The 144,179-nt window shown below is 39.9% G+C and overlaps 1 protein-coding gene across 2 annotated transcripts; it reads right to left on the bottom strand.

The window, feature by feature from the left end:
• Positions 1 to 80,589: 80,589 nt before the first annotated feature.
• Positions 80,590 to 136,394, bottom strand: SP3 (Sp3 transcription factor). 2 transcript variants are annotated; one of them, XM_061135228.1, is made up of 7 exons: positions 135,737 to 136,394; positions 134,961 to 135,100; positions 134,322 to 134,459; positions 125,686 to 127,045; positions 90,157 to 90,349; positions 84,710 to 84,906; positions 80,590 to 82,338 (listed from the first exon to the last, which is right to left on the bottom strand). In XM_061135228.1, exons 1-7 carry the CDS (start codon positions 135,741 to 135,743, stop codon positions 82,022 to 82,024), a joined length of 2,352 nt encoding a protein of 783 aa, XP_060991211.1. In that variant the 5' UTR covers positions 135,744 to 136,394; the 3' UTR covers positions 80,590 to 82,021. The 2 variants fall into 2 exon arrangements, with proteins under 2 accessions (XP_060991211.1, XP_060991212.1); XM_061135229.1 differs by having other exon boundaries at positions 134,322 to 134,340; positions 134,995 to 135,100; positions 135,737 to 136,387.
• Positions 136,395 to 144,179: the final 7,785 nt, after the last annotated feature.

The raw sequence follows: 144,179 nt of genomic DNA, 5'->3' as shown, positions 1-144,179 counted from the left end.
CATGATTCCCAGAACTGATTGGTTAAAATGCAATCTGCAGAAGCAACTATGCCTTCTGTTTCTAGGAAGTGAAAGTGTGAAGTGAAAGTCGCTCAGTCGTGTCCGACTCTTTGCGATCCCATGGACTATACAGTCCATGGAATTCTCCAGGTCAGAATACTGGAGTGGGTGGCCTTTCCCTTCTCCAGGGGATCTTCCCAACCCAGGGATCGAACCCAGGTCTCCTGCATTACAGGCAGATTCTTTACCAGCTGAGCCACAAGGGAAGCCCTGTTTCTAGAAGGAACATATTATCTCTCCCCTTATCATGGAAAACAAAAAAATTATTTCAAATATTTTTGGAAAACTAGATGGTTTTCTGTGTTTACCAGGACACATCTCAAAGGGCAGTCATTACGACTTCCTTTTTAAATATGCAGTGGGGCCTGTCATCAAAAGGCTCTCAGCTTTTCCCAGATAACGGTTTACAGCAGCCCTGGGCAGCATTTCACGTGCCCTGAACAAACAGGCACAGTGCTGGGAGGTGACACTCCCTTGCATCTCCTGGATCGTTTTAGGCTCTCTCAGACAAGTTTTTGTGAAGTTCAATGCAGCCTTTAAAAAGGGGGAAATGGTTTCTTCACAAAACTTTTATGTAACGACTAGAAAAGAAAAACTCAATGCCACATGGATTCCCTGACCCTCCTTGAAGTTCTCTGTTCTCACAAAGGATTTGTAGACAGGCAGGCAGGTTCCTCCAGAATAATGCCCATGTTGCCCGCCATTAAGCAGAGCCACATACGTTTACATGTGGCAGGAGAGTGAGGCTTTGTGCCATTTTTAAAACTCTTCAAAGAAAGGGGATTCTACAACCTCCTCCAACGGCTGTGTGAGAAAATGATTCTGTGCACAGACAATTCCTGCTTCAACAAAACGTGCCCAGGTTGTTCTGCCTCACTACACTACACCCTCTCCCCTCAGGCCGGGCCCAGGACGAGACAAAATGGAAATTCAAGGCCCCTTGTTAGAAACATTAAGAATCTCAAGATGGTGACTTTAATGTAGAGCATTAAACCACTAGCAGGGCCCTGTGTCGTCAACCTCAGAGAAAGCTATGCAGAGGTGTGGAAATCACAAGCCTGGTTTAGTCCATCTCGGTTACACCACCTTCTTTTTTTTTTTTCAAATTTCTTATGTGTATTTCTTTGTTTACTTACTTACCATTTGTCTTTCCTATTTATTAGAAATTAAAGACCATAGATCTTATCTGTCTTATCCAGCAGTGTATCTCCATCATCTAAGCTGAGCACATTTTTAGGTATTCAATTTTCAGGAAGAGGGGGACAGAAGGAAAATGGGAGGGAGAGTGAGAAAGTGAGGAGATAGAGAAGGGACGGACCACTGACAGTAGTTCATCCTTGGTCCTCCCCCAGCAGCTCATCTACATCTGAGTGCTTTATTTCCCCTCGTACTCCCTGGGCCCCCAGCTCTATCCCGACAGGCAGGAATCAAAAGAAAACCTGGAAGGAGGTAAGAGAATATAACTAACAGACTGAGCACTTGCTACAAGACCCCACCCCTCAGTGCCTATCCTTTACTATGCAGACTGTCCTTTGTTTCAGCTAGAATCTTCCGGTTGAGAGAAGCAGGCGCCCCCCACATCTACGAGGAGACCTGGGCTGGACTGCACCTGGAGCAGCAGTTTCCCCCCCCCCTCCTCCCCCTCCCTTACTTTCACTTTGGCTGTGCTCTGAGATCGACACTCAGCATCTCAGATTACCCACAAGGGCACAATACCAGGCAGCTGGTAAACATTCAAGAAGTGGTCACTGCTATTATTATTATTGTCATCATCACAAATTTTTGCTTAGAACTCATATTAATAACAAGGTTATTTCCTATCTCTTCCTAATTTAACTTGCTCAGCTATATAGAGAATATCAGCTGAACCTGAACTAGAAATCTAATGGATGGATTTGTAAGACAATACATTGTCAATCAATCTATTAAGCGAGGATGATTCGTAAGACAACCCCTGGGCATCTGCCAACTACCAGGCATATTTTAAGATATTGTCAAAACCCTTTTCTTTCTTATGGCTGAATAACACTCCATTATATATATATATATATATATATACATATATATATATATATATATATATACACACACACACACACCACATTTCTTTTTCCATTCATCCACTGATGGACATTTAGGTTGTTTACACAAACACTTTTCAGTTTACAAAATGCTTTCAAATATGTTATCACAACTGATCTTCACAAAGGCCGGCATCACCTCCATTTCCATTTTACAAATGAGAATACAGAGCCAGGCAGTTAAGCGGGCTTCTCTAAAGTCAAAGCCAAGATTTTGTACATATATATATATATATATATAATCTTCATGTTGGCACTCCACTTTCTCTTATAGTGGTAACAAGAAAAATAGTCTTGAGAAGCCTGCAGGGTGAGGGCAGCTTGGAAAAAAAGCAAGAAAAAAGAAAGAAAGAAAAAAAATTCTACATGGGAAAAAATAGGAATTTCAGGGAGAGAGGAGAGTGCGTAGCTAAGCAATATGAGTAAGTAGATAAGAGATTCTTTAGAAATGGGAATCCCTGGGATTAAAACTGTTAAAGAATTTTGCATTTCTTTGATGTAAACCTCTAAATTCCTAAACCTTTACAAGGGCTCAGAAGAAAGCTCACAGAGGACAGTGAGGTGACCCAGACACTGAAGAGTTCAGCAGATGCTAGAGCCAGGCCAGAGGTAAAAGGAAAACAAGTCACACCCGAGTGCCTAGAGAGCTCCTTGGAGGCAGAGGTGCCGCCTGTTCTCAGGATGGCACTCACTCTAACTTCATTTGGATTTCAGGGGACCAGGAATTACAAAACAATCTGGTACTTCGAGGAAAGATAGGGTCTAAAACCCGTGTCTTATTGTTAGCTTGGGGGAGGTTTTCAGTTTGGAGTTTTATTGACTAGAGATGGGGATGAGAAAATAACTTGAACAGACTACCTCCTGGCTACACTTCCAAGGAATCTTGAAAGCCCCTGGACTTCTTTGCAAGGAAAGATTAGGCAGATGGCTCTCATGACCAAGTAACTCTGCACACAATTAAGTATACAACTTCCCAGGAACCCCTGTGGCCAAAAATGTTTACAAATGCACATAAACTTGGAGCTGAAAGGATTAGAGCATTAGTTTTCAAATTTCTGTTAGCAACAAATCCTTTTCCTCAGACAAACTTTTACACAGACAGCATAAGGCAATGAGGCTGGAAGCCAATGCCACCCCCCATGCCCCCACAACCAAAACCTGGGAAACACTTTTTTAAAATCCCAGACATTTAGAGGGAAAATCAATCTTTCCAGAAGAAGTTTATATTCTGTTAATTTTCTGTTACAACAGATAAGACAAATTTTCCAAAATATTATTTTGACTAAGTGGGAAAACATCAGATGGGGTTGGGATTGACTAGGAAAGAAGCATGAGGGAACATTCTGGGTATTACTTCTTTTTATATTTTGTTGGGAGGCTGAGTTACATTTGTCAAGTGCAACAAATGTGTATTTCAGATTTGTGTATTTCATTGATGTAAATGTTATATCCAATGGTAAAAAACGTAAACAAATACTGAACTCTACACATGGACATGACCAGATGGGCAACACTGAAATCAGATTGATTATATTCTTTGCAGCCAAAGATGGAGAAGCTCTATATAGTCAGCAAAAACAAGACTGGGAGCTGACTGTGGCTCAGATCATGAACTCCTTATTGCCAAATTCAGACTTAAACTGAAGAAGGTAGGGATAACCACTAGACCATTCAGATATGACCTAAATCAAATCCCTTATAAATATACAGTGGAAGTGAGAAATAGATATAAGGGACTAGATCTGCTAGACAGAGAGCCTGATGAACTATGGATGGAGGTTCGTGACATTGTACAGGAGACAGGGATCAAGACCATCTCCATGGGAAAGAAATGCAAAAAGGCAAAATGGTTGTCTGAGGAGGCCTTACAAATAGCTGTGAAAAGAAGAGAAGCAAAAAGCAAAGGAGAAAAGGAAAGATATTCCCATTTGAATGCAAAGTTCCAAAGAATAGCCAGGAGAGATAAGAAAGCCTTCCTCAGTGATCAATGCAAAGAAATAGAGGAAAACAACAGAATGGGAAAGACTAGAGATCTCTTCAAGAAAATTATAGAGATACCAAGGGAACATTTCATGCAAAAATGGGCTCAATAAAGGGCAGAAATGGTAGGGACCTAACAGAAGCAGAAGATATTAAGAAGAGATGGCAAGAATACACAGAAGAACTGCACAAAAAAGATCTTCATGACCCAGATAATCACAATGGTGTGATCACTCACCTAGAGCCAGACATCCTGGAATGTGAAGTCAAGTGAGCCTTAGAAAGCATCACTATGAACAAAGCTAGTGGAGGTGATGGAATTCCAGTTGAGCTATTTCAAATCCTGAAAGATGATGCTGTGAAAGTGCTGCACTCAATATGTCAGCAAATTTGAAAAACTCAGCAGTGGCCACAGGACTTGAAAAGGTCCGTTTTCATTCCAATCCCTAAGAAAGGCAATCCCAAAGAATGCTCAAACTACCGTACAATTGCACTCATCTCACACGCTAGTAAAGTAATGCTCAAAATTTTCCAAGCCAGGCTTCAGCAATATGTGAACCGAGAACTTCCAGATGTTCAAGCTAGTTTTAGAAAAGGCAGAGGAACCAGAGATCAAATTGCCAATATCCGCTGGATCATCGAAAAAGCAAGAGAGTTCCAGAAAAACATCTATTTCTGCTTTATTGACTATGCCAAAGCCTTTGACTGTGTGGATCACAATAAACTGTGGAAAATTCTGAAAGAGATGGGAATACCAGACCACCTGACCTGCCTCTTGAGAAACCTGTATGCAGGTCAGGAAGCAACAGTTAGAACTGGACATGGGACAACAGACTGGTTCCAAATAGGAAAAGGAGTAGGTCAAGGCTGTATATTGTCACCCTGCTTATTTAACTTATATGCAGAGTACATCATGAGAAACGCTGGGCTGGAAGAAGCACAAGCTGGAATTAGGATTGCGGGAGAAATATCAATAACCTCAGACATGCAGATGACACCACCCTTATGGCAGAAAGTGAAGAGGAACTAAAAAGCCTCTTGATGAAAGTGAAAGAGGAGAGTGAAAAAGTTGGCTTAAAGCTCAACATTCAGAAAACTAAGATCATGGCATCTGGCCCCATCACTTCATGGGAAATAGATGGGGAGACAGTGGAAACAGTGTCAGACTTTATTTTTTTGGGCTCCAAAATCACTGCAGATGGTGACTGCAGCCATGAAATTAAAAGACGCTCACTCCTTGGAAGGAAAGTTATGACCAACCTAGATAGCATATTGAAAAGCAGAGACATTACTTTGCCAACAAAGGTCCGTCTGGTCAAGGCTATGGTTTTTCCAGTGGTCATGTATGGATGTGAGAGTTGGACTGTGAAGAAAGCTGAGCGCTGAAAAATTGATGCTTTTGAAGTGTGGTGTTGGAGAAGACTCTTCAGAGTCCTTTGGACTGCAAGGAGACCCAACCAGTCCATCCTAAAGGAGATCAGTCCTGGGTGTTCATTGGAAGGACTGATGCTGAAGCTGAAACTCCAATACTTTGACCACCTCATGTGAAGAGTTGAGTCATTGGAAAAGACCCTGATGCTGGGAGGGATTTGGGGGCAGGAGGAGAAGGGGGCGACAGAGGATGAGATGGCTGGATGGCATCACCGACTCTGGGAGTTTGTGATGGACAGGGAGGCCTGATGTGCTGCGATTCATGGGGTCACAAAGAGTCAGACATAACTGAGCGACTGAATTGAACTGAACTGAACTGAATGATATGCATGTTGAAGTATTTAAGTGGAAAGGTACAGATGACTGCAAATTATTTGCAATAAATCAAAAACAAAACAAGATGACTTGATGGATGGATAGAGGCATAGTTAGGTGGACAGGAATGTGCCTGAATGGTAAACTGTGAAATGTGAACAGTAGAATCAAGATGATTGCACGTACAGTTTTAATTGTGCTGTATGCTTGAAATTTTTCCTAACAAAATGTCAGAGTGAAACAGTGCTTATCTTTTAGAGAAACATATTAAACACTTATGGATAAAGTTATATAATGTCTGATTTGCTTCAAAACAAGGGTGAGAGAACACAGAGCAAATAAGATAGGCCAAGAGATCCTAACTGTTGAAACTGGTAGTGGGGGCAACAGAGGATGAGATGGTTGGATGGCATTACCAACTCAATGGACATGAGTTTGAGCAAACTCCAGGAGATAGTGGAGGACAGGGAAGCCTGGCGTACTATAGTCCATGCAGTCTCAAAGAGTCGGACATGACTTAGCAACTGAACAATAGTGGGTACATGGAGTGGTCTTAGTTCAAGCTGCTGCCACAAAACACCACAGACAAGGTAGCTTAAGGGCTTCCCTGGTGGCTGAGATGGCAAAGAATCCCCCTGCAATGCAGGAGACCCAGGGTCAATCCCTGGGTCGGGAAGATACCCTGGGAAAGGGAATGGCAACCCTCTCCAGTTTTCTTGCCAGGAGAATTGCATGGACAGTGTAGCCTGGTGGGCTACAGTCCATGGGTTCGCAGAGAGTCGGACATGACTGAGAGCAACTAAAACACACACACGGTAGCATGAACAACAAGCCTTTGTTCCCCAACAGTTCTGGAGGCTGGGAAGTCCAAAACTGAGGGGCTGACAGAGTCCGTGTCTGGGGAGAGCCACCCCCTCCCTGGTTTGTATTCTCCGTCTTCTCAAAGAGGAAGCAAGTCCTCTCCTGTCTCTTTCTATAAGGGCACTAATTCCCCTGTGAGGCTCCACCTTTGTGCCCTAGTCACCTCCCAAAGGCCCCACCTCCAAATGCCATCACTGGGGATTACACTTTCAGCTTATGAATTTAGAAGGACACACAAACAATAATTAGTCCACAGCAGGAGTTCATTTTACTATTCTACCTACTTTTGCGTGTATGTGTACAATTTCCATAATTAAAAATTTTTAAAAGTGAAAAAAATAATATTGCATTATGTAGGTATCCTTTTAAAGCTTTCTCCTAATTTCTATTTTGTAAATATGATAAAATATTGCATTAAAAAGCTTTTAATAAAGCAACAAATATTTTACCCCTGAGGTACACTAGAATAACGGGTCCCCATTTAAAAGATCAAGGCAGCGACTGGGCTCACTCATCAAATTCATGTAACTAAAATCGTGCCTGAAGCGAGAAATGTTGGTTTCCATTCTGAAGGGATGTCTCATGAAGCATCAGTAAGGAATTTCAAACGATGAAATTATACCTGACTCTGGTTGCTGACATCGGTGTGTGTCCCTGGAAAGAGATAAGAAGCTGCTACTTTGGATGTGGCCGCTGTGCGGGCTTATGAGGTACATGAGCCAGCCACCCCGGCAGGGAAAGATCCCCAGGCCCGGAGAGTTCCAGGGAATTGCCCGCACAGGAACGCAGGCTTCCCGCCTCCACAGTCCCTGCTCCGACTTGTTTCCACGTTCCCTGTCTAGCAAAATGCTAGAACTTTTCAAACCAAAAAGAAAGAAAGAAAAAAAAAAATTACATTTTTGCAATTTATCAAACTGTAGTTTTTCCTGTATGTTCCCTTTGCAACAAAGCTCGATTCAAAGTGACACCCACCTCATTCTGATGTTTGGCCAGACCACCTCCGGCTTCATAATGGGGTCAGGAACATGGCAAAGCCCGGCTAGGGTCCAAGCTCTTCCATCCTTCCTGATCTTAAGAAAAGCTCCCTCTCCCCGACTCCTTCCTCTCTCCTCCAACCTCTCTCCCCCAGCCTCAGACTTTCTTGTGGTATTTCAAAACATTTCCTTATGAACCTGGACAAAACCTGAACAATCAAGGCCTTGGAAAACTGGAATGCTGTTTCCTGAACAATTTCAAACCTGAAATTAATTGTGTGCCTGTGTGTTCTGAGTTCTGGACGAAAGCTCAAAATGATGTTATTTTGTTCCTGAGCTGGTTTGTCCATACCTGTGCAAGGGACCCTCTTCTTCCTTGGGTGGAAGTAGTGTCAGTTGTTGTGCTGAGTGTTTTAGGCTTTGGGGATGATTACAGAGCACTCCCCTGAGGACAAGAGATGCATCTGGGTGATGGAGCCCAGAGAACAAAGCAAGCATGTGGAGGGAGTGATGGGCCAGCAGAAACTGGTGGCACAGCCACTCAGCCTCCCTGAAACCTGGTCAGCACACCAGTAACAGAGCCAGGGAATGTGCCCAAAAGCTAGAGGGCCGTGTAGGAACTGTCACAGAGGGCTGAAGTAAGTCAGACCTGGGAGGTGAGCTGATACCACATGGTGGCTAAGAGGGAAGACTCTGGAGCCAGCCTACGCTGGGCTTGGACCTCTGTTCCTCCACTTCCAGCTGGGTGACCCTGAGGAAGCAACCCAGCTTCTCCACGTCTCAGCTCCCCCACCTCTAAAGAAGGTAATCTAGCATCTTTCACCAGCCAGGTCCTATCCTGAGAGCTTGATATATAATCTTTCCAACAACCATCTATATATTCAATAACTATCTGTCGATATACCCTCCCCACTTTGAGGGCCAAGTCAACGTCTAAAGATCACACAAATGCTCCGTGGTGGAGCCTGGCTACAAGCCAGGTCATCAGACTCCAGAGCCTGCTGCTTTAACCATTAGGCTCTCTTACTTCCACTTTGGGATCATTTTACAACAATGATTATTCATAATATCCTCTGTCCCCGCCCCCCTCCCAATGTTATAAAGCAATAGCTGAAGGAGCAGGCCCTATCCACTTATTACCAGAATAAGCAGGAAAACTTCTGCATGGCTCAGTTAGACTCAAACCAAAATGGGAAGAGAGGAGAGGACAGGGACTCAGGGGACAATGTCCAGCAGCTGATCCATGGGGCCCCCTGAGAGACACCAATGGGGCCCCAAGTAAGAAGGCCTGAAGGGAGCCATTATACAGGTAAAGAAGGGCCTCTAGGGCTTCCCTGGCGGTCCAGCAGTTGAGATTCCACACTTCCAATGCAAGGATGCAGGTAATGCAGGCTCGATCCCTGATTGGGGAACTAAGACCCCACACGCCATGCAGTGCAGCCAAAAAAATTAAAAATAAGCAAAATAAAATAAAAAGAAAGGCCTTCCAGGAAATGTGGCTGTTGATCCTGGAAATGACACCAACCTAAAAGCACCTGTACTCTTAAGAAGTTCAGCTCAGCATCCAACCCAGAGAAGGCTGGATAGAACAGTCACTACAGACAATACCCAGAGGATTATCACAATGACACCCAGAAGAAGGGTGCAGAGAAGGGGACAGGAAGAAGCCCAGACCATTTACAACTCGGGGTAAAGCCCAGAACAATGCATGACTGCTACTTCACAGTCTACATTCCTATCCGAACATGTGTTACTTGTATCAGCTCCCTGGAGAGGCTAACAGTTAAAAAGCCCTTAAAAATGAAAGATATTGTGCTTGGATTTCAGTGAGAGCAAGGAAAGAGGGCTGATGGAAAAGATGCAGCTTTCTGTGAAGACAGGTCCAGGGGAGCAAGAATTCAGAAATGAGAGACAAGTGGACCAAATCCCAAGGGCTCATCAGATAAAAGAATGAAATATGTGGCGGCCATTGAGGCTGCTGAGGTGGACGTGGGGTGGCTGGGAGGAGGGCTTGTGTTCTCGGGCTCACGGTCTGACCCCTAGGTGACATCTACAAGGCCCTGAAGGGTCTGCAGATAAAGCTGAGAGTCAGAGAGGAGACAGTTCTGGAGCACTTCCGGCTGACCGCAAGCACCCGGGAGCCCAGGCAGGGTCTACACTCTGCTTCCCCCACCAAGTCACCTTGTTTTCAACACAGTGTCACCCTCTGATAAGCCTCCATCCTCACCCCACCTCTATCCTGTGAAGGAGACGTGAAGGAAAGAAGAACCTCTGGGTCTCCTCAAGACTAAAGAGGAGGTCAGAACTGGGGGCCTGGTAAAAATGAGGGGATGGTCTGGGACCCTAGACGCTGACCCTGGAAGGGCTTTGCATGAAGGGAGCCTGCAGAGAGTGGGTCACCCTGACCACCTCCGGGCAGGGCAAGAACCTCCCCTCTGGCATCCAGCACCCCTGCCAGCAAATTCTCCTTCAACGCATGGAGAACATGCATTGATCATGCAGGCAACCCACCACCTTCTGATCCTTCATCAGGAGGACTTGGTGCTCAGGGCTTTGTGCAGACCCATCGGCCTACATCACATGGACAACCTCCCTGGTGACACCCCAGGGGACCTGTAGGCTAAGGAAAAGCTGGGAAGATTGAATGTCCCCACTGGGGTGGATGGAGCAACCCGGTTCCAGACCCTGAAGGTTATGGTTAGAGCATCACCTGGCTATCTTTCAGTCCTCGGCGGATGCAGGCCTGGACGGTCATGACGCTTAGAGTGGAAGGAGCAACCAGACAAATCCTCTTGTATCAGTCGCCTCTCCCAGCCTGGCAGTAGCGCTCGTTGTGAAGTCTCTGCTCCCACCGGATGAGGAAGATCCCAAACAACAAAAAGGAAAAAATAGAAAAGAAACATGTTCTGCTGCACCTAAACCAGGCATAGAAGTCAGCCATTAGTCTTCCACTTATTTAGCCAAGATCAAAAACAATGTGTCACAGGGAGTTCCCTGGCAGTTCAGTAGTTAGGACTCAGCTCTTTCATTGCTGTGGGCCTGGGATCAATCTCTAGTCTGGGGAACTAGATCCTGTAAGCTATGTGGTGTGGTCAAGAAAAAAAAAAGCAATGCTTTACATAGAATGACAATTATGCCAAAGCTACACATTGCAATTTCTGGAATGAGGTACAAAGAAAAGGACTACATGCAGTAAAACATAAAATATGGTATGACTTGTTTAGCACATAAAGTGATCACTTTTATGTAAGAAATACCAGTCCAAAAACTGTTTTATAGATGACTTTAAGTCACTTCACATTTCCAAAATGCTCTAGTGCCACAGAAACGTTTAGAAAACATTGCCCGCTACTCTGTATTAACATTGATGTGCTTGAGACCAATACCCTAATGAAATACTGACAACATCAGAAGAAATGCAGGTTTCAATGAGAGTTGAATAAGCCTTCCCTGAACCAACCAAAGGTCTATCTATAAAACTTAGCATGAGATCTATGAGACTCAGGCACAGACAAAGCAAAACAACAAATCAACCAACATTGCCTGCTGACTCTTTACCCAGAAAAAGCATCACCTGGGCAGTAAATGCCCTCTTGGGGAAAAAGGAAAACAGTTCTATGCTGACTCTATCCAAAAAATTTCTTCAATGGCAAATGTATTTTTACATAAGTTTCCATATTAATAGTGTGGTTCAAATAAAACAAACAAACAAACAACTTTGTATGTCCTACAGAAAATGACTTTTGAGGTTGACTCTATTTCTGTCCCCAGTCACCAACAAAGTTCATCACCATTAATCTGCCTGGGAAAAGAAGCATACTGTTTTCTATGTAAGAACATAATATATCAAGCTAAGCTGAAAGCAAACTGGACTCCATTTTAATAGAAGGCGATCCAGCACAAAATTCAAGGGCTTTGTAGTCAGAAAACCCTGCCTAGACCCTAGTTCCCTCTTAGTTCCCTCTTAGATGTCAGACCTTAGACTTGTTCCTCTTCCTCCTTAGATACCCTTCCTGAAATGGGGTCTACCTAGTAATATCGCTATGAGAAATAAGAAAGATTCTTGGAGCTAATACTTAGGGATCCTCAAGAGATAATCAGCTTGAACACATGTATTTATCTCATTTCCCTTCTAAAAGAAATGAAATAAATGAAAACTCATGAGGACAAGGAGTATGAGCAAGGAGATAGTAATGTATCCAAAAAATGTCAACAAAATTCAGGAGATAGAAAGTGGATGGAGGAATTTTATCTGACTCAGCAGAGTTCCTTCAGAGACGGATGACAGACAATGAGGCGCAAACTGAGTTGCTCCCATAAAACCCCAGGAAGACATAGAGGCTGAGCCCCAGGGCCCTGGATGGCGTGGAAGAGACATGAGTCGGGGACACGGAACTGAGTGGAAGACTGAGGCACAGTGGGGTAGATCCCCAGACTCCCTGCTGACCCCACACAGCAATCACCTACCATTCTCCAGATCAAAGCTGTATACTCCCAGGAAAAAGGAAGGCAGAGAGGCATGAAGGAGGGTGGAGCAAGCTCTAGAACCAAAAATGGGAATTCCATGAACTTCTGCCTGCTGAATGGTGAGACCCCTGGCTCATGCCCCTGTTCTGCTTCCAGATGCTGGTGGCCAGGCACATATTTCCACCATCCTCCCTCCAACCCTGATCCAACAAAAGACTGAAGGACTCCTTTTTAGAGAAAGTGAACAGCTTCAAAGAGTAATCCTACATTTGGGGGTCCCCCAACAAAAAACCCAGCTAGCCACTCAGTCACTCTACAGTGAGAAAAAGGGAAAAAACAGTTGTCAAGCTTGTGGATTTACTCAGAGGTTCTGATCAGCTTGTTAATGCCTCAACTTCATTATAAATTGAAACCAGGGATGACCAGAGACCCTCCAGGCATGTGCTGCCTCCAGCAGAAACAACCAGAACAGGGAACAGAACAAACCAGTGGAGATGAATGGATAAAGAAGACGTGGTGCATAGATAGAATGGACTACTATCCAGGCACAAAAAAAGAATGAAATAATGCCATTTATGGCAACACAGATGGACCTAGAGATTATCATATCAAGTGAGGTAAGTCATAAAGAGAAAGACAAATACCATATGAACATATACACCATTCTTTTCTCTCCTGGAGGGGTTAAAGAGTCAAAGACAGTGAGATTCCAATTCAAGGTGCTGCTTAAAATATAAACAATAGTTTATATTTCCATTAACCTGGGCACTGGTAGAATAGAATATAAGTATTAATATCATTTACCATTAAGACAACTGGAAATGTTGGGGGCAAATATAAAATGTGAAAATTTGTTCTCTAATCCTACATTTGGGCGCCCCCAACAAAAAGCCAGCTAGCCACTTAATCACCCTAAGTGAAGAAAAAACAGTTGTCAAGCCTGTGCATTTACTCAGAGGCTAAATTCCTTAAAATTTCTAAATTTAAGATAAACCTGATTTTGGAAGATTTGCATATAATCTATAGGTAGGTCTTTAACTGAGCCAGAATTCAATTCAGAGCCTTCCAGTCTTGGAGTTTCCCAGAGGGATGGACTCAATGGGAAAGCCTTTATTTAGCCTAGGGAAGTAAATACTCTTCGGTACTTTTTCTCTCACACCAGCCACAGGCATAAACAAACAAAAAGCAACCCAATTCAGGTGAGGTTTCTTTAGTAGTTTATTTATTTTTTTTTTTAATTTTTTTATTAGTTGGAGGCTAATTACTTCACAACATTTCAGTGGGTTTTGTCATACATTGATATGAATCAGCCATAGATTTACACGTATTCCCCATCCCGGTCCCCCCTCCCACCTCCCTCTCCACCCGATTCCTCTGGGTCTTCCCAATGCACCAGGCCCGAGCACTTGTCTCATGCATCCCACCTGGGCTGGTGATCTGTTTCACCATAGATAGTATACATGCTGTTCTTTTGAAATATCCCACCCTCACCTTCTCCCACAGAGTTCAAAAGTCTGTTCTGTATTTCTGTGTCTCTTTTTCTGTTTTGCATATACGGTTATCGTTACCATCTTTCTAAATTCCATATATATGTGTTAGTATGCTGTAATGTTCTTTATCTTTCTGGCTTACTTCACTCTGTATAATGGGCTCCAGTTTCATCCATCTCATTAGGACTGATTCAGATGAATTCTTTTTAACGGCTGAGTAATATTCCATGGTGTATATGTACCACAGCTTCCTTATCCATTCGTCTGCTGATGGGCATCTAGGTTGTTTCCATGTCCTGGCTATTATAAACAGTGCTGCGATGAACATTGGGGTGCACGTGTCTCTTTCAGATCTGGTTTCCTCAGTGTGTATGCCCAGGAGTGGGATTGCTGGGTCATATGGCAGTTCTATTTCCAGTTTTTTAAGAAATCTCCACACTGTTTTCCATAGTGGCTGTACTAGTTTGCATTCCCACCAACAGTGTAAGAGGGTTCCCTTTTCTCCACACCCTCTCCAGCATTTATTGCTTGTAGACTTTTGGATAGCAGCCATCCTGACTGGCGTGTAATGGTACCTCATTGTGGTTTTGATTTGCATTTCTCTAATAATGAGTGATGTTGAGCATCTTTTCATGTGTTTGTTAGCCATCTGTATGTCTTCTTTGGAGAAATGTCTGTTTAGATCCTCTATGACCCACTTCCCAGAATATTGGAAATAAAAGCAAAACTAAACAAATGGGACCTAATGAAACTTAAAAGCTTTTGCTCTACAAAGGAAACTACAAGTAAGGTGAAAAGACAGCCCTCAGATTGGGAGAAAATAATAGCAAATGAAGAAACAGACAAAGGATTAATCTCAAAAATATACAAGCAACTCCTGCAGCTCAATTCCAGAAAAATAAATGACCCAATCAAAAAATGGGCCGAAGAACTAATCTTTAGTAGTTTAAAAATCTCCTCTACCAAATCTTTTTGGAGTGGATGTTCACATGTAATAATAATCAATCATAGAATCTTTGCACTTGGAAATCATCAAGTTCAAACTCATCATTTTACAGAGACCATCATGGTCATCGGGTCTTCAGCCTCAGGCCTGTCACTAATTGGAAGGAACTGGCTCTCCTTGGAGCCACAGCCCACCTGGGCTGGGTGTTTGTTGGGATCTGAGGGAGAGGTGATGGCACCCACTGGGAGCCAAACCAGTGTCTGCCCTCAAGTAACTAATGTCATGTGAAAGACAGAAAATAAACTGGTAAAGAAGTCAGATGATATCCATTTCTGACAAGCACTATAAGGGGTAAATAAGCTAATGCAGCAGAAAATAGTAATAACTGGCATTGGAGACGAGAGGAAGAAATCTCTCAGAGGAAGAGAGAACTGAAGTGAGACCTGAGTGACGAGGGAGTCAGCCATGGAACCATCAGGGGAAGAAGAACTGCAAATGCCTGACTTGGAAACCAGCTCAGCACCTTTGAGGCCAGAGGAAACTTGGAGCCAACAGGAAAAGGTAGGAGAGCAGGTCCTCTAAGATGGCAGCTTGGGCCATGGATGACTGCAGCAGTGGACATAGTGAGAAAGACGTATTCTGGAGTGGAGCTGACAGGAATGACCACAGGAGTGGATGTGGAGACCAGAGAAAGTGAAGAAGCAAATACAACCCCTTGATTTGTGGAGGGGAGTGCCACTTACCAAGATGGGCCGTGTCTGGGGGAAAGAACTAGCAGGTCCATGTAGCTGGGTTATGTGTAAGGTATCTGTTAGCCATCAAATAATGGCTGGATTCATTTCTACAGTCCCCTCCATGCCTCTCACCTTCCCTCCCCACATTCATCCTCTCTGGAAATTTTTCAGTTCCTCCAACATGCAAAATTCCTTCTTGCCTCTGAGGCCTCTCATATGCTGTTCCCTCTGTAAGAACTGTGCATGACCTCTCTCTGTCATCCTTCAGGCCTCAGCTGAAGTGTCCTCCTTTCAGTAAGGCCTCTGCTAACTATCCCATCTCAATTGGAACCCCTTCCCTCACGGTCTATTTTAGTGCTCTGTTTCCTTCAAGGGTCTTATAACTTGTAATCATCCATCAGTTTGCCTTAATCATCTGTCTTTCTTATAGATATAAAGTGTTCTAGACCCAGCACCTAGCACAATGCAAGGCACATCATTAGTGCTCAATGAAGATGTGTTTAAATGAACAGAAAGAGGAACAAAAGATAGGTTTAGGGTTTACACAATTGCACAAGGGCATTCTGGGAAGGGGCCATGTAGGCATAAAAGTGAGCCTATGAGTGTGGTGGGGAGAAAGGCAGGAAACTGGCCAGGCTTCTGAGGCTGCTCTCACCACTCTGTCCAGCCCAGCCCTACCCCAGACAATTCAGCTTCAAGACCTCAACCTGATCTCCTCTACAGATAGCACATGCTACTCAGCTGCAAGAGTCTTAGAGATAAAGAAGGAATGAGGGGACTTCCCTGGTGGTCCAGTGGTAAAAGAATCCACCTGCCAATGAAGGGGACACAGGTTCAATCCCTGGTCCAGGAAGACCCCACATGCCATGGAGCAACTAAGCCTAATCGCCACACCCACTGAGCCTGTACGCCTAAAGCCCATGCCCTGCAACAAGAGGAGCCACCACAATGAGGAGCCCGTGTCCTACCACTAGAGAGGAGCCCCCGCTCTCCACAACTAGAGAAAGTCTGCATGCAGCAACAAAAACCCAGTGTAGACAAAAATAAGTAATTTAAAAAAGAAGAAGAAGAAGAAGGAATGAGGCTTAATTTCTTGGGCCCACTTACTTCCTAGGATGCAGCTCCCTTCACCAAACCTTGGCTTGAGCTCAAGGTTAGGAACAGGACTGGAGATGCAATAAACAACGTCACAGAGACAATATTCCCTATCCACATGAGACACTGTAAATTCGTACTGAAAATATCTCGATAACAGAATGTAATCACCTGTTTCTAAAATAGACTTTATTTTTGAGAACAGTTTCAGATTTACAGAAAAGTAAGAGTTATAGAGAGTTCCCATATACCCTATAATAGGTTTTCCCTATTATTAACATGGTACATTCATAGCAATTTATGAACTAGTATTGATACATCATTTTTAACTAAAGTCCATAAAAAGTCCATTTTAACTAAAGTCCATATTTTATTCTGAGTTCCTTAGTTTTAACCAAACGTCCTTTTTCTGTTCCAGGATTCCACCCAGGACCCCACATTACATTTAGTCATCCATCGGCTCTCCTTAGGCTCCTCTTGGCTTTGGCAGCTTTTCAGACTTTCTTTGTTTTTGAGGACTTCCACAGTTTCAAGGAGTTCTGGATAGTTATTTTGTAAAATGCTCTTCTATTGGAATTATGCGGGTTTGGGAGAAAGACCACAATTCCAAGAGTGTGTACAAACCACGTGACTTACACTGTTAATGTTGACCTTGATCATCTGGCAGAGGTGATATGTCAGATTTTCCACTATGAAGTTACTCTCTCTGACCCCCTTCCCACACTGTGCTCTTTGGAAAGTAGTCACTGCACAGAACCCAGAGTTAAGGAGGGAGGAGCTAAATCCGCATCCTTGAGGTTGAAGAATCTACATAGATTATTTGGAATTATTTTGCATAGGACATTTGTGTCTTTCCCTCTATTTGTTTATCTACCCAATCCTTTATTTTATCAGTATGGACTGTTGGATACTAATTTTATACTTCAGATTATAATCCAATTCTACTTTATTTGGTCACTCAAACACTTCCAGTTTTTGTCATGAAAGCTCTTTCAGTGGGCTCCAGGCTCCCTCTGACACACCCCCAGTCGATGTGGGGTTTGGTTCTGTTTGGCTTTAAGCACTTTCCTCCTCTCTGGCACTATAAGAAGCAACTTGTTTCTCAAATCACATCCTCAGCAGACCATGATTTAAGGTGGCCCCAGAAGTAGGTAATTAAAAGGATGTCCCTGCCTTTTATCCACGAGAAAGGATATTTGTAGACAGTGAGGCTCCCTGCAGCTCACTCTTATGAGGCTTTGGCTTTGCTTCTCAACCAGAGGTCATTTGTCAAATGCCAAAGGACACAAGAAGCCATGGGACATGCACACATGCATGCATGCTAAGTCGTTTCAGTCGTGTCCGACTCTGTGCAACCCCATAGGCGGCAGCCCACCAGGTTCCCCTATCCACAGGATTCTCTAGGCAAGAATACTGGAGTGGGTTGCCATTTAGGACATGAGAGGAGCCAATAACAGAGTCGAAAAGATGGGAATTAGCTGTGGCCTCCACACTAGCTGAGTTACCTTAGAGATACCTCTGAGCCCTGGAATCCTCATCTATTCCTTGTGAGACTTTGTGAAGATAAGAGGTAATACACAGGAACACCTAAGCACAGTGCCGGGCCCAAAATTGGTGCTTAAAAGATGGTTAGCCTCATAGGAGAAAGTCCAAGAGAACAGGTACATTCTGCAGGGGTCCCAAGGTTGGAAGGAAGAACAATCAGCTTGCTCCAGCCTCTCCAACCAGCCAGGGCTCCATCAGTTCAAAACCAAACAAATGACTCATGAATTCTAATCCATTCTTCTGCTCTCAGCTTCCCTCTTTCATGCTGGGAGGCCAAATTACAGTATTTTATTATTTTGCCTCTTTACTGTGTATTTTATTTATCTCTTGTTGTGCTGCCTAGTTTTTGGCATCTTTTCAAAAGCCCTACTTGTTCCTACCTGCTATTTGTATTCTTGGTAAAACCACCAATCGCTATAATGTACCTCTCCCAACCCTTGGGAAGATATCCATGCTGTATTCTTGCTGCTAGCTTCATTAATCTGGAACTGAAGGCTGAAATTCCACTTACTGCTTTGATTTATATGTTCTCTCGATGTGTTTGCCATTTTCCAGAATCAGAGCTTCTGCTCCTGGATAAGTGCTGCTCACAGTGGCCCTCACTAACCAACCACTGACTGAATAATAGAACAACTCTTGATAGAATAAAGGTAGGTTGTATCAAACTTCTAAATCAACCTGAAATCAGGGAAGGCAACAGTGCTGCAGTCAGCCATCTTCTGCATACAGAGCATAAGCTGGTGTCTGGCTTTCCTTCTCTGAGCTTCAAGGGGTCAAGCTCCCTGTCTTGTTTACTGCTGTGTCCCCACTGTGTGGCACAGCACCCGACACATATTAGTTGTCAATGAATACTGAATAAATGAATGAATAAAAAAAAAAAAATGTAGGCCGTCCAGGACTTCCCTGGTGGCTCAGTGGTCAAGAATCTGTCTGCTAATGCAAGAGACGTGAGTTCAATCCCTGATCCAGGAAGATCCCATATGCCTCAGGACAACAAAGCCTGTGAGCCTGTGTTCTAGAGCCCAAGAGGTGCAACTCCTGGGCCCATATGCCGCAACTACTGAAGCCCAAGTGCCCTAGAGCTTGCGCTCCACAACAAGAGAAGCCCTGCAATGAGAAGCCTGCACACACAACTAGAGAAAAGCCTTGCACAGCAATGAAGACCCAGCACCGCAAATAATAATGATCATAAATTTTAAAACATTTTTTTAAAAAGTAGCCACTCCAGCTTTGCTTTCTTTTCCTAGTAGATGCAAAAAAAAAAAAGGTGCTCTTTTCCTTACCCCAAAAGTTGGCTCCATTTTATGTGGCCTACCAAGGTCACTGTCTTCTAAATTGTAATTTGACTTACAGACTGGGAGGCAGTGCTTCCAGCCAGGGTCCTGGAAAAGAGAGAAGCAAGACGAATTTGAATAAGAATGTTATTCTAAATGTCTCTGTCCCTTCAAAATTCGTATATGTGCATGCTTAGGTGCTTCAGTCACGTTCAACTCTTTGTGATCCCATGGACTTCTCACCCTCCAGGCTCCTCTGTCCTTGAGATTCTCCAGGCAAGAATACTGGAGTGAGTTGCTAGGCCCTTCTCCAGGGGATCTTCCTGATCCAAGGACTGAACTCGAGTTTCATGTCTCTGGCATTGGCAGGCAGGTTCTTTACCACTAGCACCACCTGGATATTGAAACCTAATCCCCCACAGGATGATATTTGGAGATGGGGCCTTTGAGAGATTATTAGGTCAATAGGTGGATGGAGCTCTCAGGAATAAGAAGTCAGAGGGCTTATTCTTCCGTGCTATTTTTATGTAAGGAACTTGAGGATCTGCAGATTTTCATGTCAAAGGAGGCTCCTGGAACCAATCCCCTGTGGTTAACAAAGGACGCCCATTGTGGCCTTTGTGAAAAGGACCCCAGAGAGCTCCTTCGGACCTTCCACCACATGAGGACACAGTGAGGAGACAATGGATATGATCCAGGAAGCTGGCTGTCACCAGACACTGAATTTGCCAGCACCTCTCCTCAAGGTTCCTCCACATAACAGGCATACTCTTTGAAGACACTTCTTGTCCTGTCATCGTCTCTCTTAAAATCTCATGCTTTATGACTGTCTCACTTTTCATATGTTCATATCTTATCTTCCCAACTACATTGAAAATTCCCTGTCAGTGGAGGTTCTGTCTCATTTCTTTATAGTTCTCCCTGCCTTGGCACTAGTTCTGGCACATGGAAAGTTTTTTCTTGAGTCTACCTTCAAGGCACTAGCTCTAATCACTTCATCCTTTCATGCAAAAGTCAGAGAAAAGAGGATGAGAAATTCAGAGAAAAGGTAAGTGAGATGATGGGGCAAGGCAAAGAGCAGGAGATAAAAAAACCAGAGGATTGAGCCAAGATAAGCCCTGCCAGGAGGTTAAGTTTCCCTGAAATAGAAAGTGGGTTAAATCCAGGACTGCTAAGTGAGAAAGGATGAAGCATTGCAAACCACTTACTAATCCCTGCACTGCCTTCCTTGTATGCATTTCACCACTGAATCGTAGGACTCTTTATGCAAGCTCCAACAACCTGTCTTGTGCTGGAGTTATGCTGAATTAAATATTACTCCATAATATCTGCAAATCAATCAATGTAATACACCACATTAACAAATTGAAAGATAAAAACCATATGATTATCTCAGTAGATGCAGAGAAAGCCTTTGACAAAATTCAACACCCATTTATGATTAAAACTCTCCAGAAAGCAGGAATAGAAGGAACATACCTCAACATAATAAAAGCTATATATGACAAACACACAGCAAGCATTACCCTCAATGGTGAAAAATTGAAAGCATTTCCCCTGAAATCAGGAACAAGACAAGGGTGCCCACTCTCACCACTACTATTCAACATAGTGTTGGAAGTTTTGGCCACAGAAATCAGAGCAGAAAAAGAAGTAAAAGGAATCCAGATAGGAAAAGAAGAAGTGAAACTCTCACTGTTTGCAGATGACATGATCCTCTACATAGAAAACCCTAAAGACTCTACCAGAAAATTACTAGAGCTAATCAACAACTATAGCAAAGTTGCAGGATATAAAATTAACACACAGAAATCCCTTGCATTCCTATACACTAACAATGAGAAAACAGAAAGAGAAATTAAGGAAACAATACCATTCACCATTGCAACAAAAAGAATAAAATACTTAGGAGTATATCTACCTAAAGAAACAAAAGACCTATACATAGAAATCTATAAAACACTGATGAGAGAAACCAAAGAGGACACAAACAGATGGAGAAATATACCGTGTTCATGGATTGGAAGACTCAATATTGTCAAAATGGCTATACTACCCAAAGCAATCTATAGATTCAATGCAATCCTTATCAAGCTACCAACGGTATTTTTCACAGAACTAGAACAAATAATTTCACAATTTGTATGGAAATACAAAAAAACCTCGAATAGCCAAAGTAATCTTGAGAAAGAAGAATGGAACTGGAGGAATCAACCTGCCTGACTTCAGACTCTACTACAAAGCCACAGTCATCAAGACAGTATGGTACTGGCACAAAGACAGAAATATAGATCAATGGAACAGAATAGAAAGCCCAGAGATAAATCCACGAACCTATGGACACCTTATCTTCGACAAAGGAAGCAAGGATATACAATGGAAAAAAGACAACTTCTTTAACAAGTGTTGCTGGAAAAACTGGTCAACCACTTGTAAAAGAATGAAACTAGAACACTTTCTAACACCATACACAAAAATAAAATGGATTAAAGATCTAAATGTAAGACCAGAAACTATAAAACTTCTAGAGGAGAACATAGGCAAAACACTCTCCGACATGAATCATAGCAGGATTCTCTATGACCCACCTTCCAGAATATTGGAAATAAAAGCAAAAATAAACAAATGGGACCTAATGAAACTTAAAAGCTTTTGCACTACAAAGGAAACTATAAGTAAGGTGAAAAGACAGCCCTCAGATTGGGAGAAAATAATAGCAAATGAAGAAACAGACAAAGGATTAATCTCAAAAATATACAAGCAACTCCTGAAGCTCAATTCCAGAAAAATAAAGGACCCAATCAAAAAATGGGCCAAAGAACTAAACAGACATTTCTCCAAAGAAGACATACAGATGGCTAACAAACACATGAAAAGACTCTCAACATCACTCATTATCAGAGAAATGCAAATCAAAACCACAATGAGGTACCATTACACGCCAGTCAGGATGGCTGCTATCCAAAAGTCTACAAGCAATAAATGCTGGAGAGGGTGTGGAGAAAAGGGAACCCTCTTACACTGTTGGTGGGAATGCAAACTAGTACAGCCACTATGGAGAACAGTGTGGAGATTTCTTAAAAAACTGGAAATAGAACTGCCATATGACCCAGCAATCCCACTTCTGGGCATACACACTGAGGAAACCAGATCTGAAAGAGACACGTGCACCCCAGTGTTCATTGCAGCTCTGTTTATAATAGCCAGGACATGGAAGCAACCTAGATGCCCATCAGCAGACGAATGGATAAGGAAGCTGTGGTACATATACACCATGGAATATTACTCAGCTGTTAAAAAGAATTCATTTGAATCATTTCTAATGAGATGGATGAAACTGGAGCCCATTATACAGAGTGAAGTAAGCCAGAAAGATAAAGAACATTACAGCATACTAACACATATATATGGAATTTAGAAAGATGATAATGATAACCCTATATGCAGAACAGAAAAAGAGACACAGATGTACAGAACAGACTTTTGGACTCTGTGGGAGAAGGCGAGGGTGGGATGTTTTGAGAGAACAGCATGTATATTATCTATAGTGAAACAGATCACCAGCCCAGGTGGGATGCATGAGACAAGTGCTCGGGCCTGGTGCACTGGGAAGACCCAGAGGAATCAGGTAGAGAGGGAGGTGGGAGGGGGGATTGGGATGGGGAATACATGTAACTCCATGGCTGATTCATGTCAATGTATGACAAAACCCACTGCAGTGTTGTGAAGTAATTAGCCTCCAACTAATAAAAATTTTAAAAAATAAATAAAAAATAATAATAAAATTAAATAAATAAATATTACTCCAAATAATAGACACTCAACACCCTGGAAATCACAGAACCACAGGTTATCCAAACTGGAAAAGCTGTAAGAGACCAGTCAATGTTGCAATACTAAAGTCCAGTATCCCCTTTTTGAATATACATGACCCTCTGGAACTATGAAATATCTCGTATAAGCTCATGTAAACTTTTCCCAGGAGAAGATTATAAATTTCACCATATTCTTAAAGGGGTCAGGTGCCAAAAGCTTACTTACTCCTCAGGGCTAAGTCCTCAAAGTTACACACCAAAAAAAGTTAGCAAGCAAACCCATGGAAACGGAGCCAGGCAGCAAAAGCAGCAGAAACCCAACCCAATTCTCCTGACTTCCAGCTGCCACCTTCCCTTCGGCGCTTACACTCCTTCTTCTTTTGTTATAAAGAGATTTTCTTTGTGACACCATTCGCTCTAACAGGATTTGACCTGCGGTGTTCTGGATGCTTTGCTCTGTTACATTTTAAGCGTCTTCCATTTGCCTGCTTTCCCTCACCCTAATGATGCCCACAGAGATGTAATTTTCTCACTTCTCTCTTTCTATTATCACCTTATCTGGCCTTTGCCCACTCTCTTTTCTGCTACACGTGGCCTGTCTCTGGGTGCCCTTTTGTCCTCCCATCCTGATTTTATGAGAAGTATTTATTTCCATGTTTTCTGTATTTGCCTGGATGTATTCTCACAGAGCTGATGGTAAAACTCTTCTGTCTCAGCAGGAAACGATTGCTCACAGCAATTACGCCCGCTGTCTTCCTTTTCATTTTCCTTCAGCTCTTGATGAAATTGTGTTTCCAGAAACCCTATGAATTCTTTCTCAGACTCTTACATAACTCAGTGTATTCAGCTGTTTCTTTTCCATATTTTTTGTTTGTTTGGTTGGTTGGGCGTTTGACTCATTTTCTCTTCAAGTAATTTGGTGGTGATTTTACCTTTGGTCTCTCTCACACTGTAGAGAATTTTCTGCATCCAAATGAATGGCTCAAGACTCAGTCAGATTTGGTTATTTTATCATTAACTGCACAAATGAGTCTGTGAACCTGCCAGTTGTTTGTCAACTTGTTTTGTGATTTGTTGTTTGGGGGGGCTTTTGTTTGTTCACTCTTTTAGGGGGAAAGGGCTTCCTTGGTGGCTCAGATGGTAAAGAATCCATCTGCAATGCGGGAGACCTGGGTTTGATCCCTGGGTTGGGAAGATCCCCTGGAGAAGGAAACAGCTACCCACTCCAATATTTTTCCCTGGAGAATTCCATGGACAGAAAAGCCTGGCAGGCTACAGTCCATGGAGTCACAAAGAGTTGGACACGACTGAACAACTTTCACTTTCACTTTCATTTTAGGGGCAAAGGATGTTTATTTGGGTCCAGTCTTGGGGCTAAAGTTTAGAATGTGTTCTTTTGCCCCAAGTTATATCCTTTATGGGCTTCCCCAGTGGCTCAGCAGTAAAGAATCCATGGGCAATGAAAGAGATGCCAGTTCAATCCCTGGGTTGGGAAGATCCCCTGAAGGAGGGAACGGCAATGCACTCCAGTATTCTTGTCTGGAGAATCCCTGTGGACAGAGGAGCCTGGTGGGCTACGGTTCATAGGGTTACAAAGAGTTGGACACAACTAAAGCAACCTAGCGTACACACATGTGTATCCCTTATAAAGGGTTTGCCCCTTAGGCCAAACTCAACGTGTGTCTGTGGGGGGCGGGGGGTGGGTGGTTTCCTGATAATGAGTCCAGAAAATATTTCACTGGAGCTGGAATATGAGTTTAAATTTCTTCTCTATAAATAAACCAACACTTGAGGATAAATTCTCAGTCCCACTCCCCCTACCCATCCCAGCCCCACCCCCTTGTCCCAGCATACTCTCAAGATTAAGACTCCAAACTTAGAGAGGAGCACAAGCATAGTCAGGGCAGAAACTAGGCCCTGAAAGACCACATGGGGGTTCAGAAGAGGCCAGTTGAGTCATGGAAAGGGATTGGGGATGAGGAGGCAGCCTGGGGTGTGGAGAAGATAGTCCACAAGCAACTCGGACACTTGAGTGTCCTCTCTTTGGGCCACAGAGTTGACGGATGTTAATGTGCCTTAAGAAAAATGAGACTATTTGATTGTGTCTGTTGGGACAGGGAGAGAGAAAATCTATCCTAAACCCCACTGAATAAGCAAAGGAGTGATGGAGAGATAATACTGAATCTTCACTCTATTTCTTGGCTAGTTCAGGAGACCAGGGCAGGACAGATTGTACAGGAATTCACAGTGATCTCTCAGAAAGGAGCTGGGGGGCGCAGAGGCAGTGAGACAGGGCCTGACATCCTTAGGGCTTTTACCATGGCAACCGCTTGCAGCCCACTCATTCTCCTCTGGGTTCATGGTACCTTGGTGAACCCTGAACCCTGCCGGGGTGCCATCAAAGTTCAATCAATGTGTAAACTGTACTTTTGCTGTAATTGAGAACACATACTGGCAATGTCTGCCGGGTGAAATCTTGAGCTGAATGGGTCACAGTATGCAGCCTGGGGTCTGGTACAAGTTCCTGTCAGTAGAAGGAAACAGGTATAGGGTAACGTCAAGCCAGCCTGGAAGAGATACCATGTTCAATGCAAAACTAGACCTCATCCCCTATAAATTTAAAAGACTGTGTAGACCAGCCAACTGACAAGTCTATGCAAACAGCATTTGGTGCTAAAAGAGTAGGCAAATAATGTGATGACTGTTTAAATTTTTTTTTCAATTTTTTTTTTTACCTTCACGGGTGCTACCAGAAAATTCAAGTATTCAAAAGGTTGTCATGAGTTGGAAAGAATCAGTGGAACAGATGATAGGATTTCAGAAACCTAAAAACCAAAAAAATATATATACATTCTCTCTTCTTCCCTCTGAAGATACTCAAAATGTTACCAATAGAACTTTGAGAAATGGTATAGTGAGGCAAACAGTCAGAAAATGAAGACTTTGTCCTTAGTCTGCCTTTCACGTGATGTAGGTCCCTGGGGAAGTCACCAACCTTCTTAGATTCTCATCTACCTTATCCATACAATGAAAAGGTCAACACTGATTAGTGAAAGCAGCCTCTCTCAGAAAGGGCTAATTCAAGGGACTTCCCTGGGGGTCCAGTGGTTAAGAATCTGAGCTTCCTCTACAGAGGGAACTGGTTCCATCCCTGATCCAGGAACTAAGATCCTGCATGCTGCACAGCACATCCAAAAATAAACATATAAATAAATAAAAAATAAATTTAAAGTCAGTCTTTGCTGAAATTAAAAGCAGCAAAAAAAAAAAAAAAAGAAAGAGCTAATTTCAAGAAAAACAAATACATCAATGAGCCAAATGTGTTCTTTTATTCACAAAATGCAAATTACCAATACTTTGCTGATTCTCCATGGCAAAAAGTGAATATTATACCAATTACTTTTGAATAGAAGAATATTAATGATAATATAATCATTGTGTTTATTAATATGTTAACATCTAAACATATTTGAGAAAAGACAATGAGGACACAATTTTCTAAACTTTTCATCTTTAAAGCCGTTTCAGTTGCATCTGAGCACTCACAAAATGCCCCCATGCCATGGCATCATTTCTTCCTCCAAGACACACTGGGAGAAAAGCATATTCATCACTTTCATTTTACACATGGGAAAACTAACTGTCTAAGGACAGTAAATTGGAAGCAGAGTGGAAGCTAGAATTAGTTCTTTATGTTCAATGCACAACACAAATATGGAGGGTTTTATACCATATAACAAAATGTGTCAACATTTAGAAGATGTGCACGGCTCAGTGAACCAATATTTCCCAAACAACAATGAATAGCAACATAAAATCACGGAGGGGCAAGAGATCTATTCAGAGTACAAGATAGATCAGTGAATTTTAATGAATATGAAAAGTTCGTTGATTTGTTTTCAGATTTCACATTGTGACTAACCTTTAAGGAATCCCCCTTCGTTGAGTTTTGCTGGGCTGGGCTTAGTCACCCAATCGTGTCTGACTCTTCGGTGCCTCACAGACTGTAGCCCACTAGATTCCTCTGTCCATGGGATTTCCCAGGCAAGAATACTGCAGCAGGTTGCCATTTCCTTCTCTAGAGGATCTTCCCAACCCAGGAAGACACAATCAAACTTGTGTCTCCTGCATTGGCAGGTGGATTCTTTACCACCACGTCAGCAAGTGAAGCCCTTGGTGAGTTTCAGAGTAGTAACAAAGATGAATGTCCACAACTGTCTTAAAAGGCTATGACAATGCTGTTGGCTTTTCCAACCACATGCCCGTGTGAAGCTGGATTTTTTTCATATACTTTACCCACAACCAAATCAACACATTCAAACAGATTAGATGCAAAAGCAGTAATGAGAATTTAGTTATTTTTAAATAAACCAGAATTTAAAGAGATTTATAAAAATATAAAGCAATGCCTTTTTTTTCACTAATTTTTGTTTCAGAAAATAGAACTTTAAAATTTTTTAAATGTTATGTTACATGTAATATTTGTTGCTATTTTTTAATGAATTAATAATCTTTTCTCAGTTTTAGTCTCTAACATGGTAAATATGGCTAAATATAACCCATTTAAGCATAAATCTCTGAAGTTCTCAGTAATTCTTCAGAATGTCAAAGAATCCTGAGATTAAGAATGTCAAAGAATCCAAAAAGTATGGAGAAGGCTACTTTATCATGATAAAAGATTCACTTCACTAGGAAGATAGGACAAATCTAAATGTACATGCACTTTTAAAAAACTGCCCCCAAATACAGAAAGCATAGAACTTAGCAAGCTCACTGTCATAACGGGAGATCTCATTCCATCTCTCTCAACTATTGTTAAGTCACACAGGCAAAATGTACCCAGGAGGCTATCAGTTAGATCTTAGCAGAAAGGTGATGCCACACTCACATGAGGTGAAGAAAGAGAGTTTAAAGATTCACAAAGTATGACCAGGTTAAGGGACCCCAACCAGGGATGGATGGAAAACATCCAGGGCTAGCAGCAAGGCTGCCTATCCCACCTAGGCCAAAAGCACTTGGTCACCAATACGACTGTCTGACAATCTCAGTGGAATTTTTCAAAGGATTGCAGGATTGCAGTCTTTGCCAAAATGGCCCAGAAGGAGAGAACTGAATGAGTTACTATTCTGACCTTTCTCTCCATCTCTTTCTGATCTCCTACCTACATCCCCATTTGCTGAGCCAAGGGAGTCAGGGGTAGGGAGTCCTTGGTGTAGTTCATACAGGTCAGCCTCCTGCAGCACAAAGTACGGTGAGAAAGCTTGGGAAGGACATCTGGAGGGGCAAAGAGGAAGAGCCAGCACAGACGCAGCTGATCTGAACAACATCCTTTTCATTTCATTTTCTTGGTTGCCGTGTGTGGGATCTAGTTCCACAACCAGGGATTGAACCCAGGCCCCCTGCATTGGGAATGCAGAGTCTTAGCCACTGAACCACCAGGAAGTTCCTGAACAGCATCATTTTCAGGTTTAGTTCGTTAGGTGCAAATAGAACCCTGGATCTGACAATTTAAAAATAAGTATTTTTCCCAAGTACACACATGGGACATTAATAAAACTGACCACAACTTTAGGCCAAACAAGTCTCAGCAAATTTCAAGAAATCTATGTCAAATAGAACCTGCCCTCTGACCACAAAACAATTCAATACAGAAGAATCAGAAGCCAATTGCAAGAAGATGGTGGGGTGGGTGGGGGCTACATAATTGAAATTTTAGGATCAAACTTCTAATAACTCAAGATAAAAGTCATGGAAATTTAGACATACTCAGAAATTAATAATAATGAAAATACTACATATCAAACCCTGTGGATGTAGCAAAAATAGTACATAGAGAGAAATGTACAATATATCCTTAAATGTTTATGGTTAGACAATTTAAAAACCAAAAATTAATGAGTTGAGCACCCAATTTAAAACAGGAGAAAAAAAACAAGAAGTTGTTAAAAATATAAGTGCAGAAGTGAATGAAATGAAAACAAACACAAAATAGAGAGATGATCAACAAAGCCAAGTACTGGTTCTATAAGATTAGAATAAGAAACTCTTTGTGAAATCAATTTTTAATAAAGATAAGCAAGCAAAAATACACAAAGTTTCATCTCAGCTTCCCTCTTCATGGCCTCAGGTCCTACATCTTGTGCCTCCAGCCATCATTTCTCTCGCTTTATGGGAGCTGAAAGGTTGTGTGTGAAATTATAGCCTAAATGAGCAAAGCACACAATTGATTAAGTGCCCTTACAGTATCTGCCGGAATTCTTACAGTCTGCTGTGTCTCTGGGCTGAGTAACAGCTCCTCTGGGTTCTGTGCCCTGGGGTCCTGGCTAGCAGGCTTTGCTTCCTAAACAAAGATTAAAACAGAGAAAGGGACGCTGAGAGCCTGACATGGAAGAGAGGAAGTGAGGCTCCTAGTGGGGAAGGGGCGAGGAGAGTGCTGACCTGGGAGGTTACACAGGCCAAAGACAAGCCTGAGACCTGCATCACTGTTTCATCCAGAGCCGCTCTGCGCTCAGTTGTCCACGAGGCGTGTGAATCAACACCTCCATTCAGGTGGGATTTAGGTGCAGAAGGGCCATCCGTGGCTACAGAAAACCTTTTTTGTTGTGCTGTTGGGGGAATTTTCTTCGCATTTTTGTATTTTCCATTTTTTTTCTGCTGCACTTTGTAATCCCTTTTATGTAGGGACTACAAATCCCCTCACAGTCTTCAATCATCTTTATAAAATGCAGGCCCATTTACACGTGCTATCACAAGATGTGTGGACCAGAAATAAACATTCTCCCAAATCAACCAAACCCCAGGGTTTTATATTCGTGGAACACTGTGAATGGCAAAAAGAACCAGGAACCAGGTGCAGAGAGTCCTTTCCAGCTTCACAATTACTAAGGGGAAATGGCATCTTTAAACCATAGGTGTGGAAATGAAGTTGGCATAGGACAGAGGTGCTATTACACAGGTTAAATAATTGCCAACTACACTATAAATTAATAATATCAACACCTTTAACTTTGAAATCAATTTATTCTTAATGTGTCTCAAACCACAGCTGAATAAACACTTAAAATGGAAATACAGTGGTTCCTTTTCTCACATCAAAAGGACTGGTTCAAGTCCTTTTGACTCTTAAAATGACTGGTCATTAATCTCTAAAATATTCCATGTAGCTGGAGAGAAATCCCTGCATTCCAGTTTATTGGAAATTCAATTCAGAATTCAATTAAAAATATCAATAAACTTCACTCAGAAAAACAGCTCCCAAATAACTCTTTCATCTCCAACTTTAATTAAAAGAACTATCTATGAATTACATGTTCTGCTGCTTTACATACCCATTAAAAAACAGAAATAGACTAGGAGTGATTGATACTATCCTTGTGATAATGGCTTTAAAATTCTTGCCCTGGTCACTTATAAGCACCATAAATAAGTGAAATATGGGTCTCTATTTGTTTAACTACTAAGACACCTCATTTGTTTGCCAGTCATTGCAAAGATAATAAAACTCTGACTTGAAAAAGAATTTTCTTCTGTTTCAATATCTGGGTATGATGAGATCTCCATGAACCATTATTATTCTTTTCTATGATTTTTAATTTTATATTTGGATTATTCTTGTATATTCATAAAGCTTCATTCCATGCTCTTTAACTCTATGAACCAGGAATCAGAAACAATATAAATAATCTCTGAAATTGTCCAGTAAATATAATACAGAATGATTTGACTGCTCCAAGGTTTGTATTATATTGGCATTTGTATTTCTACTACCCATCAACCTAAGACATAGATAACGTAATAAACCTCTAGGCTAAAGCTTACTTATGTAAGACTATAATTCTTCTGAATCATTCTTAAGAATTATCATATGAATGTTTTCTTGTTTCAACCTATTTTTCTTCCTTTGAAACCTAAGCATTATTTTTGTTAAAAATTGTAATGTAATTCTATGATAAAGTCTCACTACAAATAGTTTAGAAATATACACGCAGGCCTTGCACGTAGAATATAAAGGGCTCATCTTATTTAAATAAAAACATGGCTCCCATGCAAGAGCCTACTGAATTTTCACCCAAAATTGCATGTAAATGATGTGTAAATAAAGTGCTTCCTGAATAGGCATTAAATGAGCATTAAGAAGGAAGACTATAACACTCCATCATTTCAGTGGTCCCAGCCCAAAGATGCTTGAGTCCCTTTGACACAACAGAGTGTGACAGCTTCGTTGGCGTTGTTTCAGGCTGCTGAGTCCAAACTCAGCACACACAAAAAAAATGGAATGAAGATAGGCCCAAGCAATCACCAATGGCTGGAGCCCAGGCCCTCGACTCCAGTCCACACAATCACTTTCCCGGCTTGGACTCGCCTCCTCCTTAAGGAAGGAGGGTTCTATGTAGTTTTATTTTAAGTAAGAGACGAGCAACAGATAAACCTATAAGTTAACTTTTTGTTTGCATCCAAGTCTTGCACAGTGTTTGAGAGATGCAAAGTGGTTCCTGTCCTTCCTGGAACATCTTGGAGAGAACAACCCATCCAGAGTTGCCTCTCCAAGCTTTACATCACATGCAGAAGGTGTGCAGGGTAAATACCTGATGATTCATCTTCTACTGTGGGCCATCAGATTAGAAATGTCCTGCCTTTTGCCAGCCAAGGACTACTATTCACACCTTTTTCCTGTAAAGGAGACCCCATACAGCAGTCCAAGCTCAGTAAGAATGCATCCAGTCATATAAGAAAACAGACCCAAAGCTGTTATGGGATTTTCACACATCTCAGTACCTGCTATCAAGCCCTGAGCATGGCTCAGTTCAGTTCAGTTCAGTTGCTCAGTTGTGTCCGACTCTTTGCGACCCCATGAACCGCAGCACACCAGGCCTCCCTGTTCATCACCAACTGCCAGAATCTACCCAGACCTGTGTCCATTGAATCGGTGATGCCATCCAACCATCTCATCCTCTGTTGTCCCCTTCTCTTCCCGCCCTCAATCTTTCCCAGCATCAGGGTCTTTTCAAATGAGTCAGCTCTTCACATTAGGTGGCCAAAGTATTGGAGTTTCAGCTTCAACATCAGTCCTTCCAATGAACACCCAGGACTGATCTCCTTTAGGATGGACTGGTTGGATCTCCTTGCAGTCCAAGGGACTCTCAAGAGTCTTCTCCAACACCACACTTCAAAAGCATCAATTCTTTGGTGCTCAGCTTTCTTTACAGTCCAACTTTCACATCCATACATGACTACTGGAAAAACCATAGCCTTGACTAGACAGACCTTTGTTGGCAAAGTAATGTCTCTGCTTTTTAATACGCTTTCTAGGTTGGTCATAACTTTCCTTCCAAGGAGTGAGCGTCTTTTAATTTCATAGCTGCAATCACCATCTGCAGTGATTTTAGAGCCCCCAAAAATAAAGTCAGCCACTGTTTCCCCATCTATTTGTCATGAAGCGAGGGGACCGGATGCCATGATCTTAGTTTTCTGAATGTTGAGCTTTAAGCCAACTTTTTCACTCTCCTCTTTCACTTTCATCAAGAGACTCTTTAGTTCTTCTTCACTTTCTGCCATAAGTGTGGTATCATCTGCGTATCTGAGGTTATTGATATTTCTCCCGGCAATCTTGATTCCAGCTTGTGCTTCTTCCAGACCAGCATTTCTCATGATGTACTCTGCACATAAGTTAAACAAGCAGGATGACAATATACAGCCTTGATGTACTCTTTTTCTGATTTGGAACCAGTCTGTTATTCCATGTCCAGTTCTAACTGTTGCTTCCTGACCTGCATACAGGTTTCTCAAGAGGCAGGTCAGGTGGTCTGGTATTCCCATCTCTTTCAGAATTTTCCACAGTTTGTTGTGATCCACACAGTCAAAGTCTTTGGCATAGTCAATAAAGCAGAAATAGATGTTTTTCTGGAACTCTCTTGCTTTTTTGATGATCCAGCGGATTTGGCAATTTGATCTCTGGTGCCTCTGCCTTTTCTAAAACCAGCTTGAACATCTGGAAGTTCACAGTTCATGTATTGCTGAAGCCTGGCTTGGAGAATTTTGAGCATTACTTTACTAGCGTGTGAGATGAGTGCAATTGTGTGGTAGTTTGAGCATTCTTTGACATTGCCTTCCTTTAGGATTGGAATGAAAACTGACCTTTTCTAGTCCTGTGGCCACTGTTGAGTTTTCCAAATTTGCTGACATATTGAGTGCAGCACTTTCACAGCATCATCTTTTAGGATTTGAAATAGCTCAACTGGAATTCCATCACCTCCAGAGCTTTGTTCGTAGTGATGCTTCCTAAGGCCCACTTGACTTCACATTCCAGGAAGTCTGGCTCTAGGTGAGTGTAAGTGATTACACCATCATGATTATCTGGGTCATGAAGATCTTTTTTGTACAGTTCTTCTGTGTGTTCTTGCTACCTCTTTCTAATATCTTCTGCTTCTGTTAGGTCCCTACCATTTCTGTCCTTTATTGAGCCCATCTTTGCACTAAATATTCCCTTGGTATCTCTAATTTTCTTGAAGAGATCTCTAGTCTTTCCCATTCTATTGTTTTCCTCTATACTCAAAATTATGTTATAGAAGTCAACCTGAGGCATCCTGTAATTAAGGAGGTTAGATATATACCATCCATCCATGTGAAAAAAGTGAAAAGTGAAATTGAAGTTGCTCAGTCGTGTCCGACTCTTTGGGACCCTGGGGACTGTAGCCCACCAGGCTCCTCCATCTATGGGATTCTCCAGGTAAGAACACTGGATTGAGTTGCCGTTTTCTTCTCCAGGGGATCTTCCTGACCCAGGGATTGAACCCAGGTCTCCCGCATTGCAGGCAGTCGCTTTAACCTCTGAGCCACCAGGGAAGCCCATCCATGTGCTTATATCAAATCCCCTAGGCCTGCATTTGTACCACGTCTAGCTGGAGGTGGGATTGAAATCTATGTCATAGAATACAATGCCATCACTTAGCCTGCAAGAAAATTACCCATAAATTGGCCTCATTAATAATCTCCACTGATACCCACTGAATATTCTACTTCTCAGTTAATTTGTTGAAGGAATATATAGATATGCATATATATCAATAAGGAAATTAAATATCTAAACGTTGAGATTAAAGAATATAATTCTAGGAAGTAAATAAATATGTATGTATATGCATAAACACACATGCTGCTATAATCATCTGACCACAAATATCAATATTACTTTATTTTCCAAATAATTATTTCTTTTCAAAAATAAGTCTTGAGTCTTATCATTTTTGTGACATTTCTCTTTAATATGTGAATATAATAATGGAACTTAACCTTTTCTTAATATTTAGAGTTGACCTTAGAATGAAAGTTAATATTCTGTCCTGTAAAACAGTGGTACTGTATCACAGGTTCCTGTCCACGTACATAAAACTTTCTCATTCTTGGGTTATACTGAAAGGCTTCAGTCTCAGGGGAGAAGGTGTCCGTGTTATTTACTTCTTTGCTGTTGAGGATTTCTGTTTCCTCAAATGAGAGAACTAGAGATAATCATCACTTCTTTCTGCTATCATGAGTCTGCCTCTGTGCTCTTCTTTTCTCCTCGATCTCACTCCCTACACCACCACTGGATTTTCTGATGTTAAATGCTTGTTGGAAGTATTCATCCACTCATTTCTTCATCCTGCTAATACTGAATGAGCCTCTCCTAGGTGCCAGGCACTATCCTGGAGATAGAGTAGATCCCATTCTCATGGAACCCAGAGCCAATGGGTGCAGACAGAGATTAGCCAAAAAAACTGCACAAATAAATGCAGCATCCTTTCTGAGGAATGAGAGACTCGGGTGCAGCAGGGAACCCAGAACTAGTCAGGGAGACCAGAGGAGGCTTCTTTGAGCAAGTGGTGCTTGAGCTGAAATCTGGAAGCATTAACTGGTGAAGAAGAGCACAGAGAACATTCCCAGCAGCAGGAAACATGTGTGCAAAACCCCTATGGTCTAAGAGGACAAAGAGAATCCATGACACAGGCCCCCCATAGCCAAGACCCAGGCCTTTCAGTCTCCAGTCAAAGAGAATGGGGGGTGGCTGAGGTATAAGTGTGTGAGAGACAGGTGACAACAAATTTTGCATTTGGAAACACCACCTTGGCCACAGATCGCAGGATGGTTTGGATGCATGTGTATGTCTAATAGGAGAGCGTGGAAGGACATCCAGTGGCTTAGACTAAGGTCAGAGTTCTCAGTCTGGGCTCCACAGAATCTGTGAACTTAGATGGGAAAACAAGCACTTCTTTATTTTCACTAACTTCTAACTGAAATTTAATCTCCTTCCATGAGGACTGTGTAATAGATAATAATCCACCGTAGTATCAACACCACCTGTGACCTTGTAACCAAGAGAAGTCACAGGTGTGTTCAGGTCACATTACAGCTGCTGCAGATATATCAAGATATCATTTACACTCAACATTGCTTGAAAATTACTAGAGCTGTCAAGCCTGCCACTGTATCATGCTATTATACAATGCATTAATAAAGAAGCACATATTTTATTATAATTCCATTTTTAATATTTTGATATCTGCACTTTAACATAACTGGCTTCCTTTGTAATCCTATGTACTTTATTTCATGAATTTAAGTCTTATTCTGAAAAGAGGCCCATGGGCTTCACCAGGCTGCCAAAGGTCTCTGTTGCACAAAATAAATGAACTCCTATGGGTGAAAGGGAGAAGACCATTTGAGAGCTACTTAGAATGGCAGTGCAACATAGCTTGGACGGGTGTGCTAGGATGAAGGCAAGAGCCTTGGGATAATTATTAGAGGTCTGGTTCATGCAAGTGGAGAGACAGTAGTGCACTAGTGTTTTACTCAAGTGAGAACACAGTAGAAGAAAATCACGAGCACATCTACAGATGAAGTGCAAGGGCTGTAGTTAATGGACTCAGGGGCATCTAGTTCAACCAATTTTATCTCACTTTTGGGATCATGGCAAAGTCTCAGATAACTGAATATTAGTAAGTAAGGTGTCACCATGAAAAGACATATATATATAATAGGAAACCTCATCAAGAAAAGTATAAGCTTTTATTCACAATGTCCAGTTACAGAGTGTTTTTAATTTTCACAAATGAATCAGTTATCACAAACTCTGCCACTTTCTCTCCAAGACTGCTTTCCAGGGGATTGGATTTCTTTCCCTGGAGGAATCCAGTTTTCATTAAAGTTAAGGAGTGGATGTCATCACTCAACATCTTCTTTCCTGGGGGGTGGGGGTGTCTGAATCTCCATTCTGAATGTTAAATATCAAAAAAATCCTACTGTGGCTCCTTCAGGAAAATCAGAAACAGCACCAACCTAAATATCTTCATTACTTCTATTTCCACCCATGAAGAACATATTGACCGTGCCAAAACAATTAAACAGACTTAAATCATGAGCCACAAGCCAAACAGTTTCCTTGGTGACTTCACCCAAGCCTCCTGCCAGCTAGCCCATCAGGCATCTGCTGAATTCCAGGCAAGGGAAGGGCTGCAAACAGGGAGTTTAAATTCAGTGTGCGTCTCCATTCCTGTCTACCTTCAAACTTGTATAAACCTTCTAAATACTTCTGCATACAGAATAAAGTTTTAAACGTGAGAGTCAGGGAATGCAAATACTGGTTTGGCCATTAGCTCTGCAGAACTCAAGAGAAATTTTCACATTTTCTCCTGTTTTTCCCTTTTGTATGTGGAAAGAACACTTCGGGCAAGAATAACTGGTAGATGGTATTTGAGAAAAAGTAATCTCCCTTACCCCCTTACCATGCCCAGGTGTCCATTCACATTGTGCCAGAATTAGAACTCTTGCAATAATTTTTTTTCTGTTCATCTTTGGTCCACTTACCAGGCCCCTACTCTCTCCTGCAGAAAAATCTCAAAGAAACAAAAGGCAGGGAGATTTTCCTTTTTTAAGTCTCCTCCCCTAACAAGAACTCTGTGATTGACACTATGCTGTGCAGAATCCATTTCAGTTGTCCTGCCTCCAAAGTTCCAGAACTTAATACAAAAGGTAACATTTTATTTCATTAGTGAACCCATTCAGTGTTCTCTTATTACTTTTGATCCTGTGCTCAAGATAAAAACACTTTTTTTCCCTAGAGGTGTTAACTGTTATAAACAGGCTGCTTTCTGAGACAGCCAGTTCTTCTTTGACCTATAACACATTTCAACAAAACCGTTTGAATCAAACTGATTAGCTTTAAAAGAAAATTTCCAGATTAATGTCTGTCTGGCAGACTCAACTGCTTGGCAGTTGCATGAACTTAGCCAGGTGGCTAAACACATTTCTCAAACTTTATTTTTCTTATTTCTTATTATATAAATGATATAGAAGAAATGTTGAAGTAGGAGAGAACTTAGAGGGGGGAAAAATATAGTGTGCTTGTACGTATCTGCAGACTGTCCTCTACATTCAAGGGTAAAGAAGGCATATTTGCTTAATTTGTTTATCTAACAAAGCAAAACAAAACCTGCGTGTTGGAACTGTTTGGTTCTAACAAAGCGTTGGTTGGCTGCAAAGCTTCAAAACACAAACTTAAAGAAATAGATCCCACTAGCTGATAAAAGATCACAGCAAGAGGGGTGCTTTCTGAGCAAGAGAACCAGACTCCCGCAGCCAAAGATCTCTCTCTACCCGCTTCCCCTCCTCTCTGCACCTCTCTGCTGCCTGCTTCACTCCTGCTGATCACCTTTACCTGTTGGCTAAGACCAGAGCCACTTACTGTTCACACAGTTTCATCTTCCCAGCATCTAGGCAAGAGAGTAAAGAACCACTTTCTCTCTCCTACGAGCTTCTGTTTCTGTAAAGCCAAGAGAAGACGCTGATTGGTCTAGCTGAGGAAGCATGTACATTCTCGGACCAATCATTGTTGCCAGGGAATAAGGTGCTGTGATTGGCCCAACTCGGCACCAACCTCTTGCCTGGTGGCAAGCACAGTGCCAGAGAGTTGAGGTCAAATTTTGTAAGTGCAGCTCTAGCTTCCTGAAATACAGTCTCAGAAGGAAGGGGGAATACTAAGCAAACAAAATAACAAGTGCTCACCCCATTTATGTGGTTATCATGACAATACAGTCTTTGCCAAGTAAGATTTTGCCCTGGTTTGACATTTAAGATGCCAGAGATTAAATTATTATAAACTATTACATATCAGAGGCCTTGTTTCCCCAAAATACAATTATAATTGAGTGACTCATTAATAATGATATAACATGATAAAAAGAGTAATTCTCTAGGGCAGAGAAATGGGGAGGTGTCTGGTCAAAGCACACAAAGTTTCAATTATGTAGTTTCAATTATGCATAGGTGCTGGAGATATAATGTACAGCATGATGACTAACTAATAATACTGTTCTTGAAATGTGCTGAGAGATTAGATCTTAAATGCTCTCATCACACACACAAAGATGGCAACAATGTGGGGAGATGGATATGTTCATTAGCTTGATTGTGGTAATCATTTCACAACATGTATATATGTATAAAAACATCATGTTGTATATCTTAAATATATACAGTTTTTATTTGTAAGTTATACTTAAATCTGAAGAAATAAATTGATATAGTTCATTTTCAGCATTTCTTCAATTAAAGGAATAATTCTATAATGACATAAGCTGGACTTCCCCCCCGCCCCATTTCTAGCATTCTCTTGAGGATCTTTTACTCAAGTAGGTCTTTCTGGAAATAAAATAAAACACTGAGACATTGTCTCATCATTTACACTAGGCTACGTTAATATTTTTAGAGTACCATTAATAATCTTTCCACATTAAAATAAATGCTCTAGAATTGTTGTCATTCAGCTATGTCAGCAGTGCCCAAGACACTAAATGAAAACACTATGAACACCTTTTATCAGTGGAAATGGCTATGTCCTTCAGCACACAGACGTAAGGAAGCAACACTAGGAGCTGATATAAAGGTGTCTTTTCTGCATGGTGTTGGGACACCGTAACCGCTGACACACAGGACTCTGAACCAGAGAGCCAGAGGGCACTGCAGGCTGGTGACTTCTTTGGCTTTTAGAATGACAGCTTTGGGGTAGGTAAACTTTAAGGTGCTTTCCAGTTCTAAAATATAATTCTAATGGAAAATAATGTAGCATAATTGGAACACATCAAAGAGCCAGTTACTTAATCATTGGGATGAAAGCTAGTTGTCAGCCTCTCATCGATAAACAGCCCATTGCTGCCCTCTGGGCTGGGCATCAGGGATGCAGAGTGAGTACATTGCAGTGTTTGTCCTCAGGGAGCACACAGGCTGGAGCTGCGGAGGGGAGACAGGTGTGTAAACAGATCATTAACAGGCGATGTGGCAAGGGCGCTGGGAAAAGAGCAGACGAGCAGAGGGGAGGAAGGAAAAACTCAGCCTGCGAGATGCTGAGCAGAGGAAGTGCTGTCTACAATGAGCCTGAAGAGCCAAGTTCAGTAGGCCGTCTATGCAGAAGGCCCAGTTTGAGGGGGAAAAAATCTGGCTGGATAGGGAGGAAAGCACGTGCCAAAGGAGCCCAGGATGTTCTAAGAAAGGAAGTCTGGTGAGAGTGGGGCAGATATGAGGACTTTCTCCTGTTGGCAGGAAAAGCCGCTAAAGGGCTGCACACAGGAGTTAGGCACCCTGGGACTTGCCTTATAGGAAGCTTCCTGGTAGCAGTGTGGAGGGTGGATCGAGGGAGATGGGCCTGAGCACAGGGACCCAGACCCTGTGGGAAGCTCCTGCATCATTAGTTGAATGAGCTGGTGAGGGTCTGGGTTAAGACAGAGTCAAAGGAGAGAGAAGACAGGTGCTGCTAGAGAAAAAGAAGTTTTTCCCAGGGCCCAAGAACTGAATTACATTTATCATGTTGAGGAGGAAAACCTTTCCTTGGACTCTCTTAGGTTCATGAACTAGGGGCCTGTGAATTAAACTGAAAGACAGATTAACAAGAGAAAGAGCAAAGAACTTTCGTTAATGTCAACATGCATAGGAGTCCACAGAAAAGAAGTGAAGTAAGCCAGAAAGATAAAGAACATTACAGCATACTAACACATATATATGGAATTTAGAAAGATGGTAATGATAACCCTATATGCAAAACAGAAAAAGAGACACAGATGTACAGAACAGGACTTCTGGACTCTGTGGGAGAAGGCGAGGGTGGGATGTTTCGAGAGAACAGCATGTATATTATCTATAGTGAAACAGATCACCAGCCCAGGTGGGATGCATGAGACAAGTGCTCGGGCCTGGTGCACTGGGAAGACCCAGAGGGATCGGGTGGAGAGGGAGGTGGGAAGGGGGATCTGGATGGGGAATACATGTAACTCCATGGCTGATTCATGTCAATGTATGACAAAACCCACTGCAGTGTTGTGAAGTAATTAGCCTCCAACTAATAAAAATAAATGAAAAAAAAAAAAAAGAAGTGAAACTCAAAAAAAGCAATCAGATTCAAAGGTTTATATAGCATTTTAACATGGGGAAGGGGGGTTGAACTTCAAGGGAGGATTAATCATGGGGAAGTGAGCACAGTTAGACTTCTCGCTTTTACCAGGAGTGAGAAGACAGGTCAAAGGTCTTGAGCAGAGGCGTGATGACATCTTTCCTGGGTTGTAACAGGATCACTCTGGCTGCTGTGTGAAGGTGGAGCAGAAGCAGGGAGAATGGTTGAGAGATTCCTGAAAGGGTGCAGGCAAGAGATGCTGGGGACTTGGAACTGGGTGGTAGTCGTGGTGGTGGTAAGAGGCTGGATTCTGGATATCGAGTGAATGTGGAGCCAGAAGGATTTCCTGGCCAGTTGGATGTGAGATGACTCCAGGGCTTTTTGGCCTGAGTAACTGGAAGATAAAGCTGGCATCTCTGAAATAGGGATGATTGCAGGCAGAGCAAGCCAAACTAAAGAATCTGGAGTCGCAGAGCCTGGTGTGAGCGCTCAAGAGAAAACATGTCATGCTTTCATTTCAGACATTCAGGGAGCAAGTGGTTTTTAGTTTTAGTTGGAAAAGGTAGTTAGGTGTTTCCCACCACTTCACTTAAAAGGATGAACCAAACTATCAGATTACCAAGTCCTCACCAAATGTCAACAGTTGGCTGGCACCAAACGATGTGAGCTAATACATCGCCCTGAGCACAAACAGTGAAGATCCAGCACATTGCGATAGACACGGAGGGCTGGATTGAATCGGGAAACCAGGTCAGCACCACAGCACACTGCCTGGCACCACCTGGGGCTCAGCCTCATTCTCTCAGAATGAACCTTTAGTTAATGGTGCTTGGTGTTTGACTTCTTCCGTCACAGCTGAGAAGAGCCTTCCTCTACCTCGAGGGCCACCAGTGGGGCCGGGAGAGGACCTGTGCAGGGGACAATGTGGCCAGGCTTGATCAGCAGCTGGAGACCTCTTTTCTACCCCCACTTGATTGAGATATAATTGATGTATCATGTTGTGTAAGTTTAGGGTGAGCTTCCCTGATAGCTCAGTTGGTAAAGAATCTGCCTGCAATGCATGAGAACCTGGTTTGATTCCTGCATTGGGAAGATTCACTGGAGAAAGGATAGGCTACCCACTCCATTATTCCTGGGCTTCCCTTGTGGCTCAGCTGGTAAAGAATCCACCTGCAATGTGGGAGACCTGGGTTCAATCTTAAATACATTGTGATGATTTGCTAGGTGTATATAGTGTGAAGAGCTTACCACAGTAAGGTTAGTTAATACGTCCTTCACCTCATCTAATCACCGTCTTGCTTTTGTTGTTCTGGTGAGACCCTTGAACTACTACACTCACAGCAACTTTCAAATGTACAGGATAGTATTAGTATGGGGCTTCTCAGGTGGTGCGGTGGTAAAGAATCCCCCTACCAAAGGAGGAGACACTGAAGTCTCGGGTTCAATTCCAGGGTCAGGAAGATACCCTGGAGAAGGAAATGGCAACCCACTCCAGTATTCTTGCCTGGGAAATCCGATGGACAGAGGAGCCTGCAGGGCTACAGTCCTTCGGGTAGTAAAGAGAGGGACACGACTGAGTGACTATCGCTTTCAGTTTATATGTACATGTACATTATGAGAGTTTGCTCATTGACAGACATGAAGGAAGGTGCATCGGACAGACACAGAGTCAGCCTTCAAGGCGTTAGAGTCCTGAGAGGATGTCCGCATCTAAACAGATGGCCCCCTCCAGAGTCAGCAGACTCTGGTCTGTGGGGGATACACGTGGTAAACAGGAAGGGAAGAAAGAATCGTGTGCACATAACACATTCCACCACAATAGCTGGTTCATTTCAAGTAGATCTGTGGAGGTTGTTCTCGCTGAAAACATCTCTTTATAAACCAGAATGTTTTAGTTGCCATCCACAGTGAAAGCCTCGTTATCAGACCCTCTATCACTTTCATTAACAAAGAATCTCTATTAATGATGCCTCTTTTTAGATAGTAGTCTAATGATTATTAACTTAGATTCTTCAAGGTCCCAGATGCTTCCTGAATTCTTTAGAAGAAATTAAACAGAACCATAATTAGTTTTTTTTTAGTGTGGTATATGTATATATACATATTTCTATCACATTTTTTTTATCCTTTCATCTGTCAATGGAAACTTATGTTGTCTTCATGTCTTGGGTATTGTAGATAGTGCTGCAAAGAATGCAGGAGTGCAGATATCTCTTCAAGATAGTGATTTCATCTCCTTCAGATAAATATCCAGAAGTAAAACTGCTGGATCAAAGGGTAATTCAATTTTTAATTTTTTGAGGAAATTCCCTACTGGTTTTCATAACAGCTGCACCAATTTACATTCCAGCCAACAGTCTCTCAGGGTTCTCTTCTCCACGTTGTTGCCAACATTCGTTATTTGTAGACTTTTAATGATAGCCATCATGACGGGTATGAGGTGATACTGTTTTTGATTTGCATTTCTCTGATGATTAGTGATATTGAGCACATTTTCATGTACTTGTTAGCCATTTGTACGTCTTATTTAGAAAAGTATAAAAATGTCTATTCAAGTTCTCTAACCATCAGATTGTTTATGTGTTGTTGGGTTCTGTTTGTTTTGCTATTCAGTTGTATGAGTTTCTTATATATTTTGGATATTAAGCCCTTGTCAGATATATCAGTTCAATTCAGTTGCTCAGTTTGTGTCTGACTCTTTGTGACCCCAAGGACTGCAGCATGCCAGGCTTCCCTGTCATTCACCAACTCCCTGAGCTTGCTCAAACTCATGTCCATCAAGTCGGTGATGCCATCCAACCATCTCATCCTGTGTCGTCCCCTTTTCCTTCTGACTTCAGTCTTTCCCAGCATCAGGGTCTTTTCCAATGAGTCAGTTCTTTGCATCAGGTGGCCAAAGTATTGGAGCTTCAGTTTCAGCATCAGTCCTTTTCTCCCATTCCATAGGTTACCTTTTCACCTATTAGATTGTTCCTTTCACCATGCACAAGTTTTTTAGTTTGATGTAGTCCCATTTGTTGATTTGTGCTTTCGTTGCTTGTGTTTTGGGGATCATATCCAAAAACCTCCTTGCCAAGACTGATGCCAGGGAGATTTTCCTTTACATTTTCTTCTAGGAGTTGTACAATTTCAGTTATTACATTTAAATCTTTAATCCATTTTGGAGTTAATTTTTGTGAGTGGTGTAATCTGGGGTCCAATTTCATTCTTTTCCAAGTGACTGTCCAGTTTTTCCAACACCATTAGGAAAATTGATGACACTGTCCCTTCTCTGTTGAGTATTCTTGGCAGTTGGAGACCTCTTGATTGAACCTTTATGAAAATCACAAGGAACATGCCAAGGCCACTTGACATGTCAAATCTGTTGTCCCCCTTTAAAAAATCACATTTATACACAACCCTATGGAGGACATTTAGCTAATATTGTGGGGTTTCAGCACTAGGATCCTGTAAAATCATCAACTTGATAATTTCACAGATGATGCAAAACAGTCTATAGCCAGAGTTACACAGCTAGTTAGGGGCAGAGCTGAAACAAAGATTCCACCATCCTGACCCCCATCACAGCAGAGCCTTCGCAGCCTGTCCACCAGCTCTTAGAGAGAAAACTTTGAACCTGTTTTCTTATATATACAGTTGAGACTATGATTGAACAGGGTTTCTATGCCCCTCCCCCTGGAAACATCCTAAACTCCTAATTATTATTTTCCCCTGTGAGAATTCAGGGTAGTGTCTTCCTCCAGAGCACTGTTCAGTGTGGCCACATTTCCCAGCATCACCCCCTGTTGGGTGGCTCGGACACTCTGGGTTTTGTCAGTGCTATGATGTAAGAGGGGTCGAGAAATTTTCTGTTTTTTTATATTTTATTTTTTAATACTAACCTTAAAATATACCAATGTTGGTGGCCCCTCCTTTCTAGACCATCAACTCCTTGACAGTCTTTCTTACTTCTTAGAAAGCTGGGCTGACAGTCGTCTCAGACCAGCCTCTACTCAAGGGCCAAGGAAAGATGCTCAGTATGGCCAACGATGGGAGGAAAGAGGATATAACTCTCAGACCTCAGTCACAGGGAGGGGACCATGTCAGGAAACATAAGGTGCCATAAGAAAGGTGGCAACCGAACCTCCTTTAGACTGTAATTGGTTTCCTTGTAGTAAAGGTTGTTCTGAAGCTCTGAAACACTTGCATTTTTCTTGAAGTCTTTCCTTCTTCACTCTAAGTTCATTTTTTAAAGTCTTCTAGATCTGTTTTTTTTAATCTTAGACATAAGCTGTGTGTAAGGCTGACATGAAGGATCTGCTCAACAAATGTGTGTTGAAAGCAAATTGTAGTTAAAATATAAAGTCATATGATAAAATAAGTGATCACGCTCATTATCAGCTTTAGCTGAGCGTTCCAGAGGACTTTTCTAAGTTGTAAAAAAAAAAAAAAAATAGTAAATGGGTTCATTCAGTAAAATAAAATGGCAAATACTTGCTAAAAGGTTAACTTTTTAGAAAAGAGTGAGTCTAAATTCAGCAAGTGTCATCAATGCATTATCACCAGAATGGTGTGATGTGATATATAGAATATTAGCTTAATAACCTGCAAAAAAATACCCCAAATCTCAATCACCACTTTATTTTTTTATCCAAGGATAATGTAAGCTACATTGAAATTACTGTAATATTTGGAATACTGCCCAAGTCTTCTAGCTAGACATACACAACTGTAAATAAGATGGGCTTATATACTTTGTTCCACTGTGCACCCTCACACGATCTCAATTGCACAGAGAATACTTGGTTTCTTTGGAGAGTTATTTAGCTGAAGCTTTCATCTCTGTTTTTATATTTAAGGTCCTCCTTTGCTTCTTCTTCTTTTTTTTTTTTTTTTTTGGCTTCACTGCACAGCATGTGGGAACTTAGTTGCCCAACCAGGGACTGAACTAGAGCCTCCTACATTGGAAGAGCAGAGTCTTAACCACTGAACTAGCAGGAAAGTCCCCTCTGCTTCTTTTTGGGGGAAGGAGGGAACTAGGAGTCCACAGCATGTCACGTCATATGGATATACAATCAGTGTGAGTAGTGAAGTGTCCAACTCAGTCGTGTCCAACTCTTTGCAACACCATGGAATATAGCTTTTGTCCATGGGATTCTCCAGGCAAGAATACTGGAGTGGGCAGCCATTTCCTTCTCCAGGGGATCTTCCCGACCCAGGGATGGAACCTGGGTCTCCTGCACTGCCGGCAAATTCTTTACCACCAAGGAAGCCTCATACAATTAATATTAACCCAAAACAATTCAAATATGTTCTTCATAAAACTAAGTCTTTGTTACTCTTCATATTCTGCATAAGCATTCATATATACACACAAAGAAGCACTTTATATTATAAGTCAACATATTTCAATAAATATACATATATTAACATATATGTCAAAAAAGAAAAAAACACTTATCTCCTCAAATTAACTACATGAGTTTCCAGGAGTATTCACCAAAACCATACCATAGGGATTATTCCAGCCCAAATTCCTACCCCTTTACCACACCAACACAACGAATTCATCACACCTGCCAAATGACCAGTCTGTCAGTGAACTTCTGTATTGCATTTGTAAGCACACATTCTAATCCTTACCCATTTTCTGTCTCTCTGTTTTGTCGAGAATCGTGATTTAACCTGTCACCATTCAGAACACTCAGTGACCAATATTTCCTCCATGTGGAGCCTCACTGTTCCTTGACTGAGACACACAGATGACTTCCCAAGGCTTACCCCTCGCAGCTGGGCATGGCCTTGTGATCACACCTGACCATTGGGCTGAAGGGAGGAGGGAGTACCCTTTCTGAGAGAAAGCACAGAAAACCCCATGAGATCCTCCAGGGTGACAAGGGACAGCTTACTCCAATAGCGCGTCTATATATTAGTTAAATTAATACAAGATGGCAGCACCTCCATTCCCATGAGTTTCTAAGTGGCTGTGTTCGCAGAGCCTCCTGCCGATGGAGGGGAACACATAACAGGTTGCTGTGTTAGACTGCTAAGCTTTGGCGTTGTTCGTTTCTGCAGCATCCTGATGAATCCAATGACTTTAGCTGGCGTTGATTCTATCGGGGCACCAGGTATTGCCCCAATAAACATTCTGCACCTTCTCCACGAAGCTCTGTTTTCCCACCCCGGGGAAAGACATAAAATTTAGTTGCACGGACGCCTCCAGGAGGTAACTTCTACCTGAAGAAACACCACCTTCCTCCAGTCCACCTCAGCACACCTCTGCCTCTCTTCACAAACATTTTGTATTAAACACGTTTATGGGCATCCTGGAAAGACAGTTGCTGGGTATCCCTATGCAACTAGAAGTCCCTGGAAGGACCTTCCTCCTGGGTAGCTCATGCCCAGACACCATCTCCCTGGGGGAAACGATCCTGTCCTCTGCTGGCCCCCGCGCTCCTCACTGAATTCAATTTACAGCCTTCTTCTCTACAATGCAGATGAAGACTTGCCTGAGTATACAGAGGAGAGAGGGTAGTTCTCCTCAGTTCATAAGCAAGCATCTGTAATTCTGCATTCCTCTATCCTCTTCCAAAGAAGGAATCAGCTGCTCTTCACTAGGGTGGTCACAGGGATGACCTCACTTATCGTATCATCTGTTCCAATGCAGGCAATTCCCAGCACATGGTACCAGCTCAAACTCCTCCACACTCCACTTCTGATTTTCCAGGGTTTCCTTGTCTGCCAGTTTAAGCCTGCCCCCTCCTGTTATTTTTAGATTTGATTTTTACTCCTTATAAAGGGCCAAGGCTGGGGATAGGGAAACTTTTTTTTTCCTTTTTAATTAGAAGCAGATGACAAAGAAACATCAGTCAAAGAAACTAATAGGAGTCACACTGTCTCTGGCTCCCATGCCTGCATTTCCCCCATCAGCCACCACTGAGCAGAAACGCAGCAATGCTGACCCAGTCTCCTCTGCCTTTTCTCGAAGATACACATTATCTAAGCTGATGTCTACTGAGATTTCATTAGCAAACAGCCTGTGCTGTTCTTCCCCCTTCCTGCTCACTGAATGACTGCACCTCAGAGCTGCTGGGAACCCACTCCAGTATTCTTGCCCGGAGAATCCCACGGACAGAGGAGCCTGGCGGGTTATAATCCGAGGGGTCGCAAAGAGTCGGACACGACTGAGTGCCTTAGCACAGCACAGCCCAGTACAGAGCTACAAGAGAGCGTCTGTGACTCTCTCCACGTCACCGGGGAGGAGCCCAGAGCCAAGGGTGGTCAAGGGCAGTGCCCGAGCACGTCCAGCCTTTTGAGGTCTCTCCAGTCTCACTGCCCAAACACGGAGCCTGTTTGTTGAATGCATGTTTCTCTGCTGCTAAAAATCAAAATAGAGCAAGAGCTCCTTCCAGGGAGGAAACCCCTGACTTGCATGCCGTGTTTCTCAGGCTTTAGAACCCTGCCCAGGCAGGCAACGGTTCAGGGCTGGCTCCTTCTCACTTGCACCCATCTTGTTCCCCTCCTTTCCAAAGATGGTATTTTCTTTCTCTGTCAAGTAATTGTAGCCTTGTGCATACACCGTGAGCCTGGATATTTGTTTGCTTGCCTGTTTGTTAACTCAAAGGTAGTTTAATTCCAGATTTTCTTACAAGACTTCATTTAGATTCAGTTTCAAAGTCACATTATTAAATGTGTTTACAGTTAAGATGTGCTGTTATCAGATATGGGCTTCCCAGGTGGTGCTAGTGGTAAGGAACCCACCTGCCAATGCAGGAGACCTAAGAAATGCGGGTTTGATCCCTTGGTTGCGAAGATCCCCTGGAGGAGGGCATGGTGACCCACTCCAGTATTCTTGCCTGGAGAAGCCCAGATGGACAGAGGAGCCTGGTGGGTTATGGTCCATAGGGTCACGAACAGTCTGACATGACTGAAGTACACACATACACATTATCAGATACAATAATTCAGAAGTCCTGGTCTGTAATAGAGACACAAACATAGAAAACAAAGGTATGGATACCAAGGGGTAAAGGAGAGGGTGTGATGGATTGGGAGCTTGGGATTGACATATATACACTACTACGTATAAAACAGATAACTAATGAGAATCTACTGATGCACAGGGAACTCAATGCTCTGTAGTAATCTGAATGGGAAAGAAAGCCAAGGAAGTGGGGATATATGTATAGACAAGGCTGATTCACTTTGCAGTACAGCAGAAACCAACCCATTGGGAAGCAATGATACTCCCATAAAAGAGAGCAGGGCTTCCCTGGTGGTCCAGTGGTAAAGAAGCCTCTTGCCAATGCAGGAGACCCGGGTTCAATCCCTGATCCCTGAACTATGCCTTGGAGCAACCAAGCCCCTACCCCACAACTACTGAGCCTGTGCTCTAGAATCCAAGAGCCATAACTACTGAGCCCACGTGCTAGAACTATTGAAGCCCTTGCGCCCTAGAGCTTGTGATTCTCAACAAGAGAAGTCACTGTGATGAGAAGCCCACGCACCATAACTAGAGTGTATTCTGCATGGCAATGAAGACAGCGCAGTCTAAAATAGCTAAATAATTTTTTTTTTAATTTAAACAAATAAAAGGCCTGGTCTGTGCACTCAGGTAACTCACATGGAACAAGCTCAGTACTTGCTGTGGTCATAGCATGAAGTGCAGGTTGCTATCCTCAGACTTCTACCTTTCTTCCTTGTTTCCCCAAATGTAAAAGGAAGACCTTGAGGTGGGTGTGACCAGATGACGTCACTTAGAGTGTGTCAGTGAGCCGGAGCCAGGGGAGGCCTGGGGAGGACCACCTTCGTTCCTGTCCTACAGCCGATGGAAAAGGCATGTGTTCTGAAATCTCTGTGCTGCTCACCAGGAAAATTAGGATACTTGATTGAAAAAGATAGAAACCCAAACTAGCTTGAGCAAAAAAGGCAAACTTCTGCTGAAGCTGAAGCTCTAATACTTTGGCCACCTGATGCGAAGAGCCAACTCATTGGAAAAGACCCTGATGCTGGGAAAGATTGAAGGCAGGAGGAGAAGGGGACGACAGAGGATGAGATGGTTGGATGGCATCACCGACTCAATGGACATGAGTTTGAGCAAGCTCCGGGGGATAGAGAAGGACAGGAAAGCCTGTTGTGCTGCAGTCCATGCGGCTGCAATGATTTGGACACGGGTGAGCAACTGGACAACAGTTGGGAGGCTGGGAGGGGCAGGGAGGCCACTGGGTGTCAGACGGGGCGGGACCCGGAGCCTCAGAGCCCCCAGTGCTCCCCTCTCCCTCCCATGCTGAGTCAGCATTATTTCTCCCCAGCTGGCTCTGTTCTTAGAGTGGAACCATGAGTTCTTTCTCATCCCCAGTATAACCATCAGGGAAGAGATTAGCTCCCTCTTCCCAATTCCAGCTGCAACCCCCCCCCCCCAAGGAATGACTCCTCCACGCCTGGGTATTGAGGGCCTTTCTCAGAGGAGGTGAAACCATGCAGGGCCCTGAAGTCACCCAGACTCACACCCCACACCCCCACCCCTGCACGGTATGGGGCCGCAAGCAAATTTCTTAGTTTCTCTGAGCCTTGCTTCCTTCATTGTAAAATGAAAAATGAGTTTGGGGTGGGGGGTCAAAAATAATCTCTTCTTCAAAGAGCTGTTGAACATTTTACACAGATAACCAATGTCAAGGGCTGGTGCAGAGTCTGGTATATATGAAGCATCAATAAATGTTCATTTTCTTCCAAGGTGAGTCTTAAAGTCGAAGAAGAAATCAGTATGTGAAGATGGAGAGGAGAATTATTTGGAGCACAGGGAACCAAATGGGAAATGCTAGACAATTCAGAGTAAGAGGCACTACAGGAGTTGTTAAAAAGAGGGTAATTGAGCCTTAAATCACTCCTACCCATAAATCACACACCAGATCCACATTTTAGAAAAAAGGGGGGCCAGCATTAGCTTTTGGGAAGCAGGAATGTCAAGTGGATCAATCAATCTGTAGTTTGTGAGACATTCTCTGCTATCCAGGGGAAGATTATTTCAGTAAAGTAACATTTTAGGGCCAACATAAAAGGAATTGTAAAAGATTTGGATTTTGATGAACTCTGAGGAGCAGAAGCTGCCTTTACTCACATTCCCTTTATAACTTCTTGGAGTCAGGCCAATGAACGGACCCAGCTGTGGGATAACTTGAATTTACTACTAGTTCTAGAAAAATATTCCCTGTGTTGTCTTCCCTCATACATTTCATCCTCTAGTTTTATGAGAGGAAAAGTAGCCTTCATATTACACATTTATTAGATAGGATTACTACATCAATGGAGCGCTGAAATCAATAGATTGTAAAAACCTCCAGTTTTCCCAAAGCTTAGAGAGTTTCTTACACCTAAGAATGGGTGAGTTTTGCATTTGAATCAGTTTAACCCACACCAACCCCTGGAGTAAGAAATGGCAACCTACTCGCATTCTTGCCTGGAAAATCCCCTGGATGGAAGAGCCTGGTGGGCTACAGTCCATGGGGTCACAAAATGTCAGACATGACTGAGCATGCACACAACTCACACCAACATCTGCTCTTGATAAAATAATTTGAAATTTAATGTCTTCCTGGGGGCACAGGATCAAATTCTACCCCCTCTCCCGGCTCTTCATCCCTTTCTTCCACAGTCCCCATGTCATCTCCTCCTCCAGTTCGTAAATGACCATGATGTCTGACAACACACTAAAATTTATCAGCCCAAAATGGTATTGATAAAAAATAAATAAATAAATAAATAAATAAATAAAATTTACCAGCCCAGGACACACTCATGCTGTGTGGCATCCTACACAGTTTAACCTCAACACCTCTCAGGTTCATCCCACCTGCTTGAGCTTTGATTCAGTGCCAAGCCTGGCACTAAGACCCAGCCCCTCAGCGAAGCATTCCTTACTGTCCCAGCACACAGGCAGATTCTCCTCCAAACTCTCTCTCACTTACAGCATCAGTACTTTGATCTTAATCAAATGCTTCAGAGTTATTGCACTTCCATCTTTATGTGTTTGTGTCTGGGTCCTTGCTGTGTTTTTGTTCCCCAGCACCCAGCACAAGGCCAATACATGGTTGAGACTCCATAAATGCAAGCGTGCATGAGTGAGTGAGTGAATGGAATGCTTTTCTACACAGCTTGGCAGTTAAGCCTTCGGGAATTGGGGTGTATGTCAGATTTAGATCTAAAGACAGCAGATTTTGGCTCAATGCTGTCAATTTCTCTTAAAACAAATTGTCTCATGGATCTGGAGGAGCTAAGGTCAGCATATGGAGATGGGATGAAACAGCAGGCTATGAGGGATGAGCTGTGGCCAGGCACATATGTGAGAATGGGGACACGGGGTGTGCAAACATCCCAAATTTGGGTCCAGGAACCACATGACCTGTGCTCTGCCCCTGGTCAATCACTGAAAAGCAGGTTATGGGATCTAGGGCAAGACACAGAATCTTCCCAAGCCCAAGAAAATTCATTGATTTTGTTGTTGTTTAGTAACCAAGTTGTATCCAACTGTTTTGTGACCCCATGGATTATAGCCCACCAGGCTCCTCTGTTCATGGGATTTTCCAGCCAAGAATACTGGAGTGGGTTGCCAATTCTTTCTCCAGGGGATCTTCCCGACCCAGGGATCAAACTCATGTCTCCTGCATTGCAGGCAGATTCTTTACCATTGAGCCACTAGGGAAAGCCCAAGAAAATTCATAGACATCGACCAATGTGTATACAAACTCCCACTCTCCATTAGCGGAAAAAATTCCAGCATCCATTTGAAAGCCTAATCTTGGACCCACCGTCAACCCAGCAAAAGATTTGCTCAGTTCAGTTCAGTTCAGTCACTCAGTCGTGTCCGACTCTTTGCGACCCCATGACTGCAGCATGCCACAACTCCCCCTGTCCATCACCAACTCCCGGATCCCACCCAAACTCATGTCCATTGAGTCAGTGATGCCATCCAACCATTTCATCCTCTGTCGTCCCCTTCTCCTCCCACCTTCAATCTTTCCCAGCATCAGGGTCTTTTCAAATGAGTCAGCTCTTTGCATCAGGTGGCCAAAATGTTGGAGTTTCAGCTTCAACATCAGTCCTTCCAATGAACACCCAGGACGGATCTGCTTTAGGATGGACTGGTTGGATCTTCTTGCTTCCAAGGGACCCTCAAGAGTCTTCTCCAACATCACAGTTCAAAAGCATCAATTCTTTGGCTCTCAGCTTTCTTTATAGTCCAACTCTCACATCCATACATGACTACTGGAAAAACCATAGCCTTGATTAGACAGACCTTTGTTACCCCAGGAGAAAATCACATGCAGGCCTGAGGGCTCCCTGGATTGTCATGACAGTGTGGGCGGGACATCAAAACCAGACAGGTGATCCGCAGAATTAAGGACCAATCATTCCCTCTCTCTCTTGACACACCAGAGCCTGAGCATCCCTCTACACCAGAAACCAGATTGTCTAGAGGAGGAAAAAGGGGGAGAAATGTCCAACTTTTGAGCACTTACCAGTAAGAGCCTGAGTTAACTGTTTTAAACCAGAAAATGGAGGTACTGATTTTGTTTTCAATTTAAAAACTTTCCCCAGCCCCTAAATCATCTGTGGGATGGGGTTCAGAAATAAGATGAGGTAAATTGTGTTCTATAAAGGAAAACCTTACGATGCTGACCCATGATCCACTACAGAACTACTGCTTTAGCTAAGTCAGTCCACACCACCCATTAGGAGATCCAGTACTAAGGCCCAAGGCTGAGATTGGGATGAAAAGAGGGGGAAGTCCTAAAACACTTTTAGCATTTCTTTATAAATATATCCTTTTCAACACTAAATATATATATATATATATATATATATATTTATATATCAGGACTTCCCTGGTGGTCCAGTGGTTAGGACTCTGCAATTCCACTGCAGGGCACACGAATTTGATCCCTGGTCAGAGAACTAGGATCCTGCATGCTATTCAGCACAGCCAAAAAAAAAAAAAAGTTATCAGAAGACCACCAGCAACTCCAAAACTCCAAACTCAAATATTTATTTTTCTAACATAGGATTGTGGGTCTCCTTCTTCACTTTCTGTTGTTTTAAGGTCACATTACCATATCTCCCCAAAGATAAGAACCATTAGATACATATTAACAAAACTAAGCCCAGGCCCTTCCCTGGACAGTCAGGTTCATCAGGTTGGTGTGGACCCAAGAATCTCTATTCCTTAACAGGTGACCAGGGAAGGACGGGAGACACTGCTTTAGGGCAGTGGTTTTCAAAGTGTGGTCGCTGGACCAGCAGCATCATTGTCACTTGGGAACTTATGACAGATGCAAATTCTCCACCACTCCCACCCGCCTGACACCCCCCACCCCCCTGCCCCCGAACCTGCTGATTCAGAAGCTGTGGGCGTGGAGCCCAGTGATGTGGATTTGACCAATCAAAACCAGCTGTGGATTTGATTCTGATGCACATTAAAGTTTGAGAACAACTGCCTTCAGGAAGGGACAAACAGGGAATGATGAAAGTTTATCACAACTAGATGTCACTCATGGATCCACACTCCACCTGCACCCAAGAACCTAACAACAATTCACCGTGTATCCTTGTGTCCGACATGGCATGAGGTTGCTGTGACAAGAGTTCCCAGACTTGGCGGTCGGTGACGATCTCCTGGGAAGATTTGAGAGCTCCTGCTGCCCAAAAGTGGCTCCCCATTTTGATCAAATCAGAACAGTAGGGAGGGAGCCAAGCACCAGGACTGGTCTCAGGTACTCGGATGATGCCGGTGTGCAGAGAAGTTTCAGAACCGCTGGAGCAGCCCTGAACGAAGCCCCTGGGATCAGACTTTCCAGAAAAGAGAAAATGCGGACAAGAGGCTGGATAAAATAGGGCTTTTATTTTATCCCAGCAGGGAGACTATCCTTTATGGAATAGAATGACTAGAAGATGCTTCCCAGGAGTCACTGGAGAATTGGGAACACACTCTCACCTTCTCGAATGTTCTTCCAGAGTCAGCAAGGAACGGGTAGATCAGAACAAGAGGGATGAAGCTCCCCACCCCTCCCCTTTGACGCTTTCATGAACACACTTAAGTGCTATGAGCATATATACCTATAACTGATTCATGTTAATGTTTGACAGAAAACAACAAAATTCTATAAAGCAATTATCCTTCAGTTAAAAAATAAATTAATTAAAAAAAAATCTGACTCCATGGCTGGGCTTGGTAAATAGCTACTGAGCAACCGGGGCCCTGCGTACAGAATAACAGTGATGCAGGGTAGGCACTTTTCCCTGGTCACACCTGTGGGTAGCAGAAACACTCACCAGTCAAGTGGCAGAGGTGGCTGAAGGATCAAGGAAACCAAAGGACAGGAAAGAGGCTCACAAAGGGCAGACAAAGGATGCTTGAGGCTCACTGGGGTCAGATCTGTGACATAGTGACCCTTTATGAATTAACCTCACCATCTGGCTTAGTCTGGATGTCACATTCTGGATCATGGGGAAGTGAAGGGAGCCTTCCAATGGTGTCCAGAGCAGCCAGGGTGAGGGAGGGGGCATGGCACAAGGGCTTGGGACAGGGGCATCTACCATTGGGCATAGATTTCCACATTCGAGCAACCAGTATGTACATGAGTGTGGACCAGCAAAGGATGAGTCCTGATTTAACCCAGTGCAGACACAGAGCATAAAGATTTCTTGTGCTTTAAGAGATTTAAATTTTATAAAAGCCCTTGGGCATCCTCCTTAACCCATCTTTAATAAGGTCCCAGATGTCTCAGTTGGGCCAAGAGCATAAGCACATCCGACTGCATCCAAGAGGACACAGCTCCCATCCCTCCACGTGAAAGCCATCCTGGGGGCTCTGATTGGAACCTGAAGCAAAGTCATCACTCATGATGACTTGGTGCGTCCAGGGATAGGGAGAGAAGGGGAGAGATTTGTGACTCAAACTGATCTCAACTTTCACATTTGAGCTGGAGAACCATACCCAAAACATAACCAACAGGAGAAGCTCATTGCTTCAGTTTTGCAAGTTTCCTGTCTGCTAGGCAAGGTATCACAGTTTTGGCAACTTCTGTCCTCCAGCTGGAAGGGAGGGGTGGGGATGAGACCCATAGGGGAGACAGAGGATCTGGGGATTACAGTGAAAAGAAATCACAAGTTTGCTGCTTCAAAGTTGTTAGCCAAATTATGGCACAGAGGTTCCTAAGGAAAAATGTGGACTGGAATGTATTGTTTCTGTGATGCTCTGGCAGCCATTTTGCACAGATTTAAGAATATAAGACCCGAGAAAAGGGAGCATCCAATTCCAGTGACCCTGGTTTGAATTTTAAGCCAGGCGTTAAACCATCTGTCAATGGTTACAGGGTGACAGTGAAAATTGAACAATCTGGATGTAAAATTCACCTAAAATTTCAATGTCAGTGCTTCAAAGATCCCAATTATCAACACAGCACTTACAATCATAACAAAGAGCAGCCGTGGAGAGCTTACCTCATGCAAGCACCTGTCCTGCCCATAGTCTAGACCAGGGGACCCGGGCCCCCGGGATTTAATGCCTGACAGTCTGAGATAGAGCTGTTGTATTAATAATAAAGTGCACAGTAAATGTAATGCGCTTGAATCATCCCGAAACCACTACCTAGAAGGTGTATGTTTATTCCTTTACTTATAAATTATATGCATGTGCCTGAGCTTCCCTGGTAGCTCAGTTAGTAAAGAGTCCACCTGCAATGCAGGAGACCCAAGTTCTATCCCTGAGTTGGAAAGATCCTCTGGAGAAGGAAATGGCAACTGACTCCAATATTCTTGCCTGGAGAATTCCATGGACAGAGGAGCTTGGCAAACTACAGTCCATGGGATCGCAAAGAGTCGGACAGGACTTAGTGACTAACACTTTCAACACTTTCATCTGATTATATGCTATTTCCTGATACTTTAAATCATAATATACACAGAGGTTGAAACTCATTGTTAATGAAAGAAGATATAAATCCATATTTCAAAGGGACTTCTAACAATTTCAGAATTGTTTTAGCCTCTTTTCTCAGCCCCAACTAGATTATATTTACTTCTAATGAGGCTGACAAAGAGCTTGCCCAAGCAGCACAAGTACCTTCTTTGCCTGGAGATAATTCTAGCAGGACAAGCAAAACCGGCAGTTTTTCTGCAGAAATATTTTTAAGCTACTCTCCTCCTTTTGTGAGGATCTACTTAAACACGGGTAATACAAACCAGAAAGCCACTTAACTGGACACACGTGTACTGCAAGATGCCCCAGCCTGCAGCAAGAGGCGAAGCAAACCGGGAGACTTGGGGGCTCCCTGACTGTGGGGTGTCGGTCCGCTGCTCCTCAGACACCTTCCGGAAGTGTCAGGGGCCCGTGAGGGAAGCACCTGACAAACACGTGTTAAATGGCACTAAATCTTCACGCCTCTCATTCTGGATTAAAAAATGTCTCTAACTAAACATTCTACTATGTTTTCTTCCCAAATCACAGTTGTTCTCATGTAAGAACACCTCTCCGGAACCAACCTGGACCTGTCTGGTTGTACGTTTTCCTGGTCCTGACCCCCTACTCACGTTTTCCTCATCTTCCCTCTATTTTTATTTGTACCACCCACTACTGTGGCCTGGGTTTTCATGAAATCCTTTATGGAATGAGAGTGTGTGTACCTTCCAACATGCTATGAAGAGAACAGATATGAGAAGCTGCATGAGAACACTTAACCTCAATGTCCTTACTGCTACTTTAGCTGATCATATATTTGGGGATCTGTAAGTTTGAGGTTATTCCATACACCCATGTCTCCAAACATGTCAAGGCCAAGTTCAGAGTGAGCTGGCATTGAGCTGGCGTTGAAGATCAACTGAACCAGAAATATTCTGACTTTAACAAGATAGTATCTACCTACTCAGCTTTAGGTTTGGTGACAGAAATCCTGAGAAAACAGTGACTTTAACCCACTAGGTTTTATTCTTTCATGTGAAAGAAGTCCAGAGGAGGCTTCTCTAGGGTTAGTCTGGCCGCTCCACAGAATTGTGTGGGGCCCAACCACCTTCCATCACCCACACAGTGTGGTGTCTGCCCCTGAGATCTAAGACGGCAGCTGGAGCTCGGCCGCCTGGTCCACTTTCCAGGCTGACGGCACCAGGAGGAGGGGACAGGTGTGTGTCCCTGAGATTACACCACGGGGGGCTCCCTGCCATGTCCCTCGTGTCTTTGCCACAACGTAAGTGAGATGGCAGGCGGGTGGAAAACAGAGGCGCTAAAATCACAGGGAACGGATCTGGGAGAATAGCAGTCTCGGCCACATCTGCTTGAAAACTTAAGCTTTTCATTAGCAAAGCACAGGATCCAATACTAGAATTGCATCCAGTAGAACTCTAATTCTAGGCCATCAGCTTATAACTGATTGCAATCTTCATTTTTTTTTTTTTCTATTTGAAGACCCATTATCCATTGCCATCAGGGTATTTCAAAACAAGAATCATCCTAGGAGAGTGAAGCAAGTCAGAAAGTGAAAAACAAGTACTATATATTGATGTATATATGTGGAATCTAGAAAAATGATATAGATGAACTTATTTGCAAAGCAGAAATGGAGACACAGATGTGGAGAACAAACATATGGACACCAAGGGGGAAAAAGCAGATAGGATGAACCAAAAGATTGGGATTGACATGTATACACTGCTATACATAAAATAGATAACTAACGAGAACCAACTATATTGCACAGGGAAGTCTATTCAATGCTCTGTGATGACAAAGAGGGGATATGTGTATACATAGAGCTGAGTCACTTCACTGTACCACAGACACTAGCGCAGCATTGTAAAGCAACTACACTCCAATAAAAAAGTTTTTTTTTTTTAAAGAATTATCCCAGGAAAACAGTGTACATTGTAGAAGCCCTGAAATATGTCTCTGTGAATGCACAGTTGATACAAACATATCAAAAGACCAACTTTTTCTGTCTAATAAAAACCACAATGAGCACCTTCCTAAGATACTTTTATATCAAGTTTTGCAAACCTGACCCTCCTTCAAGTGCATTAGGAAGGTTAGCTACTTTATGGCATCCACAGTGAATCTGAGGCAGGGATTTGGGGGTGGGAGAGACATCCATCTTATAATATGAATAATCACACTCTAACACATCTATATCAGGATTTGAAATGGTCACTTATCAGATTTTCCTAAATTAATGCCATCTCATGATCCTTTCAGCAAACTAAAAAGAAGCCTTTGAAATAAACCTCAAATGTGAATCTCATCGGGGTCCTCATTTCCCTTTTGAAGTCTCATCTTAAGATGAGTGTTCTCCAGTAGAGGCCCCACTGGGGAGATGCTTGGTGGGTTTCGCTACTTCCCTGTCGCCCTTTCAGCTCAGGAGATGTGGGCAGATGCTGGGTGGTGGTCTTGCTTCTTTTGCTGAACATGAGTTGGGAGAGTATTCCTCATGAACCTCACACATCTCTCATCTCTCAGATGCCAAATGTTCCAAGTAGAAAAATATGTTGACTGGTCACTGAATGGAATAATATAGGCAGTGTTGCCTTCATGAGCTCACAGCTCATGGGTGACATCACACTCTAACCAGGAAGGCCTGTGCAGTTTATAACTAATCCACTGGCAAGCCAAAAACAAAGTTTTGCCTGGAGAACTCCAGACCTGGAGTACTTGCTCCCTTGACTTTACAGGGAAAGTCCAGGAGTCTGGAGAGTTCCATTGAACTGAAGACTAAATAAAACATGCTGCGACAAGGGTTGAATTTAACTGGTCCCTTCCCAAAGTGAAAGTTGCTCAGTTGTGTTCAACTTTTTGGACTGTACCATCCATAGAATTCTCCGGGCCAAAATGCTGGAGTGGGTAGCCTATCCCTCCTCCAGGGGATCTTCCCAACCCAGGGACTGAACCAGGATCTCCTGCATTGGCAGGCAGAGTCTTTACCAACTGAGCTATCAGGGAAGCTATCAGACCAGCCCATAACTGGTCTCTTACCAGTAATGAAAAGGCTATCACAAGAGGTGTGGCTTCCAAAAACCTGCCACCGTGCATGTGAGCCCATACACCCACCTGCTAACATTACCTCCTACCCACAAAGGGGTGGGGGGTGGGGCGGAAATTTCCTCCTCTGCTTTGCATTTTTTTCCCCTCTGAATTTTAAGGGAAAGAGAAAAAATTGTAAAATCAGAAGGCTGCCTATCCCCTGAGACATTTAAATTTCAGCTGGACCAAGCTCTATCCCTGTATCACAGGCAACAATTTCACCCTGGCAGGGAAGTGGACTAAGTGACTTAATGGGTATTTTCCATCTCTAATTTCCATGATTAAAAGAAAGAGGTTGAGAGGGGTACATGTGGAGCCTATTGCGAGTTTGCCAATGAATCCTAATTTAGATCAAAGAGAGACTATGTGACACTGAGCCATAAACACCCTAGTGTGCGTTGCTTCAAGGAAGTTGTTAGTGCGTCCCCGATGGCTATTATGGGATATAGTTGCGCTCTATAGGCTGCACCCTTTAATTACTAATATAGAAGAAAATCCCATATAAGAGGGAGGAATGTAAATGAGACCTCTGCTCTTTTGAACATTTTATGCACTTGCCAAATTAAAATTTGCTGTGGACTTTGGTTTTCCCCTGATCGCTGTGGGTAGTGATCATTTGGCTCGTGGGATTAAATCCTCCTTCCCAAAAACTATTTCCGATCAGTGTGCAGATTTCCAACCTTTGTGCATGCTCTGCCTGAGACATGGATCATCAGAACCAGATTGGGAACGATTTCTTTGAAGTTTTCAAAGGTCGGGAAGAAATCCTCTTTCATCCTCATCTTTTTTCATGCCGGGTGCTCTCCAGGGCAGGTTGAGGGGGCTGCCAGAGAGAAGGGCCCCAGGGTCCAGAGACACAATGTCACCCCACACTCATGCAGTGCCCCCAACACACGCATGTGCTTCTGCGCTCTGGGGACATGGATCTGGCTCCATAAACGTAACCACAGTCACCGACATGGGCCTTGCTCATGTTGAGTTCTAATGCACAATTTCAGGGTGGGATGACCACAAATGTCAACTTGAACAACACAGTTTTACTGATACTTCCATCTCTAGGATTCTTCTGCCCTCTGCCTTGTGTAGGGCAAAAGGACTGAGAAAAACTTTGCATTTAAATGAAGAGCTGAGGATAGAGCCAGGCCCTGTGCAAAAGCTGAGATGCTTATTAGAATGACTACTGCAGATATTAACCATTCAGGGAGATCTGCCATGCCCAACACTACATCTTGTGCAGTAAAGCAAACTCCTTCCTTGCCATCTGTCTGATACTACAAAGAGATAATAATAATGAAACCATTGCTTAATGAGTAAGCCAAGTGGAGGATAATTCCCTACTAGATCCGTACTGTGCTCTTCTCCAAAGGATGCCATACTCTCAATGAGCCAGAGAACACAGGGGAGAGTGCGTGCTCAGGCACAAACGAGGATGCCTAAAATCAAAAACCAATGCAGCATATGTCAGTATTTAAAGCCCCATCAAAGAAACATCCAACTTTTCAGCTGTAACCCAAATATAAATTTTCCTTACCCTGTCAATTAGCAGATTACAAAACTTCTGTAGCAGGAAGACCATTCTGCCAACAACGCTGCAGTGTCTGGAATGGGTCCAGGTCAGCCAGATGGTTGGAAAAGGGGTGCAATGAGATGTTTCCTATCGGGAGAGGCTGTGCAACAAACACAACCTTCAAAGGGCGGAGCCCTGAGGTGAAGTGCATCTCCACACATCTGGAAAAGCCTACCCACGTCTGGGATCACCAAAGTACTCAGCGACAAGAAAGATGGGCTGGCTTAAGGGAAGTGTTTACAGAGGGAAAATATGCAAAATATTAAGTAATCAGAAACCTTGGTTTGGGGGCACCTAAAATATGCCTCCCCTCGACCCTAAGCCAATGGGCATAAAAAGCAGAATCACATCTTCTCCAAGTAGGAAGTGACAGTTAAGTTGGATAATAGTTCTCTCTTTGGAACGCTGACTATACTATAAGCAATTGAATGATGTAACTGCAAGGGGAAAACAAAGAATACATGTTATACTATTATTAAATGCCACCTGTACCTGTCGCTCTATTTGCAAAACTGGCTCACTTACAAATAGCACCTACTCAACTGCACAGAAAAGCTTGATTCAGAAGTTGATGATCAGTGAAGGTATCATGCTTAGTAATAATAGTAATAGCTCACTGGATTTTAAAAGTGAATTAAAAATGTAAACACCAATTGATGACTTAAAAAAAAAAAAAACTTTTTAAGAATTTAAATCCCCTTCATTAAAATCAAAGAAGCAAAGTTACTTCATTAACTGAAATACTTTCAGGTCAGTAAAAGTGCCTTTGTTGCTATTTCTTTAAATTATTAGTGACCACGCCACCAGAGAAGGAAATGGCTACTCACTCCAGTATTCTTGCCTGGAGAATTCACAGACAGAGGAGCCTAGCAGGATACAGTCCAGAGCGTTGCAAAAGAGTCAGACACGACTGAGAGATTAACACAGGCCACTTGTAAGCACCAACAATACATAACCTTTGACACTTTACACGCGTCAACTTACTTAATCCTCTAAACAATCCTAGAAAATGAAATGATTCTCATCATTTCAGAGGTATTAAGTTAAAGAGCCAAGAAAGGAGCCTGGCCACACCGACAGGAACTCAAAGCACTGCTACTCCAGACCCCGGGATCCAGCTGGAAGGCCGCTCTCTCTCCACACCACTGCCATGCCTCCAAGGAGGGAGTAGCGACCTCTTGCAAGTTCTGAGTCCAAATTTGTGTTCACAGAGAAGTACCATCTGTTGGTGTGCAGATGAATTGACCCAAAGCAAAACAACCAGTTTCTTTATGTCCTAATTCCTATTTTAGCTAGCTCCAGGTCTTGGCTAGTAGGACACGATTTTGCACCAGAAAGCGATTTGCACCCAAACCCAGGTTGAGGTCTCACCTTGAAGCAGCTGTTCCTGAAGGTGTTCCTGTAGCACTAGGCATCTGGTTCCACCCTGACGACCATCTTTGGCCAAATGAGAGCTATGCAGCACCTGAGGAGGGCCTGGTACTTCACTTACCATCTCCTCAGTGCCCTTCCTCCTGATTCTTTTCCTTCTGTTATTGGTGTCCACTCTCTCACAGAGGCTGGGGTGGCCGGGTACTCTTGTTGACATAGGTTAGTGAGGAAGACATGAGGGTCATTACCCTGACTACACTGGCTAAATTCTTTCCAGCTGCTTTAGGGAACGTGGACTGTGCTTTCACACAGAGGATGGGTTTTCTTCTTCGTGGTCTTGATCGAACAAAATAGCACATGTCATGCTCTGTCTACAGTAGCCCCCTGATTAAAGACACCATAGACCTGGCAATGCATTTGATAGCTGTAGAGATTTCAGAACCAAAGCAAGATTCACCCCCCAAGCCTGGAGTGAAATTTTATGACTTGTACCACTGTTTTCACTTCGCAATGACCTCTAAGAACGATGATCCAGTGATTAAAACAGCAATTAACTTGGTCATCAGTTTAAACTTTTCAACCCAGGCCCCTGCCGTATATCCACATCCTGAGAAGAGAAGAAAAAAGAAAGCACAAAAGCCTCATAGAAGTAACAATTGCCTACTTTAATGTTGGCAACATATAAGTAACAATTATGTTGTTAATTGATAGTTATTTCAGCAAGTTGTCATCCATGTAGATTGTTCAGATTAGCAACACTGTTTTTGCATTGTGATTCAAACAGGGAATAGCGGCAGAAAAACTTGTATTCTGTGGTAGATACATTCCAACAACTCAGAAAAGGGAACAAGCTCTTTTAAAGATACAAATAACTTCTAAAAGAGTTTGGGGGATACAAAGTCTTACTAAAATGTAGCAGGCGACTGGATTAATGAAATGCAATGTTTAACTAAAGCAGTTTCTATGTAAATGAAGTATTAATTAGACAGAAGGTCCTGAAAGAAGGAGTGATAGCAGCAAGGTTATCAAGTATCTCAGGAAAAACATTACCCCTACCTGGATAGAAGGAGGCTAAGAGACCCACATCAGTCCCCGGAAGTCTCTCTCTCTCAAACTGAGGGCAGGGGCTGGTTTCTTTTTAGGACTGAAAACTGGAGCAAGTAAAACCTCAAAGAAGTCTGGCCTGAAGGAAGGATTTAGAATAAATTCACAGTCTTTGGGACTCCATGGACTATACAGTCCAAGGAATTCTCCAGGCCAGAATACTGGAGTTGATAGCCTCTCCCCCTTCTTCAGGGGATCTTCCCAACCCAGGGATCGAACCCAGGTCTCCCACATTGCAGGTGGATTCTTTACCAGCTGAGACACAAGGGAAGCCACCCAAGACTAAACAGCAATGGTTAACTCTACATTTTTTAAAAGAAACTCCAAAACTCTACATCTTACTTAGTTTTCTGTGGCTTTCCAGTCTTACAAAAACAGATTGAATTTAAAATTTTTTTATTGTATAGAAGTTTAAAGTTATAGAGATTTGATTAGTGACATAAAAAAATGATCCTGAAACTGGAGGGCAGCAACTCAAGAAGGCCTAGTGGCCTCTCCAACCCCATGGGGCAGTCCTGGCCACAAGTGGCAGCTGTCCAAATCTTGGGTGACTTGTTGGAAATAAACAGAGTCTAGAGGCCACTTCATAGAGTTTCTCCTTTTGGTGTTAGGCCTGGTAGGTCTCTACTAAAATGTAAATGCTGTGGCCCGATCTATAAATGTTCATCCAAGTTCTATCCAGAAGAGTGATATATTATTAACCATTAGCAACTTAGCACCAATTTATTACCCAGATTAATATCTGTCCCCTGGGAGGGGTCTTGGAGCAATGGGACAGAATGTAAGTATAGCTGGGAGGAAGACAGGATTTTAAGTCTAAGGGGAGAGACCTGGATTGTGTGCTGACTTCGAGGGTCCAGTTAACAAGTACCAGGTGGAGAGAGGAGCAAGGAGCAGAGAGAAAAAGGAATAGAGAAAAAAGAATGCCACAGTGCCGAGAACAAGATTCCTGTCTGCAGCCACCATTTGCATTAATCACATCAGCCTTGTTTAAGAACATCGATTCAGGCCACCACACACAGCTGTGTAGGACAAGACCTGCACAAGGGTGCAAGTAGAAACTGGAATCCAGACAAGTCCCCTGGCCCAGCCCTGAGCCCTGGAGGGACTGCATCTCCCAGGAGTCACAACCTTCTCTAGCTGGTGCAAATATTTTGCAGGGCCAGGCCTGCATCACTATTAATATCACAATATCACATCCTCATCAATAATTTTCAAGCTTTTCACCCATGGAGGGATGAGAATGTGTTGATACTTTTGGCAGCACAATCTTCTCCCACCCGGGGAGTGTGACAAGGGACATCACGGCCTTCCAATGGCAAGAGTGCACCCAGACCACCGTCCCCCAGTCGCTCTCCTGACACTCAGGCTTATCTGGGAGGTGGCAGAAGGCAGCGGACGGGAGGCTGTGGCCCAGGAAAGAACATCGCAGCAGTTATCAATGACAGAGCTACTGGAGCCAAGTGTGTACTGGAAACATCATGGACACTGATCTGTTGTCAGGGTGGTCAGAGGACAGTGGAGGAAGCTTCCATTTTACTAGACTCCTACTCGATGAAAAGTGAAAGTGAAACATTTTTATCTGCTCTCTTTTCTGCTATATTATTTACTGCAAACCACCCCCCACCCCCGCCCCAGATCCAGGATCAATGGTAGGGAGATCTCTGTGCCCTGTAAGCTATTTCTCTCTATGCTTTCAGGACATTAATTTGCAGGGTTGTTTCTAGCATATTTTGACAAGGAGTAAGTAGCCTATTAGCTCATTATTTCTTCAGAGGAGCACTAAGAGGCTCAAGAGAAAATCCTCCTGGCCTTAGAGTATCTTACCTGATGAAGATAACCAGGAAATGCTCATTTGGGTTTTGCCCACACACTTTTCTGTAGCTGAGGCTCACTTTGGACCTGTGGTCATCTGGGGTCCCCCAGGATTGCTGTCACCTCCGGAGAGCTGTGAGCATCCTTGGTGAACCCAGATGGGAGACCAGATTCCAGTCATGAAAGAAGCTTAGGCGATCACCATTACATTCACTTCCTCGGTTTTTCTTTCAATATTCCAATTAATGACATAATGCAGACACTGAATATAGAGGAAGCAGCCACCTAGGAGATTTCAATCAGAGGCACCAACTGCCCTTAAGTTTTTCCTCCCAACTGTCCGCACTCACTGCCCAAAATGTTTGCACAGGTTTAAGGGGTTGTCTGTCTCAATGGTCCTGTTAAATGAAAGCCTGCTGCTTTGGAGGGCCAGTACATTGACAGACCCTATGACAGTCACGCAGCAGGTATTTACTGATGACCTCTTCTGCCCGATCGGGTCGTATGCTAAGCCCTGGGGAGACAGTGCTAACCACATGGACCATGGAGTTGCCCACCTAATCTGCCAGTCTCGTCTATCCAACTTTTTCATCTTCAGCTTTTGTTACTGCTCCAGGAAGCCTTCTGTGAGCCCCAACTCTGGTTTAAATAAGCCTCTGCTCTTCTCCCATACCAGTCTGCATATCTGCCTATGGCACCCAGCACTAAAAGGGAACTCTCAGTTCCGAGGATTTCAAATAGGGGCAAAGGTGATCGTACATCTCAAAATCTTTCATTTTCACTTCAGTTGTAAAGGACCAGATAAAACCACTCTAGAAGCATCATTCTTAAGTGCTACTCAAGGGAGGGGGGAAATTTTATATTCATCACACAAAATATGGAAAAAATAAAATCTACATTGCTCAAAAAGGCAAAAGTGGTTGTGGGTCAATGAATCTGATTTACATCACTAAAACCCATAAAAATAGTGTGTTCATAAAACACCTCTTGACTTTTTGTAAGAAACTTTAGGAGGTAATGAAACACCAGACAATGGGAAGTGCTAATTAACTCCATGCAAATATGTTTTCAAGACCTTGTGCTTATTGGAAAATCTCAAGTAAAATTGGAACTTTATGAAGAAAGAAATTCCAAGTAGAATAACATATAATAGAGATCATGGTGCTTTCCCTAGCACTGTATCATATATCATATATCATATATATGCAAAGCTTGGCTTTATTGTCTTAATCAGATACATCCGAACACTGCACCGTGGACAGTGCCTCCAGCCTGGGTTCCCGTGTGTGCACTAAGCTGATTCAGTCGTGTCCCACTCTTTCCAACCCTAGGCCTGTAGTCCGCTGGGCTCCTCTGTTCATGGGATTCTCCAGGCCAGAATGCTGGAATGGGTTGCCACGCCCTTCTCCAGGGGATCTTCCCGACCCAGGGGTTGAACCCACATCTCTTAATGTCTCCTGCATTGGCAGGCGGGTTCTTTACCACTAGCGTCACCTGGGAAGCCCCCAGGTTCCAATACTGATGGGCAAGAGGACTAGAGCTCTTCCTGCAACCAGACTAGCAGCACAGGTTTCCTCTGTGAGTTTCACAATGTACCCTGTTACGTGTTCCTCACATTTCTGGGTCACCAGGTAGAATGCTTTCAGTAAATGGATCCTGTTATGGAGAATTAAGACTGTTAGGGACCCAGATCCATGTTCAAATATTGAAATTAAAAATCAGACCTATAAATCACAGTGAAAAATGTGAAACTAAAGTAGAAGGGAGAAGAATTATCAAACAAGGTAAGAAAAGTTCCTTTATGTCTAATTTCTCTCATAAAGTATGGAGTCTTGGGGAAATCCACAGAGTTCTAGACTCAGGAAGCCCTTTTAACTCTTTCTCCTCTTTTGCATTTTCTTTTAAATCCATACTAATTTTGGCCTGTGCTCTCAGATTTCCCAAACCCATTAGCCATTCTGTATTACCATGGTGTTTATTATCATCTTGAGCTCTTGATAAAAGTAGAGGCACTTTTCCATCATGGTGAAACATTTGCTAAGTTCTGACAAATACTATTTGCACATATCCAAGAGGAGCCAATTTTGACTATTATAAAATAAGACTACGGAGTAATCTTAGTCACAATAATTTTATTATTCATGGTGACCCATTTCATTTCACAAAATAATTCAAAGGGAGGAAAGGAAGTGCACTAATTAATAACTGCCAAAATGTATTGAGAGGTATCATGGCAAAAGTAAAGTTATTAGATTAATCTACAGAAACTTTGATTTCTCTGGATTCACCCCTCCAACAATCTTCTGTTCAATATTTCTCTGTTGACAATATCTTATAATGCCTAAGAATTGCTTTAAGATTTTTGAAGCAGGAAGATCCTTAGCATATATTTGTACAAAAGGTGTACAGACACGAATACTGTAGTTATATATCATAATAAAAGATATAATTCAATGTCCTACAAGACAGCTTGCCTGAAAACATGGAGGAGATGATTTGGGCATGTGCTCAGGGACGGAGCAATTTGGTAGTTAGAAAATAATTTAGGTGCAAGCAATGTGGTCTGCTTTTCCAAACCACAGAGCAAATGTAATTAAAAGGGGGAATGGAAAATATTGTGGTTTTGACTTTTTAAAAGTGGGTATGGACTTTTCCTGACTATAATCTTCTCTTGTTACAAATGTCAGCATAAGGAAGTATGGATGCAAAGAAGATGAAATGATGGCAGACCTGTGCAAACTCTCCCTTTTAACCACCTGGTATGCAGACAAATAGTGAGAAAGACAGACATAACTCTAAATGGTAAGGCTGGCAAATTCAGATACTTCATCCCCTTGATAAAAACCCTCTACCAGCCTCCTTTCAGTCTTTTAAGTGAACTAACATATAAGAGAAGAAAGAAGTCAAGAGAAGGAAAATAACGAAACTTGAGGTTAACATAAAAAGAAAAGACGTGTTTCGATAAAACATGGCTATCCCCTCCCTCTTCTGCTGTCAACAAATTGCTGCAAAACTGCCAGAAGAGATATATGATACAGTGCTAGGGAAAGCACCATGATCTCTATTATATGTTATTCTACTTGGAATTTCTTTCTTCATAAAGTTCCAATTTTACTTGAGATTTTCCAATAAGCACTAGGTCTTGAAAACATATTTAGGGCAGCATATCGTGGTTGTATTTTACTGTCTAACACCACCAGTGCCATCCTCAGGACTAGAGAGATTGGCCATGTTTCTCTTGTTGAGATCAGGTTCCTCAAGGTGTGATAGTGAAATAGGCTGAGATCATGAGACCCAAGAGGAGCCTAGCGCCAGCGGCTGGGGGGGTAGGGGATAGGCGCCGACTGAGGGAGCCGGATGGTAAGCTGATGATACAGATATGCAGAGATGCTCTTTGTTTTGAGCTCAGACTGACCATTGCCATCAATTCATATTTCTCCCTGGGATGGAAGCTGAGAATAAATCCACTCTCTGTCCTACTCAGCGGGCCCCATCTGCTCTACAAGGCATAGGAGATTTTCTCAATGACATTTCACAGGCTGGGGCTGCTCCCCTCCTGTTGCACTAAAGATGCAGTAGAAGCATCTCAGACAGAAGGAATAGCATTCAGCATCCACTTAAGGCCAGGCACAGTAGGCGCAGTGCCTAGGCTCACAATACATTTAGGGGTCCATGAAAATGTTTTCAATTTCTTTTAAAATCAGGAGAATAACAAATCTAGCAATTATGGCATTTACCCACCCCCCAAGTTGAAATGGGCATTCAAAATAAATACTTGCACACATAGTAGCACTATTCACAATAGTAGAAAGGTTAGCAACTCAAGTGCCCATCAGTGGATGAAAGGATAAATAAAATCTGGTAAATTGTGGTGAAGGATCCACGTGCCAATACAGGAGACATAAGAGACCCAGGGTTCCATCCTGGGGTTGGGACGATGCCCTGGAGAAGGAAATCACAACCCATTCCAGTATTCTTGCCTGGGAAATCTCATGGACAGAGGAGTCTAGCAGGCTACAGTCCATGGGGTTGCAAAAGAGTCAGACACAACTTAGCAACTGAATAACAACAATAAAATTCACGCAGTGGAATATTATTCAGCTGTGAAAAAGAATCAAGTTCTGATACATGCTACAATATAAAATATAGTTGAACCTCCCAGAGAATATCCATGGAAAAGAAACCGGACACAAAAGGCCACATATGTATGATTCCACTTACATGAAACATCCACAATAGGTACATCCATGGAGACAGAAAGCTGAAGAGTGGTTCTCAGAGACTAGGAGGAAAGTAACTGCTTAATGGGTACAGGGTTTCTCTTTGTGGCAATGTTTTGGAACTAGACAGAGGGAGTGGCTGAACAATACTGTGACTTTATATAAAATGCCACTGAATTGGACGTTTTTAAATAGTTGTGTTAGGTGATTTTCTTCTCGATAGAAAGCAGAAAAAGAAAAAAAATCCAACCTGAATTATATTCATCTTGGTACCAATGTCGTCATCAAATACATGTTTTTTTGGTTTTTTACTATTTGTGAAGGAGCCTAAAAAGGCAAAAGTGCCTAGAACCTGCAAATGTCATAATGCATCCCTGACAGAAGGCATGAGCCCAGAGGCAAGCTGGAAGGAACGTAAGGTGTCTAAGGAAGTGACAGAAGGGTTGTGGCTGGAACACCCAGCCAGAGAGGGACAGACGCGTCTGAGGAGGCCCAGCCAGGCCAGTGCAGACTCAGGTTGCTATCTGAAGTGCCAATAAAGAGTTTTAAGGAGAGACATATATATATTTTAAATCATTCTGGGATGCTATGTGGAGAGTAGATTAGTAAGGGTTCAAGAAGAGTAGTTAGAGGGAGCCCAAATTAGAGGATATTGCCATAATTCAGGCAAGAATGATGGCCACTTGCCAGGATGCTGGCAGAGGAGATGTAGAGAGAGCCATGCCTTTGAGACACCTGGACTATCAACAGAACTGATATAGGGGATGAGGAGGGGGCTGTCCAGGTTAACGTGCACTTTTCTGGCTGGCATAAACATCTAGATACATATGATGGTGCTGTTCATTCAGATAAATCCTAAAGGTCCAGGTGTAGGGGCAGCCATTCAGAAATTGAGTTTTGAACACATAAATTTTGATTCCTGTAAGATTTCCAACAGAGGAACCTAACAGGTAGCTCAATATCTTAGCTACAGCTCAAGTGAGGAGGAATAGAGACAGAACACTCGGGAGCTGGCCACGCCTGGAGTCAGAAGAAATCCCCGGAATAAATGAGGTCATCCAGTAGAAGAGCATAAAGTGAAAAGAGAGATTGGCTTAGGATCAAGATGTTGAGAAAACCCAACAGTTAAGTGTCAGGTAGAAAAAGAAGAAAAGCCAGCAAAGAAGAGGTGACATAGAAGCTGAAGGAAACCCGGGAGGGCCACAGATGTCAAGGAAAGCAACTGTGTCAAGAAGTGGAGAACAGCGAACAGACATGAACACTCTTGGGGTCAAGTAGGATGTGAATGTTTGGTCTCAGGATTCGGTGACATGGAGGTCATTAGTGACCTCTTCAAGAGCATTTTCAGTGGAGTGATGGGGCAGAAACCAGCTGCAAGGGAACAGGGAAGAGTGAGAGGAGGGGAGGTAGAGAGTGTGGACCACTCTTTCAAGAAGCTGACTTCACTCATCCTCACTGCTTGCCCAACCAGCAAGAGAGAAATTAAGGCAAAAGAAACTTGGTCAAAAACAAAGAAGCTAGCAAACTGGTGCTGCCAATTCTTAGAGATCCAAGATAAGCATGTCCAAAGCCCTTCTGCAGTTAGAGGCCTGACTGTCTAGGAGCTTGAGAGAAGCCACCCAGGGATCCTACTAGTTTTATGACTGTTTGCAAAGGGACAGTTTTCTCTGTCCTCACAAAGTCAAACCAAAGAGGAATAAAAGTTTGCAGCTTATTCCCCATCAGCTCTCTCAAGTTGTGGGGGAAAGCCTCAGGAACAAAGCCTTGGTCTTCCCCTCGTGGCTCAGTGGTGGAGAGTCCACCTGTCAATGCAGGAGACACCGATCAATCCCTGATCCAGGAGGATCCCACATGCCACCGAGCAAATAAGCCCCTGGGCCACAATAGTGAGCCTGTGCGCAGAGCCCAGGAGCTGCAACTCGTGAAGCTCACGTGCCCTGGGGCCTGTGCGCCACCACGAAATAAGCCGTCACAATGAGAAGCCTGTGCGCGGCAATTAGAGAGCAGCCCTCATTTGCCACAACTAGAGAAAAGCGTGCACAGCAATGCAGATCCAGCACAGCCAAAAATAAACAAATAAACACATAAAAATTAAAAACAACAACAACAAAGACTCCAGGGGAGAGTCCCAAAAGCCACCTTCAAGTGCTGGTAAAACTCCATACCAGTGCGAGGAAGCTGACTCCTATGAAAATTCAGCTTCTTTCTGCACAGATGGTTCAGAGCACGCCCAGCACCAAGGCTGAAGGCCAAGTCCAGTCCTATGATTCTCCTGCACAAACCTCCACGCCAGTGACTCTAACTGCTCACTTCCTTTCTCCAAGCCTCTCCATCGTCCCAATCTTAAATTCTAGGACACAAACAATATCTCAAAGCTGTCCCTTTATCTCTTGGCAGTTGAGGAAGAAAGCAGGCTGGCCGAGAGGAGCCAGACATTACAAGCCCCCTGGCTTTGGGTGGCATTGACACCTACTGCCCCTTCCACCTTGTGTCACCGAGTGATGATTTTACTGAGCAGGATTGTTAATTTTTCCTTTCATCCACTGTGAAGAGAAAGTTGGTTGAGTGCATTTACTGTTGCCTTGTAGTCTCTAATTTCCACTTCAGGGGTGACTCACTGTCTCCAGTAGTGGAATAAATTTGAAAAGACTCTGGCCAGAAAGACCCCCATAAGCAACTCCCACTTTGCTTTTTCCCGACCCTGAATTTGGCCTATCAAGTAAGCCTTAAGCTTAACAGTAGAGCCTGAGTAAGTCAGCCGTTACGCTCTTTCTTTGAATGTCATAAAAGCTTTCCTAGGTGCCCTCATGTATATAACCCTGTGCCAAGCAGACAGAGGGCCCACATCAGGCTCTGGCATGCTTGGTGTGTGATGTTCCAGATGTCACATCTGTGGACAGTTAGCAGGGTTATGCTGTAGCTCTTAGAGGATCATGTGTTTAAAAAAAAAAAAAAAAAAGCCAATCTTCCCCTAACTTTGAAATAAAGGGACTACGTTGCTATACTGGAAAAAGTACATGAAACTAGAGAAACCAGATAGAATTTTTTTTTAAGTCAGAAAGGTAATTGTAGTCAGAATGTCATCAGCCTAACTACATCCTTCAGGACAGGAACTATGAATTGATCATTTTTTATCCTGAGTACCAGGTAGATAGCAGCAGCAGCAATAGGGTTACGTGTGGGAAAGACAAGTATTAGAACAGAAATGCCTCTTACCACCAATTCTAGCTAGTATTAAGCTCCTAATGCAACAAGACATTTAAAAAAAGAAAAAAAAAAAGAGAGAGAGGTATCAGAATTGGAATTGAAGAGACAAATCTTTCAATATTTGAGGTCAATGTGACTGTCTCCATAAAAAACATCTTAGGGCATCTATAGGTAAACTATTAGAACTAGCAAAGGAATTATGTGGAATAGCCAGACAAAATCAATTTATAAAGATCAGTAGCATTTGTATAGATCAACACTGATCAATTTAAACAATAACTCTGCAAAAGCCTATGCCCCAGGGAAAAAAAATTACCTAGGAATAAATCTAAGAAAAGACGTGTTAAGATCTTTCAAAGAGAAAACAGTCACTTATAAAAAGGACATTAAAGTAGACTTGGATAACTGGAGATAAAGAATGTCCATGGATAGGAACAGTCAGAACAACTCTGAAGGACACATAAGGGGTGGGCAGAGACAAGCCCTCTAAGACATCAAGATGTGAAGGCCATGGTATCGATGGTATGGTCTCAGCACAGGACAGGCAGAAAGAAATCAAGGAATAGACCCATACACAAATGAAAACTTGATAAATGAGAGGTAACATTACAATTGTGCTGGGCAAAGCAAGCACAGCACAGCATTACGATTAGTGGGGAAATGCTGGGTCATTCAATAACCTGTGCTAAGACAACTGGTAATCCACATGGACAATATTAGGAATTGCATACCAGAAACAAAAACAATTTCAAAGTGGACTAACGAGCCAAACTGAAAGGCAAAATAATAAAATTTTTAGAGAGAAATATTTTTATGACACCAGACAGAGAACTTATTGGGAAAGACAGAAAAGCTACAACTAGAGATTCAATAAAACTTTGGTAGAACACTACCACACATAAAAGACACCATAAACAAAGTTAGAAGATGCAGACTGGGAAAAGATATTATTTTCCCATATATATCTAAACTAATATGTATCTGGAATATTACTATCATTAAGAATGCTTAAAAATCAATGTAAAATAAAAATCACCAAAAAAGCAAATTGGGAAAAATTCATATAAATAATTTTCTTCAGAGGAAACATGGGTTAATAATAAAAATATGCTTGTTCAACCTCACCAGAATAGAGAGAAATCAGAATCAAAGTCATGATTTACTTGTCATTCATATAGGGATGGAGATATACATATGCATATATAATGCATTTAAGTGGCAACACTAGGGTCTCTCCAAGAAAGGATTACCCCAGTTTGAAGCGGGCTTCTGTAGCTGGTAGGCTGATCTACCTATTTGAATTTGAACCAGAGTAGAAAAGGAGGAGAAAGAATTGGAGAAAACAGGGCAAAGAGGCCGCAGTGCAGCAGACTATACTCCCAGCCTCCCTCTGGGTGAAGCAAACACCCAGCTGGGCCTGAGCCTTCTCTTCAATATTCAATCCAAGAGGGCTGTATACTGTGCGGAGACGCCTACAGTGAGAGGCCGTGGGGAGCGCCATACCAGGGCAGGGGTTGAATGAGAGCTAAAAGCTGGAACCAGTGAGGAAAACATGCATTATTTCTGCTATAGTTAACATTACGTTTGGTGATACCTATTAGTGCTCGTATCTTTATAAATAATGACTGTTTTTCTGATTCCCTTTTAACTTCTTACACCTGCTTGTTTTACCCCCAGATGGATTTTAAAGCGCTCTGTCAGACTGCAAAATAAAATTGCGTTGTTTTTTTTCAATTGGAAAGAAATATCTGCTGAGGCCAAGGATTTGGGAAGAGTGTGGGGAAATGTGAACTCCTAACCACTGCTACGAGGAATGGACTTTGGCACGTACAGTGGAGATCAATTTGGCAGTATCTGGCAAATTTGAAGATAATGTCTTACTGGCCAGTGACTGAACTTGTAGATACATATCTAAGAGAAACACTCACACACATGCACAAGGAAACATATCAAGTATTTCATTGCAGCATTGTTTATAATAGACAAATATTGGAAACAACTGAAATGTGCATCAACAAGAAAATGGATAAACTGTGATATACTCAATGAACTATACAGCATTTAAAATGAGTAATTTAGAGAAACATGTAACACAAGTACACCTCAAAAACATGAGTGGAAAAAAACAAGTCCCTGAAGATTACGTACAGTAAAATACCATTTCATATAAAGTTTCAAAAACATAAAAATCACCCTATATATGCACACATACAGTAAGCATTTAAAATCATTCATGGTATCATTCTGGCAAACATCAAATTCAGAACAGCAGTTATCCCTGGGGGTGAAGAGAGAGACAGAATGATATAGGACTATATAGATTTCAACTATAGCCATAATCGTTTCTCTTTAAAAGAAACAAGCAACTATGTATAAAATGATTAAAACTGTGAAAGCTGGATACTGGATACACAGGTTATTTGTTATATTGTTTTCCATATTTTTTCTATATATTTGAAATGCTTCACCAAAAAGGCACAATATAAATACTAGCAATTTTGTTAATGTTTGCTGACAACTAAGTGGATCTAAGTGAATGAATAAATTAATATACAAGATGGGGATAATTACTTCCAAGTGTAGGAAGATTATTGATTTCTCTAAGGCTAACATTTACTAATATTTAACTATGTGCCAGGCACTGTGGGAAGTGGTTTTCATGCATTAACTTATTTAATGTCCTCCATTATCCTTATGAAGATGATACTACTATTACCCCCACTTTACATTCTAAAAAACTGAGGCCAAGGGTGGAAAGATAGAGTCCCTGGTCACATAGCTAGTAAGCAGCAGAGCCAGGACATAAACCCACATGTGCCCAAGTCCAAAATCTCTGCACTCTATTATACTGTGCAAGTTTTCACCTTCACTAAATGATTCAAGATGAAAAAGCTACACAAAGTTATCAACAGTAAAAATGCAAAGATGCAAATAACTAAGAATTTTTAAAGGATCTGCATGTGAGGAAGCTGAGTAAACACAATTAAAAGCGAATCAAACTGCACCTGAGTCCAAAGACATAATGAAAATATAGACCATGTGGTGAGAGATGCTAAACAGAAAGTTAATGTTGGAAAAAGTCAGTGATCCTTAAGACCAAAAACAGACACAACAAAGATACAGCCCTTTGATAAGAGTCCTCAGATTGCAGATGGACTTCTAGGCCTTTTCATCCGTTGTCCTGGGCACATTTTAGCTCTTCAAGACTCACCCTTTCTGACTCATTCAGGCTCTACACTGAGTTCTTCCTTGTCTAAATCTGACTGGTCTGGCACTAACCATGACTTTTTGTTGGTATTTTCTACAGCACCGAGTCATCAACTATTTCAAGCAGTGTATTTTATTTAAGTAGAAATTGTATCTCAATATGTTTTAGTTGGCACTATTTGGAAACCAGTAACAGCCTCTCAAGTTTAAGAAATACCTAAGGTAAAAGTGAGGTCTCTGGAAGGTTTTGAGATTATCTCATGGGAACCCAGGAGCAGGAAATGAACAGGCATAAAAAATTGGAATAAAAGCACAAAGTATCAGGAATCAAGGTAGCTGTTCTCTTCATCTTTTTCTTCTGTTATTGTACGGTCTCTCATCTTTTATTCCTTCTGCTTCACATGTAGGTTCCAAATTCAACTTCCCAAGACATTCGTTTTCCATTTCAAACTCTTGGGAGAAAACATCTAGTTGGCTCAAATTTGACCAGATATCCACTCCTTGTCCAATCATCTAAACAGCTCGTCCCTGAAGGTGGCAAAAAGTAGTATTCAGAAAATGGGACCTAAGTTGGGCAGATATCCTAAGAGCTATACCCTATTTTTGGAGAAATAATTTGTGCTTCATTCTGACTCCTTTCTGATGACGCAGTCACTTCAGACACATTGTTCACTGTCGATTTAGATTCTATGGCTCTCTTCAGATCTTGGCACTGAAAACTCCCCCTCATTCTCGAGATGAGAATCAGTGCATGAGCCACATTTAAACGATGGACACCCCTTCACTACAGAAAAGTGAAATCTTCAGAGTTAAAGAACAGACGTCTGGGGGATGCAGGGAGGAGACAACATTTATTCTCTGCTTACACTTTAACCCTCCCAACAATCCTACGGATACTAGTTATCCCCTTTTTCTGGGTGATGAAAATTAGATGTTAAAGGCAAGAAACCTACCCAATATCACATCTAATATGCAGCTTAATATGGACTTAGGAGACGCAATGTTGTTAAACAGCTGGGGGTGGGGAGAGGAAAGCCAAAAGAAATGGAGACTTCTTTTTCAGTTTGTCATGTATCTTAAATTTATAATAAAATGGTATAAATGTTACGTATCAGCAAATCATGCAGTTTTTTCTAAATTTCAACTCCAATTTTGATATGCATTTTTCAAGGCAAATAAGTTATCTCTGAGTAGCTCAGAGGCTAAATTCCTTTATACTCTTTATTTTCTTAGTATTTATCAGTGTCACTTTATATAATCGGAACTTTTTCAACTATTTTGTTAATCCTGACTGAGCTGTACGTCTGCCCATCTTTCTTCTCTTCACCACTAAACTTATGAATAGCCTATACGTGTTGTCTCCATAGCCTCTTTTCCTGTGTCATCTTTGACCCAAATTACTCTCGACTACTAACCAAGATCAGCTGACAACTCATTGCCAGGCCAAAATCTTTTCTCTTTTCATCTGACTGAACCTCTCGACTGCCTTTGTTGTCACCATCTTGACACTCAGTTTCTATGTCAGCCTCCTTGACAACTCTTCTTCCTCCACCAATTCCATAAGTGTGGCCATTTTCCAAGGTTCAGGGCCCAGTTCAAACAGATCGCCAATGTAGAGTTTATATTGTTTAAACATTAGCCTACAATGAATTAAATGCAGATTTTCTAAGAAGGCCTGTGATCCCATAAACATTAGGAATCACCAGTAAAGATTAACCTCTGAACTCCTCAATGTGACAGCCCCTCCTCCAATATATATCCCCATGCTATCTCTCACAATTCCCCATCATCCAAAGCAAATCGAATTGAGCCATTTCCTCTGCCTGAATTTTTCAGACTTCTCCATGCAGAATTCTCCCTCTAGTTTATAGAGCACTTTGTATCTGCCACTAGCACATATTCACAATATATATGATTATATACAAATCTGTCTGAACAAGACAAGGTGGCAAATCAGTATTTTATGTCTCCCAACACAAAAAAGATGATTTTACTAAATATGTTCCCTGGTGGCTCAGACGGTAAAGCGTCTGTCTACAATGCGGGAGACCTGGGTTTGATCCCTGGGTCGGGAAGATTCCCTGGAAAAGGAAATGGCAACCCACTCCAGTACTCTTGCCTAGAAAATCCCATGGACAGAGAAGCCTGGTGTCCATCGGGTCGCAAAGAGTTGGACATGACTGAGCGAATTCACTAAATATCAAATTTTGTTTCCAAGGTATCAACCAATTTTGTTTTGTACTGATTATCAGACTATAAAAGACTTACTTCTTACTCACTCATGGCAAAAAGTTTTAAAAATACTATGTAGTGAAACAAATTGTTCTTACATTGAAAACAATTATCTACTTAATTAAAACTGAAAACCAAACTGCCTACTAGTAGGGTAGCATGACCAACACATATATTTTAAAACCAAATGTTAGTAATAATCTCACATTTTAAACAATACTGAGTGAAATTTTTAATAAGACAAATTTTCAAGTAATAGGATCCTAACTACAATTAAGATACAAGAGGACACTTGTTCTACTTAAGATTCTAACTCAGGAGTGTTTATTAGAGCTACTTGATGAGTTGTTAAAAATATAGTTGACCCTTGAACATGGGGGTTAATCACATTACTTACAATTGGCCCTCTCTATGACTGATTTGTAACGTGTGGACTCGACCAACCAGACTGTACTGTAATATTTACAACTGAAAAATAGCCATGTATAAGCAGACCCTTGCAGTTCAAACCCACCGCCATTCAATGGTCATGTGTATGTACTCTCCATCTCCAGATATTTAGGTCAGGGATGAAGTTAGGTCTGTGGATTGTTAAATACTCCCAGCATTTTCTGATGAATACTATTTTCTATGAAATATGTTTGACATGCCTTCACCTTAAATATATTTTTACTACTTAGAATGTGTTTTCACTATTCTGAAATAATTTAAGCATCTTCAATATTTTGCCTAAAGTTACTTACAGGGCACCTGACTTTTTGCAATTGAGGTACTTTTCTAAAGCTTTATGTTAAGTGAATTACTTCTCAAAGTCATTAAGTATCAATCTACAGAAAATAAAATTTTCTCAAGTGATATTTTCTTTAAATTGAGGTATAGTGTATAGACACCTAGTCCACTAAATGAGTATGTTCTGATAAATAGAGATTATTTGTATGTAAATATACTGAGTATGTACTAACTCTAGCCTTGACAAAAACAAAGCAATTGCTGAAAACAGCTATTGAAGAACAAACTTACACTAAAACATTACACCCATACATAATACGAATAGATTTAACTAGAAAAGAATTACTTTAGGGTAATTCTTCAAATATTAAGTTTCCAGAGTGTATTAAACATTTTTTCTATTAAAAAAACAAATATTTAAAGTCACCTTGGCTGAGGTTGAATACTAACTTTCATTTCTTTGTTAGGCAAACACCCAAAACTTACTGGTATATTCCAGGCAGGTTCTCAAAAAAAATCTAAAAATTTATTTAAATAATTTTTAAGACTACTTACATTGCATTCATGCTCTAAGAAGTGATAAATTTTGCTTGGAAACTCAGACTGAAAACTCTCTATAAACTTATTGTAAATTTTCAGTGTTAAAAACAGCCCCAGAAACTAACACAACATTGTAAATTACCCTCCAATTAAAAAAAAACAACAAAAAACCAACAACAACTACAGCTTTACCATCACCCTAAAAGTTTTTTAATCTCCTGATTTAATGGGTGTTTTTCTCAAGTGAGCAACCTTCTCACATAATCCTCTTCATACACTCAACATAATTTTTTAAATTCTAAAAATTATTTAAAGGAGTTTAAAGATTCAAATTCTAACCATGTAATTCCAAAATAAATGTACATTCATTAATTACCACTATTCCAAGTAATACTTCTTATTCCGCATCACAAGCTTAAGTCTCACATTTAGAAAAACTTTTGTTTTTATGTGTATCTAGTGTTGTCCTAAGCACTCAAAAATATTAGTATTACTGACAGTATCAGATTGGGCCTGGAAAACAGACAATGGAGATCTTTAACCCTACTCTATACATGTAGAAAGTAACTGGATATTTTAAAATATCTAAAATATTCACATTAATATCCTGTTTATTTTTCCTTCCCTCTTACCCTGCCTTTATGATTAAATACATATAAATTAAAAAACCTTTTCAAATAACTCTTGTCATGGTTTCCAAAGCTGTTTTATGTTATCATTTTTAAGAATCAAGTAAACTCAAATTTTTGATAAATCAAAACATTCTGCATTGCTTTAACAGGGGAAACAAAAAACAAGGTTTGCAAAATGGATTGATAAAATTCCTATGAATCAATGTGGGCTAAGAGTTAAAAGATTTTTCTCAGAAGTTCTATCTAATTGGCTTATTCTTAGATGAAAAAAAAAGTGATCTCCAGGAGCCTCTACTCTTCCCTTTTTAAGTAAATATATATGTCTACAATAATTTCAGTGTGTCTGAAATTAAGACTCTGCAAATAAAATGCTAAGAAAAATAAACCACACCAAGTTTCTCACCCCATACCACTGCAATTATTTTAAATGCACAGGAATACAACAAACTCAAAAGAAAAAAAATAGTGTTTTATTAACTACCACACTGTTATAATACACTTTAAACGTACAATAAGGTAGCCTTTAAATTTGAGGTGGTCTTAAGAATAACAAATGAACAGAATTCCAAATTTTTGAAATAGGTGAACTGCTGCAGTTATAGGTATACATTTAAGAAAATTGTATAGCTCTTACAAGACCAGCAATGAAACTTTATTTTGTACATTTTTAATAATTGAAAATATAAACAATAATTAAAAAATAAAAAGAAAATACAGCATAATAAAAAACATACATTTCTCAATTAAATGTACTGGATACATATAAATTTTAAGGGAAAAAGCAAAAAAAGGAAAATGGTTTATATTTAAGTGCAGACTGACTACCTAGACCAAAAAAAAAAAAAAAAGACTTAAAAAAATATCATAAAACCTCTAGTTCTCTATGACTAATATCCATATGGTTGGAGTATCGTCACTATGGAAGTGATTTTGTTATGTTTGCATATGTTATACTTTACTGGTAATTTACATGATGGCTTTTAAGGCCCTGGCAGACATGTGGTTTTTGGAAACAAGATTGGATTTAAAAAAAAAAAAATCACTGCTAAGACGCAATAAACCTTATTTTTTTGGTCCTCCAATATTCAAGAAAAGGGATAATTCACTATAACATTTTCTTACCACCCAAATGCCTCAACCTATACATTTTAAACCTTTTTAAACATTGGTTATATTGCCCAACTTCATTATTGAAAGGATATTAACAAGACATTATTTTGGCAAATTAAATCTTAAACATGGCTTTTCAACAGGATTTAAAAGGTGACTATCCCTAGAGTTCCATGTTAAAATGTATTTTTCAAAATCTTACAAGAGTAATGCTTAAAATATTGTACATAGTTAACCTAATTAAAATAATTAGCTTCAAAATGACAAATTGATAAGCTAAGTAAAGCCTACACTATGTAACATTTGCTTGGAAACTTGATTTGTCAGTTATGCATAATAAAAATTCCAGTCATCAAGAAAATTACAAAAATTTTTTTTATCATAACATGATTTCTTTCACCCACCAACTTTTTTATCTTACAATAGATAAATACCAACATGTTCTCATTTTTACACTAAACCACACAGGATTGGTGCATTTGGTTAGACTACCATTCGCATTGTTAAATTCAATTTTCTCTTTATATAACTTGGTAAAATTTCATTTCTTCTAGATTCCAAAAGTACCTACAAAACCCATGCAATTTTACCATTTTTAATATACTATGGAATATCATACAAAGTAAGGCATTTCAGTGTCATGTATAACCAAGTTACTGTCAATCCAAAAATTTTTGCACATCAATAAAAAGATATCTAAGAACTTAGGAACAATATTCTTCTCACTACTGTATAAAAATAACCACAATGAATAAGTATTTGTGTAATATTTACTCCATTGTCTCATTTCCAGAAACTGTGACAAGCTGTAAAGGTATTTCAGTGTTGGTAAGGATATCTTGATTGCTGGTGGTGGAAGTATTAACAGTTCCTATCCCTGAAACAGAACCTTGTTGAATATTTGCAAGGATAAGTGTTGTTCCTCCTGCAGTGATCAAAGTATCATCTCGTGCAGCTTCCACAGATGCCAGCACTGTACTGCTAGAGTGGATACCTTTTTTATTCTGATGTGTTTTAATATGTTTGGCAAGGTGATCACTTCTCATAAAGCGTTTTGAACATTCTGGACAAACAAACTTCTTCTCACCTGTTAAAGAAATTGAGTTACTTAGTTTTTTAAATTCAACATTAATAGACTCATTCTCTGAGAAAGAAAGTAAGTCAAGACTGACAGTTTTAGGGACAGGGAGCAGAATTCAATTAGAATTGTATTCAATTTACGAGCTGTCCCTGCAATATTTTTTCTTCAAAATAAATTTATCTTTATTTTTGGATGAAAAGCAATCTTCAAACTTATTAAACTATACACTGATATCAAATAAGAATCTAATACCTCAACTATGCCAACAGTTTGTTTTGAAACATCTGTTACAAGATACCAGCTTAAAAATGGTGACCTGTAACATATATATTCTTTAAAGAAAACTACAGTTTTAAGCTATACTTCAGATATTATTAACATGTCAGATCCTGATATTTAACCTTCCAACTCATAAATGAAAATTCAAGTAAACACACAAAGTACTTCAAGATTAAAGCCAAGACACAAGCTTGAAGTCTAATAAAGACTGGGTAGTCCCAAGAACTGGAGATGGTTACCTGATCTGATTTCACTTGGAATAATCAAAAGCAAGCTTAATACATCATGATGTTAAAGTTAATAAGACTCTGATGCATAAATTTATTTTTCAGCATGAATAAAAAATATTTTTTAAAGTATTTTAAAACTACATTTTTAAAACACAAAAGACAGACAAAACTTCTATTATGCTGAAGACCCACTATGTGGGAGGATTACTAGAAGGTAAGGCAAAAGGCCAAACTAAAAGGAACACACAGAGAACTCACACAATAAACAAATCCAATACTTTCTTATTTTCTTCAAAATGTCTTACCTATCTCATTTCAGCAACTTTCCTCTCAGCACGTCCTCATCAGACCTCATGCCTGAACTATTACAGTGACATGCTAGGCTTTCCCTCTCTAATCCAACAAATCAATGCCAGAAAAATCTTCCTTAAATACCAAATTTTATTAGAGTTACAAAAATTTACCATTGTACTAAGTGGTATAGGGATGTAAGAGTAATTTGTAGATAACTAAATACTTCAAGGTCTCCACTACTTAACTTCCAAGGACTCTCTAACGTGGCTCAATCCTACATAAAAGAAATGTATTAACAGAATCTCATCTTCACTCATGACAAATGGAGCTCTCACTTCTTCTATTTGCATACTATTCTATTCTTCCGGGAAGGTTATTTCCCAAAGTTTCCCTTGAAACATTAGTTCTGGGAGATGCTCAATGACAAAATGGCACAATGAGAGGCTGCCACTACCTCCCCTACCTGAAGATGTATAGTGCTCATTAACATACTACTAAAGGTGCTCCTTGAAGGTACTTGTATAGTAAACCTCTTTAACACAGTGTTTCCTACACTTTGATCATAGACCTTTCTTCCCTTCTACACTCTATCTTTTCATATCCTGCTGATCAAATTCCACTGAGGAAAATTCTAGTATAGGCCCATCTTAAGGTCTTAATGCCCAAAAATGCCTTACTAGCCCAGTGATAATGATCTCTGCCTCTGGGCATACTTTATCTACTTTTTTATATTGTCAGTTGCAGTTTCAAACAGGTTAAGTTCACCTGTCTAACTACCTGATGAGACAGAAATTAAAACAAGTAGAGCATAAAATACACTGCTACATATTTCATGGGTTACTTTATATATTTAGATCTAAGAGATTTCAAAGTTTCATCATAATTCTTCCTTCTAAGCTCTCTAGGCTTTGTAAATACATTATATATTTATCACTTCTTCAAATGTTGAGCACAGACTGATGATCATCTTGATCATTATATAGTAGTAAGAGACAACTATCTGTGTATGTTATATTAAGTTAGAATTCAACTTGGGTCATTCCTAGGTCCATTTCATAAACGACCATACAAACACTATGTAAACACAATTAAATGAAAATCCTGACATCAAAGATGCCATGGTTATTACCCCTCAAAGAAAATAGTTTTCTACTTATTTCACATATATTAAAACATGAGATCATCAGAGGAAAAGGAATTATTATTACAGTGTTAAGGAGGAAGAAAATAATGATCAAGAGTAAAAGCATACAACTAATTTAGAATATTGACATAATTAACAATGATAAGATAAACGTGACTTGAGACACTGAACAAAATGAAAACAAAACAAAAAACTGACTGAAAAAGAAAATAACACTAACCAAAGTCTGCATAAGATAAAACATTATTTTATAAGGTAAGCCATATGGCTTGTTTAGAATTAAGTGTTTTTAAATTGATGTTCAAGATAGAAATGTGATGTAAACAAATATTTTAAAAGATTCAGTTCAGTAAGCTATGCTTAAAAAAAATTCAAGGTAGTATGCAGCCCTATAATTAATTTTTGTCTGTTAAAAGTAAAGATTAGTAACCTGTATGTGTTCTTCTGTGCCTCTGTAATTCATCACTTCGAGTAAATCTTTTACCACAGAACATCCAGTTACAAATAAATGGGCGCTCCCCAGAATGCCAACGAAGATGAGCTCTCAGATGTGAGGTCTTCCCATAGACTTTACCACATCCTGGTATATGACAAATGTGTTGCTTCTTTTTCCCAAGATTGGTACCTCTAAAAAACACACACAGAATAATATATACTTAAATGAAAATATTCAAACAGGCAATACCACTCATCATATTCAACATGCTGAATTTCAAATAGAAGACATTATCACCATGCGGTCAATCAGAAACCAAAACCATTTAAAGTCAATTTAAATAAGAATTTGGAAGTTTTACATGTTCTTTTACTCCACAACTAATGTGAATGCTGTCCAAACGTAAATATGTTCAAGAAATACATAATTTAAAAGGACATTTCATACATAGAGTATATAATAAAGCTATTTATTATCTTGTCAGAACCATTCACAAATTCTATGCATAGACCCAATTCAATTAAATTAGCTGAACAGGAAAACTAAATGGTCTATTGAAAGTCACGATGTCAGCTAATTTAAAAAGTAAATAAATCAACAACAGATGCATTAACTCATCACAGGCACAATTAATTAGGTGCCTTAATCAGGCTTTAAATTAATATGATATATGCATTATTTATTCACATATTTGTATGGCCACACCCTGAATATACACTGACTTACAGAAAACCAGAGGAAAAAAATCTAGACAAAGCTATCATCTTAGATCCCTAGAATTGTATGAAATTAACTTGCAGTTAAAATTCCCTTACTAATAACCATGCAGATACCCCAAATTATAAATCAGAGACATAAATAAAATGCAGTTTCTCCACACTGCAAAGTTTTATATCTGTTACATTTCAGTACTTGATACCAAGAACAAGGCTTAGGAGATATGTGCTTAGATGGGTGAACACAGGTATCTTAGCCTAAGCAAGAAGGAAACTTTTTTGATTCCAGAAATGCTATTCAAATTGTATTAAACACTACAGAAAATGTTATTACTCAACCTCGACAACAACAAAAAGGCTCGTTACTGAATAAAAACAAATAAATGAATTTATATTTTTAAAAAATGACATTTTAGACTCATCAATTGTCGAAATTTTATTATACAAACTTCGCAGTTTCTCCGAGATTAAAAAAGATACATTTAAGACCCCCACCCCTCCTCCCACAATCTCAGTCTAGGTATACAGCCTGTAAACCGTCCATAAGCCTGCAAATCCTCCTGTATATAATATACCTATTGTTTCTCAAATTTTACTGGAAAAATGCATATTTTCCCCACATTTATATTTAATGTACTCACACTCAGTAGCATGTGAAATTGCCATAGGACAAACAGTGCTAAACGGTGCAGTGCTGGCTGTTAGGTGCCATAGGTGTTCTGAACAGGGAGACATCAATGTGGGCTCCAGTAGTTAGAGAAGGCTTCGTGGAGAAGGTGGGTAGGATTTAGATAGAAAGGAGGGAAGGCATTCCAGGCAGAGGAATAGCATAAGTAAAGACAAGGAGGAGTCATGCTGTTGTCTCAAGGGCAAGGATGTCATAATCTAACACAATTCTAGCTTCAGCTCCAGTCCACCCCCAATTTCTACAACTCTCTTCGAAGAGCTGAGTTGAGTGAAATAGGTTTTGCTGGCTCACCTGCAATGCCAAAGTCTTAACCAAAGCGAACAGTATTTCCATTTAGTTTAGCTCTTTTAAATTTATTTTTGAATGACCCTAAGAAAAAGAGCAATGTCTGTGGCTATTGGTGTATAAACCGATTTTACATATTGTGTTCACCATAGCAATTTCACAGAGAACCCAATTCAGTTGATTCTATACTCATAACTTCCTGCCTCTTCTAAGCCTACCACTCAGGTGAATCAGTGTTTTTTATAAATTCTAAAGTGCTACTGCACTAACTCTGCAAAACTCAGCCTGAGAGCAGGAACAACGCACAAGACTAAAATAAACTACTGCGACAAGTGAGTTTTCCAAGAACCAAAACGCCAGGAAAGATATTTTTTCATCAATTGAATTATAAGGAAACAAGACATATTTATTGTCTGAAAATGAGACAGGCATATAAGAAAGAAAAAAAATGAAGACAAGGCACACAAAAATATACAATATAAAGGAAAAGCCCAATACCCATGTTCAAGTTTCTATTTAAAGAAAAATTTCACTCAGGATATAGATATGCTAGATATGGACTTATGGCATGTGATACGAAGAAAAAGAACTTAAGTAAATTTCTTAACAACCTTTAAGTAATAAAAGATTACCATTAAGTTTTCTTCTTGATTTATATATTTACACCACTATACCTATTACATGACCTAAAAAAAAAAACCTAACAATTTTAAGTTCATGTTCTTGACTTCTTAAACTCACTCCCAAAATTTTAATAATGCAAAGACAGACCAATACAATGAAGCAAGCTAAACTCTGAGGAAGGATTAAGAAAAGTAAACTGAGGCTTTTGCGTGGGACAGGAGAAACAAAACACAAACTGAAATGCTGACAGGAAAAATAACAGATTTTACAAAATAACTTATTTTTCAAAAAATGGGTTGAGGTCTAATTCACACAAAACCTATATAACAATAATGTCCTTAGAATTTATTTTACTATCGTCTCTTCTACCAGAGTATAGTTTCTGAAGGCTGGTTCTACTTAATAAATATTAGCTAAATGCCCAAATGAATATAATTTTTAAATATTTAATTATATTTTACACCTTGGTCAAAAAGATAAAACAAAATTTAGGTCTTTAAAGATGCCACTTTACACACACTATTATATTCTTTTAAAGAATATTGCTGAAAGAAAAAGGCCAATATTCTAAAATGCTTAAAATGCCAACTATCTCACCTTTGCAGAATGGGATTTACTATATGTTATGCTTCTATTAACTGGATGTAGCAACTGCCAATGATATGACTGTGCCTCTCATGAATCTATTAGCTGAATTTTGTGCAAATGAGCTCTAAGAAACAATACAGTTTCTTTCTTAAGAACTTCAATTTTAATTGCTCAGAATAAATTATTTTAAAATGAACTCACAGAAGTTCTAGAAAAATGAGTATTTTTAAAATCCTCAGTTTGAGGAAGACTTAACAGCATCCTAACAATGCATCTCAAGTAAAAATTTTGTGCTTAAAAGAAGTTTGCAAACTGTAAGTGAGAATTCTCCTTACTTGCATAAACTGTATAAACAATCACATTTTGCAAACCACTGAAAAAATTGAAAGGCAACGTAAAACTGGAAAAAAATATCTGCACATATGACACAGACAAATTAACAGATTCACAGAAGACAAAAATAATTTACAAAATTTTTAAATGGTAAAATAACAACAAAAAATGTTCAATCTCACAAAGTAACAAAAATATACTACTAAGTAAAACAATAGTGAGGCATTACTTTTCATCTCTCAGACTTTAAAGGTTTTAAAAAATGGTAAAATTCATTGTTGGCAAGGGTGTGGGCAAACAGACACTCTCATACATCACCGATGGAATACAAATTGATGCAACTTTCTAGTAGACATTTCCCTTTGATCCAACAATTCCACCACTGCCCACTTATACTGATGAAATAATCAGACAAATGTGCAAAGACATATGTGTAAGAATTAATTGACAATAAACTCTCAAAAAGTTTTTAAATTCTTATACACCCACACACTATAGTCATAAAAAATTGATCGAAGATTTTTGTAGACGTGAAGTATGATCACAAAAATTTTCAAAATAAGAAGAACAGACATGTAAAGCAGAGAAGGAGACTCTACTTTAAAATATATTTAAAGTCTGGAAAGATAAATACAAAAATGTTACAATAGTCATCCTGAAGTAGGGTAGAAATCTGGTATTATTTTAATATTCTTCTATAAATTTCTGAATTTTTTGAGCATGTTTTAGTTCAACAAATGTAAATTTGAAACTTTCAATTTAAAGAAAAAAAAAAAAAAAGCAAAACACAGGCAAAGCCATGGCCCTCAGATTTGACTTTCATGAACAATTTATCTTGAAAGTTCCTCTAAAAATGAGATAAACTTCAGAAATGTTGTTGTCTAACCAAATTCCACACTAATTTATTTAAATTGGCCAAAACACTTCAAAGAACAAATAAAACAAGTGAATAATTACTATTAGTAAATACAAATGCCTAAGGATCAGATGCAGAAGCAAATTTACTCAGGAGGCAGTATAGTGGTTAAGATAGGTCCTAGAGTAAGAAACTGGGTCCAAATCCCAGTTGTACATGCTCTTAAAAGCCATTCATCCTCTCCATGCCTCACATATATAAGACTATCTAGAACATAGTAAGCTCTCAGTATTAACAATTAGTCATTATTATTAATGTGAATGGGCTGCCCAGTGTACAAATCAACTTTTCAAAGGCAGGTAGGCTCTATTAGATCAAGTTCATTAACTCTATTAGTAGATTCCACCCCCACCCCACCCCTGGTCTATTTAAATAGCTCATTTCTGAGAGAGGTATATTAAGATATTTCACTATGACTGGAGGATTTGGTTAGTATGTTTTTAAGAGTGCTATCAGTCTTTTCTCTATATACTTCAAAGTTATGGGGAAAAGGTACCATGGCTAGTAAATCTTATTGATGAAAACTTCATGTTATTAAGAAATATATCCCTATCTATCCATTTGATTAGGTGAAAATATCAAATAGATATCAAATGATACCATGTCTGCTATGCATATTTCCTTTTTGTTAACATTTGCCTAATAAATCTCTTTCATTCCTTTATTTTCAATATTTCTGTGCCAATTTAAGACGTTCTTTATTATCAATATAAGGCTGGAGTTTGTTTTTTAAGGATGATCGGAAACTATTTCTTAATTATTAAGCTTAATCCATCCACATTTAATTCAATTACTGATGTTTTGAGTTTGTCATTTTTTTCTTAATGTTTATTTTTAAAAACACTGAACAGAAGTATTACAGTTTCACTTTTTAAAAAATTCCACCATTAATGCTTACTATTCATTTCTGTTGAAAATGGAAAATACACTGTATCACCAATTTCTAAACTTATTTTCATATAACAGTTAATCCAACTTTTTAATCAGTATTTAGGCAAATCTCATTGCTGGTTTGCAAATTATCTGATATGGGCCTGTTAAATGGCATCTTATTATACTTCTTTTTAAAGTAAACTAATTTTAGTTTTTTAAAAAAGGCATTCAGAACTAAAAATGTGATTTCATATATTTTGTTCACTAACTTTTTCTGCCACACTCATACAGACAAACACACAAGATGAGCATGTAGTGAATAATTTCCCTTAATTAGGTGACAGGGCATGCAGCATTTCAAAAATTAGGATGATGATATCAGCAGCCTAAAAAAAAAGTATGTTGCATGTGTGCATACCTCCCACCACCTTCTTTACAGTTGGGACAGGTGCAAGCTACCCTTCGAAGTCTTTTTCCTTCTTGATGTTGTTGGTCCCCTTCTTCATCTACCACCTGTACTCTTAAGTGTGTTAGATCATTGGTATTCAATGTAGAATCACCACTGAGCTGCCACTCTTCAGGATCAGGTTCTTCTTCCTTGATCCTAATATCTAAAGAAAAAAACAAATACAGATGAGAAGCAGCCCACTGGCCCAAAAAGATAGCAAGAGATCTGAGCTTCTCTAAAATAAAATGAGTAAATACTATGTATACGTAAAAAAAAATCATCTGTTGGTGGAGCATAATCATTGCTCCCTGTTGTGGATTATTCTTTTAAAACAATTTGTTTTATTCTAAATATCAGAGATTAAGCCAAAAAGCATGAGAGCTTGTTTTTTAAAATTCAGTAAGAAAGCCAATTTTTTTTTTTTTTTGAGCAAGCTAAGTCATAGAACAACCTGAAACTTAATTATAACTGTTCAAATAGTCAATATATCTAACGGTCAACTCAGATTGGAACAAATTCTAATGCCTTAAACCTATCTTGTACAGTATGTATCCATTATACCCATTTGTAGAAACTATGGGAATGGAAAATGTACATATTATGGGAATGCAATTATGCCTATCTGTACGTACTATGAAATTATTACTCATTAACCTAACCTTTAAAGTCAATCCTTGCTAAAATATCCATAATGGCCGCAACCACAGTATCACTGTGGAAGGAGGTACCTATGTATGAGAGAGTTTTTATTTTCAAGGAATTTTATTATAAACCAGACTGAGAAACAAAATGAGCATGCAATGGTGAAGAAGAGTGGATATGGCAGGAAGCTACATCATTTTCTCAGCATAGCCAAACATCTTTCTTTATATCAATAATGATAATGATATCATTTTCTAAGTGAGCTAAGAGATTTTTTCAATTCAGAAAAAACAAATTCTTTTAAAAAACAACACATGATTTAGAATACTGAATAGAATCATCTTTGGTAAAACATAAATTTCTGCCCATTTTTATTTTATGTAAACTAAAAATCTTAATAGAAAATCATTTTAGATCTATATTAGTCATTAATAATTGGAGCCAAAAGTAGCATGAAGAAAAAAATATGCTTTATCTAATATCTCCTGAATTTATACTACTGAAAACTAGAATGTACAACCAAGAAAAATGCCTCAAATAGTTTAAATTTATCAGAATAACTACAACTAAAAATCAAGGAGGGAAATGGGAAGAGAGAGCACTCTGACCTGGGCAACAGGCTATATTGTGGTGCTGCTCACTGCAACAGTAAACACTAGAAAAGGTTCAGGTGGGGGTAAAGAAGGACAGTTAATGAGTTCAGTGTTGCTGGTCATGGAGTCTGAACTGGTGTCAGGCAACCAGTAGAAAAAAAAAAGGTGGACCTGCACAGATGGAGTCCATCCAAAGAAGTAGGTTAGAAAATTCAAAGGCTATGAGTAGAATGAGAACAGAATTAGCCTGTGAAGAACGCAGGTATTTAAAGAACAGAGAAGAGGAGGAACCTGTGAAAGAAGGAAGTACCCAGGAAAATGTGCTATAACAAAAGAAAGGAAAGACAGGAAGTGGTCAACATCAGATACTGTAGAAAAATAAAGACATCAAGACAGAAACTAAGAACATGGGCAATAAGCAAAAGAGTGTTTAATAACAAGTATAGGTAAGTTTTTCAAAACATCTGGCTTGAGAGGAAGACAGAAGCATGACAGTACAGGCTGCAGGGGACCAAAGAAGAGAGTCTGGGGAGGGAGTGTTTTGTTCAGTTTGTGAAGACAGGAAAGACTTGAACATGTGTACATGTTTATGAGAACGATCAATTACAGAGGGAGAGACTGAAAACACAGAAATGAAGTCTCTAAGAAGTCAGGAGGGGATGATGATCCATAGCACTTACAGGTTAACTGAGGGAGCACAGCCACCTCTTTTTCTATTACATGAGAGAAGAAAAGATATAAGCACATTCTTTCATTCATTCAATAAATAATCAGCTACTATGTGCCATGAACTGTGTTAGACCTCAGAGGCAGAGAGAATTTGATGGCTGGAAGTTAAGGGGAAACTGCTTTCTATTTCCCCAGTGAAAAGATGAAGAATTAGATACGTATAAAATTCACCCAAACACACAACATGAATGAGTACTGATCACTCTATAATCAGGTGTCCACCTGCATCATTATGACAAACATTTAAATACTTGTACAAACACTTCAGAGTATTAGCTTTTTTACAAGTTAATTAAAAGTCTCAGCATACAAATAGCATGTATCGCATGTTGGATAAATTTTAAGTCCATAAAATGAGGAATTTTTAATATTTTTAATTGGATTATAATTGCTGTAAATATTGTGTGGGTTTCTGCCATACATCAACATGAATCAGCTAAAGGTATAAATATGTTCCCTCCATCCCACCCATATGGTAGTGTATATGTTTCCATGCTTCTCTCTCAATTCGTCCCACCCTCTCCTGCCCCCACTGTGTCCACAAGTCTCTTCTCTATGTCTGTGCCTCCACTGCTGCCCTGCAAACAGGTTGATCAGTACCATCTTTCTAGATTTCATATATATGTGTTAATATACAGGATTTGCTTTTCTCTCTCAGATGGTTTTAAAGCTACTCATTTTACAGTATTTGTGACAAGATAGCAAGGAAAAAGGAGGACAGAATGCTAAATATAGATAAAGGAGTCTAGAGAGACAGAAGAAAGATTTAAGGAAAACACACAGAACAAATAAAGCAACTGATGAGATCGGGCAAGAATGAAATACAATCTGACTGAGGGGATAACGATACTAAAAGGGCATTCCTACTCCAATTGCTAATTCTCTTAATGGAACCTATAAAATAATTTTAACATGACCGAGCAACTAACACTAAGCTTTACTTATCCTTCAAAATTAGTTCAGATGCCACCTCCTTTATACATGCTTATGTTAGAATTAATTCTATTTCACACATCCCTTTAGATAATGCTTCACTCAAAAGTGCTCAGAAAATACAATCTGACTAAATAAACAAAACCTTCCTTAAGGAGGATTTCCAGTATAGCTAATAATCTACCTGGAAAGACTGTCCCCCTGGCTTCACTATGCTCCTTCTATCTATAAACAACACATATAGATAAGATTTTAAAATTTTCATTTTATCCCAAATGGATACTTTATTTTCTAGCATCACTTAGTGAAAAAAAGAAAAGTCAGTCCATATGAACAGGACCACTTAGTGCTCACTAAAGACAATAAATTAAACTGCCCAACAGGTGTTATATCCGATTTTTTCATTTTACTTGATTGATCATACACACACTGGGATATTCTAGAATACTAATCATAAATTTACCTAATTCTAAATAACCCCTTTGCCAACCTGCATTATCAATTTAAGACAGACAAACCTTCAAACTATATCTTTAGTACCAGGCAGTCAAGTTTGTATCTTCCTCAGTATCTTAGTATAGATAATAGAAAAATATTTTTTACCAAGCTGTTATTAGAGCCCCACATGGATCCAGTTACTCTTAGAAATCTGTTTATAAAGCTCAGGAGAAGGGTAAGTAATAACCATTAAAATGGGCCACAGAAGTATAGAAAGGTATTCAATATTATTAGACATCAGAAAAATTTAAATCACAGTGAAACACCCTACACATCCAAGATGGCTAAAACTTTTAAAAACAGACCAGGCCAACTGTTAGCAAAGTAGTACAGCAACTGAAACTCCCACACTGCAGGTGGGTATGTAAATCCATAAGACGACTTTGGAAATCTTTATCTCTTAAAGCCGAACCTACGTATACCCTATAACCCACATAATTTCACTCCAACAGATGTGCATATACACATGACACTAAAAGTACAGAAATTCACCCTAAACTGGAAGTAACTCATACATGTTAGTGTTGGAATCGGGGGTGGGGGGGTGGGAATCATGATATATTCATTCATACAGTGAATATGTTAACACAATGAAAATGAACTTACATGCAACAGGAACATCACCAACGCCTAATTTTAAATAGAAGCAGACAAACACACAGACTCTCACATATAATGCCTATATCTATAGACAGATATGCCATTTAAATAAAGCTCACAAAGCTCAAAGCAACAGGAAATACTACTACACAGTGACTGCCTACCTTTATGATGAATAATGACTGGGTACAGGGAGATTGCTGAATTGCTGGCAATATCTTATTTCTTGATCCAGGTGGTAATTTCTCCTATGTATTCGTTTTATAAAAATTCATCAAGTTATACACATATGATTTGTACATTTTTCTGAATGTATACTATACTTTGAACGATTCTAAATACAAAAATTTAAAGTAACCTACAGGAGATTACTTAGGGAGTCTTAAAGACAGTCAATGTTGTGGTTATCTCTAGTTCCTATATAACCAATGACCCCCTTCTCCCACCATTGGAATTTATAAACAAAAAAACCTTAAGATGACTGTGCTCCAAAAATTAAGTCCTTAATTTGAAGTTTATAATATAATGTTATTCACTCTACAAATATGTGAGTGATTACAATATGCCGGTCACTGTTCTAGGTTTCAAGGATAAAAGTTAACAGGAGTTAAGCTCATACCTCTATCAAGTTTACTTTTTAGTGAGGGACAACAGGACAAACAGACGAGTTAATATGGCCGACTCTTGAACAATGCAGAGGTGTACCTTACGGTCCCTCTATACACATCTGAGGGTTCAACGAACTGCAGAGATCGTGCAGTACTGTTGTATTTACTACTGAAAAAAACTGGGTGTTAATGGATTTGAGCAGTTCAAACCCAGGTTCAAGGATCAAATATACAGTTTTGTTGATTGGGTTAAAAAGTACTTGGTTGATGTGTCTGTGGCTCGTGGGTTGTACTTTTTTATTATTACACTTTGTGTGGTGGTGAATTGTTATGGTAAAAAAGTAGAGTAGGGACAGACCAAAAGAAAAAGGAGTGAAGTACTTGTTTTAACTAGAGTGGCCAGAAAAGGTTTTGCTAATACAATAACATCTGACCCTGAAGGAGGACAAAGAGCAAGAAGGTGGGGGGCAAGTATTCCATGTAAAAGGAAGGGCAAGGTGGATGTATGCTTGTTGTGTTCAGAGAAATACAAGGAGGCCTATGTGGCCAGAATGAAATGAATATGAAGAAGAGTAGTAAATGATAAGACACCTGAGATAAATGTGAGATATGATATATATGATGTTATACATTGTGTATTACCTCGTAGGTCACTAAAAGCTTACATTTTATTCAGTGAGTAAAGCCACCGAGAGTAGAGGGGTGATACAGTGGCCTAAAACTAGTTAATGAGGAAGTAGTAAGGAATGCTCAGTCAGGAAATAGTTTGTAGGTAGAATCAAAGGTATTTGTGAACAGATTTGATAATTTTATGTGAGGTGTGAGAACAAGGAGTTAAATACAACTCCAAGGTTTTAGCCCTGTGCGACTAGAAAGATGGAGCTGCCATTAGCGGAAATAGAACAGAGCAGAGGTGGAGAAAGGGCTTCCCAGGTGGCACCAGTGGTAAAGAACCTGCCTGCCAATGCAGGAGACATACAAGATGCGGGCTCAGTCCCCGGGCTGGGGAGATCCCCCGGAGGAGGGCATGGAAACCCACTCACACCAGTATTCTTGTCTAAAGAATCCCCATGAACAGAGCAGTCTGGCGGGCTACAGTCCATAGGGTCCCAGAGAGTCAGACATGACTGAAAAAACTAAACGGCAGCAGCAGAGGTAGAAAACCATGGGAAAGAGGGACCACTCAGGAGCCCATTTTTGGACATCAAAGTTTTGAGGTGCCTATAGAATATTCAAATGATCGTGTTGATTAGGCAGCTAACAGATCTGGAGTTCAAACAGAACTATGGTCCACAGATAAAAATTTGGGCATCATCAACATAAACAGCTGGTTACTTAGAGGCACCTGGAATGGAGTATATACAGGTAAGAAGCCCTGGAGCACTAAGTGAACAGAGGAGATTAAAAAAAAGAACAGTGAGACAGGAGGAAACTGGTGTCCAAAAGCCATGAGAAGAAATCTTTTCAAGAACAACATAATCCTAAGTTCTCTAGGACATTTGTGTATACATTCAAGAACTTTATAAACTTAACAGCACTGTTTTTTTTATCATGCCTATTAATATTTTCTACCTCAAAATGCTTAAATTTCCTCTTCATCTGGCCTGATATATGACAGACTACTGTCAGTTTATAGTTTCAACTATAGCTCTGTCCCACAGATATAGCTGTTTTCAAAGTCTACCCAAGTAAAACAAGTTTGTACAAGAAATATATAAATGGGAAAAAAAAAATGTCCAGGGTGTCCCCAGTGGTCCAGTGGTTAAGAATCCATCTTGCAATGCAAGGGACACTGATTCGATCTCTATAGTCTGGGAAGATCCCACACAAGGGACAAGTAACCCCATGTGCCACCAACTACTGAGCCTGCACTCTGGAGCCCACAAGCCGCAACTGCTGAAGCCCATACACTCTAGGGCCCACGCTCTGCAAGAAAAGCTACTGTGAAGAACAACACTGAAAACAGAGTAGCCCCCACTCTCTACACAGAACTAGAGAAAGCCCACAAGCAGCAATGAAGACCAACTGCAGCCAGAAATAAAAAAAACATTGAAAAAAACATTTTTTTTCCAATTTCCTGCACACCTCAGTAAAAGCTGAAGGAAAAGAAAAAGAAACAGGGACATCAAATCATGAAAACCATATATGTATACACACACACACACATACACACACAGAGCATGGTTACAAAGATAGGACCAATTTTCTTGTATAGTAAATGGACAAACACAAAATTATAGAAAGATATATTTTAACATGTCATTAGTATATTTTTAAATAAAGAAAAAATAGAGGCTGTATAATCAATATTAGTTAAGCATTAATAACTCAGGGAATGTCTAGATTTCTATTAAAAATATTACCAGAAGAAATACTAAACGCTTCTTCTGAAGACTATTTGCTAATTATTTGTCAATAGAGCTAACAGAATATTTATGATAAGTTCTTTGCTGGTTTATTAAGCCTGAAACATGCATATTTAATTTAAATAATTAACACTAGATAAATATGAATTACAGTACTGTTGATAAAATGACACATTCTCCTTTATCAATAGGATATCATTAGGACTTTGTTGTTCTTATCAAAGGCTTTCATGTTCTCTGCCTTCAATTTTTAAAGTACTGATGAAATTACTTCATTTGAGTCTAAAAATTTGTTTTCTCTTTAATCAGTTTCACCTGCTTATAAAAATCACCTAAACAGAATTACAGGATAATCCTATAAGATCTCATATATTATTTAATTAGACTTTCACATTCATAATTATTTAAATTCCTATGAACATTTCAGGGCTACCATGTCTTTTTCTAGTTTTTCTTTCAAGGGGATAGTTCTAAACTATAGACATGGATTCCTGAAAATATAACTTCTCTAATCTGATCAAAAGAATTAACACTTTAGTGGAAAGTTTTAAAGCCAAATTTTATTTCTTTACCAAGTATAAACTATATATATATATATATATATGAAATCTCTACTTTAACATGAAGCAATCTCTTTCCCATAAACCCTATATTCTTAGCTTTGGATCATTACTCTTCTATGACTGCTCCCTTGCCCTCAAATTTAATCTTTAATTCATCTCTATTTATCTTTTTCAAATCCAACCCTCTTCTATTTTTTATAGCCTTTCCCCAAATTATTTTCAAAGCTTTTCTACCCAACTAAAGATTATACATTAATAAAATTATTCTTAGTAAATCTAAACAAAAGCTTTTATAAGATACACACACAAAGATGTAACTGGAAATGACTGATTTTCTAATATGCCTTATAGAAGACCTCATGTTATTGACATACCACAAATATATGAGAAGAAAAACTATGACCTGCAATTAATACACTGTAAACAGTGAAATATTTATTTAATCTGCAGTAGTAAATATATGTTACTGTTAAAGAAACAGTGTTCTACTCTACCAGATGATAAAATGTAAGGTTTACTGTTTGCTGAACACTATTACAAGTACTTAATATACATTAATTTACTTCATACTCCCAACTACCCTAAGGTTTTAGCAGTACTTTTTCCGTCCTATCTATGAGAAACCAAAGAGGTTAACTAGTTTGCCTTAAGTCACACAGCTGAAAATTGGTGAAGCAGGGACAAAAGACAAAGAATTATGCAAAACCACATTGCAGGGACTTCCCTAGTGGTCGTGTTTAAGAATCCACCCGCCAATGCAGGGGACACAAGTTCAATCCCTGGTCCAGTAAGATTCCACTCATGGAGGGGCAACTAAACTCTTGCACAACTACTGAAGCTGGTGATCTACAAGAAAAGCCACCGCAATGAAAAGGCTGTGCACCACTAGAGGAGACTCCACTCCCACAACTAGAGAAAACCTGCACACAGCAATGAAGACGCAGCACAGCCAAAAATAAATTTAAGAAAAACATACTGCAAGTATTGCTAAAAATCAGTTCCCTCCCAGGGCTAATGTCCAGGAATAGTAGTCTAGCCTTTTTACATATGAATATGTAGTTTTAATTTAGCTTGTTCAAATTAAATTAGTGACTTAAAAAAATCTATTGATAAAGAAAATGTTATATATACATACAATGAAATATTGTGCAGCCTCAAAAAAGGAAATCTTGTCATGTGCTACAACATGGATAAATCTTGCTAACATCACACCAAGTGAAACAAGCCAGACACCAAAGGATTAAATGCTGCATCAGTCTACTAATATGAAGTATTAGAAGTACACAAAACCTGAGAAACAGAATACAGACGGTGGTTGCCAACGGCTAGGATTACAGTCCATGAGGTCGCAAAAGTCAAGACATGACTGAGCGACTGAACAGCAAAGGCTAGAGAAAGATGGAGAATGGGTACTGTTTCAGTTTCACAAGGTGAAAAGTTCTACAGCCTGTTGTACACTAGTGTGAATATATTTAACACTACTGAACTATACACTTAAAACAGTGAAAATAATAAATTTAACGTTATGTGGTTTTTACTAACAATTTTTAAAATCTGGGGAAATTTCCCTTGTTGCTTCCCACTCCCACAGATGACCTATTTTAGGAATCTTACTGATAAAATCTTCAATATCACAGATAAAAAGTTCAAATTAACTATGAAGGATACACATCAATGAGCCTTTGCTAAGGCTCATCCCTTCCTCCATTAAGCTGGAGACTCGTTTTCCTCTCTAATTTCATATTGAAAAAGACTACTTTAAAGCTATTCCAAAGTTTCTTAAAAAAGAAAAAGATGTTTTCCTCCACCACTCCCCTAGGTTAAAATAATACCCAAAAGAGAGTTCCCAATAAGTCCTGATGGCCTTCTAAGAAACAACAAGTAATTTGTTACAAGAGGTCTCACAACTGTCACTATTCAAATCCTAATAGTACCCACACATTCATCCTAAAAGTAGATTCAATTTTTAGAGACAAGATGATGATCAGAAGTCACATGTTATGAGTAATATTAGTACTTAAACTGTAAGATATAATTTTTGTTCTTCATTCAAAACAAACCATGATCATAATATAAACTGGATCCCTACAGTAGTTTACCTCCCAAGCACCTAACAGTCATTGGAATAAGCAAAATACCTTCTTAGTCTAAGGACTAAATACACTGTTTTGTTTTGTTTTTTTAAGTCTTCTTTAGTAAGACTAAGAAGGGAAATATACAAAAACAGCAGTAAGTTACATATGATTTTTTGTATACTCACCTCTCACAATCTTAACTCTTCAGTTTTCATATCATCCTTCTAGTAGATATTAAACGTATCTTCTCCCATGATCACATATATATATTTTATGTTACTCACCAAGGGTGTAAAAGATAGCACTGCATTAATTCTACCACTAATCCATTCTAATTTCACACAGCAAGTAAATTCTCTTCCAAATTGGTTTGCACTCAGGAATTCCCTGGTGGTCCAGTGGTTAGGACTTGGCCCTTTCACTCCCGGAGTGGGGTTGGGCCTGGGTTCACTCCCTGACTAGGGAACTAAGATCCTGCAAGCCATGCAATGTGGCCACCCCACCAAAAAAAAAAATTTTGGTTTGCAGTCATCTCTTAAAATATTCTTTTAAAAAAATAACTGATAAGATAGATACTATATATTTGTATCATAATTTGTTGAAATAATAAAGGCAGTGGCATATAGCACATTACTATATGCTCATTTTTTCAAATTTAAACAACCGGGGTGGCGGGGGCGGGGTTCCTCTTTTAAGTTTTAATTATCAAAAAGTCCTTTAAAAAAGTAAACATTAGAAGAGTGTGATCTACTTCAATGTTTTAATTATTTATCACTAAAAAACCAGAAAACTTCTAAAATTCAAAATCTGCAGGGCATGAGTTGTTTAGGACGGTAGTTTACCAGGTAAACTACAGGTTACCATATTGTGAATGGAAATCTCTCCAGACTTAATCATACATTTACCTACTTTCTTTAGCAGGAAGTTAACGACTCAAATTCATTATTAAAAATAATTTATGGTATTAACATTGTATTAAAGACATACAGAATTGTTTTTACTATTATTATTTCTTCTATATACTTGTGGGGTTTGTTTTGGTTTGGTTTTTTGCCTTCTTCCCAACATTCACCATTCATTGCCCATTCTAATGTGTATCTTCCAAGCCAGTTTTAAACTGGGAAATTTGTGAGAATTGTTCAAACTGTATATAAAATATATTATGCCTAAAGAAAGAACTTAAGGCTTTTCCTAAGAAGCCCAAACCCCCCAAAATGAAGATGGCCACAGCAGCAATACATGCTCCAGAATAGGGATTTTCTAATTATAGTTCCTTAAAGGATACTGTAAATGTCAGCAGAAAGATGACTACGTATAAGCCTCAGGCCCTTATATAAATCAGAGCAACCCCATAAAGTCAGTTTTATACATTGGAGTTCTACCTAAGGCTTCATGAGCTAAGGTTCTACTTTAGCACTGAACTAAAACTGATGTTGCTGCCACTGATATTAGCGTTAGAAAAAAACAGTGTTTTGGGGTTTTTTCCCTACCACCTCATTTTAAAAAAATATTGCCTTTAAACAAAAGATTCCCTCAATCCTGTGTTTAAAGTGCATATTACTTTCTTCCTAAGGTTTATTCACTCCACTTTCTACAGATTCAACAATCTTAATTTTAGCTGCTACCACCAGAAACAGGAAATAGTGCTTTAAATCGGGGGTCCCCAGCCCCTGGGTCATGGACCAGCAGCTAGTCTGTGGCCTGCGAGCAACTGGGCCGCACAGCAGGAGCAGAGCTTCCTTTGCATTTATAGCCGCTCCCTATTGCGAGCATTACCAACTTATCACAATGTAATAATAATAGTAATAAAGTGCACAATAAATGTAATGCATTTGACTAATCTTGAAACCACAACCTCACTCCAAGTCCATGGAAAAAATTGTCTTGCATGAAACTGGTCCCTGGTGCCAAAAAGGTGGGGACTGTAGACCCAGTAAACCATATATAGTTTAACCATTATTTCTAGTTTTAACAATTATTTAACAATTATTTCTAGTTAAAATGTTACAAGTTTCACTGTTCTCTTATTTTTTCCTGTGTCTTCTACAATATATAATCTCTTTGCCATGTTACACATAAGTGTCCGTGGGTGGGCTTGGCTTTATAAAGAAATACAAGCCAAAAAGCTGTATCTTGGCAGTTTTAGAATTTGTACATTTTCTTATGCCCTCAAAGCTTAGTGTATTCACCATTTACTCAGCACCTACTATGACTAAAATGATAACATAATACATTAATAAGAATTAGTGAGGTGGTGCTATAGTTAACAAACAATCCAAAAATCTCAGTGGCTTGACACAACAAAAGTTTGTTTCCCATTAATTTTACATGTCCAGCTCTGGCTGGCAGGGGAAAAAATCTGCTTATCAGTCTCTCAGGACTCTACTTGACACATACTTCCAAAACTGTCTTGCCAGGAAGGCAATGTGGTAAATCATCACACTCTTAAAACTTCCATTCACATTTTATAGCCACAGTAAGTCAGATGGCTATGCTGATTTTAAAACTGACATGAAACAGCAATCCTATCATGTGCTTAGAAAGAAGTGATATATTTACCGAAGAATCATGACTCCCAAGTCCCCATGCTGGTCAAATATTCAATTTACTTTTCCTCCCACATTTGGATACATCTGTCCCTTTAGTTAAACCCCATGTAGTTAAAAGTATCAAACTCAAAGCTCCCGGGTCCAGGTATGGCCCTTCTTTACAGAGACCTATTTTCTAAAACAAGTTATCTACCTGCTTTCACAGACACAATACACAATGACAGAGAAAGGCAAGCATAACCATAATATATATAAATATATATTCTTGTCCAAAAGAGGAGGAAGAGGAGATAAAATAGTCAATAGTTCGGAGCAATTCATAAACCCTGCTGAACAGGTAGGATAAGTGTTCTCTGCTCTGGGGCAGAGGATTCTCTGATCACTGGGAGGAGTTTCTCTGTCCAGTGTTCTCTAAGTCTTTCAGCTCTACCTTTCAGGAGATGTATTTCCTTGCCTGCTATCCTCCTCCACAGGTGAAGTGGACACAGGGAGTGTGCATCTTTAGCTAAGCATCTTTAGCTAACTCTCAGCCTGCTGGCAGAAGATCAGTGGATGGCAATCACATTGTGCAATTACACTTTCTTTCATACTTTCCACTCTTGTTTCTTGGGCTGTACAACTCTCCAAAAAACTTAGAGGCTTCCTTACCTGTTTGATTCTAGCCATTTTCAAGTGCTGATGTCTAGAACCACAAATTTTTGTCTAGACATGTCTTTTAGGCATTCTACATTTCTTTGCTTTCATGTCCCATAAGACTGTATGGGGTCTATTCCTCTCTACTTAATTGTGGGTGCCTTGGAACTACTTGGCTTTAATAGGGAAAAGACATACTTTTTTAAAAAGTCTCTTTTCCCTAACCCAGCTGAAAGGCACCAGTCCCTTAAGCAGAGAGACCTCTACTCTGAAACACCCTAATCCATTCAGACTTTTTTTTAACAGTCAGTAACCTTGATTGCCATAAAAGTTTTTATTTTTTTACTTTTTTTTGTTTTTTTTTTTCATTTATTTTTATTAGTTGCCATAAAAGTTTTAATTATCTGCTCAAAAGATGTCTCAGTTTCATCTCTTACTGACAGTGAGAAACAATTGCTTTTTCCAATCCTACAATTCCCCAAATTTCTGGAGTCTCTTTACTGCTCTTCCTTCCTACTTACACAAAGTAGCTAGTAGTATGTTACAGCTCATTTCTTTCTTATATCTTTTCAGATGGAGCTAACAGCAGCAAAAACAGTTTGTTTTCCAACCTCATCTCCTAAAGCTATAAATGCATTAGGTACATTACTAGCCTTCCAAGTTATTGCAGGCAAGTTTTACCAAATGCTTCCCTAAGCTGCATCTTCCCAACCTCTAGTATCAGTTTCCTTGCTGCCCTGATCCTTGACCAATGCCACATTTGAGGGGCTTTGTTAGAGCACCCTACTGCTTATATCAACTTTGCTTTTAAGTCAAGACAGGTTACATTAATTTTGTTCAATAGAAATAGCTTTCAAGTCACATATACAATTTTAAAGTTTTCAGTAGCCACATTTAAAAGGCAAAATGAAACAGCAAAATTATTTTTTATGTATTTCATTTAACACAATATATACAAAATAATTTACATTTTAACCTGCACACAATATAGAAATTGTTGAGATATTTTACATCCTTTTCACACCAAATTTTTAAAATCCAATTGTATTTTTACATTTAATCACATCTTAAACCAGTCTAGCCACATTTCAAGTGCTTAACAGTATCATGGAGCCGGTGGCTACCATATTAGACCATGCAGGGCAAAATAAAACTGCAGTAGCAAGCAGCCCCTGAAATCTCAGTGGCTTAAAACAAAGGCTTATTTTTTATTCATGTCCACCATAATTTAGCCAAGAGTGTACTACATGCTTTCCTCACTTATGGATCAAGACTGGTAGAACAGTCAGTATGGCATATTTCATTGACAAAAGCAAACTACAAAACTGCACCCAACTTGGTTGTGCCCAGAAAGAAAACCAGAAATATAAGGTAGATACAGCTTTAATGACTATCATAACCAATTTTTAAATCACAATTTAAAACTTTCAAATTATATCATCAAGGAATTATACTTTAAAATTTTCCTTTTTTCCCAATAGATACCTACTTCAAAAAGCAAATAAAGTAGTAAACTACTACTACTAGTTAGCTAGTTAAAATAGAACTCTAGGACAAATGCAGTTTCTCTGCCATTAAACATAACCTTCTCAATAAAGCTTCTGGAGATTCGGTTAAAGCAATCAAAAAGATATGACTAGAGCTCAAATACTATTTCTTTTACTTCATTTTGGTAAACAACTATTCCAAGTACTCTTTAACTTCTCTTATCAATTCTTTTCAAGTGACTACTGCCACTGAAACAAAGTTGAAGAAAAATTAAATGGAAGAGAAAATGCCACATTTATTCCGCTACAGTGGATAAAAGAGAGGAATATAATGTTAATCCAGACTAAAGATAATTTTAGTACTTTTTTCAAAAAGATTTCCTTATCACCTTTAGAAGTTAACCTTCTGTCATTTAACACTATAACAAAACAATCAATTGCCTATTTATTCATCCAAAACAAAGTTATTATTTCAAAGCTTAAAGCTTTATTTTCACAGGTCTATGGCTAAAACTCCCTTCTTCTAAAAATAAATGCTTACACTCTATTTTATCTTCACTTAAGCATCCAAAGAAAGAATTTTAGCCTATTAGAGGGCCCAGTATACTGGCTGGATTACATGAAGTTTTAGGAATTAAAGGGTATCCCAATGAGATAAAAAAAATGGTAAGCAATAGATCACAAGGAAAGACTACTGTAAATAACAGAGGAAATTTTGGTTAGGGAATAAATGTGCACTGGTATATATGTGGATTGGTTTCAGATAACTATTAATAGCTCCCTACAAACTCTTTGAAGTTGGGTGTTCTTATTAATTGTGATTCAGGATAAAATAAGCATTTAAATAAAGCACAAATAATAATATCTCAAACCAATAATCAATGTAGATGATTTTCTAAGAGAAAATAGTAAGACAAAGCCAAGTCGCAACCAACCAAACCAACCCAAAACTACACTAATTCCAAAGTAAACTTTCTGATGACAGCCATCAGAAGATAGAAATATCTGTTTTCACGCTACTCAAAGAACTCTACTTCTGCACTAAAACTATTATCATAAAAGAATATCTTAGAATGGTATAAACTATACACATTCTTCTGCATTTTTTATTGATGCTAACAGAGCACTTTATTAATTTGTAGTCCCCATCCCCAAGTCTCCCATCTTCTTTTGTAACTTTCTCATTCGTTTATCCACTCATGACTTCATGTCTTCACCTCTGTTCTACAGAACTCCAGTCCTCTGTCCTGAGCTCAGTCCTCTCTCTCTACCACCAACAGTCTTTCCAACCTAGCACCACAAATTCAATCCATTAAAACTGGTATCCTTTTCTTCCCCCAGATCAGTTTCCCTTCCCAACTCTGCCAATGACATGATATTTTTAAAAGTAAGGACTTATCTTTTATTCCCACTAGCTTATCACTAAATCCTGTAGATTCGTCTTCTAAAATGTCTAGCATTTTTTAGCTCATTACTTTATTCTCATGTAACTCAAATAGCTTCCTACAATTCCTATCATCTTCAGTGCCAGTTTCTTCCCATTCCAATCTATTCCTGAAGTATATTTTCCAAGGGCTGCATTTATTCATGTTATTTGTTTAAAAACCTTCAAAGGCTTAAGTTGAAAATATTAAAATCCTCACCAACAATCCTCAGAGCTTTTACTCTTACCCAAATGAGCCCTATCAGTTTCCAGTCCCCAACACCATCGAAGCCTTCTATCTACACTGTTACAGCGTTTCCCAAAGTGTTTCTCACAATTCACCTAATGAAACACTCAACTCCAGATATGTATAATCGAAAAAAGATGCTGCTTGCTTCCTTTCCTTAGACAGGTTTATTTTCCACTATGCTAATGAGGATTCTCATAACCTATTTAATAATACCCATTTAGTATCTTTTGTTTAGTCACTAAGTTCATGTCTCTTTTGTGACCCTGTGGACTGAAGCCCTGCCAGGCTACCGCGGGATTTTCCAGGCAAAAATACAGGAGTGGGTTGCCATTTTCTTCTCCAGGGTATCTTTCCGACCCAGGGATTGAACCCACATCTCCTGCACTGGCAGGCAGATTCTATACCGTTCAGCCACCAGGGAAGTCACCATTAATATCTTTACAAGTCATTTTTTGGGGGGAAATGCTGGGTTATTAAATTGTCTTCTGGATAAGCTGAACTTATATGACTTTTTGACATATTCTCACTTATATGACTTTTTGCCTTGTAAAACACATCTTCCCCTCATTTTTCTACCTATACAAATCTATATTCATCTGCTGAAGTTCTCCCTTTTCCATAAAATCTGCCCTGTCAAAACCCTCTTTGATATTAGACTCCTCTGAACTTTAATTCTTCTAAATTTCCTCATATGCAGACAGGACTAAATCAAAATTCCTTTTGCTTCTTCCCCCCCTCCCCAGTTTTATAGATTCATTTCTGAAACATAATTCTCAATGTCACGAGTCTTTAAAAAGCTACACATTTAACACAATTACACAGCTGGAAGTAGTATACAATAAACAAGTACCAGATATTTCACACAACTGAACAAAGTTAATTATTTCAGAAACAAACAGGTAAAATTCACATCATGTTACCACACAAACCTATGTTTATTCTGTACCTATTATTCATATTTCATTTATTTTCCAAAAAAAAGCACAGAGACTGAAAGATGAATAAGAAATAACTGCTGAAGTCCAAAAGAAGACAAATGTTAACTACAAAACACAACAAAAGAAACACATGCTATTAACAAAGTAGTAACTTAAAGGAGTCAGGAAAGGCTATGGGATGAGGTAGTATCTGAGCTAAGCATCAGAAGATGTCAACTCAAAGGTTACTCCTTTATGTTCCTAAATGTGGTTCAACATCAGTATACGATTTACCACATTACATTAGAATCTTCTACCTGACTGCTTAACCCAATGGTTCTCAAAGAAAAGAGAGGAAATTTTGTCCTGTGGAAGACAGCTGGCAATGTCTGAAGTCATTTTTATTGTCACAAATGAAGGGTTAGGAGTGCAACTGGCATCAAGTGAAAGATACTGCCAAACAATCTACAATGGAGAGGACAACCCCCACAACAAAGAATTATTAGGTCTAAAATATCAATAATGTGAAGTTTTGAGAACACCCAGGCTAATCTTTAGAGTATGAACAATTTTGGTGTAAGAAGTATCTTATTCATCCTCGTATGCCCACCACTGGACAGAGCAGGAAGTCTATATACGGTGATAGACGCAGTAAGGGCTTTCCCTGACAGCTCAGCTGGTCAAGAATCCACCTGCAATGCAGGGGACCCTGGTTCGATTCCTGGGTCAGAAAGATCCACTGGAGAAGGGACAGGCTACCCATTCCAGTATTCTTGGGCTTCCCTGGTGGCTCAGCTGGTAAAGAATCCACCTGCAATGTGGGAGACCGGGGTTCGACCCGGGTTCGACCCCTGAAGAAGGGAAAGGCTACCCACTCCAGTATTTCTGGCCTGGAGAATTCCATAGACTGTATATAGTCCATGGTGTTGCAGAGTCGGACACAACTGAGCAACTTTCACTCACTCACAGGCTCAATAAGCCTCATTTTAAAGGCAATGGAATACAATTTACATGTCAATTATACCTAAATATAGATGAAATAAAAAACAAAGGCAATGGAAGAGTCAGTGAAGATTTTAGAGAAGGCAACAACCTGACCTATGTTTAGGGAAGATAACTGATGTAAAGGATATGCTGAAATGATTTCCAGTATCTTCCAAAATTAAAAATGCACATAATCACCAAGTATGTATCTATTGTGCAGATACACATGCTTTCCCTAATGGGGAAAAATATGTGTATAATCACTGCAGTATAATTTTAAGATAGAAAATGAATACACATCAGTAAGGATATTATTAAATGACAAGATACCTGTTCAACAGAATAGTGTTATTGCAATTGCCAAGAATGAGATAGCTCTATTCTTGTATAATTAATAGAGGCAACATAAAAATTTTTAATGCAGAAAAATGAGTACAGCTTTAGGGAATGGCAGAGAATATATAGGTATGGTAGTGTTTGTAAATGTATCCTTCCACCAGAGATATTCCATACAGTTAAACAAACAAACCTGGTAACAATGGCTATCTCTAGGGAGAAGAACAGGAGGGTTAAGATAAGGAGGGAAAGATCTTTAAATCACCCTTTAATATATTTTCTGAATGTATGTCTTGCGCAGGTATTACTTATTATCCAAGAAATAAATTTTCCAAAAAGAATTTTGAATGTACTGGAGAGAGGAAAGATTAGCGGAATGAAAAACAAATTAACTATTTTAACAGCCCAGGAGAACAGTAAAAGCCAGACTAGTAAAATGAAAATGGACAGGAAGGAAAATCACAAAAACATGGCAGAGAAAACCAAAAGGACTTGGAACTTTCTACCAGGAAACAGATAAGAGTTAACCCTGCACCTGCATGCAAGCAGCTAAAGGTAACAGGAGAAAGAAAATAATGGTACCAATTACTCAAGAGAGCACCCAGGAACCCCTCGCTTCCCAATTCTCTCAGATGACCATTTCATGCCTTTCTCCTTCTTAAATTTCTAACACCTGTCCTCATCCATCTCATTACAGAAGGAAATTAGAAGCAATCCAACAAGAATTATCTTATCTTTCAAACAACTGTCCCATATGATTATTCCCAATCTTACATGTGGCCAATCTCTATACCTGTGTCCTGTATTTCATGTTGCTTGCCTTCTTAAATAACTTTTCTCTATTATACCTTCTTCCTACATCATCAATTTCTTACTCTTTACTAAGACATTCCCAAAAAACCCACCCTGACCTCAAGCCTACCTCCAACTACTGTGTCCTATTTCAACATTTATCCTAACAGGAAAAAAAAAAACCTTTAAAATATTTGTTTGTAATTATGTTGCCACTCCCTCTTCCCTTCACCTCCTTTTAACTAATCACTCTATCCAGGCCTTTCTTCCTAACACTCCACTGAAACCACCTGTTACCAACAACTAGACTCCAATTCTTCCATCTTACCTCCACACTGTCTGAAGTCCAGAACTGCCCTTTGAGCGGCCGCTCCCCCGGCGTCCAGGGCCCTGCCCCTGCCCCGGTGCCTCCTGCTCGCCCGACGTCCAGGGCCCTGCCCCTGACCCGGTGCCTCCTGCCTCCTGCTCACCTGGCTGGTTCCTCCTCCACTTACAATCCCCTCAATGTTGAGAACGTCCTCAGATTCAGCCAGATTTCCCTTATTTCGGTCATTTCAAGTTTCAGTTCCTAAATTTATGTTTGGTTCTTTTACAAATCTGCCATGTCATTTTCATTATAATCTCCAGCTCTGTGCTAAAACTTTTTAAGCTTGGCTTTTACCTTCTAGACCATAGTAAAAACGACTGTTTTAGTCTATGTTGGTTATCTGAAGGTCCAGGAAGTCTCATTTCTGTTGTGTGATGTTTTCTGCTGATTCTCACTCCTGGCATGTCATCTCATATGCCTGATTTTACCTATGATTCTGTGCTAGACACTGCATTTAAAAATCAAGAAAATAATCTGAGGCTCAAAATGACACCATTTTCCAATCTCTTCTTTGCCTGTATTCTTTCCCTAGTCCCACTTCAAAATCTCTTGGGGGCTTTTAATACATCTCTCCTAAGCCTAACGCAGAGTAATTAAATTAGAATTGGGAGGAGGGGGAACACAAGTTGATTGCATTTTTAATTCCCTGTGAAGGTCTACTATGCAGCCAAATGTTAAAAATCTATGATCCCAATTTTTTCATCCAGTCACTTCTATCTACATTAATGGCTCCCCAAACTTATCTCCAACACAATCTGAGCTCCAGATTCTGATAAACAACTGCTTACTTGAACCAATCACTTGGAAATCTAATAGGTATTTCAAATTTAACAAAGCCACAACAGAACTCTTAATTCTCCCTTCACCCCACCCTGCTCCAGACTTTTCTTATTACTAGCCTAGACAAATTAATTATCTCCTTTTGCCTATATTACTGCACTAGCCTTGTCCTTACTGTAGCCATTCCAACCTCAAACTACCATCCCCACTGGCCACAGGATCTGCCAGTGATCATTTTAAAACATAAAACCATCCAATGTTTTCATATTAAAAAAGAAGAATCTAAGTTCCTTACCATAGTCTTTATTATCTTGCCCCTGCCTACTTCCAATCTCATCTTCTGACTCCTCTCATTCACTAAACTCCAGTATATTTACTCATTGCTTTTCTTCCAGATATCATTAAGACAGGTTTTTCAACGTTCAAACCTTAACTTCTATTAAAAAAAAAACAAAACAAAAACCTGAACTTCTATTTCACCTACACATAGGGAGATATTTCCTAATCATCCTAGCTAAAATAACAACAATTCTCCATGGTTTTTCCATATTCCCTACTATTCCATAACCCTAACTATATTTTCTTCAAACATTAATTATGTAAAATTACTGTGCATGCTTATTTGTCTTTTTCCACTGAAACACAAAATTTATGAAAGTAGGGACTTTGTCTCTTATACTGTTGCAAAGTATTGACTTCTCAAGTTGCTGGCAAGATGATGGTACTACTCATCAAAGGATAATTTATGTATTTATTAAGTGTTACACATTATGTACCCTCACATAAAATAAAGTTAGATATAAAATTTGTGCCCCCAAACCACTAAAATGACCAAGGAGTTTAAAGACTAGCTTTAATAAGCTATTCTCTTAATTAAAAATAATACTGAACTACAAAACAATGCATCAAAGAAACTATACAATGAAAATCATACATTAATTAGTGATTTACATGCTGTTGTGTCCATTAAGAACTCTAACTTACATTATCATTATATTATGTGGTAAATTTGGTTACTCATAAATTAAATACACTATTTCAAAAAGCAAAGAGAAAAGTATTTAAAAATAGACATGAGCAGCCATCTGTTGAAGATGCATCTAATGAGTTAAACTAGCTGATCCCTCTAAGATGCCATGGTTTCTATCATACAGGTACATAATACTGTTATAAATACCATATAATAATGATACTGTTATTATATTTACCAATGTTAAATTAAAAAGATATGAGACTTTTGTAGGTATCACTGTCAAGGGATTACTCACGGATCTGTAAACACTAATTTTTCATAGAATACTAAGAAAATAATAAGGGTGACCAAAAACTTATATTAAAATGACTTACTTTAAAAGTCACATAGTATAGTCTAGACATTTTTCTTGGCATAGGAATTGTAATTTGAAATTTCCAATTTCTTGCACAAATTGTTGAATAGCATCAGATGACTTGCAAACAATACAAACTAAACTAAAAAATTATGATCAGAGTTTCTCAATTATTTTACTAAAAAAAAAGTCTAGTTAAGATCTTAGATTTAAAAAATAAATTTTTTAAAAAAGAAAAGAAAAACTTACATGTAAAACTCACCACTGACCAAACAATGGCAAAAAAAATGGGAGAAAATATCTCTGGTATGTGACAAGACTAAAGTCCTTAACATATAAAGATGTCTTTTTAAAAGTGTCTTACAAATCAGTAGAGGGGGAAAAAAAAGCAAAAAAACATGAAAGAAAGGGAACTGACCAAACACAAATAGCCAATAAACATTCAAAGCTGATCAGATTCCCCAATAAAAAATGAATGTATTAGATTCTATTTATACCACCCCAAAACTCTGCCTCTGCCATTTGATAAAATGATATCCCAGTACAAAAAAAACCAAAAACAAACAAACAAAAAAAACAAAAACCAAAAACAAACCCTATACTTGCATACAATGCTGGTGAAAAAGCATTTCTGCAGTATATATAAAAGCTTTAAATACTTCTGCATAAGGAAATAATCAGAAGTGTGAGCAAATTATTTCTATGTAACAGGAAAAAAATGAAAAATATCCTAAACACCTAATAAGAGGATCATCTAAATCATGAAACATTTGCACAAAAATACTTAGTAATGAAATCAACTAATCATGTAGAAAACTAATGACACGGGGACATGTATACAACATATTATTTGAAAAAAAAAAAAATTATAAAGTTGCTGCGCACATGACCCCAATTTTATAAAGACATTTAAAATATGAAATATGCACAAAGAAAAGATTCGAAGATTATATGGCAGAATACTAGCAGGTAATTTACCAACTTTACTAGCTGTAGGATTTTTTTTCCTGTTTTCTCTTCAGAACTGTCCTGAATTTCTGTATCTGCTATTACTCTTTGTCTTTGCTACACTTCTCCTTTTCTATTTTCTGTTGGATTGATAATTTACTAACTCCTGCCCCAGTACAGAAGCTAAAAATTGCATCCTGGAACAGAGAGAGCACAGAGGATTTTCAAGGCAGTAAAAATACTCTTACAATACCATAATGATGGATATTATTATACATTTGTCCAAACTCCAAGACTGTACAACAAGAGTGAACCACTATATAAACGGTGGCCTTTGTGTGATTATGATGAATCAATGTAGGATCATCAGTTTTAACAAACATACCACTACGGTGAAAGATGTCAATGATGGAGGAGGCTATGCATGTGTAGGAGCAGAAGGTATATGGAAAATCTCTGTACCTTCTCTTCAATGTTGCTATGAATCTAAAACTACTCTTAAAAAAAGCCTTAATTTAGAAATATACATATATAATTGCATTTCTGTTCTCTTGATACTTATATCCAAATTATAAATAGATGTAAAAAGACTAAAATTATTCTCTATAAAAATGATCCTCCTAAAAATGACAAGAATCTTTAACCAGAAACCAACCCCTACCAGTCCCACACCCCTATTTTTGTTTTAGGATTAGCATTCCATTTCTTAAAAATATAAATAAGCATTAACTACCAAGAATAATGAATACCATGTATTAAAATACAACTGATTAAAAAAATGAGTTCATAATGATATACTAAAAAAAATAAAGAGAACCTCTGATGGATGCTAAGACACCAACTCATTCTGAAAACAAATAAAAGGAATGGATTTAACAGCTTATCCTGCCTTTCTTGTACAAACTGTGCTTTGGGGGTAACCAAACAGCTAACAAGAGAAGACTGTTCAAAAAAAGAATCACAGCTTAACACAAAAGTATTGAGAAAATTAGAAAAATCACTGTTTTGCAAATCTTAATGAACCCAAATGACAATGAGGAAAAGCTGAGACTTAAGAGGCACATGAACCGATTAAAGACACGGCCCTTGTTTGAATCCTAATTTGATCAATTCTAGAAAGATATTTTTAATCATTTTGGGAAAACTAAACATTGCAAGGATACTACCCAAATATTATTTATTTACTTAAACATTTAAAGGGTTACTATCAATTTAGGGTACTGTATGTAATGGTACTATGGTTATGGTTCTTAAAATCCTTATTCATTAGCACAGCAGTTTCCAAACTTTAAGTCTTAAAAATTACTGAAAACTTTAAGGAGTTTTTGTTTCACCCTTTGCCAGAGGTGAAAGAGAATGATTGATTATGAAGTGGCATTCTGGAATGGAGAGCAGAGACAAAATGATACTACACCTTAATTATGGTGGTGTTTGTACAACCATGTACAGTTACTGAAATTGTGTAACTCTGCACTAAAATTTTACAGTGAATCTTACTGTATGTAAACTATGTCTTTATAAAAATGGGAAAGATTCATTTTTTAAAAACTTGAAGATTTCAAAGGGTCTTTGTTTATATATCAGTATTTACCATATTAGAAATCAGAACTAGGAACATTTAAAAGGTTTATTAATTAATTTTAAAGTAACAAACTCATTGGTGTTAGCATAAGTAACATCATCTTATGGGAAATATGTTTTTTAAAAAATCAGAATAGGATTTCCCTGGTGGCTCAGTGGTAAAGAATCCGCCTGCCAATGCAGGAGACATAGGTTCGATCCCTGGTCCAGGAAGATCCTAAATGCCCCAGAGCAACTAAATTTGGGTGCTACAAGTTCTGAGCCTCCGCTGTAGAGCCTGGAGCCACAACCACTGAAGCCTGCGTGCCCTAGAGCCCATGCTCTGCAACAAGCCAAGCCACCGCAATGAGAAGCCCATGCACTGCAAATGAAGAGTAGCCCTCGTTCACCAGCCAGGCAGCAATGAAGACCCAGAACAGCCATAAATAAATAAATAAATAATTTTAAAAATTAGGCTAGTTTGCCTTTCTTGCAAATATCTTTAATATCTGGCTTTTAGAAAATAGCTAGATAATACTAAGTAAAATAAGTCAGAGAAAGACAAATATATATAACTGATACAAATTAATGTATTTACAAAACAAAAATAGACTCACAGACATAGAAAACAAATTTATGGTTACTACTTAATGGGAAATGAGAGGGAAGGGATAAAGTAGAGTTTGGGATTAACAGATACACACTACTATATACAAAATAAACAAGGACCTACTGCACAGCACAGGAAACTATATTTAACATCGTGTAATAACCTATAATGGAAAAGAATCTGAAAAGATATATTCATGTGTGTGCATGTTATGTATGTATGTTATGCATGACTGAACTGCTCTGCTGTACACCTGAAACTAACATCGTAAATCAACTATATTTCAATTAAAAAAAAAAACAGCTAGATCTTTACATCTGCTTCTGTGCTGAATCTGCTGTTATCACATATCATACAGCCTTTGAAACACTCCACTGTATATCACTTGTGAGATGAAAGTGAAATAAGCAAATAGCATCTTGCTATTATTAAGAAAATAACTTTGACCTCACAGATACCTATGCAAAGGGTCTTGGGGACTCCAAGACCACACACTGTGAATCATTTTATCAGTACTTTTGGGTAAAGTTATACATTGTCTGGAATTTACTTTAAGATACTGGAGCAAAAGTTTACATAGTGGGAATATAGCAAAGAATGGCAGAATATTGATAACTGTTGAAGCTGGGAGGTAGTTACATTAAGGTTCATAATACATTTCTCTGCTTTTATGTATCTTTGAAGTTTTCTGTAATTTTAAAGTTACTAGTATTTTACAGTCATTATTCATTTTCTACCCACTTTAATCACTATTATGTCCTCATTTTCTCTGGATCCATTTTTCTACTTAATCCTTCAGCAGTTAGTTTTATGAGGGTCTTTGAATAATAAACTCTCAGTCCTTGATTATTTTAAACATCATTATATTCTAACTCTTAAGCAGGATTTTAACTGCATATAGAATACTTGGCTGCCAGTTCTTTTTTCTCATACCATATTACTACACGATCTTCTGGTATGTGTGTGGCTGATGAAAAGATTGTACGTCTGTAACTTCTTTGAGAGCAATCTGACTTCTGTTAAAATTTAAGATTATCTCTCCCCATAATTTCAACATATGGGTGGACTTATTTTTACCTTGCTTAATATTTGAAAAATTTTCATCTGTAAACTATCTCCAACATAAGAAGATTCTCAGCCACTGTCTTATCAAATATGGCTTCTCTTGTCATCCACTCTACTCTCTTTTTCTGAAACTCTTATGTTGATGACTCTCAATCTTTCAATTGTCTTAACTACCTGTTCATTACCTCTAAGCTATATTCTGGGTAAATGTCTTAGTACTCTACTATTCACTCATTTTTTCCTATGTCCAGCCTCAAGGTTCTCCTGTTTGTCTCCCCAAATTTTTCTATTTCATCTAGACAATGCTAATAAGCGTTGTTTATGCTAAAGCCTTAACTGTGGATCACAACAATCTGCGGAAAATTCTTCAAGAGATGGTAATACCAGACCACCTGACCTGCCTCCTAAGAAACCTGCATGTAAGCCAAGAAGCAACAGTTAGAACTGGACATGGAACAACAGACTGGTTCCAAATTGGGAAAGGAGTACGTCAAGGTTGTATATTGTCACTCTGCTTATTTAACTTATGTGCAGAGTACATCATGAGAAATGCTGTTCTGGATGGAACACAAGCTGGAATCAAGATTGCCAGGAGAAATATCAATAACCTCAGATACACAGATGACACCACCCTTATGGAAGAAAGTGAAGAAGAACTAAAGAGTCTCTTGATGAAAGTGAAAGAGGAGAGTGAAAAAGCTGGCTTAAAACTCAACATTCAGAAAACTAAGATCACAGCATGGGGTCCCATCACTTCATGGCAAATAGATGGGGAAAACAATGGAAACAGTGACAGACTTTATTTTTTGGGCTCCAAAATCACTGCAGATAGTGACTACAGCCATGAAATTAAAAGACACTTGCTCCTTTGAAGAAAAGTTATGACCAACCTAGACAACATATTAAATAGCAGAGACATTACTTTGCAAACAAAGGTCCGTCTAGTCAAATGTATGGTTTTTCCAATAGTCATGTATGGAACTGAGAGCTGGACCATAAAAAGAAGGCTGAGTGCCGAAGAATTGATGCTTTGAACTGTGGTGTTGGAGAAGACTCTTTTGAGAGACCACTGGACTGCACGGAAATCAAACCAGTCAATCCTAAAGGAAATCAGTCCTGAATATTCATTGGAAGGATTGATGCTGAAGCTCCAATACTTTGGCCACCTGATGTGAAGAGCCAATTCATTAGAAAAGACCCTGATGCTGGGAAAGATTGAAGGCAGGAGAAGGGGATGACAAAGGACAAGATGGTTGGATGGTATCACCTACTCAGTGGACATGAATTTGAGCAAGCTCTGGGAGACGGTGAAGGACAGGGAAGCCTAGTGTGCTGCAGTCCACGGGGTTGCAGAGTCTGACACGACTGAGCAACTTAACCACAAAGAACACATTCTACTACCAGTAAAAAAATAAAAAGTACTATAAATTAAACACTGACGTGTCATGGTCTGTAAGATAAACTCAAGATCTCAGAAATGTTAAAATGTTAAACATCATTTGTCTTAGAAACAATGAAATATGTTTCTCCTTTCTAGGATTACTGGCTTTTTCTTTTACATATCTACCTTCTGTGTTTCACAACTTTTTTCCTAAGATGCTACAGCTTCCTTTATCTCACTGACATATTAGCTTTTCAGATTTTTAAATTATGTTTCTTCAGTTGGACATGAATTCATCTCTTAATTGTTGATTTTACAGGCTGTCATAGATTCTGCCTTCATCACTTACTTTGGAATTTTGGTTTCAGACTTACATTGAGTAAAATTCTTCTCTATGCATTACAACCCCATTTTTCCAAGTGTCTCTATCAAGTCCTTCTAGCTCTAGTGCAGACTTAGCTCTTTTATTGGCTTCAGAGATAGTACTGGATATCATAAACCTAGACACCCAGTTAATAGCTGAATGGTTCAGACTGGTTCAGAAATTGATTGTAAGACGGTGCTAGGGTCCTCCTATTTCCCATGTCCTCTTCTCATCTATGATTTGTACAGCCTCATTTAAGCTGAGCCTTAGACTAACAGACCTTCCCTGGTGGCTCAGAGGGTAAAGAATCCACCTGCAATGCAGGAGACATGAGGGATGCAGGTTCAGTCCCTGAGTTGAGAACATCCCTGGAGGAGGGCATGGCAACCAACTCCAGTATTCCTGCCTGGAAAATCCCATGGAGAGAGAAGCCTGGCAGGCTATAGTCCATGGGGTCAGACATGACTAAGCCACTTTCACTTTTAGAGTAACAGCCTGCAACTTTGTTTTTAGCTCACCGCTACAAAAAGGAAGCCTACTCCAGCCACTGGTTTTAAGCAATGAATTTGACTCTCAGCTTTTTCTCATGTGGGGTCTTTTTAACTGTACTAAATAGTATGAAAATGCAGCAAAATGATATATAGCACCAGAAGATGAGCCCCCCAGGTTGGCAGGTATCCGATATGCTGAGCAAGAGCAGAGAAATGGCTCCAGAAAGAATGAAGATGCTGGGCGCCAAAATGGAAATAACACTTAAGTTATGGATGTGTGTCTAGTGGTAAAAGTAAAGTCTAAAGCTGCAAAGGACAATATTACATAGGAACCTGCAATATTACATCCATGAATCAAAGTAAACTGGATGTGGTCAAGCAGGAAATGGCAAGAGTGAACATCAATATTTTAGGACTCAGTGAACTGAAATGGATGGGAATAGGTGAATTTAATTCAGATGACCATTGTATCAACCACTGTGGGCAAGAATTCCATAGAAGAAATGGAGTAGCCCTCACAGTGAATAGAGTCCAAAATCCATAGTTGGGTGCAATCTCAAAAACAACAGAATGATCTCAGTTCCTCTCTAAGTCAACATCACAGTAATCCAAGTCTATGCCCCAACCATGAATGCTGAAGAAAGCTGAAACTGAACGGTTCTGTGATGACCTTCAAGACCTTTTAAAACTAACACCAAAAAAAGATGTCCTTTTCATCATAAGTGACTAATGCAAAAGTAGAAGTCAAGAGATACCTGGAATAACAGGCAAGTCTGTCCTTGGAGTATAAAATGAAGCAGGGCAAAGGCTAACAGAGTTTTGTCAAGAGAACACACTGGTCATAGCAAACATCCCTCCTACAACAACACAAGACACAACTCTATACATGGACATCACCAGATGGTCAATACCGAAATCAGACTGATTCCATTCTCTGCAGCCGAAGACGGAGAAGCTCTATATAGTCAGTAAAAACAAGACCTAAAGCTGTGGTTCATATCATGAGCTCTTTATTGCAAAATTCAGGCTTAAACTGAAGAAAGTTGGGAAAACCACTAGGCCATTCAGGTATGACCTAAATCAAATCCCTTATGACTATACAGTAGAGGTGATGAACAAATTCAAGGAATTAAATCTGGTAGAGAGAGTGCATGAAGAACTATGGATGGATGATGGTAACAGTGTACAGGAGATGGTGATCAAAAACATTCCACAGAAAAAGAAATGAAAGGAAGCAAAATTATTTTCTGAGGTGGCCTCACAAATAGTTAAGAAGTGAAACGCAAAGGAGAAAGGGAAAGATATACTCAACTGCATACAGAATTCCAGAGACTAGCAAGAAGAAAGCCTTCCCCAGTGATCAGTGCAAATCGAAGAAAACAATAGAATGGGAAAGACTAGCGATCTCAAGAAAATTGGGGATATGAAAGGAAAATTTCACACAAGGATGGGCACAATAAAGGACAGAAATGGCAAGGACCTAAAAGAAGAGATTAAAAAGAGGTGGCAAGAATACACAGAAGAATTATACAAGAAAGGTCTTAACGACCCATATAACCACGATGGTGTGGTCACTCGCCTAGAGTCAGACATCCTGGAGTGTCAAGTGCCTTAGGAAGCATTACTACAAACAAAGCTAGTGGAGGAGATGGAATTCCAGCTGGGCTATTTAAAATCCTAAAAGATGATGCTGTGAAAGTGCTGCACTCAGTATGTCAGCCAATTTGGAAAACTCAGTAGCAGCCACAGGACTGGAAAAGGTCAGTTTTCATTCCAATTCCAAAGAACGTTAACGTCAAAGAATGTTCAAACTACCATACAATTGCACTCATTTCAAATGTTAGTAAAGTTATGCTCAAAATCCTTCAAGTTAGGCTTTCGATGTGAATCGAAAACTTCCAGATGTACAAGTGGGTTTAGCAAAGGCGAACCAGAGATCAAAGTGACAACATTCGTTGGACCATAGAGAAAGCAAGAGAATTCCAAAAAAACATCTACATCTGCTTCACTGACTATGCCAAAGGCTTTGACGGTGTGGATCACACAAACTGTGGAAAATTCTTAGAGAGGAGTACCAGACCACCTTACCTGTCTCCTGAGAAATCTGTATGCAGGCCAAGAAGCAAGTTAAAACCAGACATGGAACAACGGACTGGTTCAAAATTGGCAAAGGAGTATATCAAGGCTGTATACTGACACCCTGCTTATTTAACTTATATGCAGAATACATCATGTGAAATGTCCAGCTGGATGAATCAAAAGCTAGAATCAAGACTGCTGGGGAAAATACCAACAACCTCAGATATGCAGATACCATTCTAAAGGCAGAAAGTGAAGAGGAACTAAAGAGCCTCTTGATGAGGGTGAAAGAGGCAAGTGAAAAAGCTGGCTTAAAACTCAACATTCAAAAAACTAAGATCATTGCAGCCAGTCCCATCACTTCATGGCAAACAGATGGGGAAAAAGTAGAAACAGTGACAGATTTTATTTTCTTGGGCTCCTAAAACACTGTAGATGGGGACTGCAGCCATGAAATTCAAAGAGACTTGATCCTTGGAATAAAAGCTATGACAAACCTAGACAACATATTAGAAAGCAGAAATACCACTTAGACAAAAAATGTTGAGATAGTCAATCCACGGTTTTCTCAGTAGTCATGTACAGATGTGAGAGGTGGACCATAAAGAAGGCTGAACACTCAAAAATCGATGCCTTTGAACTGTGGTGCTGGAGAAGACTCTTGAGAGTTCCGTTGACAGCAAGGAAATCAAACCAGTTAATCCTAAAGGAAATCAACCCTGAGGATTCATCGGAAGGACTGATGCCGAAGCACCAATACTTTGGTCACGTGATGTGAAGAGCAACTCGTCAGAAAAGACCCTGATGCTGGCAAAGATCAAGAGTAGGAGGATAAGGGGGCAGCAGAGGACAAAATAGTCGGATGGCATCACCAACTCAATGGACATGAGTTTGAGCAAACTCTGGGAGATGGTAAAGGACAGGGAAGTCTGGTGTGCTGCAGTCCATGGGGTCGCAAAGAGTCAGACACGACTGAGCAACTAAACAACAAAAGATAATTAAACAGGATATAATTCCTGACATAAACACTTTGATGGACATGTTCACTCTACCAAAAAATAATTAACCAAAAATTAAAGATAAAAAAACTGTACAAGCAGTGCAGTTATGTGACAGTATTTTAAAATGTATATAACAGTCTTAAAGGATAAGTCAAAATCTGACAGGACTCAAATGTGAGAAACTGGATTAGGCCTTGGCTTAATTCGGGAGACATTTTCTGACTGGAAAAGATGTTGGAAGGTAATTTCCAAAAGTAAATTCATCCTCTGTCTCTTCTTAGTTTCACACACATAAAAAATGGCAGAGTAAAAATTAAATTTCAAAAACAGCATGCATTTCTAAGTGGGCAAGGAATAGAAATAAAAGGAGTGACTGGGGTTGCAGCTTGGGGCCCACTGAGTTCTATGTTGCAAGGAAAATGGAGTTTGGTTTCTAAGGGGTAAAGAGCACTAAACATACCCCTCATGAGGAGAGGCCCTGAGTCAGATTCACACCTTAAAACAGGTCAGAATAGAAGTCATTTCTGTTAAACAGGAGCTTTAAAAAAAAAAAAAAAAAAAAAGATGATGATTAAATTCCAGAACCCTGGTTTAAAAAAAAAAAAACTGTGTGGTTTCCTTTATGTGGGAAATGTGTTTCATGGTTTCCATACTAAACAAAAATAAAATGCAAACAAATGGTATCAAGATTTAAGCAGTTCATCTGGCCATACTATGTTCTAACACTTTTTTTTTTAACTGATTATTCACATAAGAAAACATGTCTTACAAGTTTTTTGTCAATTAAAACGACAGTATACCAAGGAATAGTTTTATTACTAGATTATCCCCAAATTCCAATTTTTTGGTTTTTATTTTTAAATATGCTACAATGTACTATGCAGCATTTTCATTATCATTCTCTTTAACTTTTGTTTTCTCATTCCTTTAAAATTGGGAGAAAATCCTAATTTAATGGCCTTCTAGAGTGCTTATTTTACTCTTCCTTGCCCAACACTCAATAAACTATTATCTTAAAAATTCAATTTTGCATTTAATTCAAACAGTGTTACTATTTTGATACTATTTTGGAAATAAATTACTGAGCACTTACTTCTTCATATCAATCTAATTTCATGACCAATATAAATTCACAAAATCACAAATAAATTCTCTAGTGGTGTTCTAACACGTACAGATCTCCATAATTTTAATTTTGTGGAAGCTTTAAAAATTGGTTTTAAAAACTATCTATGTCTTCAGGAGTCTGTCATTCTACCAGTATTTTCAAACTTTTTGGTCTCAGGACTCCTTCTAAACTCTTAAATATTACTGAGGTCCCTAAAAAGCTTTTGTTCATGTATGATACATTTTTTTATATTTACTGTAGTAGAAATTAAAAGAGAAAATTTTAATGTTTCAATTAATTTGAAAACAATAAACCCATTACATGTTAACACAAATTACTGTTTTGTGAAAAACAACTATTTTCCCAAAATATATACAGAAGTTAATGAAAGGCCATGTTTTATATTTTTGCAAATCTCCTTAATATCTAGGCTAAAAGAAGACAACAGGAGTTTCATATTTTCTTCTGTAGTCTGCAGCAGCATGTGGTTTGGGCTGAAGCATATGAAGAATATCTAGTCTCACAAAGATACATGGATGGAAAAGGAAGAAGTAATCTGTTAAGTCTTTCAGCCAAATGTGCCCCACGTATTCTTCTTTGATACTATACCAAATTTGACTAGTGACAGTTTCTTAAACGTCAGTTGCAGTGTAGAATCTGAAAACATATTGATAAACTTTCCACATGCTTATTGTTAGTCTATCTTTCACCCACGCATGATTTGTAAGATAAGTTGGTCATTTGAAAACCACTGATTCACTGAACTATCATAAAGATCTTGCAAATGTTGGCGTATTTCATTACAATACAGTATTCAAAAAAATCCTATTTATTAATTTCACACTGTCCATCTCATCAGAAAAGAATGAAATTATTAATACATTATCAAGTTCATAGTAGTAGATACAAGTTTTCCTAAATTCTTATTTTCATTGGAAAGTCCAAATTTTATCATTGGAAGCAAATAGATTTTTTTCCTTTGAAGGACAGGCTCACTTATTTTTTCAGAAAATATCTGTCACTTAAATACATGAGTCACTCAATAATCAGTTTGTCAGTCTTTCAAGTATTGTGTTTCCTGAAAATAGCATCCAGCTCAGCTTGCAACTCACATGACTGCTCAAGTGAAAACAATATATATGTTTTTTAAAATATAATCATCTTATTTTGGAATGCAGCAGAAGTGCTTTATTATAGTACAGTTCCCATTTTATCACAAAGAATATTACAAAAACATGCAGCAGGAACTACAAACCAGAAACACAATGAGATACCACTTCACACCCATTGTCTAAAATAAAAAAGGAGGACAATGATATGTTGGTGGGGGTGTAGAAAACTGGAACCCTTTTGTTGGTGAGAATGTAAAATGACAGTCACTTTGGAAAAACATTTTGGCAGTTCTTCAAAATGTTAAACATACAATCTAGCAATTCCACTCCTAAGTATATACCCAAAAGAAACAAACACATGTCCACATCCAAAAACTGTACAGAAATGTTCACAGCAGCATTCTCTCGATAGCTAAAAAATGGCAATGCTGTCAATCAATGGATAAGTGGACAAAATGTGGTATATCCCTACAATGGAATATTATTCAACCACAAAAAGGAACAAAGTATTGGTAAAGACTACAACACAGATGAAGCCTGAAAATATGCAAACAGTCAGAAACAGAAAGCCATTTATTGTATGATTCTACTGATAAGATGTAATAGGCAAATCCAAAGAGACAGAAAAGTAGATTAGTGGTTGCTAGGGGATAAGGGAATGGGGGAATGTAGAGTGACTACTAATGGGTATAGGGTTTGGGGGTGGTGGTGAAAATGCTCTAAAATTATACACTGGTGATGGCTGGACAAGTCTGTCCCTACATTAGAAACCACTAAATTGTATACTTTAGTGACTTTTATAATATGTGAGTTATATTTCAATAAAGCTATTATTTTAAAAAGGACATGCAGCATTCAAGGGTCAAGATTTGGTGAAAATAACTCTTGATGTGTTCATCAAGGTTACTGTTCAGTGAAACTAGCATTTTTCGTTAACTGCAAGTGGATGGTCATCAAGAATACTGCTACTATTACAGTTTATCATCACAGCTTTGATCTGTGCTAAGATACAGCAGTTTTAGCAACTATCAGTGTCAACACAACAAAAAAGGCAAGTAATTTTACTATTATTATGAAAAGTAGTTTGACATCAAGGACTTCTGAGAGGGTCTCAGGAATCCTCAGTGGTTCACAGACCACACTTTTGAGAATGCAGCTTTAAACCACAGCTTCAGAAGGCTCAAATGCAATTAAAGGCTTCCAAAGAACACATGGAGATTTCGTTGCTCAGTAGTGTCCAACTCTTTGCAACCCTATGCCTGTCAGGATCATCTGTCCGTGGGATTCTCCAGGCAAGAATACTGGAGTGGGTTGCCATTTCCTCCTCCAGGGGATTTTCCCAACCCAGGGATCAAACCCGGGTCTCCTGCATTGGCAGGTGGATTCTTTATCGCTGAGTCACCTGGGAAACCCAATTTTCTGTGTATATATCACAAATTTCTCTAAAGAAAGAGGGTAATACCATTAATTCAGTAAATTAAATCCAAGTTCCCAGCTTGAGTTTGAAAGGGTCAAAACAACAAAATAAAAGAGTGAAAGTAAGAATTCTGTGTACAACAAAACATTCAATAAAATACTAAGTAAATAACATTACTAAAGTAATGATTATACTATCTCTTTTAAAACTGTATCATTTCATTCTTACAAAACAAAGAGGACACTTCTGAAATTTCTACCCATACAATCAATAACAACATATCTAGCACAACTATGTTTAGGACCTACTTCACACTTCTAAGAATAAATTATCACAGAATTGAAGAATTTTAGGTCTACAAGACTTAGACATAGTTATGTAGTCCAACAAGCACATTTTACATGCTGAGAAAACTGAGTTTGTAGGAGCAAAAGTAACCTAGCCACAACCACACAGCTAGCTAGTGAGTGAGACAGCATGAACACTACCTACTCCCAGTACCATACTTTCACTATGCCAGTCTGATTGCCCAACCAAATAAAATGCATAAAACATAAAATTTACATCACACCAAAGACAGCCAAGACACCTTACCTGTCACATAAAAATTCTGTGATGCTTGAGAGTACCGATCAGATGTTAAGAAAATACATAAAACGGAGTGACAAGAAACAACAAATGTAACTGGCATAACAGAGTAATCAATCCTTGACTTACAAAAACTATCATCTTTCAATGAAGAACAATTCAGAACACATTTTGATGTTGATTTTTTTATACAGACACAGGGAAATGTATCATCATCTTTAAAGATCGCCAGATTCTGATAAACACTTAGAGGAAAAAATTTCCCTACATATTAACGTATCAGTGAACTTATCTATGGCATCACATGACTTAGAAGACTCACCTGCAGGACTGTCAGCATTCTCTCCTGGGTGTAGCTGTATACCAGTAGAATCTATAGAATTTACTGTAACTGTCTGTAGATTTGGCAACTGACCAGTGCTTAGACTAACTGGAGTTGAAGTCAAGGCTCCACCTGCTGCAACTTGACCAAGCGTGAGTGTCTGAACAGGCGTCAAAGTTATCTGTTGGGCAGCAGTATTCTGTATTTGCAAATTCTGCAAGTTCTGAACCCCTTGTACTTGAAATGTTTGCCAAGTTATCTGTCCAGAAGGGGTCACTGTCTGTGCCTGAATTAAAAAGGTTCCAGGATTCAGCTGCAACTGAAGATTTTGCAAAGCCTGTTGTGATATATTCTGACCACTGGCTTGCACACCATGGATTGTCTGTGGTGTAATACCTTGCACAATTTGGGCTTGACTGGTTGGCTGCTGAGACTCTTGAAGTTGTAGATGTTGTACAACAGGCTGTGCTGTAGAAACCTGAATATTCTGAGCCTGTGTCTCTTCAGAAACAGGCGACTGGATATAATTTCCCTGAAGATCTGAAGAATGGACTTGCCCACTAGTAGTAGTCAAGCTATTTGTATTTTGTTGTAATATACCTGTACTATCTATAGTAACAGGCAACTGTGATGAAGAGGATGTTGGCACAAATAAATCTGTATCAGTATTAGTCTCATTAATATCAGGAGAAACCCGCTCACCAGTCCTTTCTGAATTGTCTGAACTATCCATAGCTTGTCCTGTGTTTATCAAATGTCCATCAGCATTAATGCCTGCAGTCATTGTCTGAGAACTGCCCGAGAGTCCCAAAGAATCTAGATCGACACTATTGATTGGTACAAAGGTAATATTTCCTGGAAGACCAAGAGGCACATTAGCAACTACTTGGGTTTGGCCAGGAAAAGATGAACCACCAATTGCAACTCCCTGAACCTGGACTTGACCAGTCTGTGGTATGAGATTCTGGATATTAGCAGGAGGTGTTCCAGAGGCAAGCAAGGTTTGATTAGAGCCAGGAATGATCTGAATTTGACCACTTTCTTGATTTATACCCCCATTATCTGAAGAGCCTGTGAAACCAATCTGAACCTGCTGACCATCTGATGACTGAATCTGTGGTATTACTTGATATTGAACATTGGACACTGTACCATTTGATGAATCTGATCCTGGTGCAACTGAAAATATTTGCTGATTCTGCAAATTCTGAAGGGGAAGGACATACTGCCCACTGGAAGTAGCAGCACTTGGAATCTGTACTAGATTGCCAGCTTCATCTTTTATAGTTGTAGGTGTGGCTGACAAAACCTCCCATCGGTTTGGTGCTCCTCCTAACTGTGCAGAAGCCAAATCACCTGTCTGGATGAAGAAAACAGAAAATGTTATGTGATATGTATTTGTGGTATATTTAATCCAATTCTCAAAAAACTTTAAAAACTGATAAAAACCCTTATCACCTGAAAATTCTCTCAGTAACACAACAGAGCTCAAATACAGAAGTACTGTATGAACTACGATAATCATCATTTTCTATTTTGCTAGTTATTGCTAAGATAAACCAGGATATTTGAGCAGGAAAACAGTTCAATTAGAATATTCTTTATTTTATGACTACAAACTGATTTTCCAATCCCTCATCTATGATCCCTCTGATGCTATACAGTTAAAAATAAAAGTAGAAATAGGTAGAAAAGATTATGAACGCCTCAAACCAAATATGCCTCAAACACGGAAGAGAGTTCAAGAAGTATAAAACCCACTAAAAACATTATCATTAAATCAGGTGCATCATATTTGTGTACAAAAAAGAAACATTATTAGAGCAGTGTCATCAGTTCCTGGAACCAGAAATAAGATTTGTATATTTTTGCTATCAACTTTAAATCAAACAATTAAAGCTACTCTTTCATGGCATGTAGTAAGGTACTCTGGAGTAAATACAAGATGTGGGTGATTCCTTTAGCGAGCCATCAACTTCTTTACTTTTGCATGAACTACTAAAAAAATATATGAGACCTTAAAAATGTTTAATGAGGAAAGATTATTGCCCTGTGACCGCACTGCAAAGTCAGTCCATCTAAAAGGTTTTTCTAAAATCTAAAAGCTGGAGAAAGTAGATTGTTACTTTACCTACTATTTCTCTTTAAGTTTGCAGTAGGATATTAAACATTGTATTTTGCAATTCTGTTATCTGCTAGAATTTCAGGTATCATCTCCATTATGGATTAGACAAGACTAGAAAAATACCACTGTAGGAAAGTACAAAGCAATAAAACCCAACATATCAATGTGAAAGGGTAAATTTTTTAAGGGAATAATAACAAGTACCATGGTAGGGACTTGTAAGATTATGTAATCTATTGCTTACAACTATTCTATGAGGTAGTATGATTATCCCCATATCACAGATGACAAAACTGAGAGACAAAATCAGACAGCTATCAAATGTCAAATGTCCAACACAGGATTTAAAACTAAGTCAGTCTAACTCCAGAAGCCATGCCCTTAAATACTATACCATACTTGTCTCTCACCAAGACCAAGGGTAAACACACAGGGAATGAGACCTGCATGAATTGATCACCATCAAAATAATGCCACCCCTACCCCATTTCCTTCTAGATCTGTATGTGATTTCCTGTAACTCCACACATCACGAGACAATGAGAACATGAAGATATCTAAACCAGAATTCTCAATGTACAATCCATGCCTGAGGTGCAAATATCTAAAATAGCATATCTAAATAGCATAGCTATCTAAAATAGCATATCAACTTTTTGAGAAAGTTCAATTGGAAGGACAGGGCGGGGGGGGGGGGGGCGGGGGGCGGGGTCTGTGACCATTAAAAACAGGCGAAGACAAATAGTATTCTCTCAAAATGAACCATTCCACAAAATTTAATACAAATATTATAGAACCAGAGTTTTATAGAGACTCACTACCTAATTTTCATGTGCACACACAGCTGAAATGTATATTTCAATGAAGGAACCACGTTTAATGACTCAATTCAAAATATTTGAGCATATCTGCCAAGATGAAATAACCATGAGTAAGCCCATGAGATACAATTTTTATCTTCAACTGATTCGCTATCTATCCAACCAGACATACACATACATGTTACTACTATGTGAACAGTGGTGTACACTATGCATAGGATCAAAATACTTTGGGGAAATAGAAAAATGAAAAAAGACTTCACAGAAGAGATTTTTTAGGTAATCATGAATAAAATTTAAGATTTCACTGCAGGTAGTGAGGAAGCAAAGATATAGGCATTAAGGTATAGAAATAATTAACTCACAGACAAAAAGAAACTTAAAAAAAAAAAAAAAGGATAGTTTGGAGTTGAACAGAGAATCCAGAAAAGACTCATATTCATAGAACAAAATAATGGGGAAGAGGACTAGACATTTTTATCAGGTCCTGTAGTAAATGGCTCCATAGATCATACTAAGGAGGTTGGACTTTATCCTACAGATAGTGAATGAAAACTATAAAAGCTTTTGAGGCGAGTGAGTGGTGCAATCAGATCTGTGTTTTAGAAAAGTAAACTAAGACCTAGTGAAGGAGACTGAAAGGCTGAAGACAAAAAAGTCACAGAAACTGTGGGACCAAGTACAAATGTCCAGGCTTGAACTAGAATAATGATCTCTCTTTTAAACACAAACACTTATACTTATCAAACTTAAATTGTTGAAATGAAGCAGTGGACATTAAAGTCACACAGTTAAAATGAAGCAGTGGACATTAAAGTCATGTATCATTCTTCAAATTCTACCTGGTATAGAAATTAGAAGTGTAAGTCATCTTTCCCAGGATTAGAGTAACAATTTACATTTCATTTCAGTCTCTTGGCATTTTAAACTAAAGACATTCATACTGAAATCTAAAGTATAGTGTTTCAAATCCAACTCTTATTTTCTTAAGATTATTCTTTGGGGAATCGAACTTGAATTTTTTCTGACCAGCATTATATATACCATCTTTCAACTTACATCAAAGAAGATACCTCATATACAAGTTAATTTTACAATACTGCTAACCCTAGGTATCCACAGGGAATTGGTTCCAGGACCCTATGGATACCAAAATCCCCATGCTCAATTCCCTTACATAAAGTGAGATGCAACAGGCAGACCTCCAAGGATTCAGAACCCACAAATACAGAGGGACAACTGTACTGGCATGTTGTCCCTTTTCTTCCTTAAAATTTATGGCATCTGAGTATTTCTTTTAACAAAATCTTTATAAGAACAGGTATTAAACCATCAGTGAACAGCTTTCTAGTTCAAGAAATTCCTTGAAAATAAATACAACTATTCAGATGACATACTACGCAATCACCCCCTTCTCCAGAAGCTAAGTAAACTACAGTACTTTTCCCAACAACGCAGGCCATTAATCAAAGGGAAGTCCCCAAACCTAGGCTAAAATGATATACTTGAACTTTTGAGTAAACCTAAGGTTAAAAACATACATAACAAATATTTATGAACACTGAAACAGAAAAATACTAGACTTTCACGATTTAAGCTAAGACAGCAAATGCTTAGAGGAAAGGAGTATATTGCACTAGGAAAGAAAAAATTCAAAACTGGGTTCTAGCCCTAGCTATTCTATAATCACCTATAATTATAGGTGATTTAGATCAGGACTCAATTTCCTTATGGGAAAAATATTACCTTGCAGGGTCATAAGAGCCTAAAGAAAGTGTTAAGCTTTATAAACTGTAAAGCACTATATAATCCTAAAGTATCCTTACAATGACTACGATTACGGGACAGATTTGAAAAACATCCAACTGTGCCTAGCAGAAAGATCAATAAATATTTTTTAAGTAAATAAAAATATCTTATTTAAAAATTGCAAAGAAAATGATAGGAAAAAATGGGATCAATAAAACTGATCTTGAGATATTAGTGTCTTCAATGAAAAACTCTGTACCAGTTTCAAATCAACTCCACAAAAAAATATGCCCCAAATGTTTCAAAACTACAAACCCTACAAAGATGATTTCTTTTAACTGAAATTTCATCAGTAGTATACTAGCAAAATAAATAAACTAGAACATTTGAGACCAAAAAAAAGTTGTAAGAATGTTTGATGTTAGGCTACTAGAAACAGTATAGACAGAGAGACATAAAAAACACATAACCCAGGCAAGAATTAGTATTTGGTTTGGGTTCAAGATAACCCTCCACATTAAGCTTACACACTAAGAGAAAAATGGTGTTTCTCTCAGTAATTCTAATATTCTACTGACAAAACACCAATTAACATGGACACTGGCATTATTTAAAACGTTGTAATTGAAGGTAGTCCAAGTTTCCCTCTGTATACAAACACATAATCACATGGTTAAAAAAGAAGACCACAACCAAGAGCAGCCCTGGGACATTACTACAGCAAATTCATTACAAGGGCATTCTCCACTGCAACCAGGCATAAAATGGGGGGACGGGGGAGAAGGGGGGAAATACAAGAATTTATCTTTTCAGATAATAACTGTGTAAAGGAAAAAAGAACAAATTCATACCAACTTATTACATCTCATTTGGAAAGGATTAATAACCCCTCAGTTCCCACAAATGGCTTTACAAAAGCCAGAAATAGGCAAGAAAAGAATAACTGGAAACAAGTGTGAAGCTAAGGTGGGAAAAAAACAAGAAACATTCTAGGGCAAGTACTGAAGTTTCTTAAAATCTTCAAAGGGAACAGTAAAGAACATAGACTACAAATATAAAAACAATTACCCAATGAATTCCTTACAATGATAGTGTAAGTCTTATCTGAAGAGTCAAAATAATTTTTATATAGTAAGTTATTATTCACTTTGTAGTTCACAAACATTTATGTAATAAATGAAACATTACAAGTTAAACTAAAATTTAGGCAATGTCTTTCATAACACTTACTTATACAGATTAATACTTAAGTGCAAATGAGTAATTCACAGGTTCACACAAATGTAGACTGGATGAGTTAATACCTCAAAGTTCTTCCATTTCTATTTCTTGATTTACTACTAAAACTAACTACACAACTTAATAATAAAACATAAAAACCTTGCCATTAAATCAATTTTGACAGTCTATGCTGTGGGACATTACAGGTGAGGCTGCTTTGTGATTAGACCTATTCAGCATTATAATGAGGGTGCCAAAAATTCTTGGCCAGGATCCAGGATGAACACAAATCATAACAGATTCTAAACTGAAAATATGTAAAGCAAGTCTGTAGTTCAGCTATTGGCTTTTCAATGCCCCTCTAATCCTAAAATATCAAACTAGTATAAAGTTGCATTTAAAAAAGTTTTAAGTAGAATGTTGTATATTTCAACTTGATCTTAAACATAATACTACTATGTGCAATGTGGTATCCTGAGTTGGATCCTAGAACAGAAAATGGAGTGATATCAGAACAAAGTCTATAGTTAATAACACTACCAATGTTAACTTTCTAGTTTTGACAAATGAATCATGGTTAGTTATATCAATATTAGAGGAAGCTGGGTGAAGGATAAAAGGTAATTTTCAGTTCTATCTTCGAAACTTTTCTGTAAATACAAAATAAACCCAAAACAAAACTCTTAGAGAGCACACCTACAAAAGCTCTCCGTAAACCTCTCATAATTCCTAGTAATTTGAGGAAAGTCACATTATCCAAGCACATTTTTAAAGTGGGGAAAACTCCTATGAAATCACTTAAATTCTCTCTTATCTACTGAGATGTCCGTATCTACAATTCATTTTTGAACTGGGAAAATAATTTTCCCATTTGGTAAGGCAAACACGCTCAAGACAGTCATACTATTTTTTACTCAGTGAAAAATATTATGCACAAATACCAAACATACAAAGAAAAAGTGCTTACAGTGATTGTGGTTCATGTTAATCTGGCGGGAAATGTGATGTCAGTAGAGATTTGGTAGTTCAGAGGAGGAGCTGAAGAGGCAGGGAAACAACTTCCCTACAAGTCTATGGCCACAGTAGGCTAAGGTTGGAGACAGTATCCTATTCCACCAGTTAGACTTACATATACATGTATATATACATATATTCTACTCCTAACTTCCTCCTTCACTTCTCTCCTCCCCCAATCACTGTGCTGATACCTAAACTTGGTTAAGTTGCAGTTATAAAGTATTTTGTTCTTATTTGAAAAACTTAAAAAGATAAGTAGACACAATCTGCCTTGCAATTTTACTCATGTAGTGTTTTGTAACTTTTTTTTTCCTTTGGCACTGTGGGCCTAAAGGGACATAGTTCATAAAAGAGGTTTACCAGTTCATAAATTTGTTTGAAAGTAACAATGCATCTCACATACACAATTTTATGCCTTTACATTTCAACCTGGTTACAAAAGAACAAAACCTAAAATCATACTTTTAAGTCAGTAAATCTATTCACATCCCCCTACAGTGTAATTTCAAGCATTAAAATTACAAATACAATATTTAACAGTAATTATTCAGCTGAACAACAGCTTCACTTTTAATGTCTTGGAACACTAAGAATTTCCTGCAGACTACAGCAAACTTTTTCGTCTACAGTGACAATTCAAAATACTACAACACAGACCAATTCCTATAATCCACATTAAAAAAAAAACACAATAATGTAAGCGGTTTCAATTATTTTAATAAGTGAACACATCTCCATGTTAAACTAATGCAACAACAAAGATTCAAACGAATGTAAACTTCACAATAATCTTAAAAAACTGTTTCTAGCTAATTTGTATTAAGCCCTCCTCTAACACTGGCCAGCTCCTCCCCCTGCCCCAGACAAACTAAAAACCCAAAAAGAATCCCACCACATTCCATCAGACTAGCAACCACAATAAATGAAAATATAGCTTTGTCAACCAAATTCAACTGTAAGCATGGTATGCATTAGCATTTATGTAAATATAATTCCTTACACGTACTTGTTTCTTCTTATTCAACTTCAAAAGCCAAAATATTATCTAAATAACTTCACCGATTCCAACGATCACTTAAACTCCATTTAAGAACAATAACTGTAAATTTAAGTAGCCTGCAAAAACTAAAATTCTATCATTTCGAATGGCCATTAAAAAAGCACTCAAAAGGTGTTCATTCCTGTATACAAAAGAGTAGTTCAAAGAGCAAACCTTCATTCCTTTAAAAAAAAAAAAAAAAAAACGATTTAACATTTAAGTCAGTAAGATCTAGTACTCCGAGCAGAAAAACCTCCGAGTCCAAAAAACACTAGAAGCTAAAGACACTGGTTCTGTAGTTGATACTATCTATGGCCGATAGGCTGTGCTTGAAATTTTTGTAGCGTTCGGCGAAGGAGTTTTCAGCACTGATATGAATTTGCTCAAACATCCATTTTGGAGGCCTCTACCCCCACCCTCTCAGACTTCATTTTGTAGTGAATGTGGATGGAGGTGCTGCAGTGACAATTTAGAGAAAGCCTGGGCTGGCTTCTGATCCAAACCAAGCACGCCAAAGAGCAGGAAAGGGTGCCCCGGCCGCGCGGCCGTCCGTCTCGCGGCAGGCGCGGGCGCCGGGGAGGCCTGCAGGCGGGCGGGCGCGCCGCGGGCCCGGGATGGCGGGCGCTGGGCCTCGGCGGGGGCGGGCCGCGCGCGCGAGACTTACCGCTCCGGCGGCGGCGGCGGCGGCGGCGGCGGGGGCCCCGGCTGCGGCGGCCGCCTCCTCCTCGTCGTCGCCCGGCGATGGCGGCCCTATCTTGCTGCAGGTAGCGGCCAGCAGAGCGAGCGGTGACGGCTGAGTGTCCTACCCCCGATGGGCGGGTTCAGAGAGGGAGACAGGGGGAGGGGGTGGCGGTTAGGGCCGGGCCGCCGCTCGCACAGGAAGTGCGACTCTGGCCTCGCAGGCAGCGCCCGGGCGAGCGCCAGCCCGCGCTCTCCTCCTCCTCCTCCTCGACTCCGGCTCGCGCCCTCCCGCTCGCACGCACACCGGCCCCGCCGTCCGCGGGAAGGCGGGCGGCGGACTGCGCGCCGGGCCTCCACCTTCCGCCCGGAACCCACCCCCGGGAGGGCGCACACTCTCTCACAAGCGCGCGCGCACACACACCACACACACACACACACTCAGTCTCTCACACAAAAAGGCGGCGGGCGGGGGAGCGCGGGCGGGGTCGGAGCGTTGGCGCCTCGGGCGGGCAGCTCCCGGGGCGGGGGGAGGGGAGGAGAGAGGCGCGGAGGGAGGGGAGAGGCGAGGGGAGGAGAAAGCGGCGCGAGGGGGGAGCCGGGCCGGGGCTCAGCCGCTCCTCACCTGGGCCGCCGCCGCCGCCGCCGCCACCGCGCCGTTTCCGTGCTGCTGCTGCTGCTGCAGATACTCGCCGTGGCCGCCGCCGCCGCCGCTGTCCACGTCCAAGGCAGCCATTTCCTCTTGTTTCACGGGCTTTTCGGGAGCTGCAGGCACAGCGCGGGGGGGTGGGGGTGGGGAGGAAGGCGGGTGGAGGAGAGGGAGGGGGCCCGCGGGCCGAGGCGAAATTACTCCGAAAGCCCGGACCGAGTCCCCTTCCCCTCCCCCACCCGCCCCCCGGCGGCGGCGGCGGCGGCGGCGGCGGCTCCCTCCTCCCCTCCTGCTGCTGCCCCCGCCCGCCGCTGCCTGTAACCCTCCTCCTCCTCCTCTTTCCCTCCTCCTCCTCCTCCCCGCGCTGCCCCTGCCCCCTCTCCTCTCCTCTCCTCCCCTTTCCCTTCGCGCCGCTCGCTCTCACTCGCGCTCGCTCCTCTCGCACCGTCAGTCACTCACACGCCCGCCCGACCGCCGCCCGCGCCCGCACACAGGGGGATGCGCTCCCGGCGGACCGGGCCGCCCGCCCCGGGCCCGGCGGGGACACTGCGTTGCTGGGGCTTGAAGGGTGGACGGTAGCTGGCGGGGAGGGGAGGGAGGCGGAGGGGATTGCGGCTTTCTGCCTCTCACAGACACTCGGTCGCACACAGGGGGCCGGGAGCCGGCGGCGGCAGCCCCCGGCTGGCTGTTGTCGGCGGCAGCGGCGGCGGCGGCAGCAGCAGCAAGGGTTGCTCTCTCTCGGTTTTACGTACCGGTCATAGTGTGTTTAGGGCACCTCAGGCGGGGCTCCCCGCCGCCTTACACATGGTGAGGAGCGAAGGCGGCGGCGGCGGGAGAGGATGCGGGAAGCGGCGGCGGACACGGCCGGAGCGGTCCGGGGATTTTTTTTTCCTATTTTGATTGACTGTGCGGGAAACACAAAAGGTGGAGCCTCCAGCCCAAAAGGGGGGAAGAGGGTGACAGCCCGCCCGGAAGTTCCGCCCCTCTTCTCCGCGCTCATTTGCCATCACGGTCTTCGTCGCGAGCTCTCATTGGCCCAGACGCCCGTCCGTCACTCGGCCTGGCGGCACGCTTCCTGTTTGCCCCCCGGGTGGAAGGGGAGAGACAATGAGCGGCCGTGGCGGCGTAGGTTCCCGAGAGCGGCCAAGGCTAGCCTGTTACCCCGCTGTGCCCGCCTCGTTCGTCGGCTGCCGCTGCCAGGGCGAAACGCAGGCCTCTTCCACCTTGTAGGCGCTTGGAGCACGCCCCGGCAAGCCGTGGGGGAGCTGAGCTGGGGAGGAGATCCCGTCCCCGAAGGCTCGGGCTCCACTCGGCGCTTCCTCCATCCTGGCAGTAGCCGGATCTCCCCAGGGCCTCTCGCTCTCCGAGCCGCCGGTTCCCTTCGCTGCCGGGAGGCCGCTGCTGCTCAGCCCCGGGGCTGCTGCTGCGGCCGCTGCTGCTACTGAGCAAACCAGGCCCGCCCCGCGAGCCCGGGGGGAGGGAGCTGGTATTGGGGGAGACACCCCCTCCGAGGCTGGAGGAGGATTTTCTCTCACACACGTTCAGCTCTTAGATTCAGTCTGAGCCACCTCGTTCCCATCGCCCTTTGCCCCTGGTTTCCAAACTGTCTTCCACTTATACGTACCCTGGAAGCAGGCATTTTAAACAGGAATCTCAATTCACCTCACAGGAGAGCTTTCATTCTGGCCAGTGGCACCGAAACAGACAAGTATATTTCATTTAACATATAGTGTATATATTCAAAAGAACAGAATCCTTAAAAAAAAAAAATTCAGTCACATAATCATTTTGTTGCACAAACATGTTATTTAATCGTCTTGGTAGCAAGTGAAATATCTGAAAAAGCCCAGCAGTAATTGCCAACATTTTAAAAATAGTGAATCTCAGCGAAGTATCTTTTTATTTTGGACCATTCATTGAAAATCTCGTTTCACTTACTGGCTAGGTTAACACACCTTTGCTCTTCATAAAGCGTTAAGTCTAGCCACCCATAGGAAGCAAAGTACTTGGCCACAGAAGTTCCGTTCATTTCCTCACTGATACCAATTAACAAATGGAAATGAAAAAAAAAATCATTTTCAAACATTTTGAAATGTTTGGTCCATAAACCATTCTGACAAGATGCAGAAACACTTCATGTAATCTAATTGAAAAAACAGTAATAACCTACCAGAGCTAACTATTCTAGTTTTATAACTGCAGTGCTTTTAAGAGACACAACTACCGAAAGTATCACTACTACATAATCAGATTCAGAGGACCTGCTCAGACTGCACTGAAAAGAGTCACTGTCATGGAATATCTTAAGAAAGCTGGAGATGAAGGTAGTCTCTGAAAAGAACATGTTCTCTTAGCTATTTCAGTACTGTAGCCAAAACTTGAAATGCGGTTTGTGTTAATTAAAAGGTATTTTCTCTGTGAAAGATAGCCTCTCAGTGGCACCCACTGTTATGTTACATAGGAACTCAGAAATTGCACTTGCTTATCAGGAAGGGATCACTGTGCTAGGTATTATTTATACTGTCTTCTTTCCAAAGATGATTGGAGGAACCCCTTGCTGGCCACTGTTTACATCACAGCAGGAGATCTGAATGTCACTTTATTTTCCCTTTTTCTCAATTTCCTCATTTTTTAAAATCTTACATGTGTTTTTATAAGTTAAATCCTTTGGAAACTGTGGTGAATGTCAAAGGACCTCAAAGACTTCTATAGACCCACTGGCACGAACCCTTTCACCCATCTTCAGTACCCTTTTTCTTTCCAAAGAGAAGAAGAGAAGAAGCCATTAAATAATACTTGATTCACATCTGCAAGAGCCTAGCCATTCTGTATTAAAAACAATGACAGCCTGGTTAACTGCATCACACCTAAAGGACTCCCCTTTCCTTCACAATCCCTACTACCTTGCTTCCCTTCTGAACATCTATTAAGTGAACAATATAAAATTACCAGTATTCACCCATTGTTGTCTAAAAAGGTGGCAGTTTTGTATAGTTGCACCTAAATCAATGTTTACTTAACATAACCTTTGTTCCTGTGATCCTGATCCACCTTTTACCTACCTCTGAATCTCTTTAACCTGTGCACACTGGATTTCAAGAATCTTCAACTTGTTCGCCTTAGGTAATCACTAACATATTTCAGGAATATTCTAGTTGAGATTGACTAGGTGTACTTAACCCCTTTCATATTTCATATCTTCCCTGCTTTCTCAAAAATACGCCTCAAAAGCTATATCCCTTGGAACTAACACTTTTGAGCTTTTGCTGTGTGCCAACTCCTTTGCATCTTTAACCATCACAACCCTAAGAATCATGAGTATCATAAGTATCATGGGTTCATCATTTTATAGATGAGGAAACTGAGGCTAGCAAGGTTTTTAGACTTACTCAGTGTCATTTTCAAATAAATAGCAGAGTCAGGCTTTAAATCCACATGTCAGTCTCACAAATCAACATATCAAGTCTTAAATGATCAGCTTAAGAGACTTATCCATTATGTAAAAAATAAAGAGATGAGAAAAAAATAAAACAATAAAGTAGATAAAAACAATACATATTTATAATGGAGATCATTTTTAAAGCAAATCTTAGAATGTGAACTACTTGTGTTAGGGGTCATATATTTTGAATGCTCTAACCAATACTGAACACGCTGTGGATGTTTAATTAATGCTAAACCAAAAAACTGTCAAGACTATTATCTTGTGGAAAAATGAATGATGAATAAAAAAATTACAATTAACCAATACATACTATATGATACAACTTCTTTGACCTAATGATAGCTCACCTCTTTCAAGATCACCTTTTCCAACTGAGTTAGACCCTCATTTTCATTCAAGCTCCATACCAATGATATCACTGTGGTGCAAAAGGACAGATATTTTTATAATTCATTTTATTATATATATATATATATATAAATATATTTATATATATTATATTCATTCATCATTCATTTTATAATTCATGAAATCCCATTCTCTTTATCCAGGCTATTGACATCCCTGGGTATTCTAAATTTTCTAAATTATTAGCAACACTTCTAAAGTCATCTTCATGTCAGTCCAGGAAGCTTAGTCCACTGACATATTTCTAAGCTCTTGCAATTTTCGAAGAAAAGATGGATTATGTGTTTCAACCTTTTTAATAATCTGTGTTAGAAGAATATAAAGTACAGGGAAGTATCTTGTCAGTTATCTTAGGGTAATATAAAATGCTAGAAATTCTTTTGGTTGTACTCAGGAAACATGGGGTAGCTTTACTTAAAAATATACTTTAATAATACCGTACTTAAAACTAAATAAACCTGATGCTGTTAAGGTGAGTTCTCCCTCAATGATGAAGAGTCACTTTTGACATGAAGTGTAACATACTTTATTTCATGATTAAATCCCTATCTTATAATGGATTTTTTTTTTTTTTTTTGGCCCACACCTCATGGCTTGTGGAATCTTCTGGGCTATGACAGTGAAAGCACTGAGTCCTAACCACTAGACTGCCAACGAATTCCCTTTTTCTATCCTTTACTCCTATAAACCAGACATATCTACCAACTATTCTCAAAATAGGCAACCATGCCTAAGGCCTAGTTAGAGGAGATAAAAGAAAGGGGAAAAAATAAAGAATGGAATGGCAGAGAGCAAGTTGGATAGAATTTTTGAAAATATTGAAAATATTTAGAAAATATTGAAAAGTTTTTATTTTATAATACCTGCCACAAGGAATAGAATTTTTCTAATTAACCAAAAATGGCTGAAATGCACCATGTCATTACTCCATTTCAATTCTAGAGGTAAAGTAAGAAAATGAAAGCAACTATACACATACACACACATTTATTATATATATAAATGTGTGTATATATATGCATATATATATATTATAATTCATAGTGGTTAATAAATTATGGTATATTAACAAATTTAATAAAAAGAGATGATTCATCAAAGATAAATCTCAAAAATAATAATAAGTGAAAAAAGTTATAATAGGATAAACAGAATACCACAATTACCCAACATTTAAAAACACAACTTATATTCTATGCCATATGTGGATACATGTGGAGAAGAACTATAAATCTTGCATGGGAATGATGAATACTAAATTTTAAATGGTGATCCCCCTTGGCATGGAGAGGAGGATGGGATCTGAATGGATTTGCCGAGGTCTTTGTTTGTATTTGCAAGTTTTGCTTAAGCTAAGCTGAGTAGACTGTTTTATGATAGTGTTGTTTATTACTACCCTGTTTGCCTAAATATTTCATAGTAATTATTTTAAACAAAAAAGAATAAATTAATACACGAGTGTATGGCAGAGGTAGTAAATCAGCATGGCCAGGCAGCTGATTGACTGAAGGGGCAGAGACGAGGAAGAGAATGATTCATATATGACTAAGTTTTCCAGCTTTAGTAACTGGAAAGATGAGCTGGAATAAAGAACATAAAAAACTGAATGAGTATGGGATGAACAATCATGAGTTTGATTTTAGATGTTGAGTTGGAGGTTGGAGTTTGGAGTTGGAGGTTGGAGGTTAGAGTTTAGGTGTTGAGTTGGAGGTGCTAGCAGGATATCCATGAGATATCCAACAGCCTATTATGGACTTGAACCCATAGCTAAAAAGAGAAGCAAATGTAGGTCAGGGATTTGGGAGCCTATATAATAACAGAAAATAGATACATTGCTTTCTGTCCCCCCCATCCACCCCTCCTTCCTGGCACAGAGCTCCTAACATCTTGTGATTTCCTGAGTGATAAGGGCACTAGGAGCATCTTTTGTTCAAATAATTGGTCTTTTACCCTGGATCTTGACACAGAGCTCCTAAATCCCTTGGAATTTCGTGGATGATAGGAGTATCTTTTGTTCTAATGAGTAGACTGAGTGGGGCTCCTGGACGGGGCTGAGCATCATAGATAGTTTTATTGGACAGCATTACAAAGATATAGAGAAATACTCATTTGAGAGAAAGTCAGAGGGCAGGTGACTTTTCAAGGGAGGAGAAAATTTAAGGAGGAAATGTTAACAGTGTTAAATGCTGAAAAAGAATGAGAATCAGGGTAGGAGCAATCCATGGATTTAGCAATAAGGGAGTCATTGGAATCTTTAAGATAGTATTTTGTTGACACCATCCATTATAGTAACCACTAATCACACGTGACTAGCGAGCACTTGAAATGTGGCTATTGTGACCCAAGAAATGAGTTTTTTATTGTTTTTAATTAATTTAAGTTAATGGGCCTCCCAGGTAGCATTAGTGGTAGAGCACCCACCTGCCAATGCAAGAGACGAAAGAGGTGAGGGTTCGATCCCTGGATTGGGAAGATCCCCTGGAGTAGGAAATGGCAATCCACTCCAGTGACTCTTCCCTGGCAAATTCCATGGACAGAGGAGTCTGGAGGTCTGCAGTCCATGGGTCTCCAAAGAGTCAGACACACCTGAGCAGGAGCACACATAATTTAAATTTAGATGGCCACACGTGACTACTAACTACCACACTGGTAAGTGTACATTTAGGGTTTCTTTTCCTCCTTCCAGGCCCTAAGTGATGAATGTTACTCCAGACTTGGGTTTGGATTCCCTGAGCTTTTCTTTACAAACTCATCCCCAGGAAGCACCACCACTCCTGCAACTTCAGCCATCTCTAAATTCAATCCCAAATATCTGTATCGTCTCCTGTCCCCTGAGTTCCAGTTCCATTACATCAAGCACTGTCAGTTCCTCTAGAATGTCGCCCTTTAACCTCAAACTCAGAACGTTCAAAGCTAAACCCGTAACTTTCTACAGAACCAGATCCCTTCTCCCTGTAACATTCCTGTCTCTGACAGCAATTTCCTCATCCTTTTCTCAGAGGTCCATACATGAAATTGCCTTGGACACATTTCTCTCTTCTTTCTCACTGGCAGCCAGTTCCAAGATGCTAACAAGTTTTCCTGCAGAATCTCCTTCAGCTACCCACTGAAACCACACAATGTGTTGAGCTCTATTCCATAAAGAAGGCTGAGTGCCGAAGAGTTGATGCTTTTGAACTGTGATGCTGGAGAAGACTCTTGAGAGTCCGTTGGACAGCAAGGAGATCAAACCAATCAATCCTATGGGAAATCAATCCTGACTATTTACTGGAAGGACTGATGCTGAAGCTGAAGCTCCAATACTTTGGCCACCTGATGCAAGGAGCCGACTCACTGGAAAAGACCCTGATGCTGGGGAAAGATTGAAGGCAAATAGAGAAGAGCATGGTGGAGGATGAGATGATTGGATAGCATCAATCCAACCGATTCAATGGACATGAACTTGCTCTAACTCCGGGAGATGACAAGGGACAGGGAGGCCTGGCGTGCTGCAGTCCATGGAGTTGCGAAGAGTCAGACACAACATAGTGACTGAACAACAACAAATTCCATAAGATAGTGTATAGCCCCTACCTCCAAGCAGCAGATAAGCCATTTATGAGAAGAAAGATAAACATACACACATTCAGATAAAATAGAAGAGAAATAACAAAGTCTAAAGTTGGCTACATGCATTGATAAGGGAGAATCTTCCAAATTCAGAAATCACTGAGGGTTAGTTGCCTCCTTCTGAAAGAAATCAGAGCATGCTTTTCCCTGTCTGGACTTCTGTAGCTCTAGATAGTATTCCAGACTTTCCTGCTCCCACCCCCAAATTAACCTTCCATTGCCTCAAAAATGTTAGTGATTCCCATTATCTAACATATACAAGGGTCTCTCTCAAAACCCTTTACTGCCCTATATGTAATCGCTCTATGCTGTGTGTAAAGTTGCTCAGTCATGTCCAAGTCTGTGTGACCCCATGAACTATAGCCCACCAGGCTTCTCTGTCCATGGGATTCTCCAGGCCAGAATACCGGAGTAATTGCATGCCCTCCTGTAGGAGATCTTCCCAATGCAGGGATTGAACCCACGTCTCATATGTCTTCTGCATTAGCAGATGGGTTCTTTACCACTAGCACCACCTGGGAAGCCCAAAAATATTGTATGGAGTAGTTTGCATGGGGGATTTCTTGCATCGTAGCACTTCAAGCCAAATCTGAGACAGAAGAAGAGACCAAGAGAGAGAGAATATGGAGAATACCAACCTTCTGTTTCCTTTCTTATGTTAATCACTCTGTCATGTCCAACTCTTTGTGACTCCATGGACTGTAGCCCACCAGGCTTCTCTGTCCTTGGAATTCTCCAGACAAGAATACTGAAGTGGTTAACCATTCCATTCTCCAGGGGATCTTCCCGATGCAGGGATCAAACCCTGGTCTCCTGCGTTGCAGGCAGATTCTTTACCATCTGAGCCATCGGGGAAGCCTGAACCTTTATCACCAGGCTTATTGTGCCCTCTCGCCTGTATTCTTGAAAATTCTAAAAAACCTTTAAGCCTCAGTTCAAGCCTTAACCTTATTTCCATAAAGGCACTGCTTCCAGCAATTAGTAATTCCCTCACTTTTAACTGTCTGTGTGCCCTTAATATTACACTTAACTCACAACCATATTGTCATCACTGTTTAAATCCTACACATTTTGTGCCCAAGCATGATATCTCACCCTTCTTCTGTGACTTGTAAGCAGTGATTCTCAAGGAAGGAGAGCGTATGGTTTGAAAAGAAAACAGCTCTTCATTTGTTCCACTGGAACTTTTGTTTTTTTAAGGTATGACATTAACTTATTTGAATTTCAGATATTAAAAGAAAATGCTAGGGCTTCCCTGGTGGCTCAGTGGTAAAGATTCTGCCTGCCAATGCAGGAGATGAGTTTGATCCCTGGTGGGGGAAGATTCCACATGCCTTGGAGCAACTAAGTCAGTGCTCCACAACTATTGAGCCTGTGCTCTAGAGCCCAGGAACCACAACTACTGAGCTGATATGCTCTAGAGCCTGCTCAGACAGTAAAGCGTCTGTCTGCAATGCAGGGAATATGGGTTTGATCCCTGGGTTGAGAAGGTCCCCTGAAGAAGGGAATGGCAACCCACTCCAGTACTCTTGCCTGGAAAATCCCATGGACGAAGGAGCCTGGTAGGCCACAGTCCATGCGGGTCACAAATGAGTCGGACATGACTGAGTGACTTCACTGTGCTCTGCAACAGGGGAGGCCACTGCAATAAGTCTACACATCACAACCAGAGAGTTGTGCAACTAGAGAAAAGCTCATGCAGCAATGAAGACCCAGCACAGACAAAAATAAAC

Source organism: Dama dama, chromosome 33 (assembly GCF_033118175.1).
Source record: "Dama dama isolate Ldn47 chromosome 33, ASM3311817v1, whole genome shotgun sequence".
NCBI lineage: Eukaryota > Metazoa > Chordata > Mammalia > Artiodactyla > Cervidae > Dama > Dama dama.
This window is presented reverse-complemented; position numbering and strand designations above follow the sequence as displayed.

What these genes read in the sequence shown, in the direction of transcription:
- SP3 (XM_061135228.1), bottom strand. An exon ending in CCGCCGCCGCCGCCGGAGCG is followed by an intron (nt 127,046 to 134,321) that starts GTAAGTCTCGCG and finishes TTCTTCATCCAG; the next exon opens with ACAGGTGATTTGGCTTCTGC. An exon ending in TGTAAAGAAGGTGGTGGGAG is followed by an intron (nt 84,907 to 90,156) that starts GTATGCACACAT and finishes TGTGTTTTTTAG; the next exon opens with AGGTACCAATCTTGGGAAAA.